The sequence below is a fragment of the Trachurus japonicus genome, chromosome 23 (assembly GCF_045865225.1).
Source record: "Trachurus japonicus isolate A0001 chromosome 23, Traja_1.0".
NCBI classification, from domain to species: domain Eukaryota; kingdom Metazoa; phylum Chordata; class Actinopteri; order Carangiformes; family Carangidae; genus Trachurus; species Trachurus japonicus.
Genome location: NC_140929.1, coordinates 1,328,703 through 1,440,731, shown reverse-complemented (window position 1 = coordinate 1,440,731; position 112,029 = coordinate 1,328,703). Strand labels below are relative to the sequence as shown.

Sequence of the window (112,029 nt, the reverse complement as noted above, 5' to 3'; positions counted from 1 at the left end):
CGTTGTATAGGGGAGAAAGGTGATGATAATTCTAGGGGCCCAGCGCCCAGTGGGGCCCATAAAAAACCCCAGTAGTCTAATCTTTGTATGACTGAATTATTCTGCGTAAGACCCTGACTAATACTCATAGTACACTGTAAAAACTCTACATTTTTCCAAGAATATTTGTCTTATTTCTTGTCCAAATGTCTCATTTCTCGTCAAAACTAATCTCTTTCCACGTGAAATAAGACTCATTGCCTAAAAATGTATTTGTTTTTAGATAATTTTCACAATAAATAGAAAAATCTGCCAGTGAAAGTAAGTTTTTTGTGCTTGTAATAAGGAAGAAAAACTTACTCCACTATCAGATTTTTTCTACTTATTCCAAGTGAAAATCTGCTTGAAAGGAGTAAAAAGTGTCTAAAAACAAGCTACTTTTAATATGATGTGTCTTATTTTAAGTAGAATGAGATTTGTTTTGACTAGAAATGACATTTTGACTAGAAATAAGACAAATATTCTTGCTAAGATACTTGAGTTTTTGCAGTGTAATGCTGCATTAGCATCAAAACAAAGAAGGCTAAATAAAAAACGATAATACATACGTAGTCTAAGAAAAAAAAAGGAAAAGTAAGGGGGAGGGGCCCACTTTAGTATTCTTTAAGGGGGCCCAGAATTCCTAGCAACGGCCCTGCTGACCTACATCCACCATCCACACAACTAAACATTACATCATTGTTCAATACAACAAGTATACATTTAAAACAAGGTAACAAGGGAATAAAAAACAAAACAAAACAATAGTAAAAAACAATACAGAACTAACGACAGGAAGCCAATGATCCATAAAATCTGTGAAACAGCTCAGAAATAACAGGAAGCAGCAGTGAAACAGTGACTGAGGCTAAATGAATAAAACGTTTTACAGGAAGGAGTAAATAATGATAATAAACTAACAATAAAATAGAAATAGAAATCTGTATTCATGACAGTAAGTACAGAACAACCTCTGTCTGCAATTCTTCTGTTAAAGGGATAGTTCAACATTTTGGCAAATTGGCCCATTGCCATAATCCCTATAGTCATAGCAGTAGGTTTGTTACCTTTAATTGTCGGTGCAAGCTGTTTACGCTATTATATTATATTATATTATATTATATTATATTATATTATATTATATTATATTACGCTACGGAGGCTCATGGGATTTCTTGGTTTCCCTCATCAAACTCATCAAATACACAATCCAACAACTCCACAACGCTCTGGTGGACAAGTTGTGAGCTGCACATTCACCACGCTATGAGATAATAACACAACGTTACCACACAGAGTTGTTTTAGACGGAAATTCACGCAAAACCACTGATGCACGTTGCCTTCAGGGACAGTTTTTCATCAACAGTCTCTGTATTTCCCTCTACAACAACTCTGTGTGGTAACGTTGTGTTAGTATCTCATAGCGTGGTGAATGTGCAGCTCACAACTTGTCCACCAGAGCGTTGTGGAGTTGTTGGATTGTGTATTTGATGAGTTTGATGTGGGAAACCAAGAAATCCCATAATGAGCCTCCGTAGCGTAGCTCTGAGCAGCTCACGGCTCTGCTCCGCCGTTCTAAAAACAGCTTGCACCGACAATTAAAGGTAACAAACCTACTGCTATGACTATAGGGATCATGGCGATGGGCCAATTTGACAAAATGTTGAACTATCTCTTTAAAACTGTGGCCTGATGTGATCTGGAGATGATGTGTGCGACTGTCGGCCATGTTGGACACCAATTAGACGAGGAAGAAGAGGAGGAAGCTGCTGTCTGCTGGGCCGGTGTCGTCTCCTCGTGTGTAGGAGGAATTAGTTTTCATCTGTTCAGACAGAAAACTGAACAAACACTAAACGATTCTGTCTCTTTGCTCATTCAAGCGTCGCCTCTCCCTCCTCCTCCTCCTCCTCCTCTCCCTCCTTCCCCCTCCTCTCCCTCCTCCTCCTCCTCCTCCTCTCTCCACCTTCATCCCAGATTTCCTCGTCTTCCTTGTTCTCATCCATCCCGGCGCCAAAGCCAAGGAGGATTTTCCTTCTCCTTCCTTGTCAGAGCTGCTTCTGCTCGGAGCGTCGGGACTCGGCTGTTACAGTAAAACGGACGCGACGGGAACACGGTGTCGGTGACAGGGCCGTTGCCAGGAATTCTGGGCCCCCTTAAAGAATACTAAAGTGGGCCCCTCCCCCTAACTTTTCCTTTTTTTTTCTTAGACTACGTATGTATTATCGTTTTTTATTTAGCCTTCTTTGTTTTGATGCTAACGCAGCATTACCCTGCAAAAACTCAAGTATCTTAGCAAGAATATTTGTCTTATTTCTAGTCAAAATGTCATTTCTAGTCAAAACAAATCTCATTCTACTTAAAATAAGTAGCTTGTTTTTAGACACTTTTTACTTCTTTCAAGCAGATTTTCACTTGAAATAAGTAGAAAAAATCTGATAGTGGAGCAAGTTTTTCTTTCTTATTACAAGCACAAAAAACTTACTTTCACTGGCAGATTTTTCTATTTATTGTGAATTTAAGTGAAAATGATCTAAAAACAAGTTAATTTTTTAGGTAATGAGTCTTATTTTAAGTGGAAAGAGATTAGTTTTGACTATAGAAATGAGACATTTTGACAAGAAATAAGACAAATATTCTTGGAAAGATGTTGAGTTTTTAGAGTGTACTATGAGTATTAGTCAGGGTCTTACGCAGAATAAATCAGTCATACAAAGATTAGACTACTGGGGTTTTTTATGGGCCCCACCGGGCGCTGGGCCCCTAGAGTTATCATCACCTTTCTCCCCTATACAACGGCCCTGGTCGGTGAATAAAGGCTCCTCTGTGAGGCCGGTCCTCGTCGTCATGGCGGCGGCGTGGATGCTGGATGGGAGCTGACAGAGTGTTTCATCACAGAGAGATTTCAGATGAAGGCTGTCTGGCCCCGGGTCTGGGCGGGGGACGAGTCCAGTTATCCTCAAAACCTTCTGACAGCAGCTCAACAGAACAGAAGAACAACTACAGCAGCCGACCAACTGAGCTGGAGCGGCTTCAAGCAGCAGCTTCACCGAGCCGCCGGGTTGGACGGGATGAGCTCACTCCTCGTTTCCCTCCATGAGAAAAACAAGAGGGAAGTGAAGTGAAGTGAAGTGAGGACACTGCTCTGTCCATCCACCTCTTCATTATATTATATCATCACTTTGACTTTCCTCCTCTCATTGGATCTCATTGGTTCCTCGTCCTCCAATCAGCTTCATCCAGCTAGAAGATTACAGAAGAGAAAAACTTCTGCTTGTGTCGTCGTCCAGGTCCATGATGCACAAAACACCTCAAGTCAAAGTTTCCCTCAAAGTCTGAGACAAGTCCTTTCAAAATAAAATAGTTTCACTAAAACACCATTAACTCATTGAGTGCCATTGACGTCCATAGACGTCAAATGCACTTTTCTGCGGCTGGTAAATGGGGACGCTCTCGCGCTCACTGTGAGTAATTTTGAGGCTTCTGGGATGTGTAGAACGAAGAAGACTGTAGATCAGAGCAAGAAGTGAAGAAGAAGGAGAAGACGAGCGCGATCGGTACAGAGATAAAAAAGCTGGGAAAAGTTTCTATTTCTAGAGGAAAACGACGGGCAGAGCCTGGAACAAGTGTAATGTGGAGCTGGAGGAAGCTTAGCCACGGTGCTATTAGCATAGCTCCAGCATGAAGTGATCAGAGGAGGCAGGAAAGGTAAACTCATCTAGATGATCAGCACCAGAAAGCGGATCGCGGAGTCAGTTTCACCAGTTGCTGGCCGCGTCCAGCAAAGAGGCTGAAGACACCATGACGTCTCCCTCCCTACTGCAGAGACGAGGGGAAGCAGCAGGAGGAGAAGGAGGGGAGGGGAGGGGAGGGGGGAGGAGGGGGTTAGGAGAGGGTGAGGGGGCAGCAACTGCTCATACTTGTTGTATTTTAGTTGTTGTTGTTTTGTTTTTTTTTGGTTTTGTTTTTTGTTTTTTTTGGGGGGGTGGGGGGGGGGGTCAATGAAAAAACATGTGAAATGAAATTTTCAGATGTCTTACATGTTTTTGAAGCCAAAATTAAAACGGATAAATCACTGTTTTTCTTGAGAGACTCTCTTTCACAAAAATGCATTTTTCTCAGCTTTCTAGAAAAAAGTGGTCTTTTTGGTGCAACCAGGCTCTATTCAACTTAAGATAAATCAAGAATGGAACAAGGTACAAACAAATGGTTTTTTCCCTAGTTATATAGAGAGTCTCCTCTTTCCTTTGGGCTGTTTGGTGTTTTCAGAGTCATAGTACAAAATACTCTCTGGGTCTTGACATATTACTCAAAATGCCCCAGAACGCTGGCACCTGGCACTGACCATTTTATAAAAGGTCTGGCACTGTTGCCTCACAGCAAGAAGGTCCTGGGTTCGAACCCCCGGCCGCCCCGGTCCTTTCTGTGTGGAGTTTGCATGTTCTCCCCGTGTCTGCGTGGGTTTCCTCCGGGTGCTCCGGTTTCCCCCACCACTAAAAACATGTCGGCTAGGTTAATCCTCCAGTCAGCGCCCCTGACCAAAGGCACTGGCTCATAATCTGGAGTTGGTCCCCGGGCGCTGCACCGCGGCTGCCCACTGCTCCTCAGGGATGGGTTAAATGCAGAGAAAGAATTTCACTGTACTAGCTGTATATGTGACTAATAAAGTACCTTTACCTTTACCTCAATGAGTTAAGTCTCTTTAAATATCTATATACCAGATAGATGGATGGATGGATGGACGGATGGATGGATGGATGGACGGATGGACGGACGGACGGACGGATGGACGGACGGACGGACAGAACGAACGAACGAACGAACGATGGATGGATGGATGGATGGATGGATGGATGGATGGATGGATGGATGGATGGATAGATAGATAGATAGATAGATAGATAGATAGATAGATAGATAGATAGATAGATAGATAGATAGATAGATAGATAGATAGATAGATAGATAGATAGATAGATAGATAGATAGAACGATAGATATAGGTCCAACGCTGCTGCTCCAAAACCTTCTCAATACGTCACATTGGTTTAGTCTCAGTCTGACCTGGAGTTACCCCCCAGCCCCCACCCTTACCCCCCCACCTGACCCACTTTACCTGTTCTGGACTCCACCCCCCCTCAGTGGTCCAAACAAACCTGCTTTTATGATTGACTGATCTCATATTGGCTCCACGATTTGGCATTTTTGACACTGTTCTTTTTCTTGTAATAAAACTCCTTTTTGAGTGCAAGTGAAGACGTGTCGGCGGTGATCCCTTCTTTTCATCAACACATCAATATACCACATCAGTTTGAGGGCGGTTCGGTGACTCTCGCCTCTCGGTGTTTTGACGCGGCTGCAGTTCTGGGTTCTGGCCACCAGGTGTCACCGTTCAGATCCAACATGACGACAAACTCCTTCTGGTTCTGGCACCGCGACGCTTCAGTTCTTCAGAAAACTCTGTTTCCTGATTTCCTGCACAAACACTCAGTGTTCTGGGCGTCAGAGAGTGATTCACCTTTCATACCCTGTGTGTGTGTGTGTGTGTGTGTGTGTGTGTTTCCATGGCTGGCCCGTATAGCTGGTCATGGTGATCCTCTGTAAAAGCTGTTAAGGCTTTGTTGATCTTTGTGATTACATGTCATCTTGGCTCCGTCGGGTCCGAAGGTTCGTGGGAGGTTCTGAGAAACATTAATGCGAGGGAAAGTGTTTGGCTGCTGCGGACGGAGCTTTTAGCACATTCCTCCTCCGCTGCAGAAACAGAAACGTAGACGTGGTCTGGGTTCAGTCCTGGTTTGTCCCCGCTCTCGCTCTGCTCCTGCACAGAACTGGGCTCGAGCTCGAAGCCAGTCAATCACGGCTCAGGCTGATCCTGAGTCAGCAGGTTGAGGTGCTGGGCTGGTTGTGCCATGCTGCCGCACTGCAAAAACTCAACATCTTTCCAAGAATATTTGTCTTATTTCTCCTCAAAATGTCTCATTTCTAGTCAAAACTAATCTCTTTTCTCTTAAAATAAGACTCATCACCTAAAAATTAACTTGTTTTTAGATCATTTTCACTTGTTTCAAACTAATTTTCACTTGAAATAAGTAGAAAAATCTGCCAGTGAAAGCAAGTTTTTTGTGTTTGTGTTTTGTAATAAGAAAGAAAAACTTGCTCCACTATCAGATTTTTCTACTTATTTCAAGTGAAAATCAGCTTGAAAGAAGTAAAAAGTGTCTCAAAACAAGCTGCTTTTTAATGTGATGAGTCTTATTTTAAGTAGAATGACATCTGTTTTGACTAGAAATGACATTTTGACTAGAAATAAGACAAATATTCTTGGTAAGATATTGAGTTTTTGCAGTGCGATAGCTGAGCTGGCTGTTGCTGCGCTCCTCGCTCCTTCTCCGCTCTGAAGAAAGGTACTTCTGTTTTTTAAAACACGCTCTCCTCGGGGTTTTTTTTTTCTCCGTACGGAAACCTCGGAGGAAAATCCTGACCTCCACTTGGAGTGTTGCAGAGATTATTCAAACGCCAGCTTGCCACAGTGGTAATAATTACGAGTTGTTTTAGACCGACTACTAAAATGTGATGAGCTTACTGATGATTTTATGTGACAAGTCCAACCACATCATTTGGTTGACCCCCAATTTCATATAATAACTACAACATATAACCCTCGTCGTGACAGTGGAGAAACAGAATGAAGACTAAAAGCCCAGTTAAAACAACATTCATGGCAGCAACATCTGGACGCCGATCAATTAATCCAAATGGACCTGCCATCGTTGGTGGATTCGCTCCTGAGAGGAAAATAAGTGAGTTCAACTGTGGTGAACGAACCCCAGAATCCAGAATCCCAGAATCCAGAATCCCAGAATCCCAGCTCCAAGCCCAGAGGACGAGAGGACGAGAGGACGAGGTCGAAGTGAAGGTGTAAACCACCGTACCAACGCTTCTCAGTCTCGGATAAAAAGTAGGCTACAAGAGGCAGGTCTAGGACAATAAAACACCTTGACATTTTACACGAAACATATATGAAGGACATACATAAACCAGCAGTTAACTGACCAAAGACGGTTAAAAGAGTGGGTAAGGGGACCAACAGGTTACTGAGAAGTTATAAAGTGCTACAGTGCTAGTTAAAGTGCTGTTTGCTAAAGTGACAAGTGCATTGACTTCTAAATCGACTTAAATTGCACTATCCCATAGCACACGACTGCACATGCAGATGTGTGTCCAATATTGCACAAAGTTTGTATACATAAATGTATTATGTACACACCATTGTATGAAATTGAGATACATATGTAAATGTATACACAATACAATACAATTTTCTACGACTTCATCAATCACATGAACTCCTGTCGTCTTCTGGCCCAGTGGTTCAAAAGGTGAAATCCCTTTCTTTGCTATCCAGAATCATAATTTTATTCCAGTTGTTCAAAGCAAAGTCGGATTGGATCAGTCTGATCCAGATCCAGATCCAGAACCTTTCAAGATGACCAAATCTGGATACTGAGTCTCTAGATGGGACTGAGCATCACACTGAAGGCTGATTGGTCTTTGTTGTTTCTTTGATGTCTTTTAAACAGCCAGACTCCATCTGGTTGGGCTGTTTAAATAAATAAACAAAGCAAATATACACCTACATTAGTGAAATTGTGAATATTTCACCATGTGTTTCAAATTCAAACTTCAAATTTCGAAATTCAAACTTCAAATTTCATTAAATTCAGTTTGAGGAAAAGTTTTTCAGTTGTAGAATATTCAAAAGTTAACTTTATTTACTAATCACTGTTATGGTTTAAAAGGTGGTTGGTTATGGTTTATTAGGTGCAAAATATAAATCAATAAATGTTTATATACTACATTATAAATATTGTTTATTTGACCATTTTGTTCCTGAATCCACCAAACTGCTGGATCAGAATAATCCTGTTTCTTTTTATTTATCAAAGTTTTCCCGATCATTCTACTGAAAAGTTTTGAACAACACAAACTGAGGGTTTGATCCAGATGAAAACCAAGACTGGATCACGTGATCTGATCCGATCTCAGAATCCGTTTTTTGTTTTTTGTTCATTAAAAGAATGCATGTGTAATCTTTTGCCTTCATGAAAAAACTGGCTGTTATTTCTAGGGCGGCTATTTGTTGACATTGTCACGTAATACCGGTAATTATTATTTCTTGGCTATTTGTTGACATTACCATGCAATTAATTGTTATTTCTAGGCTTTTTCTTGAAATTTACTACACAATTAATTGTGATTTCTTGGCTATTTCTTGACATTATCATGTAATAATTGATATTTCTTGGCATTACTACGCAATTAATTGTTATTTCTTGACATTATCATGTAATTAACGGCCTGTAAATTCAAGGGTTACCAACTGATCATTAAAATAAAACGGTAAAAAAAAACAACAACCCATTTTCAAGATTTGATCCGATCCATTATCCAAAATCCGATCAGATCAACTGGACCCTGAGGATCAAACAAGATCCTCCTGAGAGACTCTGAACCTGCTGTTTCCACCGTGGAACAAAGTTACAGAGCTCTGGAGTCGCTGCTCTCTCTTCTCCTCCTCCGCCTCCTCCTCCTCCTCTCTCATCCTCCTCTCCACCTGCAGCTGCTTCCTGACGCTCCTTCAGACCCTGGTGAGTTTGTGGTCTGGGGTCTTTCTGCCGCCTCGAGGCCTCGGCCCCGAAGCCACAGAACAGTAAACCTGGCAGCGGCCGAGACCAGACTGTGGTCAGCGGCCGAGTGTCGGGATTCCCCCCGTTCCCCTCGGAGAGGAGGAGGAGGAGGAGGAGGAGGAGGAGGAGGAGGAGGAGGAGGAGGAGGAAGAGGAAAAGGGAAAGAAGGAAGGGAGGGAGGAAGGAAGGAAGGAAGGAAGGAAGGAAGGAAGGAAGGAAGGAAGGAAGGAAGGAAGGAAGGAAGGAAGGACAAATATGTTTCATGTTGTTTGTCAGGAAAATGTTGTTGGACAAACTCAAGTATCTGAGTTTCACTGAGGAGGGTTTTAACCATCCTGGGTCAAGGAAGGAAGGAAGGGGGGAAGGGGGGAAGGATAAAGGGAAAGATGGGAGGAAAGAAGGAAGGGAAAAGGGAAGGAAAGAAAGATGGAGGGAGAGAACAGATTCGTTCAAGGAAGGAAGAAGAAGGAAGGAAGATGGGAAAGAATAATTAGTTTGTGCTGATCGGCTTTAACTATTATTTTGCCCTTTAATTTACAGGCCGATTAATTATGTAATAAGGTCAAGAAATAACAATTAATTGCATCATAATGTCTAGAAATAACGGCCCATTTCATTGTAATGTCATGTTTTTCATAAAGGCACAGGGTTACACATACTTTTCATGCTTTGAATTTTTGTGGAAAGGCCATTTATACATTTTCTCCATCAAGTCCTTGAAATTGTCAATTACAATCAATTATTTCTGGGCTATTTCTACGCAATGGCAATATTTCTCGACATTCCTATGAAATCGACTGTTATTTTTTCTAGGCTATTTCTAGATACACTGCAAAAAGTCAAAATCTTTCCAAGAATATTTGTCTTATTTCTTGTCAAAATGTCTCATTTCTAGTCAAAAATAATTTCTTTCCACTTAAAATAAGACTCATCACCTAAAAATGATCTTGTTTATAGATAATTTTCACTTGTTTCAAACAATTTTTCACTTGAAATGAGTAGAAAAATCTGCCAGTGAAAGCAGGTTTTTTGTGCTTGTGATAAGAAAGAAAAACTTGCTCCACTGTCAGATTTTTCTACTTATTTCAAGTGAAAATCTACTTGAAAGAAGTAAAAAAGTGTCTAAAAACAAGCTGCTTTTTAATGTGATGAGTCTTATTTTGAGTATAATTTGATTTGTTTTGGCTAGAAGTGACATTTTGACTAGAAATAAGACAAATATTCTTGGTAAGATTTTGAGTTTTTGCAGTGATAGAGTATTAAAGACTTCCAGACGTCCACATGGAGATGGTAAAAGACTAAAACTAGGAGTCTGGTTGACACTTTTCTTCCTCGTATGAATGAATCCTCCATCTTTGTTTCCTCCTCCTCTGTGTGTGTGTGTGTGTGTGTGAACCGTCAGCAGCCTGCAATGCATTTCATTCCATGTGCAGCAGCGGGGAGTCTCCAATATTTCAAACATTTATGTCGAGCAGAGAAAACGCAGCCAGTTGTGTTTAACGGCCTCTGAGTTCTTGTCGACGTTGCCGGCGTCACAATGAGCTCCGCTGGGAAGCACTAAACTTTTAACTTTAGCGCTCCAAAGCCCTGAGAACGTTGTTTTTTTTCATTTTAAAACGCAGTGTTTCTAAACACGCTGCTTTAATAATTCCCACAGTCAAACGGCTGCAGTGCACTGCAAAAACTCAAAATCTTACCAAGAATATTTGTCTCATTTCAAGTCAAAAATGTCATTTCTAATCAAAACAAATCTCATTCTACTTAAAATAAGACTCATCACATTAAAAGCAGCTTGTTTTTAGACACTTTTTACTTCTTTCAAGCTGATTTTCACTTGAAATAAGTAGAAAAATCTGATAGTGGAGCAAGTTTTTCTTCCTTATTACAAGCACAAAAAACTTGCTTTCACTGGCAGATTTTTCTACTTATTTCAAGTGAAAATTAGTTTGAAACAAGTGAAAATGATCTAAAAACAAGTTGATTTTTAGGTGAAGAGTCTTATTTTAAGTGGAAAGAGATTAGTTTGGACTAGCAATGAGACATTTTGACAAGAAATAAGACAAATATTCTTGGAAAGATTTTGAGTTTTTGCAGTGTGTGTAGCTAGGCTATAGGAGGAACTGAGCGTCTTTGTGTGGAATTGATTTCTGAAACTATAACCTGCTTCCTGTCAGAAGTGCTCTGTAAGGAGCTGCTCGCAACTCAAATAATGGAAAAAGTTGCTGCTAAGCGAAGTCTAATAGTTGGATGCGGCTCATAAACATGCGGCTGTATATTAGAATTTAATTAACCATCAGAATCGCCAGTTTGAGTCCCGTTTTTCTGCTGTTTGGTTTGGTTTGGAGCCGGCTGCACATGCCTCGGGGTGAGGTCAGCTTCTCTTCATGTATCTGTAATGATTTTACATGTTTATGACGGTGACTCACTGAGAAGAGAAGAATGTTTTCCATCACTGAGTGAGGTCTTATTCTCCTGCAGCAGCAGCAGCAGCAGCAGCAGCAGCCACCCACCGCTCCGGCTTTAAGTTAACGCCCGTCGTCGTCGTAGTTACCTCCAGCACCGAGCCGAGCGCCGCCGCCGGCCTCGACTCCCAGCTCCCAGTTCCCAGCATGCCGTTGGTCGGAGCAGCAGCCAAACATCACAATCACATTATTATAACACACAGAGAGAGAAAGAAAGAAACATGCAGGTAAAACACACGACGACCACGACGATGATGACGGCAAAGTCCCACTGGGCTCTGGTCCAACTCTGACTCATAAAGGAAGGAAGGAAGGAAGGAAGGAAGGAAGGAAGGAAGGAAGGGATAAGGGAAGGAAGGATGAAGGGATAGAAGGAAGGAAGGAAGGACAAAGGTAAATTAGGAAGGAAGGACAAAAGGACGAAAGGAAGGGTTAAGGGATAGAAGGAAGGAAGGAAGGAAGGAAGGAAGGACCAGGGGAAAGAAGAAAGGAAGGACAAAGGGATAGAAGGAAAGAAGGAAGGAAAATGAAGGAAGGAAGGAAGGAAGAATGAATGGATATAAGGAAGGCAGGAAGGACAAAGGGAAAGAAGGAAGGAAGGAAAGACGAAAGGAAAGAAGGAAGGAAGGACAAAGAGAAAGAAGGCAGGAAGGACAAAGGGATAAAAGGAAGGAAGGAAGGAAGGACGAGGGGAAAGAAGGAAGGAAGGAAGGACAAAGGGAAAGAAGGAAGGAAGGGAGAGAGGAAGGAAGGAAGGAAGGAAGGAAGAATAAAGGGATAAGGGAAGGAAGGAAGGAAGGAAGGACAAAGGGAAAGAAGGAAGGATAAAGGGATAGAAGGAAGGAAGGACAAAAGGACGAAAGGAAGGGTTAAGGGATAGATAGAAGGAAGGAAGGAAGGAAGGAAGGATAAAGGGATAGAAGGAAAGAAGGAAGGAAGGAAGGATAAAGGGAAAGAAGGAAGGAAGGAAGGATAAAGGGAAGGAAGGAAGGAAGGAAGGATAAGGGGAAAAAAGGCAGGAAGGAAAAGGGATAGAAGGAAGGAAGGAAGGATAAAGGGGAAGAAGGAAGGAAGGACGAGGGGAAAGAAGGAAGGGAGAGAGGAAGGAAGGACAAAGGGATAGAAGGAAGGACGAGGGGAAATAATGAAGGAAGGAAGGAAGGAAGGAAGGACGAGGGGAAAGAAGGAAGGAAGGACAAAGGGAGAGATGGGAGGAAAGAAGGAAGGAAAGATGGATAGATGGAGGGAACAGATTGGGTTAATTGGGTCAAAAAAGTAAAGTAAAGTAAGGATGAAGGAAAGAAGGGAGGATGGAGGACTCTTCAGAGTCTCTTCAGTCGGAGGTTGACTGAGCTAAATGCTAATGAGGCCTGCAGCTCAGCAGAGTTCATAAAGTCCGTTCATTATCCAGTCTATAAAACATCTGAAAACACAAAGACGTTTCATTCACTTCACTGGTGTTGAAACACAAAATCATAAAAATGTCGCATCAAGTGGTGTTTTTGGTTGAAGATGAAGAAACAGCTGATTGGCTCTGAGCTCATCATGGCTCATAACAGAGAAGTTCCACTTTATAAACACAGTCTGACATCTGAGAGGCTGACAGGCTAAAATACTAACCTCAGTATAACTTTATTCATTTATAAAGCACCTTTAAAGGGATACACCGACATTTTTCTTTTTTTTGTGTCTTGCCTCACTCCCCAGTCCATGATCAGCAGATAGACACCATCCTTTCCACTGTGCGTGCAGTAACAAGGGAGATAAGAGCCGTATCGCCGTAATTAGCTTAGCTCAAACACTGGAAGTGTATGGGTAGTGTTAGCCTGCCTCCACCTAAAGTCGCTAATTAGCTTAGCTCAAACGCTGGAAGTGTATAGATAGTGTTAGCCTGCCTCCACCTAAAGTCGCTAATTAGCTTAGCTCAAACGCTGGAAGTGTATGGGTAGTGTTAGCCTACCTCCACCTAAAGTCGCTTATTAGCTTAGCTCAAACACTGGAAGTCAGGGCTCCAGACTGCAACTAAATGGTCGCATTTTGCGACTAAAATTTGATACAATGCGAGTAAATTTTTCATCTACTCGCGCATGTGCGACCAGTAAATTTGCCGATTTTTTATATTTTTTTAATGACCACTGTGATTGGCTACTGTGTGAAAAGAAGCGTGTGTTTCTCTTCTCTACACCTCGGAGCGGAGGAGACGTCTTTGCACAGCGCGTGTGAAACAGCAGGAGACACACAGACCAGCGACCTGCGCGCTTGTGTGCTGAACGTCACCTGCATTTTTTTTTTCGACGGCTCGCTACAAACCTTAAACATCCCATAATATGCTCGCGCTCTCAGCAGCGGTACTCAAATCGTCACAAGGCAACGAAGCAGGTTGACTCGCGCTGCAGAACGCGCTGCACAGAGGCTCCCAAACGGAAATGATTATTGATTGATTCTCGATCTTTTTTTCTTTTTTTTGGTCTGATTGCGCTCCTAAAATTTTAAGTTAGGGGCCACTGTACTCCTAGTCAAAAAAGTTAGTCTGGAGCCCTGGAAGTGTATAGGTAGTGTTAGCCTGCCTCCTAATTAGCTTAGCTCAAATGCTGGAAGTGTGTTGCCTCCTACCTAAAGTCGCTAATTAGCTTAGCTCAAACACTGGAAGTGTATGGGTAGTGTTAGCCTGCCTCCACCTAAAGTCGCTAATTAGCTTAGCTCAAACACTGGAAGTGTATAGGTAGTGTTAGCCTGCCTCCACCTAAAGTCATCAGAGAAACTCTTCAGCAACTCTAAAGGGAAACCGGCGGGCCGATCTTCGTCTCAGAGCTACAAAACTCTCCGGTAAGGCATCTTGAGCGGTCAGATGCCGCTAACGGGACGAGATCGGTCAAAACGGAGGGTTCAAGCAAAGACGCTTTATTTTGGTTCAAGCTAGCCACATCGAGGGTAGGTTAGCTTCCTATTTCAAAGTGAAAGCACAAATTCTATCGTCATGGTTTTCTGTATGTCAAGGGCAACGGGTGTTTTATTTTGTGAAAGTAACCGGAAGTGCATTGGTCACAACAGCTAGCTTGAGTAGCGCCGAATTCGTCCGAACAAAATTGTAAACAGCTGGTATTTAGACAGATTAACGACACACTGCTGATCTAAACGGCTACTTTCTCACCTAAACATGTTTGAAATGTTGATAAAGTGATATATTTACAGAGTTTAGAGCTAAAATGAAATCAGCTTCTGACTCGGGTAGGAGGCAGGCTAACACTGCCCATACACTTCCAGTGTTTGAGCTAAGCTAATTAGCGACTTTAGGTAGGAGGCAGGCTAACACTACCCATACACTTCCAGCGTTTGAGCTAAGCTAATTAGTGACTTTAGGTGAGAGGCAGGCTAACACTACCCATACACTTCCAGCGTTTGAGCTAAGCTAATTAGCGACTTTAGGTGGCGGCAGGCTAACACTACCTATACACTTCCAGTCTTTGAGCTAAGCTATTTACGATACGGCTCTATCTCCCTTGTTACTGCACGCACAGTTGAAAGGATGGTGTCTATCTGCTGGTCATGGACTCGGGAGTGCGGCAAGACACGTAAGAAAAAAATGTTGGTGTATCCCTTTAAAAACACAAGTTTACAAAGTCACAAATCCCATGCACCGCCCAAGTTCTACAGCAACAACACAGGCAAAACAAGAACCCAACAACAAACTGAGACCAGGAGGAGTCCAATTAAAATGCAGGATGCAGTTAATTAGATAAAATAATAAAAAAGAGGGAGGTGTACATGATAAAAGTAGATAAGATGAGATACAATAAGATAAGAAAAGATAGGATAAACGAGTTACGACAGAAGAAGGTGTAAAGTAAAAGCATCTGAGTGAAACTGTGAGATAAAATAAATGATAAGCAAGTTTGTAAAAGTGGGTTTTAATAAGTGATTATTAGAATAGAAGTGATGGAGACAATGAAGTTAACTCTGGTGTTAGTTTCCACCTCTGGAGACAGATGTTAATGAGTAAAGAGATGAAGCTGAGACGACTTCAACATGATCAGTTTCTCTGGTTTTTACTCTTTATAGGTGTTTGTTTTATTCTATAAACTACTGACAACACTACTCCCAAATTTTAAATAAAAACATTGTCATTTAGAACATTTATTGGCAGAAAATGGCAAATGGTCAAAATAACCAAAAAGTTCCAGTGTTTTCAGACCTCGAATAATAGAAAACAAGTTCACATTCATTTTTATTTTTATTTAACATTGGTGGAATAACCTCAAATTGTAATCGCAGAAGTGTTTTTTTTGTATATATAATCTTAATTAAATATGATTTAGTTCAGCTGATCAGCTGATCAACGAGATGACGTTGTGTTGGAGTTCAATAGAGAAGAGAAGATGATTTATTAAGAACATTTTGGAGTCGTCTCTTCATTTTCTCCAGAGCTTTGTGAATAATTTACTTAAATAATGATATAATAATCAACTTAGATCATAGGTTTGATTGTTTTTAGGGAGTGAGAAATAACCAAATGTCTCTGTGTTGTTTCTGAAACGTTAAAATCACATTTCTGCTTCAGTTTAAATCAAACACATTCACATCTTCTCAGTGATACGATTCATCAGCACAACTTTAAAAAATATATGGATTAAATGTAAATAAATGTGGTGTTTGTGTGGTTGAGTAACTCACTGAACTGAAGCGGCTCATCTCGTCTCCATGTGTTGGACAACAGCGCCACCCAGAGGACGGAAGGTGAAACTACAACTACAGCAGCAGCAGCTTCACCAACATCAGGGGAAATGATCAATAATCAATATTAGACATCAGAGACAAACTGGTGTTAATTGGAATATCATAACGACCTGAGGGTCACCTTATTTTTTATAATATGAGAAATTTAAATCTTTAATTTCAGTTTTTATTTGACCTCAGACTGTTTTTTTTATAAATTTAAATTGGTTAATTCATCTTTTACTACCTTTACTCCTTTTTTTCCCTCCATCAGTGATCTATACTTATGTTATTTGTGTATCCTTGAATGTCATTTAATGTTCTTTTGATCCAGCTTTATTGTAAAATAGGTTGCTACCTCTTTCTAAATAAAGGTTAATTACACTCATTCTTTTAAATCCTGGATTCAAAAGTGGTTTAATCCTCATCATAAACTAGTTTAAATTAAATGTCACAATGAAAATATTGAAAATAAACCCAGAAAAAAGTTCAAATTTCAAAGTTTTAACTTAAACTTTTTCATGCATCTTTAGTTTTAAAAATGAATAATGCACTTTTCAGTTGTTTTGTTTATTTCCTCTTGGCTTAAAATTTATCTTCCATGTTTTCCAGCAACAACAACTTTATTTAAATAAATGATAATCTCTCCACAGGATGTGACAGACACTCTGCTCTTCGTTTTAATCACACATTTAAAAACTTCTATTTTCTTCTTTTCAAACATCGTGTTTCTTTAACTCAGTCTGTGTTTGTGTTGAGGTGCGTTCAGGGACAGTCTGGATTCATTCATTCATTCAGCGTTGTGTCGATGTAAAAAGAAAATCACTCGTACAAGACGTCTCTTCTTCTATTATAGAAGTTTTATTATCATTTCCCGCACAAAGTGAAAAAACTGCTTTAGTAGAAGGTGTTTGGTCTCTTGGTGGTGAAGCGGGGTTTGTGCTGGCGACGCAGGACGCGGTGGGGCAGCGGGAACTTGATCTTGGAGTCCTGAAGGAGGAAGAAGCAGAGGAGATACAACACGTTTAGATAAATTAATACTCATTTTAACACAAAATTAAATAAATAAACAGTTTAATAAAGGGATAGTTCAACATTTTGTCAAACTGGCCCATTGCCATAATCCCTATAGTCATAGCAGTAGGTTCGTTACCTTTAATTGTCGGTGCAAGCTGTTTTTAGAACAGCGGAGCAGAGCCGTGAGCTGCTCAGAGCTACGCTACGGAGGCTCATTATGGGATTTCTTGGTTTCCCTCATCAAACTCATCAAATACACAATCCAACAACTCCACAACGCTCTGGTGGACAAGTTGTGAGCTGCACATTCACCACGCTATGAGATAACACAACGTTACCACACAGAGTTGTTTTAGAGGGAAATTCGTGTAAAACCGCTGATGCACGTTGCCTTCAGGGACAGTTTTTCATCAACAGTCTCTGTATTTCCCTCTAAAACCACTCTGTGTGGTAACGTTGTCTTATTATCTCATAACGTGGTGAATGTGCAGCTCACAACTTGTCCACCAGAGCGTTGTGGAGTTGTTGGATTGTGTATTTGATGAGGGAAACCAAGAAATCCCATAATGAGCCTCCGTAGCGTAGCTCTGAGCAGCTCACGGCTCTGCTCCGCCGTTCTAAAAATAGCTTGCACCGACAATTAAAAAAAGGTAACGAACCTACTGCTATGACTATAGGGATTATGGCAATGGGCCAATTTGCCAAAAATGTTGAACTATCCCTTTAATACATTCATTCATTAATTATTTTAACATGTCGCCAGTTTCAAAACCGCCAGATTAGAAGATGGAAGCTGGAAATCTGGAAGAGGAATCTGGCTTTTGTTCTGGCGGGTTTATGATCTGGACCGGACGGATGTGGCGTCCGACCAGAGAGAGACCCGCGTCCTCTAGTGATGATGTCATTGATGATGTCATCGATGACAGCCGGCGGCGGCGGGCGGAGACTCACGTGGAACTGCTTGATGGCAGGTCTGCGACACTTGTTGGCGGCGATGACTTGCACCTTCATGATCTGGATGGAGTGGGCGCGGGCGCGGTGGCGAGCTCCCATGTCACGGTCTGAAAGAGACGGAGGAACAGAGTTTACATACGTCCTACATCAGCGTCTGGTCCTCGAACGCACCACGAGGCTCATTGAACTACAACTCATTTATTATGGTCCAATTATTTATTTACTGAACATGTTTGGTGGTTTTATCATAGTTGATCTTATTCTTAACATTAATAAAACATCTGTCTTCATTATATTTTACTTATTTATATTATAATTTATACTTTTCTTGATCAATATTGGTCAAAAACAAACTTGACAGTGAGTTCCTATAATTTAGTTTGAGTGTAAAAGAGAAAATGTGACAGGAAACTGAACATATTTATTAAGGTCCAATTTATTCATTTTTATCATTTACTGAACATGTTTAGTGGTTTTATCATAGTTGATCTCATTCTAAACATTAATAAAACATCTGTCTTCATTATATTTTACTTATTTATATTATAATTTATACTTTTCTTGATCAATATTGGTCAAAAACAAACTTGACAGTGAGTTCCTAGAATTTAGCGGCTCTAGTTTGGGTGTAAAAAATAGAAAATGTGACAAAACCAACTCAACTACTGGAAAATAACTGAACATGGTCCAGTTTATTCATATTTATTATTTACTGAACATGTTTAGTGTTTTTATCACAGTTTATCTTGTTATAAACATTAATAAAACGTCTGTGTACATTATATTTTACTTATTTATATCATAATTTGTACTTTTCTTGATCAATATTGGTCAAAAACGATCTTGATAGTGAGTTCCTAGAATTTAGCAGCTCTAGTTTGGGTGTAAAAAATAGAAAATGTGACAAAAACCAACTCAACACTGAACATGTTTAGTGGTTTTATCATAGTTGATCTTATTATAAACATTAATAAAACGTCTGTGTACATTATTTATATCATAATTTATACTTTTCTTGATCAATATCGGTCAAAAACGATCTTGAAAGTGAGTTCCTATAATTTAGTTTGAGTGTAAAAAAGAGAAAATGTGACAAAAACCAACTCAACTAACATTTTAAAGCTGCAATAAATAAAACTGATAAAAACCAGAAGGTCGAATATTCTTCAGACTCAAACGATTAATAATAAACCAGCAGATTGATCAATAGTGGTAAACGTTTAGATATTCAGCAGCAGTGAGAGTTCAGGTGTCGGTCCTTGGATTCACTTTCAGAGACACAGCAGCGTCGGAGAAAGGCGACAAGGATCAAGTCTCCTGTCTGCACGCCAGAAAAAGTCAAACCACAGACAGATCTGACCTTGGGTTTGGGTGCAAAAGTAGAAAAAAACTAATTTTCTACTATTTTAAAGACTGCTAATGTATTTCTACAGGATTAAAACAGGATTTTACAAACCACATCTTCAGTTTACTTCACTTGTTACACATTATTCACAGGTTTTTTGCTATAAATGTGATGTGAAGTCAATTTAGATAGTAATAAGTGTTCATTTTATATTTAAACTCATTTTCTTGCAAATCCCTGTTATTTCTACTGTTATCCTGTCATGTAATGTTTTAAATAGTCATCATTTAATGTCAAAGATGCAACGATGTGACTGTTACCACCATGTTAATATAATAGTGTTTGACGCATCATGGCTTTTAGAGGTCAATATGTCACTAAAAAAACATTAGTTTCTCTAAAGCGATGAAAAGATTCTTGCAGTTTTATAGTTTTTCATGGACTGACATTTAATACGGCTGATTAATTCATCTTTTACGGTTTTTATTCGTCCCTAAGTATGGAAATGTAATCTATTTGCTGATGATGATGAAGTCTGACGGTGACGTTTCAGGTTAACGAGGCTGAAAACAGCGAAGCAACGAGCCGCTAAATATAAACTCAGGGAAACAAAGAGGAAGAAAACTGTCTGATATTTTACTGATGAATTGAGTTAATCTGATTTATTTGTTTCATTATTTCACTCGACACAGGAAATAATGATATGATATGAAAGATATGAAAATCTTGATTCTGTTTATTTTTATCTTCTTGTTTTTTATTCTTATTGCATTTTTCCCCACATGTGGAACGGTACAGGTTCATAGCAGGTTATGCTCGTAGTGGTCTGTGATGCTTAAGAATAAATAAATACAAATAAATTAGATAATATTAATAAGGATAATAAATAAAATGTAAAAGAAAAACAATGCAAAGTCTAACCCTGTCATTATACAGTGAATGAATGAATGAATCCCAACAGGGAAGAAAAACATAAAAATGATTCTTATTTTATCTGGTTCTCAGTTTTCTGACCCTGTTTGAGTCTGTACGATGAAACTAAAGCAGCTTTAAACCCGAGTGTTTCTTACTAAATCATGTTTATATTGATTAAATTGATTATTGATCACGTTATCAGTGTCTGCCAGTAGGGGCGACCGTCTGTCCAGGTCTTTCATTCACTCTGCTGTCCCGACTGCTGAACAAAACTATGAATTTCTTAACCGGAATTGTGTGATGCATGTGGCGTGCACTGGGTACTGTGTACTTATTTCTTTTTTTTTTTACCCAGAGACTTAGAGAATGTACTTTTAATGGTGATATTTATAAGAATTCCTATTTTTAATGATGTATTTATTCATTTTCTTACATGCAACTAGCAGACTTTGCACACAGCTGCCAACTCTCTTTTCTTTTCCTGGTTTCTATGTTATGTTATGTTATGTTATGTTATGTTATGTTATGTTATGTTATGTTATGTTATGTTATGTTATGTTATGTTATGTTATGTTATGTTATGTTATGTTATGTTATGTTATGTTATGTTATGTTATGTTATGTTATGTTATGTTATGTTATGTTATGTTATGTTATGTTATGTTATGTGTTTGTGCTTTGAGCATGTGGTGTGCGAGCCACCAAATGGAATAGCCCTTTAAGGGATTAATAAAGTAGTCTTTTGAGTGTGTGTTTAAACGTATTGATCATGTATCTGTGTGTGTGTTTTATAGTAACTCACAGCACTGGGTGACTGCTCCGGAGGTGGTCAGGTCTCTGTACTCTCTGTACATGTTGTGAGTTCCACTGCGAGAGTCGTAACGCAGCCAGATGCCGAAGTTCTTCACCTTCAGAGGCGTCTTCTCGTGGACCTGCAGCCAGAACCAGAACCAGAGGTCAGAGGTCAGACAGGTAACAGCTACAACACAGGGGGATTCATCTGGAGCTCAGACGCTTCAGGTTCTGAACTTCGCTCTAAATCGTTGTCTCGGATTCATGTTAAAGGGATAGTAGCATTTTTTTTTAAAGTGGGGTTGTATGATCTCAGAGTAGACACGGTCGCGCACATCCAGTTCAATAGGTGCTGGCCTCAAAAAAATGTGGACAGGAAAAGCAAAAAAGAGGAGACCGCACACATCAGCTCCCTTCTGTGCAGATTTATTAGCACATCAATAGTAACGTTTCGAGCTCATAGCTCTTCATCAGACTAACTCATACACATAGGACGCCCCGTTTTTAAACCTGCCCCCGAGGGTCACATGGTGAGTCACATGGTAAAGGGAATGTATACATCAAAACCCATCTTGTACAAAACCAAAGCATACAAAAAGTCAAAGACACTTCATCATAATTAAATAGACCAACACCCATCAGGCCGACTGGCCGTCATACAGATCTAATGAATTAGAGGCGCCTCTAGTAATAGGATGGCTAATCTTCAAAGTCTAGGACAAGGTTATCACATTATTAATATTCTAAACATTTTGATCTTGTTTAAAGATTTAACATATTTTAAAGTTCAATTATCCATAACCCTGAGCTAGATAAGGGACAATCCAACCACAAAAAATGAAAAAGTTAATATATAGAGGGGTTGTATGATCTCCAAATAGCCCCTAAGTACTTTAATTGCAGTAGAAGACTCTCTGCACTCCTCCCGTTAGCAACGCCAGCCCATAATAGCCCTGCCCAGAGATTTACAACATACAGTGCTGTGAACAGACCCAAAGAAACGGCCTATTTTCACGGCCTAAAAGAGGTTTTACCTGAAAAAAAATACACAGTTCCATTGTTCGCTATAATATAATTTTTTCCAGCCCTTCAAAGTGCAGGAAAAACACAGTTTTTATTTGGACCTAACCAACTCACGTATCCCTCCGCCCAGGGTTAGCGCCCGCCGATCAGCAGTTGGTTAGGTCCAAATAAAAACTGTGTTTTTCCTGCACTTTGAAGGGCTGGAAAAAATTATATTATAGCGAACAATGGAACTGTGTATTTTTTTTTCAGGTAAAACCTCTTCTAGGCCGTGAAAATAGGCCGTTTCTTTGGGTCTGTTCACAGCACTGTATGTTGTAAATCTCTGGGCAGGGCTATTATGGGCTGGCGTTGCTAACGGGAGGAGTGCAGAGAGTCTTCTACTGCAATTAAAGTACTTGGGGGCTATTTGGAGATCATACAACCACACTTAAAAAAAAATGATACTATCCCTTTAACACAGAAAATAATAAAAGACAACGACCTTCTGGTTCTGAGAGTCAAACAGAACCAAACACTAAAAGACTGAGCTGGAAAATAAGTCTTTTTACTTTGATATTAACAGATCTATTTAATTATTTCTTGATGTGATGGATTGAATCCCTTGTGCCCCGACAGTCGCTGTTGAAATGCATCCAAGGAAAACTCAATAAAAATAATTTTGAAAGAAAAACAATCCGTTTCAGGTCTGATCCTTCGTTTAATTCAGGTTCTTCCTGCTGCTTCTCTTCGTCTCAGCTGAAGATGAAACAACTTCAGGTTTCTGAGACAAAAGTAATTCAACTCAACTCTTCCCTTTTTCACATTTTATAGACAAAATGTTGGAAGAAATATTCAGATAAACCAGAAATCAATCAATAGTGAAGCTGCAGCCGGAGCTCAGAGGTGTAAACAGTTACAAGTCTGGACAGAATAAATATCTATCCAGCATTTATTATTTGTTTTCACTGTCTGTTTGCATCCCATGTGACTGTTCAGTACAATCTGGCCACTTCACTTTTATCTTATTATAGAAAAGCGAAACAAACGTTTTAAATTTTTCTTATAATTTAAAACAATGGCTTAAAAGCAGGGCACTTGTTACTCAGTTTGTCTCTTAAAAAATGCATCTTAGTGCCTCTTAACATATTCAATCTATGGAATTATTTTAAAATCTTGTGAAATAGGAATTTAAAAAATGTTTAATCGTATTTTGTATCATGTATGACTTAGCTTTTCTTTCCATTGACCATATAGGATATAGGGTACACCTTTATCAAATGTATTGCACTTGACCTGGTCTTTTTAGATGTGGAAACTGTTTCTGTGTTGTCTATTGTCTAATTGTGTCATTTTTAGAAAGATAGATAGATAGAAATGAGCTGTGAGCTAAATCTGGTGCAACCATCTCTTCATTTTCTGCAAATGATTAATATCATTGCACACTGTCCCTAAATAAACTCAACTTAACTTTTTTTGTATTGTGTTTTTTATTATTCTGAACTTATTGTTCATCAGAGAGCTTTGCAAAACAAGTCAAACATTACTTGTATGCAACACACTTGTCCAATAAATCTGATTCTCATTCTGAAAAGTGTCGTCTTTTCACCTTCAGCTACACAGAAACACACACACACACACACACACACACACACACACACACACACACACACACACACACACACACACACACTGTTCTAGTCAAAACATCCACAAAGATCTGATGGAAACAGTAAAGTACTGACACAGATCTGAGTCCAGAGGCTGAACATCTGGATTCAGCTCCACATTGAAGCCTCAGAGACAAACTGGGACTTTAAACAGGGTATATACAGGAATCTTGAAGTTAATTTTAATACCTTTTTAAGACTTTTTCAAGACCTTCTCGATATTTTTCAATACCTCACGGCCGCTTCAAGCTGTAACCATTTACATCAGTGACACTTTTAACTAACAGTTTTAGTTTTTGTAATAAAGACTATAGACCACTATGATACAACAGAATTCACAATAGGCTGGGATAATAAATCAAAGGCAAAGTTTATCAAAAAAAAAAAAACATTGCTCCACTCTCAAAAAACAAAAACAACAATTTTCTTTTCTTTTTCATGTACCGGTTCATCTTTGTTTTTGTTTTTTAAATGAATAAATTCACACACTTTCACAATGTTTTTTAGGACTCAGACTCTTGGACAGCTAATTCAGAAAAATACCTTCAAAATTTAAGACTTTATAAAGTCATGGAAAAACTTTTTAATACTTTTTAAGGGTCTTAATTTTCCCCAAATTGATTTATCATCTTTTAATACTTTTCAAGACCCCGCGGATACCCTGTTAAAGACTTAAAACTGGGACTGAACTGGACCCAGTTTGTCTCTGAGTCCAGATGTGGAGCCTGTGGACTCTCTCAGGCCGTGTGTGTGTGTTCGTCACGTGGACACGTACCAGACCACAGTAGACGGTCTCTCCAGAGGCCTTCTTCATCTTCCTCAGCTGGGAGACGAAGTACCAGAAACGGGACTTGGCCACGACGTGGTTCGGGGCAAAGATCCTCATCCGGTAGAGAGGGGGGGCCGGGTTCTTGGCAGAGGGCAACAGACGCCCAACGACTTTGTACTCCCTAAGCTGGAGGAGCAGAAACAACAGCAACAACAACAAGACATCTGTTAGTATAGAAGAGGAAGAGAAGCAGCATCTTCACGTACAGGTGAGAGCACGACGAGGCGTTCAGGTGTCGGTCCTTGAATTCACTTTCAGAGACACAGCAGCGTCGGAGAAAGGCGACAAGGATCAAGTCTCCTGTCTGCACGCCAGAAAAAGTCAAACCACAACACAGATCTGACCTTGGGTTTGGGTGCAAAAGTAGAACAATCTTGTTTTCTACTATTTTAATACATTTCTTCAGCATAAAAACATGTTTTTTTTGTTTTAAAAGACATTTTACAAACCACATCTTCAGCTTACTTCACTTTTTACACATCCTTATTCAGGTTTTATATGCTATGAATATGATGTGAAGTCAATTTCGATAGTGATAAGTGTTCATTTTATAAATTTCCTGCAGATAGCTGTTTATCTCTACTGTTATCCTGTAATGTAATGATTTAAATACAGATAATTTAATGTCAACGAGGCAAAGGTGTGACTGTTACCTGACCATGTTAACGGTGTGCAGGTCGGTGCATCATCATCATGGCTTTTACAGGTCAATATGCAACTTCAAAATGTTAGTTATTTCAAATAGATTTAAAATACCTGCACAGGTCAACATGTCAATTAGATTAATTAAAAAAACAAACAAACAAACTTGTAGTTATACAGTTTTTCATGGACTCTTCTAGAGGTTTAATGTTGTGTTGATTGGGCAGAGTTAACTATAAACACTTCCACAGTGCACACAAGACTAAATGCATAATTAAACTCAATATAATTTAAGGTTATTTGAGCTAAAATATTTGTGTCAGCCTGTTTTTAACAACAGGTGCTCTGCAAAAAATAGTAAACCCCCAAAAGAAACGTTTCCCTGACCACAAACCGTTTAAACCAGGGTCATATAAAATCATTATTTGGATTTTTAAAAGCGTTGACCTGTAAATAACACCAGTTTACAGAAGCTAATTATAAAAACACGTTGCCAAATTAACTCCGCACTTCAGCTGCACATTAGCAGCTAAGTGGCTAACGTGAGCTAACACATACAACCATACGACACGTTTAACGGTTGATTTTTAGCATAATAATTAATTATATCTCTAACTTTTAATTAGTCTCAGCTCGTCTGTGACTGTAGGTGAACATAAATAACCTAATTTACAGCTGAGAGCCATTGAAACACGCAGACTCGTCTCCACTCACTCGTCCACATGGTGCCGCCGCGGCCGCCATGTTGTTGCCGCACAAGCAGCACCGGGACGAAAAACGCGTTAAATTATCACTTTAACGTGAACTTAGTTGGAACATTAACACATATATCGGAAGAATGCACGTTTATATTTCGGCATCTGTCGTTTCTGGTCGGATTTGGTAGGTAGAAATGGTAAAATAAAGGATTTTTACGTACTGTGCCGGACGCCTTCATGGTGTCTCTCGCTCACTGCCACAGTAAAAGAGGAAGCAGAAGGGCGCGGACTGCGCATGTCTAAAGCACGAGGACAGCGGAGGCAGGAAGGGGCGGGGCTTCCGGTGACAGCAGCATGAAGTTCGCTTCACAGACGACACGGTGGCGTAATGCACATACAAACAGATGATAAATAATTATGTGAACTGGCCATATTTACCCCCAGTTTAATTTATGATGGAAAAATGTTTTGTTTGGCTGCACTGAATATGATAAAAAAATAAAAAATAAACTCTCAGTTTTATATGATTCATTTGTTAGATAGATAGATAGATAGATAGATAGATAGATAGATAGATAGATAGATAGATAGATAGATAGATAGATAGATAGATAGATAGATAGATAGATAGATAGATAGATAGATAGACTTTATTGATCCCAAGCTGGGAAATTACAATGCAGCAGCAGCATTACACAGACACACAGTGATGATAACAACATATAGTATAAGAATGAGAATATAAAGAACAAACTATACATAATAAAATAGTAAAATATAAAGAACAAACTATACATAATAAAATAGCAATAGCAAATAAAATAAAATGTGATGTACAAAAGTATATACAACAACAAATTGGCAGTGTTAACTTTAGTGCTAAGTAGAAAATGTGCAATGTGTGTAACTGTGTGTAGATAAATAAAGTGCGTAGTGACTGTAAGTTATGAGCAGAGTTTGTCAGCTGTTATTATACAGTGTGATGGTGTGTGGCAGGAAAGATTTCCTGTATTTGTCCCTTCGACAGCGGAGCTGCAGCAGCCTGTGTGAGAAGGTGCTCCGCTGTCTGACCACTGTGTGATGGAGAGGCTGCTGGTCATTGTCCATGATGGAGAACAGTTTATTCAGTTAATTATTTTATTATTTTATCCAAATTATTTTATCCAAATTTTACATACACAAATCTAAATTTTCTGGTAAGAAGCCAAACTTCCTAGAACTGTCTGCATATTTGGTCAATTTTATCTCCTCCCTCTGTGATTGTGAGAATAAAAAAGCTGTTAAAACGTATGATCTCTGTAATCTTTACAAAATATTTATTTAAGTTTATGTTTTTTTCTGTTTTGCTGTCAACCCCTGGTGTATTTATGATGGTTTGGTTGTGTATTAATACACTTATTTCATCTCTAACTGTATACAGTCCTGTGTATACTCTTGTTGTCAATAAAGATGTAAAAAAATAAATGTGAACTAGTATGGGGTGAAATAAGTCACTAAATAATTTTACAATTTAAATTTATTTAGTGACTTATTTCACTTTTTACGTTTTATACTTTATATATATATATCTTTATTTCAGACTCAAGGTCCATAAGCAATACAAACAACACAATAACAGACACAATAAAAGAGAAAAGCTAAATAAATAAACTACATCAAAAATTGAAATTACTGTAAAGTCATGTGATGGAGCTACTATAGCTGTTGGTAAAATTATTGATTATTATATTGTTTTCTGAGGCATCAAGCCGGCATATAAATCTATACATAAGGTTTGTAAGTACAGTTTAGTTATGTAAAGTGTAATAAATGTGCAAAAACACACACACACAAAACTGCCAGTTGGTGTTAACGGGTGTGTGGTGAGAAAGAGAGAGAGACAGAGATAACGTTTTGTTTTATCACTTTGAAACAGGAACTACGAATGGACATCAGAGTAAAATCACATAATAAAAATAAAATAATAAATCAATCAATTTTAGTCTGGTAGTCCTGGGGCCTTTAGTTTTGACACATTAACTGTCCACCACTGGTTTTACAGCTGTAGGCTTAAATATTCACATTATACATTAGATTATTATACATTATATACCTACTTATATACAACAGATTAAAGACTTTGCACAGCTCCACTACTTCCTGAACTCAAGGCAGCTCCTTCATTTCCTGTCTTACATTATTGGACAAACTGATTAATCCAGGTGTGTCTGAAGTCACAATGGTCAGACAAACCTGGATTAATCAGTTTGTCCAATAAAGTAAGACAGGAACTAAAGGAGCTGCGTTAAATTCAGGAAGTAGTGGAGCTGTGCATAGAGCCCATTTGATGTTTCCTATAATGCAGGAGGTGTGATTTTTCTTTCACTGTGATTTGATTTGCACATATGGACAGAAATTAGTATGTCATTGTATTTGTTCTTCATGTTTACATGTTTAATAAAGAAAGTTTAAAATAAATAAATAAAAGAGCCAATTTGATGTTTGTTTTGCTTTTTAACTTTAACCCTCTATGGTACCATGTTGCCCTCAGGCAACATAACACTGTTTGGCCTGTCACATCTCCACAATTCATCCCATTTAATGCTGTAATACTTTCAAAAAGTTATCACATGAGTTTCAAGAAGCCACACTGAAACCCTTTTTTACAGACTTTTTCAAAGGAAACAGGTTTGCCATTTTGCTCCACTAAAACGGTCTGAAAACATACAGTAACTTCCTGGCCCTTTTTCATCTGGAAAAAATATATATTTACACTAATAGATTAGTAAAGTTAATTTTTTTAATAGTTCCGTGCAATTTATCTACTTATTAAATAATGGAAACTCGTTAAAATGCACCTGATGCCCGAAAGCAACAGCATAAAAGGTTTAAAATAAAGTTGCTGTTAACGTTTCTACGAATCGGAAACTAACTTCCGTGAACGTTATCATCTAATGGCAACGATAAACTAGTCCCGCTAAAATAACATGTTTAGATACAAAATATGGACCATAACTGTGGGGATGATATATAATTAATTTGTTAACACAAATATATTGGTTTTTATTTTTATTTTGATAGTTTCTTTCCTCGGCGGTGTGGTTGGATCTCTTCCTGCGGCCGTGACCCGGATGCTAACCGAGCGGACGTACACGCTGCACCGCGGCTCGAGTCGTGTGTGTCGATCCGCCGACGTGCAACTGATTTCTGGAGACTTCGTTCGCTCTGTCCGGTGATGATGATGAGTTACCGTTAACGGGAGAGACAGCGTGACTCAAGCGGCGGAGAGAGAGAAAAACACTTGATGAGTTAAGTTCTCAGTAAGGTGAGCTCCTCTCATCTCATCTCATCTTTCTTGAGCTGTGCATGTTGGTAAAAAATAAATAAATTAAAGATTAAAAAATAAATAAACGGCCGCGGAGTTTGTGAGTGAGCTTCATCATCGTGAGATTTTCGCAGCGGCAGGTAACGTTACCGAGCTCCGCCGCGGTCAAAAACAAGCACCGGAAACACGTTAAAACACCGTCAAACTGCCCCCGGTTACCCCACCCGGTCGGGCTGGGTGTTACTACCCGCCTCCCGGTGCTGAGCGGGGTTTTACCGACAGTTGTTACCGTCACTGGGGTCTGTGGATCACTGCAACAGGCGAGCTAGAGCTAGAGCTAGAGCTAGAGCTAGAGCTAGCCGCCGGTGGCTAACGGTCGCTAGCCCCGGAGTTAGCTTACGCTCAGCTGTTTCCTATGGGGGACTGGAGTTAGCATGTTAGCATGTAGCATGTAGCACTGCGGTGTCAACTTTTAGAGGAGTGGCCCCCGCTGTCTACTTCTTTACTCAGTCAGCCCCCCTACACACACACCTGGCCCCCGGCATCGAACCGGGGGACACTGCTGCTGCTGTGCTGCGGTCGTTTACCAACCCGATACAGCCGTTATTACCGGTTGGTGACGTCAGTAACGGTTTTAACGGCAGTGTTGACGGTGAGTTGCATCATGTGGGGGAATCTCCATCCTCACCGTGACTCCCCACACCTGATCGATCACATAAATAATCGATCAAAATCGGTTGTTTTTCATCATCGATGATTGATGGATCGATCTTTTCAGCCTTCGTCCAATCACAGATTATTAACAGTCAAACTCCGTGATTGACAGATTTCATCCTCTCACATGAGGCGACTCACGTGTCATTGTTTTATTTTAATTTTAATGTTTATTTAACAAGGACGATACATAGATACAACATTGCCACAAAGAATGAAAAATGCGATGCAGACAAGACGTCTAGCTTCAGCTACTGTGCAGTCTTTGTCCCTGGTCAGGCTGAAGAAGGATAAAAGATACTGAATACAATAAGTGCAATAATACAAATACAGTGAATAGATATCATGAATAAATAAACACAGCTACAAAGTTTAGATTAAGAAATTGCACAGATTTAATACATTAAACATGAGTAAAATGCTGTATTGACAGTGACTTGAGAGAAGTTAATGTTCACATTTCTGCTGCTGCTGAAGCCAATGTTTAGCTCTAGCACTAAACATCTTTAATTAGGGCCCGAGCGGCGACTGCAAGTCGCCCAGCGAAAGCCCTATTGTAATTGCTCTGTTTATTATTATTCTTTCTTTCATTCTTTTTCTCTCAAAAGGATCGCATTTTTGGAGGCTTCAACATGCCCCAAAACGCGTAAATTTTGGCATGCACATCAGGACTGGTGAAAAATTTGATATTTTAAAGTCGTTGGAAATGGGCGTGGCCAAATGGCTAAATAGCGCCCCCTAGAAAATTTCAAAACATCAGCCCCGCCTTTGTGTGTCACCTAGACGCATGAAATTTGGTGGGCTTATAGAACATGGCAAGACGCACAAAAAAGCCTCTTATGTCATGGTGAAATCACAACAGGAAGTCGGCCATTTTGATTTGAATTTTTGACCTGTTTGATCTATCTCCTCCTAGGGATTTTGTCCGATTGACTTCAAATTGGCTGGAGACCACCGAGATGCCACTCTGATCAAAAGTTGTGCTCCGCAGGTCTCTAGGTCAAAGGGCGTGGCTTCTGGGGCCTTGAGGATTTTGGCGACTTTTCGTTTGCTCGCCATTTCACCTTCGAACAGCTCTCACGCCCACATACTTTATCCGATCAGCTTCAAACTTGCTAGACATGATGACGGCTCCGCCCTGAACGTCCCGATATATTAATTTCCTACGTCACTCATAGCGCCCCCCGGTGGTAACAGGAAGTGGCCAGGTTTTACCTTAATGTGTACTGATGCCACATAGTTGACCCCATCAACTTCATTCCACTTCTAAAACATGCAGACTAAGGTGGTGAAGCTACATCATGAACGCTGTGAAGCTATGACCAATGGCGTCCGTGTGGCGACGTGGCGACCATTCCTCGCCATGTAAATACGTTTGGCTTTTTGATGGCTTTATTGAACTCGTATCATCATGAAAATTGGTACACAGGTCCAGGGTCACGACCTCAACGTCTCCATATGCTCATAGGCGATCTCACTCATGTTGCCCCCTAGTGGAAACAGGAAGTGCCATATTTTACATCAACATTGTCCGATTTCCACGGAACTTCTCATGTGTGATGAGGGACTGACCCTGAACACACCTGCACGCATCCCATTACTGCCCCCTTGTGGATGAACCATTAACTGCTCATAACTCCCTCATGCTTTGTCCGATTCACTCCAAACTTCACATGAGTGATGAGGGGCCGCCCCTGAACGCACCCGCCCACAACTGCTTAGCGCCACCTGGTGGACGAACAAAACATTGCAGCCCCGGCATGCCTCAGGCCCCACGGTCGCATGGGTGAGCGAGGGCCCGTCATCGCCGCTTGCGGCTTTAATTATTAGGCCCGAGCGGCGAGTAGCACTCGCCCGAGGGGCTATTGAAATCGCGCTGTTTATTATTCTTATTTATTATTCTTGCGGTCTTTAAACCCCAATTTGGCCCCTTTCCCCAACTCGAAAATGCGTGAATTTTTGGTGGGACGTCCGGCCTCATCCGAAATTCGATATTTTGTGGTGGTCGCACATGTCCGACGCGAAATGGCGAAATAGCGCCCCCTAGAAAGTTGAAAAAAGCCCATAGGGACTTTCGCTAACTTTGTCCTAGACCGACGAAATTCGGTACACTTATCTACCATACCCAGATATACAAAAAAGCCTCTTAATGTCATGGTGAAATCCCAACAGGAAGTCGGCCATTTTGATTTTGATTTTTCCCGCCTAAACTTAACTCCTCCCACAGCGTTCGCCCGATCAAGTTGAAATTAGGTATACCACATCTCCAGACCTAGCTGAGCTTATCTTGTGCTCCGTGAGTCCGTAGGTCAAAGGGCGTGGCTGCCAGCGCTCAATTCACTTTGGCGTGCTCGCCATGTACATACGAGTGGCTCTCACGCCCACATACTTCATCCAATCAACTTCAAACTTGCTGGACATGATGATGGCTCCGCCCTGAACGTCCCGATATATTAACTTCCCACGTAACTCATAGCGCCCCCCGGTGGTAACAGGAAGTGTACTAAAATTTGGAAAATGTACATACTTTGCCCCATCAACTTCATTCCACTTCTAAAACATGCAGAACCAGTTGGTGAAGCTACATTATGAAGACTGTGAAGCTACGAGTAATGGCGTCCGTGTGGCGACGCGGTGACCATTCCTCGCCATGACAATACGTTTGCCCTTTGGATGGCTTTATTGAACTCGTATCAACATGAAAATTGGTACACAGGTCCAGGGTCACGACCTCAACGTCTCCATATGCTCATAGGCGATCTCACTCATTCGCCCCCTAGTGGAAACAGGAAGTGCCATATTTTACATCAACATTGTCCGATTTCCACGAAACCTCACATGTGTGATGAGGGACTGACCCTGAACACAGCTGCACGCACCCCATTACTGCCCCCTGGTGGACGAACCTTTAACTGCTCATAACTCCTTCATGCTTTGTCCGATTCACTCCAAACTTCACATGAGTGATGAGGGGCCGCCCCTGAACGCACCACACCACATGCGGTGACTGCCCCATGGTGGATGAACCAAACATTGCATTTTTGGCCTCCTTCCAGGTTTTTTCTCTCTTTCACCTTCGCGCCACGGCCCCCGCACGCCTCAGGCCCCCGCGGTCGCATGGGTCGAGCGAGGGCCGATCATCGCCGCTTGCGGCTTTAATTATTATTATTCCTCGTCAATAAACCCCGATTTGACCCCTTTGCCACGCTCGAAAACTCACCAAATTTGGGACACACGTCGGGTCTCGATTAAAATGCGTTCTGATGCCATCGCCGTTTGTGGGCGGGGCAAATTGGCAGAACAGCGCCCCCTAGAACTTTTTACCCCCGGCCATAGGAACCAAAAATTTTTTTTCCGGAGGCTAACGAAACTTGACACACTCATGTATCATACCCAGACATAAAAAAAATTTGTTTCGCGCGAAGCCCAAAAACCAACAGGAAGTCGGCCATTTTGGTTAGCATTTATTTTACGCAAAACGAACTCCTCCTAGGGATTACGCCCGATCGGCTCCAAATTGGGTAGAGAACCTCGTCAGACCTAGCTGAGCTTATCTTGTGCTCCGCAGGTCTGTAGCTCAAACGGCTTGGCTAGTAGGGCACGGCCAAGTTCTGCGATGCAGCTAAAAAGTTTGCAATGCTATCACGCCCACAGATTTGATCGTAGACACTTCAAACTTGGTGGAAAAATCTATGGCGAGACTCTGAACGATCCGACATATTATTTGCCTACGTCGCACATAGCGCCCCCCGGTGGTAACAGGAAACGTACAAAAATTCGTTAAAAATACGTAGTTGACCAAATCGACTTCATTCCACTTCTAATACATGCTGACCCGGATGGTGAAGCTACATCATGGACGCTGTGACCCCATGAGCAACGGCATCCGTGTGGCGGCGCGGCGACTGTGTATCATCCCAATGTCAAATTACGTTTGCCAATTACGCGCACATACTTCGTCGTAGCCACTTGAAATTCAAAGGACATGACGTTGGCTCCGCCGTGAACATTTTGATGTATCGACTTCCTGCCTGGCTCATAGCGCCCCCCGGTGGTAACAGGAAGTACGCAAAAATTCATTAAAAATCCATACTTCACCCGATCAACTTCATTCCACTTCTCATACATGCAGAACCAGTTGCTGAAGCTACATTATGAATGCTGTGAAGATACGACGAACGGCGTCCGTGTGCCGCCGCGGCGACTGACGATTTTTTATCGTACAATTACGTTTGCCTTTTTCGTGGCTTTAACGAAGTCGTGTCCTCACGAAATTTCATACACAGGTCAAGAATGGCGAGCTCTTTCAGCGGATAGAGTCGTTTCCCATGGGCGTGGCTAAATGCCTCAATAGCGCCCCCTTGAAGTTTTTCCGAAATTCTCCATAGACAAATTTCGCTTACTTTGTCGTACACATACGAAACTCGACACACACGTGTATCATACCCAAACATACAAAAAATTGAATTGGAGCCACGCCCTAAACCCAACAGGAAGTCGGCCATTTTGGTTAGCATTTCTTTGTCGCAAAACGAACTCCTCCGAGGGAGTTCGCCCGATTGACTTCAAATTGGGTACAGAACATCTCCAGACCGAGCTGATTACGGCTTGTGCTCCGCAGGTGTGTAGGTCAAGGGGCGTGGCTGCTAGGGCACGGCCAAGTTCCCGAATTCAGCTAAGAAGTTTGCAATGCTATCACGCCCACAGATTTGAGTGCAGCGGCTTCAAACTTGGTGCACATGATGAGGGCGTCACCCTGAACGATCCGACATATTATTTTCCTACGTCACTCATAGCGCCCCCCGGTGGTAACAGGAAGTGCGCTAAAATTCATTTAAAATACATCGTTGACCCCATCAACTTCATTCCACTTCTAAAACATGCCGAACAAGTTGGTGAAGCTATTTCATGAATGCTATGAAGCTACGGCTAATGGCCCCCTTGTGGCGGCGACAGGAATAGCGCTCCACCGTGAACTGCCTCCTCCTACGGATTTTGCCCGATTGACTTCATATTCGCTACAAGTCATCAGGAGACCGAGCTGGTCAAACACTATTAAAAGCTTTTCTCTACGTCAAACGGCGTGGCTGCTAGGGGGCGACAAAGTTGGCCAACTGCTCGTTTAGTCGCCATGCTATTACGTTTGCCTTCCACGCCCACATACTTGATCGTAGTCACTTCAAAATTTAGGGACATGATCAGAGGCCCGCCCTCTACACCTCCGTTTCATCGTAGGCAAGCTCGCTCAAGTAGCCCCCTTGTGGACACAGGAAATGTCGTGTTTTGCATCGACATTGTCCGATTAGCTCGAAACTTCACGTGTTTGATGAGGGGACCGCCCTCGACGCAGCCGCCCGCCTCCGGTGGCACGCGGGGGTTTCGAAGAGCGCCCCGGGGGTAGCGGGGACCGGGGGGTGTGGGAGCGGGACGCTGAGTGGCGTGGAGCGAGGGCCCGTCATCGCCGCTTGCGGCTTTAATTCTGTTTGGGATTTGATTTCTGGTGGTAAAGAATTCAATAGGTTGATTGACCGAATGTTGTCCTGCATCTTAATGAAGTGTTGAGGTTTCTGTCGGTGTTTGGACTAATAAATCTATTGATTATTGTCGGATTATCTGGTTCTTATTGATCTAGATTCATCAATTACTTGTTGACTTATAAATCTGTGAAGAGATTGATTTTTATTATCATAGTATATAGTAAACAACTATATAACTTGTTCTCATTATAGCACTTTCTGCTCATTTTAGAGCAATTTTATATATAGAATAGAATAGAATAGGGCTTTAAAACTGTAACTAACCAGTATTTTCATCATCGATTAATCTGTTGATTATTTAAACCATTAATCGATTGGTTATTTCTTCAATAAAAATGTTAAAAAATGTAGAATAACATCAGTCAGTGTTTCCCAAACCACCAGACGACATCGTCCTCAAATGTCTTGTTTTGTCCACAAACCAAAGAGAGACTCAGTTTATTGTCATAAAGGAACAAAGAAACCAGAAATATTCACATTGAAGAAGCTGGAATCAGAGAATTTTGACTTTTTTTCTTTCAATTATTGTTTGATTAATTGTTGTAGCTCTACAGTACTTTATTAATCCTTTGCAGGAAATTGTGTCACAGCTCTAATAGAATAGAATTAAAAAAAAAAAATACAGATACGATAATTAGCAGAATAAAATAACCTAGGCTAGCAATAATATTAAGAATACAGTACCAAAATCTGTATAAAACTATAAGTAGACATAAAACATTGGTACAGTAATTCAGTTAGTGCAGGATATATGCATTTATATGATGACCAATACATGGTGCACTGCTTTTATTTATGTAATGTAATGTGTTTGTCTGCTGTTGGTGTGATGTATGTTTGTTTTGTAACCGATGCCAGTGCCAAAGATACATTTCCATTTTATTTAAATTCAATGGACAATAAAGTAGCCTGAGTGTGAGTCTATACTGAGAAAACCAGTAAATATTACCATGATCGCCCCTGTCACTGGAACAGTAATCAACTAATTGTTTAAGCTGCACACTGCAGACTAAACAATTAACTGTAAAGTAGGTTAATCAACTTTACTGAGGAGCTTCTACTCCATTAGATTCTCTACTCTGACATGTTCGTCCATTAGTAAACTGGTGTTTTGATTTTACAGCCGAGTATTTATGACATAAAGTCAAAATAAACCGATCGATCGTGTGTGTGTGTGTGTGTGTGTGTGCAGATGAGAGCAACCTGCCCGGCAGCAGCAGAGAGGAGTGAAGCTGCCCTGGAGGAAAGCTAACCCACGAATGGCCTGCCAGTCTGTCGCTGCAGTCATGGACGAGCAGGCCCTGCTGGGGCTCAACCCGAACGCCGACGCCCGCTACAGGCAGAGGGTGAGAAGAGGACGCTCCGCTGTCCCACTGGGCCTTGAACGCCACACAATGAACGCTACACACTGAACACCACACACTGAACACCACACACTGTGTCTTCAGTTTGTAGTCCAAACACAGACACAATAATGTTTCTAAACGCTCCTCAGATTTATTCCAAAACCAGAATCTGTTTGAGTTTGAGCCATTTTTCCTTCATATTCAGATGAAAGACAGAAACTTTGGTTGATATAACTGTTTCAGCTTGATATGAGATTAAAATGTACAATTATTCCACTGGCAAAAAGCACATTATGCAGTATTTTCTATTCTCAAAATATAAATAATAATCTATTTATCAGCTCCAGCTTCTCAGTCCATAAAGTTTATATCTTTTCTTTATTTTCTGGAACAGTAAAATCTGAATTTTTGTGTGTTTTTTAATCTATAGAAACAGAAATGATCTGGTTTTGTCTGAAGTGATCTTGTGTTAGTCAAAGAAAACTAAAACTACAGCAGTCGGATGTTTTATTTCTAGATGAACCAGTTTAGTTGAAGGAGATTCGGTCGTTGTTTTAAACAGAAAAAGAGACGATAACAAATAAAATGTCTCATTTTCTTTTATCATAAACCAACATCAGTGAGTTTGTTCTGGAGCCTCAGGTAAAAAAAAAAAAGAAATAAACCAGATAAAACCGACCAATCAGGTGAAGTCGACCTGTTGACATCATCACCTATAAATAGGTCAGTTACACACACACGGTGTTGACATAGTATCATTACACACACACAGTCACACACAGTCACACACAGTCACACACATAAACCATCTGCACAGGAAACTTATTTCAATCTCCTAAAATCAATCTAATCTTGCTGCTTTTTATGTTTTGTTTAATTTTCCTGACGTCATAACAATGTGAATTACGTGTGTGTGTGTGTGTGTGTGTGTGTGTGTGCAGGCCATGGCTTACTTTGAGCAGCTGAAGGAGTCTCAGGATGCCTGGGAGGTTTGTGCAGAGGCTCTGGCTAAAGGGATTTACAAGTGAGTTGGTTTTTGATGAATACAGGGTTCCTACACATTTGAAATTTCCAAATTCCATACTTTTTCCAGACCCTAATTTCCAGACTTCTCGGTAAAAGAAAATCAAATAATTTGTGATATTTAAGTAAATAGACGTGCATAATATATAAAAAAGCATGCAATTTATCATTTGTTTTCATTATTCTGAATGGGTATGCCATTATGCAATCAAATAATTTCCAGGAGATCGTAGCTAGATACAATAGCGCATACAAAATAGTTAACCCAAATAACTTCAGAGAAGACCAAACCAAGATAAGATAAAAAAAAAAACGTTTGAGTTTCTGTTTCTCTGTCTCGTTTCAGCGACGACCACGTGAAGTTCTTCTGCTTCCAGGTTCTGGAGCATCAGATCAAGTTCAGGTAGAGACGACGTTTAACGAGCTGACGGAGGTTTCTGTTTCTGCTGCAGGTTGATGTGGATGAAGGTGTGTTAACCTGTGTGTGTGTGTGTGTGTGTGTGTGTGTGTGTGTGTGTGTGTGTGTGTGTGTGTGTGTGTGTGTGTGTGTGTGTGTGTGTGTGTGTGTGTGTGTGTTGCAGACATCCTGGTCTCAGTGCAGTTCAGCAGCAGCTCATCAGAGAAACCCTGATGAAGTGGCTCCAGTGTCAGGTACAGTTCACCTGTTGTACTGCACCTCATTAACACTTTAAAGGGATAGTATCATTTTATTTAAAGTGTGGTTGTATGATCTACAAATAGCCCCTAAGTACTTTAATTGCAGTAGAAGACTCTCTGCACTCCTCCCGTTAGCAACGCCAGCCCATAATAGCCCTGCCCAGAGATTTACAACATACAGTGTTGTGAACAGACCCAAAGAAACGGCCTATTTTCACGGCCTAAAAGAGGTTTTACCTGAAAAAAAATACACAGTTCCATTGTTCGCTATAATATAATTTTTTCCAGCCCTTCAAAGTGCAGGAAAAACACAGTTTTTATTTGGACCGAACCAGCTCACGTATCCCTCCGCCCAGGGTTAGCGCCCGCCGATCAGCAGTTGGTTCGGTCCAAATAAAAACTGTGTTTTTCCTGCACTTTGAAGGGCTGGAAAAAATTATATTATAATGAACAATGGAACTGTGTATTTTTTTTTCAGGTAAAACCTCTTTTAGGCCGTGAAAATAGGCCGTTTCTTTGGGTCTGCTCACAACACTGTATGTTGTAAATCTCTGGGCAGGGCTATTATGGGCTGGCGTTGCTAACGGGAGGAGTGCAGAGAGTCTTCTACTGCAATTAAAGTACTTAGGGGCTATTTGGAGATCATACAACCACACTTTTAAAAAAAATGCTACAATCCCTTTAATACAGACCACAACTCATTACTCATCACAAGACAAACTAATTAAAACCACAAAGTTTATACAAAACAATAAAACAGGTCATATAGTTCAAAAAACAAAAACAGTTTAACCCTCTGAGGTCGGTGCACACGTCTCCATATGTTTCTGTTTGTATTTGAGAGACTCTCCTCTTTCAGGTACATGCTCATGTTTTACCTTTCAAACAGCAGATACACAGTGAAAACACACGTAGATTATATTAATATTGGACATTTTGTGTGTTTAGTTAAAGCAGAAGTAAGTGGTCCGGTGGTTTTGGCTAATGCTGCGTTCCAGGCAGGCTTTTGAAACCGTAAATTACAGCTTCACGTCACAACTTACGACTTTGTAGCGTTCCAGGCAACCCACTCGTGTTTCTCCGACCTGTTTTACCTGTGAAAGTCACTATAACGGCCACTCGTAACTTCTGACCCGTGAACTCGTACCAGATCGAACTGGTACGACTTCACAGGTCGGAAAAACACGAGTTACGAGTTGCCTTGAACGCACCATAACATCTCCTGGGCTCAGAGCAGAGCAGAGTGACTGACAGACCCGTGTTTCAGACCAAACACTCTATAGAAGTGATTGCTGTGGGAAGATACAACTATTTAAGACTTAGATTAACACAAAAATATCGCTTACCGGTACTTCTGCTTTAATATTTTGTTTGGAGAAGATAAAACTTTTGCCCATTTCTCATTTACACATCTCATGGAGCTTGATATGTCGTATAAAGTCATTATTCAGCCTCTAGTACTTGTTTTCTACACTTATCTCTTACTTTATATTCATATATTCCACTGCTTTTGTGAAGCTAAGACTTTGTTAAACCTGTTTCAACCACCAGAACAGTTTGTCCTCATGACGAAAGATTTGAGAAGTTTCAAAAAGCAGACTTTAAATTTCCAGCATTTGGTCTAATTTATTTCTTTATCCAGTGGGACAACAGTGGACTGTTCTGAATATTTAGACATAAAACACTTGAGTATTGTTACATCTACAAGTAAAAAGATGAATTGAAACAGTGTGTTAGATCTCAGAGGGTTAAACTGTTCTGTGTTTCTCTCTCTCTCGTGCAGCTGCTGAGCGCTCAGCCGGAGAAGCCGTTCATCAGGAACAAGGCGGCCCAGGTGCTGGCGCTCACCTTCATCATGGAGTATCTGACGCTGTGGCCCAAGTTCTTCTTCGACATCTTGACCCTGGTGGGTCTGAACCCGCACGGCGTGGACGTCTACCTGAGGACGCTGATGGCCATCGACGCCGAGGTGGTGGACAGAGACATCCTGCACTCGCCAGAGGTGTTCATGGCTTTATTTTTCATTTTCTTATTCAACTTTTCTTATTAAGCTTTTTATTTATTTAATATCGCGGAGGGACGACAACCCCATTAGAGTGGTATAATGAGCATAGACCACGGACTGGAGTGATATATTGCTTTTAGGGATGCACATTTTTAACCGTTTAACCGTTAACCGATAACAAGAACTTTGACCGATTAATACTATCGGTTATTTTTATTATTATTATTAGCTCCTTATGTCGTCAACTCATGGGGGCGTGTCGGCACGTGCAGAGTTCACTGCCTTCAGTCATGTTTCGCAGCAAAAAGTTCCACAGGAGGACTGACAACATGTGCAGCAGCCCCCATGAAGGAGGGTCAGACAATAAATGTAGCTACATGGACATAGATGTAAATCATCTGTAACTACGGCGCTGAGACAAAAAAAAAAAAAAAAAAGAGGACGAGGACGTGGCTGCTCTCCAGCCTGTTCACCTGCAGCTCTCCTGCAGCTCCACAGAGGAGGAGCTCTGCTGCTCCTTCAGTCTGGTGTTTGGCTGCACTTTGTATAAAAACAGTTCTACATTGGACGATCTAACCTCCATATGAGCGCGATCAGCTGAGACAGAGCACAGTGGATGTGGCGCTGCTCTGTGATGACAAAAAAAAACAAATTGGAGCGATAATTTTTTATTTTTTTTTGCCGTGCGCCGCAAGCAACTTAATCTTATCGGTTAACGGTTAATAATCGGTTAACGAGCGTCAGTTATCGGTCAGAAAAAAAATTCAAAATGTGCATCCCTAATTGCTTTTATAAAACGGTTACCAGTAATGACAATATGAAAGAGGGATACGCAATCAATTTCATGTAGTTTTATTCAACCAGAAATACATATTATCCAAAAAAAATAGCCTCACTGTGAAAAACTAGTCCCTTGTCTCCAGACGTTAGCTCCAAGTAGCTCTGCATCTCGTCTTTTCCTCTGTCACTGCTCAGTCCCCTCTACCATTGTTACCCTCCACCACCTTAAACATGTGAATTCAACTACTTTAGTCCATTTTTTAACATCGTAAAAACATCAACTGTCTTTTGCTGCGGACTGCAACAGTCCGTTGTCGCTGTGATAAGGCTTTAGAATAGTAGCCGTGGTATATGCTCATTATACCACGGTTAACAACCAATCAGATCGCAGGATTTCACCTTTACCTTTTATAAATATACAGTATATATACACAACATCACACTGGTTCACATGGAGAGGGAGTGTGACTTCATCTTTATGGTTCAGTCTCAGTGTAACGCAGCTGTAGAGTCGGCGTTTTACTTTGAAGGGCTGAAGCTGACTCTGACTGTGTGTGTGTGTGTGTGTGTGTGTGTGTGTGTGTGTGTGTGTGTGTGTGTGTGTGTGTGTGTGTGTGTGTGTGTGTGTGTGTGTGTGTGTGTGTGTGTGTGTGTGTGTGTGTGTGTGTGTGTGGCGGGTGCAGGAGACCCGTAGGAACACTCTGATCAAAGACGCCATGCGGGAGCAGGTGATCCCCAGCCTGGTGGAGTCCTGGTTCCAGATCCTGCAGACGTACCAGCGCTCGCACCCAGAGCTCACCTGCCAGTGTCTGGAGGTGGTGGGGGCCTACGTGTCCTGGATCGACCTCAACCTCATCGCCAACGACCGGTCAGCACACACACACACACACACACACACACACACACACAGAGGAAACACAACACACAGAAACAGATTCATGTTCATGGTGGAAACAAGTTTCTTTTGTAGAAAAAGTTGAACTTGTTTTTGTCTGTCGGTGTTTGACGTCTCTGCTCAGACTCTCTCTTTCTTTCTTTCTTTTCTTTTCTTTCTTTCTTTCTTTCTTTCTTTCTTTCTTTCTTTCTTTCTTTCTTTCTTTCTGCTTTATTCGAATATCATGTCTAACCCTCCTGTAACTATGTAAATGTACTTCTTCTGTTATCTACTGGTCCTCCGTCTTTTGGACTTTTTATGTTAATTGTTGTATTGTTTTGGGGACTTAGCGGAAATAATGAAAGTTAGGGCAAACAAACACTGCATATCTCCAAAATCAGGCAGGTTTCCAGGATGCCAAGTAGCCGACTCATTTTAATGTAACAATTGCCGATGAGAACCGGTGTCAAAAAGGAAAAAAGGAAGAAAAAAAACAATCGATCACAGACTTCATGATCGATTACCATGGCAACGAACGAAGCTTCGAAGCTTCGATTTTTTGGGTCAGCCCTAGTTTTTACTATGCAATAACTAATTATATTAATTATATTTCTAATTTATTTTAGAATATATATTTTATTTATTATATTCAACATGCACATGAATGCCTATGCCTGCTACACCTCTTCAAAACTGCCACATCCCTTTTAATTCCAGTAGTTCATCCATCTGTTCAGCCACCTGTATTTGTATGTTGTAAGTTTATTACTCGTACATTTATATTGCTATTTGTATATGTACTGTTCTAATGTTTTCTGTTATCTATTTGTACGGCGGCCTTGAGTGCCTTGAAAGCCGCCAACAAATAAAATGTATTATATTATTATTATGCTTAGAAAACTGAGAAAAAGAAAACATTTGGTGTTTGTCAGCATCCCTCCTCCCTGTATCTGGTAAAAATCACATGTATATATCTATTTTAGAGCAAGTTAATGCAGCCCAGAGTGACAGTGTGTTTCCTGTGTGTGTGTGTGTAGGTTTGTGAACCTGCTGCTGAGTCAGATGTCGGTGGAGGAGCTGAGGGAAGAGGCCTGCGACTGTCTGTTTGAGATCATCAACAAGGGGATGGACCCTGTGGACAAAACCAAGCTGGTGGAGTCTCTGTGTCAGGTGCTGCAGTCTGCAGGCTTCTTCAACGTGGAGCAGGTGAAACACACACACACAAACACACTGCAGTAACACACTACACGCAAAAACATCATGCACTCATCAGTTTGGAGATTTGGGGCTGTTTTCTGTCAAGATAGTGGAAAGAAACTGTAGAAAATCCACATTAAGGTTTTTATTTTACTTCTTTTCATCAGTAGATTTCTCCTAAACTCACCAGGAGTTAGTCTGACCCATGTCATGTCAGGTGTCATTGTAAAGCTCTCTCTCTCTCCTGAACAATGATGCCATTTCCTTTGTATCATAGCAACAAATCATAAAAGTAGGATTTACATTAACAATCTCTGTAATTTTCCAGTCCAAGTCTTTAAAGGGCGTTTCCTCAGAAAGAGTTATTCAGACTCAGACTCCTCTCTAGAAATCTCCACTTCAGCAGCACTTCCAGACACCAAACCTTTCACTTTGATCCCTTTCTATATCCTGAAGGTTTTTACAGAGGGGATTGTTGATATATCATTCACAGCCTCATTTATACAACATTTTATTACTAAAAACATGGAGACATTAGATGTTTTAGGGCTGGTGACAGTATTTTCTCATTTACAGAGTGATAAAAAGAGATATCCACAATCCTCCTCTGTAAAAACTTCGGACTAAAACGGTTCCCACGAGTCCTGGAAAACCTGGAAAACTTGGAAAATGGTTGACCAATTTTCCTGTCATTGAAAACACGTAGAAAATGAGAAAAAAAAAGGCAAATATCCTGGAAAATTATTTATCACATCATGACATCAGTCCATTAAGGATTTCTTTTTCAAAGACTTTTAGTTGATGAGTGTTTCGCAGTATCGTCTCCTCTGCTGAGTGACAGATAGAGGAGCAGTAGCTGTTTTCAGTGGGGTTTAAAAACAAAAACATGTTTTTGCCTTGTTCTATGATAAATGTCAATCATCATTTCTTGGCATTTAAGAGATTATTTCATAGATGACTTAGAGCCATAGACTGCACATCTTTAAAGCAGACTTCTGGGAGTTAGAGAGGAGTAAACAAACTGGTTAAAGCAGAAGTAAGCGATATATTTGTGTTAATCTAAGTCTTAAATAGTTGCATCTTCCGACAGCAATCACTTCTATAGAGTGTTTGGACCGAAACACGGGTCTGTCAGTCACTCTGCTCTGAGCCCAGGAGAAAACTTTCCTTGTATCCTACAACCTTTATCCAATGAGGAGAGAGAACGGCATAAAGGGGCAGTCCTCTCTGTGTGTGCAGCCAAGGGATGCGCCTGAATGTGGTGACGTAGGGACGAGGACCAATAGATCCATGACGAGGGCGGGGGCTGCTAACTCCATCTGCTGACAAGACGTTATGGTGCGTTCAAGGCAACTCGTAACTGGTGTTTTTCCGACCTGTGAAGTCGTACCAGTTCGATCTGGTACGACTTCACGGGTCAGAAGTTACGAGTGGCCGTTATAGTGACTTTCACCGGTAAAACAGGTCGGAAAAACACGAGTGGGTTGCCTGGAACGCTACAAAGTCGTAAGTCGTGACTTGAAGCTGTAATTTACGCTTTCAAAAGCCGGCCTGGAACGCAGCATTAGCCAAAACGACCGGATCGCTGACTTCTGCTTTAAATGTACAAAATAAGGTGAAAAGAACACTCCTCCAAAGCATGAATGAAAATGAAAACAGAATCTTGAATCTTGAATCTAAGCTGCAGAAATGTCAATTAAACAGATGCATGTTTGCACTGATGAGATGAAAATACTGATTATTATTTAAAGCAGAACAAAGTAAAGGGTTATGATCTTCAGTTTGTGCAGCAGCAGCTTCTGCAGCTCGGTGCCGATGTGAGAGGAAATGGCTTCGTGTTGATCCTCCCTCTCTCCCTCCCTCCCTCCCCGAGGCCTGGAGTTTCACCGCCGTCGTCGTTTCCTGCTCCTCTCTCTGTTTGTTTTTCATTTCCTGCTTCCTGTCTCTCTCTCTCTCTCTCTCTCTCTGCAGGAGGAGGACGTGGACTTCCTGGCCAAGTTCTCTCGGCTGGTGAACGGGATGGGCCAGAGTCTGGTGCTGAGCTGGACCAAGCTGGCCAAGGCCGGCAACGTGAAGGACGCGGCCGACACGCTGCAGGCGCTGGAGGCCAAGGTGCCGCTGCTGCTGCAGCTGCTGGTGCACGAGGACGACGACATCTCCGCCAACATCGTGGGCTTCTGCTACGAGTACCTGCACGTGCTCAAACAGGTGAGGATGACGACACCACGCCTCGGTCGGGTGATGATAGGAATTATTTTTTTGTGCAATGTGCATTTGTTCGCCTTTTTTTACATACTACCCAGGGGGCAAAATCCCAGTTTTTTGAAAAACGGACACGGAGCGTTGTAAAAGGTTTGACAGCAGAAATGATCTGTAGGAACTTGAAGGATTAAAACCTGGGTGGACAACCCGGTCAACTAGCTGCTGGAAAGCTACAGGGGACAAAACCCCTTTCTGGGGTCATTTTGCTGGCGAAATGATGTAAATGCAAATATTTAGGTACTACAATGGCATAAATAGTCATACAACTATAAAATTTGGCAGAGAGTATCTTGACACATAGGGGGAGGCAGGAAAAAAAGATTCTGGGGTTTGTTGCAACTCGATTTTAAGATATCACCCTCAACATCCCAAAAAAGACCAAAAAAAGTACTGTTCGCCTGACAAATTCTCATAAAAATTCTTATTTTTCAGCACTTTATGGAGAATATCTATGCTTAACATGTATATAGAAAATTTCCTTAATTCATAAGCTTCCATTTGAGTCCCAGATAGCCTTTCTATCTCCACTTGCTGTGGCCAACGGTCTTCTCTATCTATCTGTTCACTTTGGGGAGACCAGAAATAGAATGGTTTCTGATCAGGCCAGTTAACATGGAGTTTTTCACAATAGGTGTTGCATTGTTTGGAGACAGCCTGTAGCTTTCCAGTAGCTAGTAGAAAGCCTATCTTGGACTCAAATGGAAGTTTATGAATTAAGGAAATTTTCTATATACATGTTAAGCATAGATATTCTCCATGAAGTGCTGAAAAATAAGAATTTTCATGAGAATTTGTCAGGCGAACAGTACTTTTTTTTTGGTCTTTTTTGGGATGTTGAGGGTGATATCTTAAAATCGAGCTGCAACAAACCCCAGAATCTTTTTTTCCTGCCTCCCCCTATGTGTCAAGATACTCTCTGCCAAATTTTATAGTTGTATGACTATTTATGCCATTGTAGTACCTAAATATTTGCATTTACATCATTTCTCCAGCAAAACGACCCCAGAAAGGGGTTTTGGCCCCTGTAGCTTTCCAGCAGCTAGTTGACCAGGTTGTCCACCCAGGTTTTAATCCTTCAAGTTCCTAGATATCATTTCTGCTGTCAAACCTTTTACAACGCTCCGTGTCCGTTTTTTTGCTTTGCCCCCTGGGTATACAGAGAGTCCAGGTTTTGAAAAGGGTTTACGTTCTTTAGACTTTATAATGGAGTATGTTAATTTAGGATAGGATAGGTTTTATTTGTCATTCTTATGCGTCACATAAAAACGAAATTATGTTTCACACATCCACCGTTCGAGATCAAGATCAGTGCATTAATTTCAACAATAAATAAGTAAAACATGTATAATTAAAAACAACATATAAAAGGAATGATCATAAATAAAAGAGAATAAAAGTTATCATTAGATAAACACTCTAAAAAATCTGTTAATTCACATTCTTTTGTTAAGGAGTCGTTTTATAGTCTCCCTCAGTGTTTGTGTGCAGATAAATGTTAAAATGTAGCAGTTTACCTCTATATCTGTCTATATCTCATTTTGTCAGAAAGGTTTCAGAAGCCTGTATTTTTAATACTCTTTTATTTTTGCCTATTTTTTTTGACGATTTTTATAAATGTATGCCGATTTTTATTTTAAAAAATTCTAAAAGGAAAAAAAAAAAATTCTAAAAAAAATTTTTTAATTGGTTTTTGAAAAGAAAATAATCTATAAAAACATTTTTTTTTTTTAGAATTAAAAAAAAAATTCTACTTTTTTTTTCTTTTTAAAAATCGATTTTTGAAAAGAAAAAAATAGATTTTTAATTTAATTGTTTCTTCGTATTTTTTGCCTTTATTTGTAACAAATTCAGTCTTTGATCACATGGGTGAGGTTTTCATATAAACCCTTTAGATTTTCATACCTCGCCTTCACACATTCCATCATAAAAACTAGGGGTGGGAGAAAAAACCGATTCACATAAATATTGCGATTTTTAAATCGATTTTTTTTTTTTTTTTTTTTTAAATATTGTGCAATGTGCATTTGTTCGCCTTTTTTCCATACAGAGAGTCCAGGTTTTGAAAAGGGTTTAAGTTCACTTTATAATGGAGTATGTTCATTTATAGGCTCCTACAGTATTTGTGTGCAGATAAATGTACTGTATGTACGAATCGGGAGAAAAGCGTATCGTGCCAGCCCTAATGATGATGAACTGTCGTCATGGCAACACAAACATCTGACCTCATGTGTGTTGTTGTTGTTGTTCTTGTGTTTGCAGCTTCCTCAGCTCACCGACCAGCAGAAGGCAAACATCGAGGTGAGTGTGTGTTTCACTGTGAGGCAGGAAACTGTGTGTGTGTTCAGCTGAGACACGTTAAAAACTCTTCCTCCTCCTCCTCCTCCTCCTCCTCCTCCTCCTCCTCCTCCTCTTCCTCTCAGGCCATCATGCTCGCCGTCATGAAGAAGCTGACGTACGACGACGAGTACAACTTTGAGAATGAGGTGAGTGTGACAATGTCATGTTTACTTGTATTCCTGAATACCGTCACTTTCCAAAAAAGATTATGTCAGAACTATAGAGGCAGATGAGCATCATTGTTAAATTTCATTAATGTCAATTTTATTAACGAAACATTGAATTATCCAATCCACTTTATTTATATAGCACATTTCCAAAACATTAAAGTTTATGTATAAGACAGAGAGCAAGACGTAAGAAAAACATAATGAGAATTAAAAATAAAGATAAAAAATAATTTAAAAAGAATAAAATGGAATAAATAAATAAGAAAGAGCCATAAAAGAGCTTACAGATAAAAAATACACGATGTAAGTCGCAAAAAACTGTATAAAATTTCTCATAGAGAATGAATAGGAGGAGGTCAAAAAACTAACATTTTTCGTACTGCCTACTGCTGTCACTACACTACACTTTCACCTAAAGACTCCATTTAAACTTTAAACAGTAGACACAAGTCTTGTGTATTGGCGTATTACTCCACGTTTTGATCGGTCGTATAGTTTTTGATCAATTCCTGATCAATGACCATGATCATTTTTGGAGAAATGATGAGATTATAATGGGTGTGTATTGCACGGAATGTTCGTGTCAGAGTGGGTGACATCATCGCTTAGAGTGGGAGAAGTTGTCTGAAATCTTCTGAGACTTTTATCTTTCTACACTCCTCCTGGACACAATTTACACTCTACACACATGATTTTTTCCAAAGTTGTAGACAAACTTGTTCTGTCTCTCACCATGTGCTCAAAATATCAGAGAGACTTACAGAATTTTAATTATCAGCCTCTGAGTGCGGCCACGTCTGTCTCTGCTCCTCATTGACTCCAATACAAAGATTTTCTGAGAGAAGCAGAACGGACCCCTGGTTTTAACTCACCAGTTTAAAACAGATATTTACTGTAGAAACACCAAATCACACCAAATCGTTCAGGAAGTCCTTACAGCGATGATGGTCTGTGTTTTGTTCTGATAGGAGTTACCGTTTTGTCACAGTAAGCCTAAATGTGAGACCAGTGCAGAGGCAGAAAATCACTCTTTTTCTCTCCACGTTTCTGTCTGCCTCAGCCTGGGGGGGCCCCTATCGTCATTGGCAACCACCTCAAGTTGCCGTGGTAACCTCTGAGCCTCAGGCCAGAGCTCGTTAAGGTTTATAAACAATCCACCTGGCGCTCGTTAACATGTTTATAAACACACACACTAAATCAGACTGGAGCCACTCCTTTAAAAAATCCTGGCGGAAACACTGGTGCTGTTTTATTTGTTTTTATTTATTTATTCTGTCTATTTATGGTTGTGTACATGGGCTGCTGGAACCTAGCATTTCCTTTGGGATTAATAAAGTTTATTGAATTAAATTAATAAAATCTATAACCCTGACATGAGTAGAGAGCAGGAGGCGCTAACGGAGCTGTGGTTGGTTGTCCAGGGCGAGGACGAGGCGATGTTCGTAGAGTACAGGAAGCAGCTGAAGATGCTGCTGGACCGACTGGCTCAGGTTTCTCCTGAGCTGCTGCTGCAGGCCGTCCGCAGAGTCTTCACCAACACCATGCAGTAAGATGACGACCAGCTGCAGACACATGGGGGGGGGCAGTAAGACCACGACCAGCTGCAGCTACACATGAGGGGGGGGGGTCAGGACTTTAACATAACCTGTGTTTCCCTCGGTGCTCCGTCAGGACGTGGCAGTCCGCGGCCTTCATGGAGGTGGAGGTGGCCATCCGGCTGCTCTACATGCTGGGTGAAGCTCTGCCGGCCTCGCACGGCGCCCACTTCTCTGGAGACACGGCCAAGACCAGCGCTCTGCAGGACATGATGAGGACGGTCAGTCACACCACTCCAGCTGCTCTGCCCTGCTAAGCCAGACCGCAGTAACTACGTGAAAATTCCAAATTGAGTTTTTTGTGAAATTGAACTTGTTTTATCTTTTGTAAAATTTTCTGCGGTCAATTTTGCTTAGTTTTAGAGATATGAGGTATGAAAATTTGCAGTAACTACAAAATAACTCTTGAAACTGAGCCAGTTTCAAGTTTGTTTCCCTGTACAAAATCACGCTCAATACTGAGCCAAATTAGTAAATGTGCAGTTACTGCACTCTGCCTCTTTTCCCCCTATACTTCAGCTGCAGTTACTGCGCTCTGTTACACACTGCAACAACATTGTAGTAACTGCACTTTGCCTCAGCATTACCTGTACATCTGTTTAAGGAAATCTGGCAGCAGAGCGCAGTATCTGCTTTTTAGGGGTCAAATGTAAAATATGTGGTCATATATTTAATTGCATGAATATTACTTCATGAAAACCTGTCAAATCTGTTTTTCACTTATCTACCTACAACACATTTGGAAGGCAAATCAAAAAACTTTAAAGCCATTTTTCTCAGTTTCACTGTTTGCGTAGTTACTGCGGTCTGGCTTAGTAGGGCAGTGTTGTCCTGTGTGTGTGTGTGTGTGTGTGTGAGGGATGTAACGATTAGATTAGATTAGACTTTTATTGTCATTGCACAAAGTACAACCAAGTTCACTGTGTCGTGCCTGACTAAAAAAACAAAACAAATCCACAGCACATGCATGAACACAGTCATTAGAGTCATTGTATAAAAACAACAACAACATAAAAGAGCACTGAATTAATGTTATTATCTGGGTGGATAATTATCATGATGGGTAATAACAGACAGAATCTATCTATCTATCTATCTATCTATCTATCTATCTATCTATCTATCTATCTATCTATCTATCTATCTATCTATCTATCTATCTATCTATCTATCTATCTATCTATCTATCTATCTATCTATCTATCTATCTATCTATCTATCCATCTATCCATCTATCTATCTATCTATCTATCTATCTATCTATCGATCGTTCTATCTATCTATCGTTCTATCTATCTATTTATCCATCTATCCATCTATCTATCTATCTATCCATCCATCTATCTATCTATCTATCTATCTATCTATCTATTTATCCATCTATCTATCTATCTATCTATCTATCTATCGATCGTTCTATCTATCTATCTATCGATCGTTCTATCTATCTATTTATCTATCCATCTATCTATCTATCTATCGATCGTTCTATCTATCTATCTATCTATCTATCTATTTATCCATCTATCTATCTATCTATCGATCGTTCTATCTATCTATCTATCTATCTATCTATCGATCGTTCTATCTATCTATCTATCTATCTATCTATCCATCTATCCATCTATCTATCTATCTATCGATCGTTCTATCTATCTATCTATCTATCTATCTATCTATCTATCTATCTATCTATCTATCTATCCATCTATCCATCTATCTATCTATCTATCTATCTATCTATCTATCTATCGATCGTTCTATCTATCTATCGTTCTATCTATCTATTTATCCATCTATCCATCTATCTATCTATCTATCCATCCATCTATCTATCTATCTATCTATCTATCTATCTATTTATCCATCTATCTATCTATCTATCTATCTATCTATCAATCGTTCTATCTATCTATCTATCGATCGTTCTATCTATCTATTTATCTATCCATCTATCTATCTATCTATCGATCGTTCTATCTATCTATCTATCTATCTATTTATCCATCTATCTATCTATCTATCGATCGTTCTATCTATCTATCTATCTATCTATCTATCGATCGTTCTATCTATCTATCTATCTATCTATCTATCCATCTATCCATCTATCTATCTATCTATCGATCGTTCTATCTATCTATTTATCCATCTATCCATCTATCTATCTATCTATCTATCGATCGTTCTATCTATCTATCTATCTATCTATCTATCTATCTATCTATCTATCTATTTATCCATCTATCCATCTATCTATCTATCTATCGATCGTTCTATCTATCTATCTATCTATCTATCTATCTATCTATCTATCTATTTATCCATCTATCTATCTATCTATCTATCTATCTATCTATCTATCTATCTATTTATCCATCTATCTATCTATCTATCTATCTATCTATCTATCTATCTATCTATCTATCTATCTATCTATCTATCTATCTATCTATCTATCTATCTATCTATCTATCTATCTATCTATCTATCTATCTATCAACTTGCACTGAAGAAATGCTTTTTTTCTGATAGAGAAACTTTGTTAAAAATATCGCAATTATTATCGATAACCGAGATAATTTGGTCACAGTAATCAAGATGTCAGACTCTCCGTATCGTTACATCTCTAGTGTGTCTGTGTGTGTGTGTGTGTGTGTGTATTATGTGTGTAATGTGTGTGTTGACGCCTCCTCTCTCTCTCTCCTCAGCTGGTCTCCTGTGGCGTCAGCAGCTACCAGCACAGCTCGGTGTCTCTGGAGTTCTTCGAGACCGTCGTCCGCTACGACAAGTTCTTCATCGTGGAGCCGCAGCACATTCCCAACGTCCTGGTGAGAGGAAATGATCAACACAACACAACTCAACTCAACACACACACACACACACACACAGTTTCCTCTGTTTTTGTGCGACGTCTTACCTCTGTGTTGTGTTCACGGTCAGATGGCGTTTCTGGACCAACGAGGACTGAGACACAACAGCCCGAAGGTCCGCAGCAGAGTGGCCTACCTCTTCTCCAGATTCATCAAGACTCTGCAGTGAGTGTTGGATTCATCCACCTACACAACCTCCCTTTGTTTCTCCTCTGGAGCTCTAGTGACAACAGGAGTATTAAATACAGAGGGGTTAACTCCATGTGCTTTACATAAAAACAAAACATTTAACAGTAAGAATTGGAAACGGGGGGGGGGGGGGGGACATGAAAACATACAATTTTTAAAAATTAAAATAAAACTCAAAATAGTAAAAATCTGAAACATTTAATATACAATTAAAAGCAAGAAAAGGGAATAAAAGAAAGGGCAGGAAAAAGAGAATTAAAATAAAAACTAGACTAAAATAGAGCATTAAGTATATTCATATTAATTTGTTTTAAAACAATTAAGATTAAGATTTAAAAGAGCTCAGCCATAAGCACATGGGAAAAAAAAAATGTTTTTAACCTGGATTTAAAAATGTTTACAGTTGGGACTGATTTCAGGTCGTGTCAGCCAATTTGAAGAGAGGAAGAGGCTCTGAGCCTCTCTTCTGATTGGCTGTTTTCTAAAGTGAGCAGATTTCAGAATAAAACACTCGGAGAAATCAAATCCTACAAGTTGTTGTTGGATGGTGAGTCCAGGTGGCGAGGGGGTGGGGCTTTGTTGTGACATCACAAAGTGACAGGAAGTCCTGACAGCTGGTTTTAAAGGTCCAGTCTGTAAGATGGGGGGGGGGAAGTGTTCAGATTCTTGATCGCAGCGCTCACTCAGCAAAGTGACGGTGGCTTCCGAGGACAAAACAAACATGTGTTGATGATCCATTCGCAAACTTGCAGGTTTATAACTCAAAAACTTAACTACCAACTCACTCTCTGACAGTAAACACCTGACCACCTTCATCGAGGACATCCTGACCCGGATCCAAGACCTGCTGGAACTGGCTCCTCCTGTAAGTCCTTCACGTCTTTACCCACAATCCTCAGCTTCCTGTCACTGTGTGATCAAATTAAATAAATAAAGAATGAAACTTTGACGTAACATCTTCTTCCTCTTGGTCCTTCAGGAGAACGGGTTCATGGCGCTGCTGACCAGCGACGACCAGCTCTTCATGTTCGAGACGGCCGGCGTGCTGATCGTGAACGGGGAGAGCCCGGTGGAGAGGAAGCAGGCGCTGATGAGGAGTCTTCTGGCGCCGCTGATGGACGCGTTCCGCCTGCTGCTCGCCAAGCTGGCGCACGAGACCGAGGACGAGAGGCAGACGGCGCTCGCCGACTGTCTGAGCCACGCCGTCGGCTTCGCCAGGTGAGGAAACCACGACTGTATTTTATTGCATTTTATCCTTCTTGTAAAGCACTTTGTGATTTTATCTATGAAAAGTGCTATATAAATTAAACTTACTTACTTCCTGTCTGGAAACATCTGCTCCACATTACATAAGTAATCTATTACAGTTGGTGACTGGTGGATAAGTAATCAGTTACTCAGGAGAAAAGGTTGTGACATCACAACACTCTGTAGGGGGCGTGGCCTGTCCTCCTCTTTGACCTTATTTAGATCGGTCGAGAGTGGAGGCGGCCATCTTTGTTTACAGTCTGTGATGTCACATCAACTGACCTCCTCCTCCTCTTCCTTGTTCTCCTCTTCTACCCTCCTCCTCTTCTTCTTCTTCCTTCCTCCTCCTCTTCCTCCCCCTTCTTCTCCTCCCTCTCTTCCTCTTTCTTCCTCCTCTTCCTTCCTCCTCTTCTTCTTCCTTCCCCCTCCTCTTCTTCCTTCTCCCTCCTCTTCCTCCCCCTACTTTTCTTCCTTTTCTTTCCTCCTCTTCCTCTTTCTTTCTCTTCCTCCTCCTCTTCTTCTTATTCCCTCCTCCTCTTCCTCTTCTACCCTCCTTCCTTCTTTTCTCTCCTCCTCTTACTCTCTTTTTCTTCCTCCTCCTCTTCTTCCCTCCTCCTTCTCCTCTTCTTTTCTTCCTCCTCTTCCCTCTTCTTCCCCCTCCTCTTCTTTCTTCCTCCTCCTCTCCTTTTCTTCCTCTTCTTCCCTCCTCTTCCTCCTCTTCTTCCTCTTTCTTCCTCTTCCTTACTCTTCCTCCTTCTCCTCTTCTTCCCTCCTCCTCTTTCTCTTCTTCTTCCTTCCTCCTCCTCCTATTCCTCCTCTTCTTCCCTCCTCCTCTTCTTCATTCTTCCTCCTCCTCCTCTTCCTCCTCGTCTTCTTTCCTCCTCTTCCTCCTCGTCTTCTTCCCTCCTCCTCTTCTTCCCCCTCCTCTCTCTTTCTCTTCCTTCCTCCTCTTCTTCGTCCTTCTCCCTCCTCTTCCTCCCCCTACTTTTCTTCCTTTTCTTTCCTCCTCTTCCTCTTTCTTTCTCTTCCTCCTCCTCTTCTTCTTCTTCCTCCTCCTTCGCCCCTTCCTCCCCCTCTTCTTCCTCCTCCTCTTCCTCTTCTTCCTCCTACTTCTCTTCCTTTTCTCTCCTCCTCCTCCTCCTTCTCTTTCCTCCTCCTCTTCTTCTTCCTTCCCCCTCCTCTTTCTTCCTTTTCTTCCCTCCTCTTACTCCCCTTATTTCTCTTACTTTTCTTTCTTCCTCCTTCTTCCTTCTCCTCCTCCTCTTCCTCTTTCTTCCTCCCCCTCTTTTTCCTCCTCCTCCTCTTCCTCTTTCTTCCTCCCCCTCTTTTTCCTCCTCCTCCTCTTCCTCTTTCTTTCTCCTCTTCTTCTTCCTCCTCCTTCTCCTCTTCCTCCTCCTCCTTTTCCTCCTCTTCTCCTCTTCCTCCCCCTTCTTCCCTCCTCCTCCCCCTCCTCTTCCTCTTCCTCTTCCTTCCCCACTTCCCCCCCCCCCCCCGCTGCAGTCGTACCAGCAAGGCGTTCAGCAACAAGACGACGGTGAAGCAGTGCGGCTGCACCGAGGTGTACAGAGACTGTCTGCAGACGTTCCTGCCGGCTCTGAGCTGTCCGGTGCAGCGCTCGGTGCTGCGCAGCTCCGTCCGCTCCTTCCTGCACCGGATGATCATCTGTCTGGAGGAGGAGGTGCTGCCCTTCGTCCCCGCCGCCTCCGAGCACATGCTGAAGGACTGCGAGGCCAAAGACCTGCAGGAGTTCATCCCGCTCATCAGCCAGATCACCGCCAAGTTCAAGGTACCGCCGGCATTGAATTCATTCATCTAAAAACAAGGCCTTAATTGGCATTAAAATGTCTTAAATCAATCAAAATCTTAAAAATGTTAACACATGATAAGTGGTATTTTATGGTTGTAATTAGTCTCAAATCTCAAAATAATTGGTAACATCCCGACATAGAGAAGTTACTGGCGGCCGTCAACGCTAAATCTCTCACCGCCACCAGCTCCAGAGTCAGTGTTTTTTTTTTTTTTATGCATTTATTTTGAAAGGACAGCTGGAAAGAGACACAATCCAATGTTCATGTAGCAGTCACTTTACCACGGATCACAGAGGAAAGTGGGTACAATTGTCCCTAACCCTATGTAATTGATGTGGTGTTTTTTTTTCTTTTTTCTGCATTTGTGTTTATTATGAAGTCAGTCTTAAATTTCATTTCAAGTGGCTTTAAAAAAGTCTTAAAAAGTCTTAAATTTAACTTGGCTTAAGCTGTAGGAACCCTGACTTAGGGTTGTGCCAAAAAATCGATTCACGCAATTCTCATTTAATACGATTCAGAATCGATATAAAATGTCCCAAAATCGATTAAAAAAAAATAAAACAATGAAACAAATCTGCTGCTGTCAGCCTCCGTTTCCTTAGAATTTAAAAGGCAGCGTGTTTAAAGGAGAATTCCGGTCATTTTTTCCCCCTAACTCGTTGTCCTGATGGTCACCCAGTGTTGGTTGGAGCAAAAAACGCGACTAAAATTGATGCAGGCAAACCAGAGTTACCATGGCTACCTGGCGCTAGGGATAGCAACAACGCTAACCCATGGGGCAGAGTCCTGCATCGGGTCGGATCCCCGCGGGTATCCGACGGGTACCCCGCAAAAACGGTGTTCAACGGGTGGATAAGCTGTCTTGTGAAAATTCACGGGTCGGGCACGGGCGGAACTCAAATGAACGCGGGTGGGTAGCGGGTGTATGTGTCGGCCTACAGAGAAAAACTCACGCGCAGCTGCACGAACCAGCGTAGCAAATCATTTTTTTTTATCACTCACGGCAACAACAGAGCAGCATCTTGATGTAAATAAACGATCTTTGGCCGCTCGTGTGACCGCTCACAGCTTTCCCTGGAGTTTAGCCTGTCATGGCTTGACTGCTCGGCTTCTGGGTAAAAGCTACAAACACACCGATGGGATCAGTGTAAAGTCTGAAGTGTCCTGCTTTCATTAAAAAAAGAATTACGTTGCTATCATTCTCCGTTCCGGAAATAGCCGCGAAAGAGTACGGCTCCCCCCTCTCTCTTTTCTTTTCTTTTTTCTAAAGAGTACGGCTGTACCTCCGTTATCGCCGGTGAAGACGGCGATCTCACGGGCAGCGGGTCTTAATATTGACGGGCGGGTCGGATCCGGGTTGTATTCAGAAATAATCACGGGTGACGGGTCGGGACACGGGCTTAAAAACCAACGGGGCAGGCGGGCGCGGGTTTCCAAAATTGGACCCGTGCAGGACTCTGCCATGGGGGCAGTTCTTTCAACCACAATAAACACTCAGAAAACAATCAGATATCTCTGGTACATGACTGGAATCCTTAGAGACACCACTGAACTCATATAGTGGAGAGTAGAAACAGTAGACACAGCCACAGAAACTAACACTTTGTCCTTGTTGTGATGATTTCTTTACTAAAATAAACGGTCAGAGACATCACCACTGCACTGCTCCACCGTTTATTTTAGTAAAGAAATCATCACAACAAGGACAAAGTGTTAGTTTCTCTCTGTGATGGGATAGTAATGTCTTTCTGGGATGTTTCAGAGTTGGGCTATCTGAGGTGAGTGGCTACATGCAAAAACACAAAGTTTCTACTGTTTCTACTCTCCACTATATGAGTTCAGTGGTGTCTCTAAGGATTCCAGTCATGTACCAGAGATATCTGATTGTTTTCTGACTGTTTGTTGTGGTTGAAAGAATTGCCCCCATAGGTTAGCGTTGTCGCTATCCCTAGCACCAGGTAGCCATGGTAACTCCGGTTTGCCTGCATCAATTTTAGTCAATGTCAATTTATTTAGTCGCGTTTTTTGCATCAGGACAACGATTTAGGGGTCAAAAATGACCAGAATTCTCCTTTAACTGCACTATTTTTATTAATAAAGAGGCACTTTTCATTTTGTTACTTAAAGCAGATATCAGTGGCACGGCCGTTTCGGCTAATGCTGCGTTCAAGGCAGGCTTTTGAAACCGTAAGTTACAGCTTCAAGTCACAACTACGACTTGGTAGCGTTCCAGGTAACCCGTAGCTCGTGTTTTTACCGTCCTGTTGTCTGTGAAAGTTCCCTATAACGGCCACTCGTAACTTCCGACCCGTGAACTCGTACCAGATCGAACTGGTATGACTTCACAGGAAGGAAAAACACAAAGTACGAGTTTCCTTGAACGCACCATGAGTTAGCAGCCCCCGCCCTTGTCAGGCATCAATTGGTCCTCGTGCTACGTCACCACATTCACGCGCATCCCTTGGCTGCACACACAGCCCTTCATGCCGTTCTCTCCCCTCATTGGATAACACTTGTATCCCACAAGGAAAATTTTCTCCTCGGGTTACAGCAGAGCAGAGTGACGGAGAGACTCGTGTTTAGGCTGAAATACTTCATGTAAGTGATTGCTGACGGAAAATAGGACTATTTAGGACTTATATTAACAAAAACATTCCACTGATATCTGCTTTAAAGGACAATTCCAGGCGAATTCAACTCGGGGGTGTATTTTCATATCATTTTAGGTCTAAAAGAAGGAATCTGAAGATTTTCAGTTTAATATCTCCTGTTTTGCGGTAGTTGCATCTGTCCCTGCATCGCCACGGCAGCAATGAATGGGAGTGGATGTAAGTTCTGCTGTTTAGGCTGTTTCCAGCCCTCAAAGCCGCAATTTTTTTCCACAGACAGCGTCAGATGGAGACTCAAACATGCACTGAGAAGTTTATTTACTTCAACAAGCCGACATGTTTGTAAAACTAGATCTAATTCAAAGTCTCCCGGAGTCTCGCGCGAGACCGATGTTGCCGTGCTCGGTGTGTTCAGGCGCAGTAGGAGCTACCGCTTGTGTCATAAACACAGGAATATCAACTCTTTACTTGCTTGAAGTGTACATTTTTTTTCCACAGACAGCGTCAGGTGGCTACTCAAACATGCGCCGAGAAGTTTTTTTTACTTGAAGCAAGTAAAGAGTTGATTCCTGTGTTTATGACACAAACGGTAGCTCCTACTGCTCCTGAACACACCGAGCACGGCAACTGGGTCTCGCGCGAGACTCTGGGAGACTTTGAATTAGATCTAGTTTTACAAACATGTCGGCTTGCTTGAAGTAAATAAACTTCTGGGTGCATGTTTGAGTCTCCATCTGACGCTGTCTGTGGCTTTGAGGGATGGAAACAGCCTAAACAGCAGAACTTACATCCACTCCCATTCATTGCTGCCATGGCGATGCGCGGACAGACACAACTACCGCAAAACAGGAGCGATTAAACTGAAAATCTTCAGATTCCTTCTTTTAGACCTAAAATTATATGAAAATACACCCCTGAGTTGAATTCGCCTGGAATTGTCCTTTGTATGCAACAGTTTCAACAATTCCATCTAAGCGTGGATAAATATTTAAAACTCAATAAATGTTTAAAAAAGAACCTTTAGTCATTCTGTTTTGTAGCAGACTGGAGTAGATCATGAGGATCCTTTCACACCGACAGACTGAAGCAGAAATCATTAGGAATCAAATCGTTTTCAATCGAAAATCCATTTTGAATCGAATCGTAGCCCCAAAACTCAGACTCTAATCTAATCTTGAGATAGTAAAAGATTCCCAGCCCTACCGCCGACAAACCACCGCCACCTCTGCTACAGGTCATCATCACCGACCACCACCAGGGTGACTAACATCTTCTCTCTCTCTCTCTTTCTCCCGTTGCCATGGCAGCGTCAGGTGTCCCCCTTCCTGCAGCAGGTGTTCATGCCGCTGGTCGTCGCCATCTTCGAGGTTCTGGCGCGTCCGGCCGAGGACAACGACCAGGCGGCGGCGCTGGAGAAGCAGATGCTGAGGAGGAGCTACTTCTGCTTCATCCAGACGGTGACGGGCAGCGGCATGAACGAGGTCATGGCCAATCAGGGTGAGTGGTGACGTCACACCAACACATGCTCTTTAAAAGGGCCGAGTCATGTGATTAGGGCTGAAACGAGTAATTCAAATAATTTGTGACCCGTTCCATCAAAATGAGTCGGAAGTCGCAACGTTCTATTTTTAGATAATCAGCTGATAACGTGGAAAACCCATAGAAAATCAAAAAAAAATTTTTACCCTAATTTCAAAGCAATGACATTCAAAAACAATCTCCCAAAGTTTCACAGTCCAGATAATTGAGAAAAGGCACGAAAATGATGATTAAAGTTGACCTGCAACTTAAACCCTCTGAAAATGAGCGTTGCTTCGGTGCAAAACATGAAATATCTCCTGAACCGTTCATGATAGAGACGAGCTGTAAACTGCATCTGAATCGCGGGATTCTCCGCTTTCCGGCGGTCATTGAATGGTGCCTCTATGGCGAGAAGGGACGGGTACAGAAACAGATGCTAAACCCAGTAGCATCGACGCTAACAGAGCGTAGCATCGATGCTAACAGAGTGTAGCATCGATGCTAACCCGAACGTACACGCTTGCACATGTTTTACAAAATGTCAACAAAACATGACAACTTTTGAACCGTTCATGATAGAGACGAGCTGTAAAAAACATCTGAATTGTGAGATTCTCTGCTTTCCGAGGGTCATTGAATGGTGCATCTATGACAACAAGGGACCGTATAGGGTGCGTGTAATCACGTGGTACAGGAACAGATGCCAGAGTCACTGGCAAAAACTTTAACTGCTATTTTCTCAGGTTTTAGAACAGAATAAGAGAGTGAAAGATCGTAATTCAAATGGCCACATCTTGAAAACCATTAAATGTATGACTCTGACTAGGGTATCATTTTAAAGCTTATTTTCTAATCTTTCCATTGATACCAAAATCTCAACTTTGAAATTTGGGTCACTGTGACTCATTTTGATGGATCGGGTCACATTTGATTACAAAAAATGACATAACTTTTCCTAAATCGAAGCATTTTTAAATTAATTAATTACACTCAACGATATACGGCGGCATTCACCTCTTTTGTTTCACGTGGACTTTTATCACTGACACACGGCGTTGTCAGAGTTCTTGGGAGCGATCTGAGAAAAGACAGAAAATAAGGAGAGAGACGAGATCAAAGGTGCGTTCAGTCCAGTTCAGTTTAGTTTGATACCGTATCACTCGTCCTCAGTGATGCAGCAGTGAAACCGAAAGCTCTAAGGCAACGTAACGACAGGAAACATGTGCATTTCATGTGTTTGCTAATCGAGATAAAGACTTCTGAGATTGTACAGTGATTAGTTATTTATAACGAGTCGATAAGAATGCGAGTCGAGTGTTTAATTGAATTTAATTGAATTTAATTTAATTTATTGGTTTATTTGAGAGGGACAGCGCAACACTAATCAACAGAAAAACAACTGCAAGTGAGTCAGAGTTAGCCAGTAAGGCTAGTTTTCTTCTCTTGTCCCTGGCCAGATGTTACAGGCAACCTAAAAAACAATTAAGCAATGCATTAAAATACAGCTGAAATTACACATCAATTTACCTAAAATCTGATACTAACAAATAGGACATGTACATAACAGAAGGCAGAAGACACATAGCAACACTGGCATGCAGACATAACATGCAGACAGAAAAAGAAAGGTAGATTACATATTATATAGTAATCAGTAGTAAGTGTTGAGCTGGTTATGACTTGACTGACATGAGCTCAAGGAAACAAAGTAAAACGCTGCTGAGTTCATTTTATTAGTCGTTACAGAAGCGATTTGACCTAAAAACACAAGAACATCCTTCTTTTAGACAGACATCTTACTCTCTCTCACACACACACCACTGATGGCATCAAAATATCAGGTGGTTCATTAGAGTAGAGATGCACAAATGTTAGACAGATATTATATTTAGTAAGCATATCAGTACATCACAATTTGCAAACACGTCCTTTTAATATAGCAATTTAATACGGCAAAACACCACAGTTGATTACTCGATTAATCAATGAAATAATCGATTACATAAATAATTGATAGCTGCAGCTCTACATATGATTAACGTGGAGGTTTTTGTTTTTGCCAGGAGCTGAAAACATCGAGCGCGTGGTCTTCACCATCATCCAGGGAGCGGTGGACTTCCCCGACCCCATCGCCCAGAAGACCTGCTTCATCATCCTGGCCAAGCTGGTGGAGCTGTGGGGTCAGTGTCCACTTCCTGTCCACTTCCTGTCCAGTGTCCACTTCCTGTTCACTTCCTGTCCTTGTCAGTGCCCGATCGGTACCCGGAACACGATCCGTTCCAGACGCTTCTGCACATGCGCACTTCCCCCCTTCTTTAAGTTTACGGCGACACGGCGGATATGGATGAAAACAGAGACGTTGTTTGAGGAAAAACACAAGCACATCGCAACGAATTCCCCTCTGTTCTATTTCTGATTAAATTAAATGTAATGTGACCGATCAGTTAATTGTAAAACATTTATTTATTGGTGTAAATGTGGTGATTTCTGCTCCTGAAGCTTCACTTTTCATTTACACAAACTAATCAATGAGACCATAAATTAATCTGCTCCTTTCTCCACCGGCATGACGACGTCTGGCTGACCGGTCGATCACAGGTTCGATCCCCTCAGCCGGCCGCTGCTGCCTCTGAGATGAGCCGAGCAGCGAGCTAACGTTAGCTCCCAGGTAGCTGCTCCCTGTAGCTCTGCACTTCTCCCAAAACCTCGGAGCAAACTTCCAAACAGACGTCAGTTGGATAAACTGACCACAGATCAGGACTCTAAACTGTGACTTTCTCGCATGAAAAAATATTTAATGTTAATAAAGTGACGTTTTAACAGCGCTAGGCTACGGCGACTTTTAGCTGCTCTACTGCTAGGCTAGCAGTTAGCATAGCTTTGAAGCTAATGCCGTAAAACGGCGCATGCGCAGAAGCGTCTGGAACGGATCGTGTTCCGGGTACGGATCGGGCACTGACAGTCCTCTTCCTCTCCACTTCCTGTTCCTCTTCCTCTCCACTTCCTGTCCACTTCCTCTCCACTTGTTGTCGTGGTTACTCGTGTCCTGACGTCTCGTGTCTCTCTGCAGGAGGTAAAGACGGGATGGTCGGTTTCCCCGACTTCATCTACAAACACATCGTCCCGGCCTGTTTCCTGGCTCCGCTCAAACCGACCTTCGACCTCTCAGACGCTCAGACGGTGCTGGTGAGTCTCTGCTCTCTTCTATCATTTAGAAGAATATAAACTGTTTTTATGATGAGTTTCAGTGCTCGATACGATTTCGATTTTCCATGAGTCTCGATAAATCGATATTAAAAAAACAAAGCAAAAAACACAAACAGAACCCATGTTCTTCTAAATTCAAAACTGTTTCACATCAAACTTTCTTGTTTTTAAGCTTCACTGTGATTCAACTGCAGCAACAGGATGTTAAGAAGAAGTGTTTTTTTTTTTTTATTATTCATTTATTCTGCACAAACACATCATTTAGAATAATATAAACAGTTTTTATCAGGGCTGGGACGATATGCTTTTCTCCCGATTCGATTCTTCTACGATTTTTTTGGATGGCGATTCGATTTAAATTGCGATTCTACTCGAGATATTGCCGATTTTCTCGATTTTTAGTCTGAATTTTTAACATTTATCTGCACACAAATACTGTAGGAGCCTATAAATTAACATATAACTCCATTATAAAGTGAACTTAAACCCTTTTCAAAACCTGTACCCTCTGGATGTAAAAACGGCTAACAAATGCACATTGCACAATATTTCAAAAAATTCCCAAAAGAAAAAATTTTTTGATTGAGTTTGTTGCAAATAAAAGGCAAAAGATAAGAAGAAACAATTAAATTAAAACAAAATCTGTGTGTGTGTGTGTTCAGACGCTGTCGGAAGTCGCCGTCACGCTGAAGATGATTCATCTCAAACGGGTAAAAACAGATTTAACGAACGTTTTCTTCAGTTTGTTGGTTGTTTCTTGTTCTTTTAACTCTCTGATGGTCTGGATGTTTTTCCTCTCCAGGGGCCGGAGTTCATCCAGTTCCTGCAGCAGGAGTATCTGCCCTCCCTCCAGGTGGCGCCGGAGATCTCACAGGTGAGAATCGGCCTCTGGCTCCGCCCACAGTGACATCATCATCATCATAACGAGACAATCAGCTTTAATGTAAAGAGTCAAAACCTTGTGTGTTCACCAGGAGCTGTGTCAGGTGCTTCAGCAGCCGGACGTCAAAGTGCTGAAAAACTACATCAAGGTAAAGTTTCTGTGACTGATGAATAATTAATGAGCAGTTTATAAGTTCTAGTAATTTATTAATGAGCTTGTAAAAATGTCCTAAATGAGGTCGTTTCCTGTAAACTCTGGACTATCTCCCTTCAGGACACTGATGCCGCTAACGGGACCAGATCGGTCAAAACGGAGGGTTCAAGCAAAGACGCTTTATTTTGGTTCAAGCTAGCTACATCGAGGGTAGGTTAGCTTCCTATTTCAAAGTAAAAGCACAAAGTCTATCGTCTATCTATTCTATCGAGAAAGTAGCCGTACACACAGAAAACCATGACGATAGAATTTGTGCTTTTACTTTGAAATAGGAAGCTAACCTACCCTCGATGTAGCTAGCTCGAACCAAAATAAAGCGTCTTTGCTTGAACCCTCCGTTTTGACCGATCTCGTCCCGTTAGCGGCATTTGACCGCTCAAGATGCCTTACCGGAGAGTTTTGTAGCTCTGAGACGAAGATCGGCCGCCGGTTTCCCTTTAGAGTTGCTGAAGAGTTTCTCTGATGACTTTAGGTGGAGGCAGGCTAACACTACCCATACACTTCCAGTGTTTGAGCTAAGCTAATTAGCGACTTTAGGAGGAGGCAGGCTAACACTACCCATACACTTCCAGTGTTTGAGCTAAGCTAATTAGCGACTTTAGGTGGAGGCAGGCTAACACTACCCATACACTTCCAGTGTTTGAGCTAAGCTAATTAGCGACTTTAGGTGGAGGCAGGCTAACACTACCCATACACTTCCAGTGTTTGAGCTAAGCTAATTAGCGACTTTAGGAGGAGGCAGGCTAACACTACCCATACACTTCCAGTGTTTGAGCTAAGCTAATTAGCGACTTTAGGTGGAGGCAGGCTAACACTACCCATACACTTCCAGTGTTTGAGCTAAGCTAATTAGCGACTTTAGGTGGAGGCAGGCTAACACTACCTATACACTTCCAGTGTTTGAGCTAAGCTAATTAGCAGCTTTAGGTGGAGGCAGGCTAACACTACCTATACACTTCCAGTGTTTGAGCTAAGCTAATTAGCGACTTTAGGTAGGAGGCAGGCTAACACTACCCATACACTTCAAGTGTTTGAGCTAAGCTAATTAGCGACTTTAGGTGGAGGCAGGCTAACACTACCCATACACTTCAAGTGTTTGAGCTAAGCTAATTAGGGACTTTAGGTGGAGGCAGGCTAACACTACCCATACACTTCCAGCGTTTGAGCTAAGCTAATTAGCGACTTTAGGTAGGAGGCAGGCTAACACTACCCATACACTTCCAGTGTTTGAGCTAAGCTAATTACGGTGATACGGCTCTATCTCCCTTGTTACTGCACGCACAGTGGAAAGGATGGTGTCTATCTGCTGGTCATGGACTCGGGAGTGAGGCAAGACACGAAAAAAAAAATTTGGCGTATCCCTAATGCACATAATGCACAACTATTTACTCAAATATCTAAAATTATTTGATTTTTTTTACAGAGAAATCTGGAAATTAGGCTCTGGAAAAAGTATGGAATTTGGAAATTTGAGATGTGTATGAACTCTGATTGACGGCTGCTCTCTCTCTCCTCTCCTCTCTCTCCTCAGGCGTTCTTCCAGCGAGCGAGGCTGTAGGAAGAGAAACTGGAAGTTGAGGAAGTTGACGACTCTTCACAGGAAGTGACACAACAACATCAACCACCACAACAACACCACAACAACACCACAACAACACAAGGAACTTATAGCGTATAGGAGCTAACTGCTTTGCACTTAACGAGTATAAACGCGTAACGAAGAAGCCGCGGTCGCCGTGACGATGACAGAAGGTCGGTGGAACGGACACGGACACAAGCCCCTCCCCCTTCCTCCTCTTCCTCCTGCTGCTGTTGCCGTGACGACGAGCTGACCCACGAGGACTGGCGACGTGAAGCTCGACGGACGGACGGATGGACGCCGTTATCGGACGTTGTTGTTGCTAGGTGACGACGAGTCGATTCGGGAGGAGAATCAGAGCTTCACTCCAACATTTATTTCACCGCTGTCGGTTTATTTTGATTTGTTAGTTTTATTATTTTGAAGGTTTTGCCGCCAACGGAGCGACGGAGACTAAAAAAAAAAGGGCTGAACTGCATCGTTTTTTAATTTAAACGTGGCATTGATTCTTTTTTTTTCTTGATTTTTTGAAGTTTGAAGTGAAACATTGACGAGTTGACGAGCAGCCGCCGCCGCCTTCACTCGCTCCACGGACGATTTGTCTTCGCTGGAAAAAAACACGACACACGAACGATTCTTTTGGCTTTTTTTTTTTTTTTTTTTTTTTTTATTTCAGATGGAAATGAACATAAACGGAGGAACAAAGTGTAAATAAGAGAATAAGTTGTTAAAATGTAAATAATGTTCCTAGGTTTAGTTTCTTTTTCTTTTTTTTTAATCTTCATTCCCATCTGGAAACGAAACGTGGAGCTCGTTTGTGCCAGAAAATTGAGAAAAAACTACAAAAAACACACATGAATTAAAAATTAAGAATGATAAAAAATAAAATTGTTGCTGTGAGTATTTTTTTGAAACAGTTCAATCGCATAAAAGTGTCATTTTATTTTTATTTATCATATTTTCAATTTGTTTGGTTTTGATGGTTCAGTATTAAAAATATGAAGATTTTAATTTTATGTATTTTGAAAAAGTCATAATTTTCCATTACTTTCTACATTTATTCTTAATTTTGTGACGTGTTTTCACAGCTTTTAAATCCCTGAGCCAAATTTTGAATACGTTTTTGAATTAATAATTCTTTTAATTCTGATGTTTCTGTAAATTTCAGAATTATTTACTAAAAACTTTTATTTTTTCTCGTTCTTAATATTGTGTTTTTTGGTTTTTTCTTTCCTTTTCTTGGCACTAATGAGCTTCCGTAGACTCATAGGACTCGTGTACAGACGCAGAGCGGTGGATTTTATATCAAAGCAATTGTGACAATTCAGGACGATTGGTTGATTGATTATGCAACACTGTGAGGGAGGGGGCGGAGGAAATTTAAACCAATCAGAGATGAAATTGTACAAAAAACCTTCTTCTTTGACCTTGTACAGAAGCCCCCCCACCCCCCTCCATCAGTTTGTGCAGTTTCTCTTCATTCTGGTTTAATTTGCCTTCAGTTTTATTATTTTCTTTCATATTTTCCCAGTCAAAGTGCCTGAATGTTGCTTTTCAGTGCGAAACAGTAGAAATAAACCAGTTTAAAACTAGAATCTGGTTTTTATTCTACTTTTTTTTTCTTTTTCTTAAAGTCAACATATCCCATAAAATGATTCAAAACAACTTTTTATTTCTTTTGCTCCAATAAAAAAAAAAATACACAAAGCTCAGATATTTAATTTCTTTTGGGACTATTTTCTGAGGCGGATTAACATACATTTAGATTTAAAAACTTTTATTTGGGATTTGTTGAATTAACTGCTTTTTTTTTTTTTTTCATTTAATTTTTATATTTTGGTTTAAATAAATGAAACATTTTCTCTGGAGATTAAATCCAGTTCAAACCAAATCACAGGAAACTTGAATGAATTTTTTTAAAGGAATAATTATGGAGGTCTAATTGTCTAATTGTTGAAGCGTTACCATGACAACTTATGGAGGCAACAGATAACGAGGCGTCGGTGTGAATCTGATTTTTTTTTCTTCTGTAAATAAAAAAAATATCGGACTGTAGTTTTAAATCTGTTTGTTTTTAAATAGTTTTTCAGGATTTAAAGGAGCAAAACTAAAAAAGTTGTTTTTAACAAAGTGTTTAAAGTTTTTTTTTCATGGTGCTTTTTCTTTTATTTTGAAGGAACAGTTCATCACTGGGGGAAATCTGCTTTTCTGAATTGAATTTGAGTTCTTTTTCTCTCTTTTTTTTTTCCATTTCATGTGTAGACGTCTTGAAGTTTATGAACCAGTTTGTTTTAAAGACCCAGTGTCCCAAAGAAAGAACTAAACCCGGTGAATTTTCCCACAATCCTCAGCGGTTTCACCTGTTCCAACACTAAACACACGACGTTCCTGCACGTAACTCACCTGTAGTTGTTGTGAACCAGTCGACACCTCATAGCCCCTCCCCCTCCGATGCTTTAGCCCCGCCCACTACGTCACCATTCAGGAAGCTGCTGCCGCCTCTTCTCCTCCTCTGAGGTTTTAATCACATCTTCTTGTCTGAGAGAGAAAAAACTTTGCCAAATGAACGAGTTTGTTCATCGACGGTGAAAAGAGAAAAGTGCTGATTGATCTTTTTGATATTGGTGAAGAAGCTTCTGTTGGAACCAATAAAGTGTTTTACTCATCGACAACAAACGTCCCATGATCCTCTCTGCTTCACTCTCTTCACAAGTCTTTATTTATTCACTATTTAGGCTAGATTTCAAAATAAAAGTTCAGATTTATTCTTTTAAACTGAAACACTGAATCATTTCCGGTCACTTCTACTTTACTTTCTCGCATGAAAAAATATCAAAACTTAATAAAGTCATCAAGTCTGTCTGTCTATCTATCTATCATTTCTTTCTATCTCTATCTGTCTGTCTGTCTGTCTGTCTGTCTATCTATCTATCTATCTATCTATCTATCTATCTATCTATCTATCTATCTATCTATCTATCTATCTATCTATCTATCTATCTATCTATCTATCTATCTATCTATCTATCTATCTATCTATCTATCTATCTATCTGTCTGTCTGTCTGTCTGTCTGTCTGTCTGTCTGTCTGTCTGTCTGTCTCTATCATTTCTTTCTATCTCTGTCTATCTGTCTATCTATCAATCATTTCTTTCTATCTCTTATCTGTCTATCATTTCTTTCTATATCTATCTGTCTATCAATCATTTCTTTCTATATCTATCTGTCTATCATTTCTTTCTATCTCTGTCTGTCTGTCTATCATTTCTTTCTATATCTATCTGTCTGTCTGTCTATCATTTCTTTCTATATCTATCTGTCTATCTATCTATCATTTCTTTCTATATCTATCTGTCTGTCTATCTATCATTTCTTTCTATCTCTATCTATCTATCATTTCTTTCTATCTATATATTTCTGTCTATCTATCATTTCTATCTATCTCTCTCTCTCTCTCTCTCTCTCTCTCTCTCTCTCTCTCTCTCTCTCTCTCTCTCTCTCTCTCTCTCTCTAGCTGCAGTGTGGTGGATCTACCGGCAGAGGGCGCTCCGGGTCTGCAGCTCCACTCCTCGGCTCCTCTCGGTTCTTCTCGGCTCTTCCCGACCTGACTCGGTTCTTCTCGGCTCTTTTCGGTTCTTCTCGGCTCCTCTCGGCTCTCCCCGACCTGACTCGGTTCTTCTCGGCTCCTCTCGGCTCCTCTCGGCTCTTCCCGGTCTGACTCGGTTCTTCTGCCCCGGCGGCGGCGGCGGAGCGTCTGGAGGCGGAGCGGCATTCCTGTGTCCTCCCCCCGGGGCCCGGGGCGGGGGGAGCGGCCCATGGCTGCTGCTGCTGCTGCTGCTGCTGCTGCTTTAATTAGTGAAGACACACACACACACACACACACACACACACACACACACACACACACACACAGACAGTAACACTCCTCCGGCTCCAGCTGCAGCTGCTCTCCGGGATCCAGCGACTTGTTTCCGTGTTGAAGCTCCAGACCCGGACCCAGTCAGACCGAGACCGAGACCAGAACCAGAACCAGAACCAGTCCGGTACCGGAGAGGGGAAGCGCCGGTCTCAGTCCGGTACCAGATCTCAGTCCGGTAGGCTACCGGACCCGTGATCCGGTTCTCCTGCTGCGGCCGTCTGGACTCAGCTGGTCTCCGGTCTCCGGTGCTGGGTCATGTCCGTCCGGAGGGGGGGAAGCGAGAAACCACCTGTTGACCTGTAAACAGTTTCACATTCAGACTCAGACTCAGATAGTTTTTGTATTCATGTAGCTACTTTGCAAGAGAGAAAGTATTATTCTACTCCAGATTTACAGTTAGGACAGATGCAGATGACCGGGACCCGCAGGGGGGCAGGGAGGCTTATCAATAGATAAATAGACCCGACAACAAGGCAAGGCATCTTTATTTACCTCTACAGCGCGTTTCATACCGAGAACTCAATGTGCTTTAGGAAGACAAAACATTTTTTTTTAAAGAAGCATAAGACAGAATAAAAACAATAAAAACAAACCAACAGACAACAAGGACAACCCTGGATCTGGATCTGGACCAGGACCAGGACCAGGACCTGAAACCAGACGCCGAGCAGCAGCGGAGCAGCATGACGTCACGGAGCGGCCGCCGGTACCGGCTGCGGTTCCGGTGATAGTCGGTGGGTCCGGGTTCGAGTCCGGGTTCGAGTCCGGGTCCGGATGGCGCGAGAGGACGCGGTTCGGTGTCTGAGGTGTCTGCTGTTCGCGCTCAACCTGCTGTTCTGGGTCAGACACCTATCTATCTATCTATCTATCTATCTATCTATCTATCTATCTATCTATCTATCTATCTATCTATCTATCTATCTATCTATCTATCTATCTATCTATCGTTCTATCGTTCTATCGTTCTATCTATCTATCGTTCTATCTATCGTTCTATCTATCTATCTATCTATCTATCTATCTATCTATCTATCTATCTATCTATCTATCTATCTATCTATCATCTATCTATCTATCTATCTATCTATCATCTATCATCTATCTATCTATCTATCTATCTATCTCTCTGTCTGTCTATCTATCTATCTATCTATCTATCTATCTATCTATCTATCTATCTAGTTATCGTTCTATCTATCTATCTATCTATCTATCTATCTATCTATCTATCTACTATCTATCTATCTATCTATCTATCTATCTATCTATCTATCTATCTATCTATCTATCGTTCTATCGTTCTATCGTTCTATCTATCTATCGTTCTATCTATCGTTCTATCTATCTATCTATCTATCTATCTATCTATCTATCTATCTATCTATCTATCTATCTATCTATCTATCTATCTATCTGTCTGTCTATCTATCTATCTATCTATCTATCTATCTATCTATCTATCTATCTATCTAGTTATCGTTCTATCTATCTATCTATCTACTATCTATCTATCTATCTATCTACTATCTATCTATCTATCTATCTATCTATCTATCTATCTACTATCTATCTATCTATCTATCTATCTACTATCTATCTATCTATCTATCTATCTATCTATCTATCTATCTATCTATCTATCTATCTATCTATCTATCTATCTATCTAGTTATCGTTCTATCTATCTATCTATCTATCTATCTATCTATCTATCTATCTATCTATCTATCTATCTAGTTATCGTTCTATCTATCTATCTATCTATCTATCTATCTATCTATCTATCTATCTATCTATCTATCTATCTATCTATCTAGTTATCGTTCTATCTATCTATCTATCTACTATCTATCTATCTATCTATCTACTATCTATCTATCTATCTATCTATCTATCTATCTATCTATCTATCTATCTATCTATCTATCTATCTATCTATCTAGTTATCGTTCTATCTATCTATCTATCTATCTATCTATCTATCTATCTATCTATCTATCTATCTATCTATCTAGTTATCGTTCTATCTATCTATCTATCTACTATCTATCTATCTATCTATCTATCTATCTATCTATCTATCTATCTATCTATCTATCTATCTAGTTATCGTTCTATCTATCTATCTATCTACTATCTATCTATCTATCTATCTATCTATCTATCTATCTATCTATCATCTATCATCTATCTATCTATCTATCTATCTATCTATCTATCTATCATCTATCATCTATCTATCTATCTATCTATCTATCTATCTATCTATCTATCGTTCTATCTATCGTTCTATCTATCTATCTATCTATCTATCGTTCTATCTATCTATCTATCTATCTATCTATCTATCTATCTATCGTTCTATCTATCGTTCTATCTATCTATCTATCTATCTATCGTTCTATCTATCTATCTATCTATCTATCTATCTATCGTTCTATCTATCTATCTATCTATCTATCTATCTATCGTTCTATCTATCGTTCTATCTATCGTTCTATCTATCGTTCTATCTATCTATCTATCGTTCTATCTATCGTTCTATCTATCGTTCTATCTATCTATCTATCGTTCTATCTATCTATCTATCTATCTATCTATCTATCTATCTATCTATCGTTCTATCTATCGTTCTATCTATCGTTCTATCTATCTATCGTTCTATCTATCGTTCTATCTATCTATCGTTCTATCTATCTATCGTTCTATCTATCTATCTATCTATCGTTCTATCTATCTATCGTTCTATCTATCTATCGTTCTATCTATCGTTCTATCTATCTATCTATCTATCTATCGTTCTATCGTTCTATCTATCGTTCTATCTATCTATCGTTCTATCTATCTATCTATCTATCTATCTATCTATCTATCTACTATCTATCTATCTATCTATCTACTATCTATCTATCTAGTTATCGTTCTATCTATCTATCTACCCATCTATCTATCTATCTATCTATCTATCTATCTATCATCTATCATCTATCTATCTATCTATCTATCTATCGTTCTATCTATCTATCTATCTATCTATCGTTCTATCTATCGTTCTATCTATCTATCTATCTATCTATCGTTCTATCTATCTATCTATCTATCTATCTATCTATCTATCGTTCTATCTATCGTTCTATCTATCTATCGTTCTATCTATCGTTCTATCTATCTATCTATCGTTCTATCTATCGTTCTATCTATCGTTCTATCTATCTATCTATCGTTCTATCTATCTATCTATCTATCTATCTATCTATCTATCTATCTATCGTTCTATCTATCGTTCTATCTATCGTTCTATCTATCTATCGTTCTATCTATCGTTCTATCTATCTATCGTTCTATCTATCTATCGTTCTATCTATCTATCTATCTATCGTTCTATCTATCTATCGTTCTATCTATCTATCGTTCTATCTATCGTTCTATCTATCTATCTATCTATCTATCGTTCTATCGTTCTATCTATCGTTCTATCTATCTATCGTTCTATCTATCTATCTATCTATCTATCTATCTATCTATCTACTATCTATCTATCTATCTATCTATCTATCTATCTACTATCTATCTATCTAGTTATCGTTCTATCTATCTATCTACCCATCTATCTATCTATCTATCTATCTATCTATCTATCTATCTATCTATCTATCTATCTACTATCTATCTATCTATCTATCTATCTATCTATCTATCTATCTATCTATCTATCTATCTATCTATCTATCTATCTATCTATCTATCTATCTATCTACTATCTATCTATCTAGTTATCGTTATATCTATCTATCTACCCATCTATCTATCTATCTATCTATCTATCTATCTATCTATCTATCTATCTATCTATCTATCTATCTATCAACATCTGCTCCAGCTGTGGTCACGTGACTCTCAGACTGAATTTATTATATCTAGTGACGACACGATTGTAGATTTTTCTTTTTCTAGATTATTGTCAGAGAAACAGTCTCGGTGTTACGATCTTCATGATTATTATTATACATTCATTCATTCATTTCACAACACTGTGAATGTGTAAAATCTAAATAATTGCAATGCTAAAACATTGATAAAGGACCAATTATATTCCCCAGGGGAAGTGTTTGAATTATTCAAGTCATTACAGTTTTTCTCAGTGGCTTTGGTGCTGTTCTCAGATCAGAATGAAAGTTCTCATAACTATTAGTTCATGTAGTCATTTGTCCACATCACAGCAGCAGTTTCTCCTTCCTCTGAACAAAGTGCAAATGCTTTTGGACATGAATCAGTTGTTCTCTGCTGTTTTACAACATTATCGTTTGTTTATGTCCTGTCAGTCAAAATGAACTATACTTCTGAACGCTGAATAGTCTTTCCCTATAAAACTAATAGTCCTCATTTCATTGCTTGAGTCATCACATACACAATTGTTGAACTAGTTTTCAAAATCTGTCAAACTAATTTTAAATGTTGGGAGAAGCACTGTGAATTCAATGATTCAAACATTTAGAGTAAGGAACAACAGGTATGTATGGTGTTGGACAGTAACTGCTGTCATTGTGTCAGGTGTTACTGTCAGATACAGTGGGACATTGACATTTAGACTCACAGCTTCACTAGAGAACAGATTTACATAAAGTTGTACCCAAAGAGTGTTTCTCATGTTTGTTGTAGACTGTAGTGTATTTGTCCTTTGCACAACGCTGTGAACAAATCACAATTGCAAAGAGCATATGCAGTAGATGTGAAACATACGTATTCAGTATCACAGGGTATCCGTGGGGTCTTGAAAAGTATTAAAAGGTGATAAATCAATTTTGGGAAAATTAAGACCCTTAAAAAGTATTAAAAAGTATTTTCACGACTTGATAAAATCTTAAATATTGAAGGTATTATTTCTGAATTAGCTGTCCAAGAGTTTGAGTTGTAAAAAACATTGCGGAAGTGTGTGAATTTATTTGTTTTACAGTTTTTCTCAGTCGCTTTGGTGCTGTTCTCACATCACTCTTAACATTTGCACAACAGTTAGTTCATTTCTCAGATCAATTATCACAAACTGTAAAACCCAGTGGATGACCTGCAAAAGCGCCTCACTTGCTCCAAATGGATCGTCCATCCCTCAAAAGCAACTAAAGTTCTCATGTCAATGAAACTGTCAGAAGTCCTGACTCCAACGTTTATGAACAAGATAGTCACATGGCTTCGTCATGTTTTCATTAGGACACTTTATTCTCTAAGTGTTTTCATTAGGACACTTTATTCTCTAAGTGTTTTCATTAGGACACTTTATTCTCTAAGTGTTTTCATTAGGACACTTTATTCTCTAAGTGTTTTCCAATGCAAAAAGTGATGATACCTGAAAATGCTCCAGACAGCACTATACACTACTGGTACAGCCACACAGTACACAACTAGTAACTGATACTGAATACGTATGTTTCACATTTCTACTGCATATGCTCTTTGCAATTCTGATTTGTTCACAGCGTTGTGCAAAGGAAAAATACACTACAGTCATCGACAACAAACATAAGAAACACTCTTTGGGTACAACTTTACGTAAACTATGTTGCAGTACATATAGTAACTGAACCTACAGAGTACTGTAAATCATTCCTGCACATCCAGACGTTCCAGTCACATTTTCATCTACATCACTCTGTCAACTGTAGTGATTGAAACAGATTCAATATTCCCAAAGATACAGTAATGTCATCCTTACATTGTATCTCTTTTTCAACCTTATGTCATTGTTTGTAATGGGCTCAGTCTCTTCCACCTCTGTGAGGTTGTCTTGTGATCCTATGTGATGCAGAGTAAAATTACAGTAATGTACATTACATGTACTGCATCAACCATTATTACTGTAGTGTACAATACTGTAAAAGTGCTTCCTACTTGTAAAATGCTGTAGTACAGTACCGTACTGTAAAGATGGGAAATCTTTACTGTGGTTGCTGTAATAAATCTGTTCCCTAGTGAAGCTGTGAGTCTAAATGTAAATGTCCCACTGTATCTTACACCTGACACAATGACAGCAGTTACTGTCCAACACCATACATACCTGTTGTTCCTGTTGTACTCTAAATGTTTGAATCATTGAATTCACAGCTTCTCCCAACATTTAAAATTAGTTTGACAATTTTGTATATAATGACTCAAGCAATGAAATGAGGACTATTAGTTTTATAGGGAAAGACTATTCAGCGTTCAGAAGTCTAGTTCATTTTGACTGACATGACATAAACAAATGATAATGTTGTAAAACAGCAGAGAACAACTGATTCATGTCCTAAAGCATTTGCAGTTTGTTCAGAGGAAGGAGAAACTGCTGCTGTGATGTGGACAAATGACTACATGAATGAGAAGTTTCATTCTGATCTGAGAACAGCACCAAAGCCATTGAGAAAAACTGTATTCTGCATTCATTCATTTCACAACACTGTGAATGTGTAAAATCTAAATAATTGCAATGCTAAAACATTAATAAAGGACCAATTATATTCCCCAGGGGAAGTGTTTGAATTATTATTATAAGTCATTAATTGTCATCTATACCAATTGTTTAAGTTTATTTTAATCGTTTTTTGTCTGTTTTATTCATTTACAAATGACATGCAAACTTTTAAATAAATTCCTACAGAGTCAATGTTACGTCAATCTATCTATCGTTCTATCTATCTATCTATCTATCTATCTATCTATCTATCTATCTATCTATCTATCTATCCATCTATCTATCGTTCTATAGATGATAGATAGATAGATAGATAGATAGATAGACAGACAGACAGACAGATAGACAGACAGATAGATAGATAGATAGATAGATAGATAGATAGATAGATAGATAGATAGATAGATAGATAGATAGATAGATAGATAGATAGATAGATAGAACGATAGATAGATAGATAGATAGATAGATAGATAGATAGATAGATAGATAGATAGATAGATAGATAGATAGATAGATAGATAGATAGATAGATAGACAGACAGATAGATAGATAGATAGATAGAACGATAGATAGATAGATAGATAGATAGATAGATAGATAGATAGATAGATAGATAGATAGATAGATAGATAGACAGATATTTAGGAATCTTTGCGATAAATGAATTGTGGCGTTTTAACAAGTAATATATCTATATCTACGTTCACTGTAACAGCACTGAACCTGAGTGTGTGTGTGTGTGTGTGTGTGTGTGTGTGTGTGTGTGTGTGTGTGTGTGAGAGACGTTTACAGAGTGAAAGTCGGCGGATGTTTCACATTCCAAGATGTTATTTGCAGCCGCAGAAACTGATACATGTGTGTTTATTTCTGTGTATTTATTTCTGTGTGTTTATTTCTGTGTGTGTGTGTGTGTGTGTGTGTGTGTGTGTGTGTGTGTGTGTGTCCAGCTGATGTCAGCATGTGTCCTAGGAGTGGCCGCCTGGATCAGAGACTCCCTGAACACCGTGCTGACCCTGACAGCCCACACCAGGTCAGTCCACCAACAGGAACTACAGGGCTGAAAAAGAATGGGAATTAACGGGAATAAACCTGAAATTTACAAAATTGAAGGTTGGTTCTTAAAGGGATAGTTCAACATTTAGTCAAATTGGCCCATCGCCATAATCCCTATAGTCATAGCAGTAGGTTCGTTACCTTTAATTGTCGGTGCAAGCTGTTTTTAGAACGGCGGAGCAGAGCCGTGAGCTGCTCAGAGCTACGCTACGGAGGCTCATTATGGGATTTCTTGGTTTCCCTCATCATCAAACTCATCAAATACACAATCCAACAACTCCACAACGCTCTGGTGGACAAGTTGTGAGCTGCACATTCACCACGCTATGAGATAATAACACAACGTTACCACACAGAGTTGTTTTAGAGGGAAATTCATGTAAAACCACTGATGCACGTTGCCTTCAGGGACAGTTTTTCATCAACAGTCTCTGTATTTCCCTCTAAAACAACTCTGTGTGGTAACGTTGTGTTATTATCTCATAGCCTGGTGAATGTGCAGGTCACTGCTATGACTATAACGATTATGGCAATGGGCCAATTTGCCAAAATGTTGAACTATCCCTTTAACAGGGAACTTAAATATACTGTAGTTGGGGGAAATATCTTGTAGCATAATCTTGGCTAAAACAACCAGATTTAATGCAAGTACACTTAAATATCTATGCACACAGCTCACTGATTAGTGTGTAGTAGTAATATTTTACTCAACATTCATGTTTTTGTTGTTCAGTAAAATATTTAAAGGATAATTACCGTTTTTTTTTTACAACCTGGACCTTATTTCTAGCATAAATCCGATCATTTCCTCCCCCAGATAACTTTGGTGTCATTACAAGTGGTTGTGATGAAATGAGCTCCAGCCGAGAGGCGCGTATATCCGTATAATGGAGTCTACAGGGCAGCAGAATGCAGCCTCTAAATAACACATTATCTGCAGAGAAACTCCTTCATTTCACCAATATTTAGTTCTGATAGGCTAGTGCTATTCCCCTCTGAGTCCGGGGTTAGCTGTTATCAACATCCGGGGTCTGTAGGTTGACCTACTGCACTGCAAAAACTCAAAATCTTACCAAGAATATTTGTCTTATTTCTAGTCCAAACAAATCAAATTATACTCAAAATAAGACTCGTCACATAAAAATTTGCTTGTTTTTAGACACTTTTTACTTCTTTCAAGCAGATTTTCACTACTAAGTAGAAAAATCTGACAGTGGAGCAAGTTTTTCTTTCTTATTACGAGCACAAAAAACTTGCTTTCACTGGCAGATTTTTCTACTTATTTCAAATGAAAATTAGTTTGAAACAAGTGAAAATTATCTAAAAACAAGATAGCCTATTTTAAGTGGAAAGAGATTAGTTTTGACTAGAAATTAGACATTTTGACAAGAAATAAGACAAATATTCTTGGAAAGATTTTGAGTTTTTGCAGTGTGACCTCTGACCTGGATGATGTCATCTCTGAGCTTGTTGCTACCGCTAATGCTACGGTTGGTTTCTGCGTGTTTCCGACTTGTCAGAACAAAATGAGCAGCTGGATGAAGTTCAGCTTCCACAGGCTTCCTCTCCTCAACCTGGACTCACTAAAGCTCCGGCTGGTTGAGATAAAAATGGACCCGAATGCCGAAGCAGAATGATTATTATCAGAATGAGCCGGGCGGCGCTCAGAGATGACATCATCCAGGTCAGAGGTCAGTAGGTCGACCTACAGACCCCGGATGTTGATAACAGCTAACCCCGGACTCAGAGGGGAATAGCACTAGCCTATCAGAACTACATATTGGTGAAATGAAGGAGTTTCTCTGCAGATAATGTGTTATTTAGAGGCTCGATCGTATTTTGTGATAGAAATAAGGTCCAGATTGTAAAAAAAAAACTGTAATTATCCTTTAATTGTTCATACAAGAATTAAAACTTCTACTTAAAAGTTCTACTCACAAATAAGTCTGTTGAAATGTCATGTTTTTTAATTGTTTTATTTTGCATGGAAGCAGGGCCGTTGTATAGGGGAGAAAGGTGATGATAACTCTAGGGGCCCAGCGCCCAGTGGGGCCCATAAAAAACCCCAGTAGTCTAATCTTTGTATGACTGATTTATTCTGCGTAAGACCCTGACTAATACTCATAGTACACTGTAAAAACTCAACATCTTTCCAAGAATATTTGTCTTATTTCTTGTCAAAATGTCTCATTTCTAGTCAAAACTAATCTCTTTCCACTTAAAATAAGACTCATTACCTAAAAACTAACTTGTTTTTAGATCATTTTCACTTAAATTCACAATAAATAGAAAAATCTGCCAGTGAAAGTAAGTTTTTTGTGCTTGTAATAAGGAAGAAAAACTTGCTCCACTATCAGATTTTTCTACTTATTTCAAGTGAAAATCTGCTTGAAAGAAGTAAAAAAGTGTCTAAAAACAAGCTGCTTTTAATATGATGAGTCTTATTTTAAGTAGAATGAGATTTGTTTTGACTAGAAATAAGACAAATATTCTTGCTAAGATACTTGAGTTTTTGCAGTGTAATGCTGCATTAGCATCAAAACAAAGAAGGCTAAATAATACATGATAATACATACGTAGTCTAAGAAAAAAAAAGGAAAAGTTAGGGGGAGGGGCCCACTTTAGTATTCTTTAAGGGGGCCCAGAATTCCTAGCAACGGCCCTGCATGGTTGACTGCTTATGACAAAACTAAACATTTACATTTATGTTTGGATATGATACAGTTTGTTTAAATTACCCCCAATTTCCAGTTAATTCCCATAAATTCCCAATAATTCCCATAAATTTCCAGTTAATTCCCAATAATTCCCATAAATTCCCATAAATTCCCATTAATTCCCATGCATCCCGTGCAGGTTGGAGGAGGCGGCGGTGCTGACCTACTCTCCGGCCGTTCACCCCGTCATCATCTCCGTCTGCTGCTTCCTCTTCATCGTGGCCATGGTGGGATACTGTGGCACGCTGAGGTGTGACCTGCTGCTGCTGTCCTGGGTACACACACACACACACACACACACACACACACACTGAGACACACACACACACACACACACACACTGACACACACACACACACACACACACACACGGAGACACACACACTGAGACACACGGAGGCCAGGCAGCTTTATTTATACAGCACATTTCATACCGAGGGGCAGCTCAGTCAGCTTTACTGAAAAACTAAATATTGCAACAACAAAAAAAATTTAACTAAACTAAATTATGTTAAATAAACTAAACTAAACTACATTAACTAAACTAAACTAAACTATATTAAATAAACTAAACTAAACTATATTAAATAAACTAAACTAAACTATATTAACTAAACTAAACTAAACTATATTAACTAAACTAAACTAAACTATATTAACTAAACTAAACTAAACTATATTAACTAAACTAAACTAAACTATATTAAAGCAGAAGTAAGTGATATATTTGTGTTAATCTAAGTCTTAAATAGTTATATCTTCCGACAGCAATCACTTCTATAGAGTGTTTGGTCTGAAACACGGGTCTGTCAGTCACTCTGCTCTGCTCTGAGCCCAGGAGAAAACTTTCCTTGTATCCTACAACCTTTATCCAATGAGGAGAGAGAACGGCATAAAGGGGCAGTCCTCTCTGTGTGTGCAGCCAAGGGATGCGCCTGAATGTGGTGACGTAGGGACGAGGACCAATAGATCCATGACGAGGGCGGGGGCTGCTAACTCCATCTGCTGACAAGACGTTATGGTGCGTTCAAGGAAACTCGTAACTGGTGTTTTTCCGACCTGTGAAGTCGTACCAGTTCGATCTGGTACGAGTTCACGGGTCAGAAGTTACGAGTGGCCGTTATAGTGACTTTCACAGGTAAAACAGGTCGGAGAAACACGAGTGGGTTGCCTGGAACGCTACAAAGTCGTAAGTCCTGACTTGAAGCTGTAATTTACGGTTTCAGAAGCCTGCCTGGAACGCAGCATTAGCCAAAACCACCGGATCGCTTACTTCTGCTTTATATATATTAACTAAACTAAACTAAACTATATTAACTAAACTAAACTAAACTATATTAACTAAACTAAACTAAACTATATTAACTAAACTAAACTATATTAACTAAACTAAACTAAACTATATTAACTAAACTAAACTAAACTATATTAACTAAACTAAACTATATTAACTAAACTAAACTATATTAACTAAACTAAACTAAAGTAAACTATATTAATTAAACTAAACTATATTAAAGGGACAAGGAGGAGTTTTGTTAAAGTGAAGTGTTTCCACACTACATTTATGAGCCTCCGCACCGTGAAATTCTTTGACCGGCGCAAGACAGACTCATGTTTTCATTCATCAAGAATTAAAGTCAGAGGTTGGAAGACGATCACATACCGTCGTAGTTCCCACCATAAACGGAGATTCATACGGCGGCGTTATTCTCATGACTCGCCACGAAACCGAAAGTAAAGAAACGCTGGTCGGCTCGCCCAGCATTTCCACCACCACTAATAATAACAAAATAACCATAGAGACAAAACCATAGATTTATCTAAAATGGACCATTAACAAGTGGTAACGTAGATTCATCCACATTAATATCAGACTTTTTTATTGTCGCGGAATTTTTGGTTCTGCCAATGGAGAAACTCCTGGTTGTCCCTTTAAATTAACTAAACTAAATAAACTAAACTAAACTAAACTAAACTATATTAACTAAACTAAATAAACTAAACTAAACTAAACTATATTAACTAAACTAAACTAAACTAAACTATATTAACTAAAGTAAACTAAGGGACCAGGTGCCAGGTGTCTCCATTGTCCCTCAGAGGAGACGCAGCTGTGATGGATGGAGCCCCGGGGGAACACACACACACACACACACACACACACACACACACACACACACACACACACTGAGACACCTGGGAAGTAACCTGTCTGTGTGTGTGTGTGTGTGTGTGTGTGTGTGTGTGTGTGTGTGTGTGTGTGTGTGTGTGTGTGCAGTACTTCGGCAGCCTGCTGGTGATCTTCTGTGTGGAGTTGGCTTCAGCCGTCTGGACGTACGACGAGGTCAGACACCAACTATTATCTATTATTATCCACTATCCATTATTCATTATTGATTATCCATTATCCATTATTCATTATCCACTATTCATTATTGATTATTGATTATTAATTATCCACTATTCATTATTCATTATCTATTATTCATTAATATACTGTATGTGTGTGGCGGTCTGGGAAAACTATTCTATTCTATTGTGGCAAAGAGTCAAAATCGGTGGAAAAGTAGCTACTATTTTCATGTTTTTTTAATATTTAGTGTGATTCTGGTACTTTGAACTCCTTATACTAGGGTGACATCAGGTAAATTGGGCCATCAGGTAAAATGAGCCAGTTAAGGTTTGAGCCTCCTAGCTCTTTAAGTTTTAACAGGCAATGGCTGTAAATGATTTCAAATTGTTGCTACAACTGTACTTGAAAAAAAACAATAGATTTGAGTCTCTGGTTGTTGTTGTGGGTGGGACAATGCTTTATATCCAGCCTGCTGAGGAGAAGTGTGTGAAAAGTGGCCTGGCAAACAAATTTCACTTGAAACTGATAAGGTTGATAACTCCGTAAAAAAACAGATCTACAATAAAAAATGTGATTTATAATACACATTGTGATTCCCCCCATTGGATAGAATGCAAAATTCTTGCTAAGCTTACTTATTTTTAATTTAAATGCATTTTTTGTGGGTGGCTCAATTTACCTTAATGCATCATGGTAAATTGAGCCATGCATTTCAGCTAAAATGGGCCACATACAAAACACAGTCTTACACTGAAGTTACACAGAAATTGAGGGTGCAAAACATGTTCAAAGTTAGATATATATCCAAGGTTGGTCAGTGCCACTCGTGGTGCCATTAGCACTGTGGGGGAAAAAATGGCATCTATAATGCCACACACACACATACACACACAGTAAAAGAGCCTATAACATAGTCAGTTAACAAAGAGCATAGCAACAACATGATCATGTCATTTTAAAATGCATTTTAAGATTAAAAAATGTCTTCAACCTCTTATGTATTCACTGTTAATGTTAAGTTTAGTGTTGTAGTTTAGTAGTAGTGTCAATTAATTATTAAAATTTAAATGATTTCTGCTAAAATGACTGTGTTGTTCTCTCTTGGCCCAATTTACCTGAACCTTCATCGTACCTCGAGAGGGAACATCCCGATACTTTAACTCTCATAATTCCAAAATAATTATACTTTTTAATTTTTTTTTCACACAGAAACATTTAAGAGACCTATGTCAATTTTTAAAAATATCAATGGATTTCATGCATAGTGTTTTTGATGGTCTTATTAATCGTTTACCAAAAAGTGGCCCATTTTACCTGACTTCACCCTACATCACGGTGAATAAATATTTTAAGAAAACAAAACGGAAAGTACTTATTTTTATGTTTTTGTGGCGAGTAAAGCGTTTCATTTCCAGCTGAGACGAGCAGCAGCAGCGTTAGAGGAGAGAAGGTCCGTTGTTATTGTTGTAGAGGAAACATTCAAGGACCCTGGGAAAGCAGAGAATCCCACCATTCAGATGCTTTTTTACAGCTCGTCTCCATCATAAACGGTTCAGAAGTTGTTTAATGTTTATTAAAACATTCGTCTTTAGAGGGTTAAAGCAGCAACGTTCTATTTAAAGCCTTTTTTTTGGTCATAATAGATTAAAAAGCCCATAACTTTTGATCCGAGAGGGACAGCCTATCTCAGTTATGCAAACAGTTTTGAGTGGCTGAAAACTTCTAGTTTATGGAAATATCAAAACACGAAAATGTCAAAATCCCACCATGTGAAGGGATTTATTTCCCAGGCCGCCACACCAGGTTTTGTTTTACGTTTCCATGGTTACCCCTGATGAGTGATCATCGTCACAGCCAGGGCGTGTTTGTGTTGTGACCTTTTATCTGACCGGCCTGTTATCAGCAGAGCACAAACACCTGCTTTAAACTCTGTGTGTGTTTGTGTATGTGTGTGTTATATATGTGTGTGTGTGTTATATGTGTGTGTGTGTGTGTGTGTGTGTGTGTGTGTGTGTGTGTGTGTGTGTGTGTGTGCAGCCCTCGGTGCAGCGCTCCGACATGATCAGCCTGAAGTCTCGGATGCCGAACTACGGTCTGCAGCGCTACCAGTGGCTCACACACACATGGAACAGCTTCCAGACCGAGGTAACACACACACACACACACACATTACACACACATTACACATTACACACACACACACACACACACACACACACATTAGGAGCTCAGACAACGTCCAACCATGAGAAAATCCAAACAGCGGTAAAACAGACGGTATTCACAAGGTACAGGGAAGAAGAGGAGCTATGACAAACACTAGAGTTCTCACATTTTGCCATACTTGTCATTTATTTTATTTATTTTGACACAAGAAGTTATGGTCTGCTAACATTTCCATATTTCGCACATTCTGTGACATAAACTATAAACTGTAAAGTGTTTTCTTGTCTGTAACAACATCTCTGTCCCGTCTGTCCGTCCTGGGTGAGGGATCTACAGCTGAACTCAGATAAGACAGAGACACTAATCATCACCCCTGATAGCAGTATTCTGCAGATCAAGCAGTGTATTGGTACCTTAGGCTCGTCTGTCCTACCTAAGATCAGGAACTTGGGCGTTACATTTGATACAGCAATGTCCTTGGAGCACCACTCAAAACTTTTAACAAAAAACTGCTTCTTCCAACTAAGGAATATCTCCAAGCTAAGAACTCTGGTGTCAAAGGCTGAGTTGGAAATGATTATCCATGCTTTTATCTCGTCTCGTTTAGATTATTGTAACAGTCTTTTTACTTGTTTTAATAAGAAAGAGCTCGACCGTCTCCAGGTTATCCAGAACTCCGCCGCAAGGCTTTTAACTCACACAAACAGAAGGGCACATATCACGCCTGTTTTAGCCTCACTGCATTGGTTACCCTTGCATTTTAGAATACATTTTAAAATTTTAGTTCTCACTTTTAGAGCCTTACACGGTCAAGCTCCTTCTTACCTGTCTGATTTTATACAGTTCTACACCCCAACCCGCAGTCTGAGGTCCTCTGACCAACGGCTTTTAGTTGTTCCCCACACGCACTTTAAAACCAGAGGTGACAGATCTTTTCCTGCTGTAGCTCCTAGGTTGTGGAACACCTTACCCTTTTCACTACGCTCTTTGGATTCTGTCGATACTTTTAAAAAGAACTTAAAGACCCATCTATTTAAACAGGCATTTGGTTAACCTGTGGGTCTTTGTATCTATGCTTTTCTTGTATGTCTTTTGTCTTGTTTTGCTCTGCTTTGTTGCTACTGTTTTGACACTGTGAAGCACTTTGTGGTTTCTACCTGTGAAAGGTGCTATACAAATAAAGTTTATTATTATTATTATCCCTCCTCTGTTGCTCACCCTGAGCTTTCTCCTGGTTTTCCCTGTTTAAAGGGTTTTCCATGGAGTTTTTCCTCAGTGGATGTGAGGGTCTAATGGTGCCTTCATGTGCTGTGGTAATTATGGTAAATACCAAAAGACGAGGTGAAAAGTGCACATGAACACCCTCTCATGTGGTATTTTCCACTGGGAAACTCGTAGAATGTTTTGATGCCCGAGCTGCTGAGATGAGAATAACCTTTGACCTTTTCAACATGGCAGCGAGCAACGCAAGATTGGTTAATGGTGAGCAAGGCAAGCCTTTAGAAAACACTTAGCAGCTCTTCACTTTATGTAGCCTATGTGTGCATGTAGAGTAAAAAACGCTTTTAAAGCTAGCCAAATAGCCAGTGCTAAATCTCCATGAATATTAATATTTACCGTTTGAGTTTTGATGATTCATCTTCTTGCTGTAAGAGATGAACTAGGCAATCCAAGATTGTTTTAGCCCATAGATATATACACGTAGATGCTGCACGTGTCATATATCCCTCTATGGTACCATGTTGCCACCACTTTTTGGCCTGTCACATCTCCACAATTCATCCCATTTAATGCTGTAATACTTTAAAAAAGAGAGGAGACCTTAGAGAACCAATAACAATGCTTTAATTTATCACATGACTTTCAAGAAGCCACTGAAACCCTTTTTTACAGACTTTTTCAAAGGAAACAGGTTTGCCATTTTGCTCCACTAAAACGGTCTGAAAACATACAGTAACTTCCTGGCCCTTTTTCATCTGGAAAAAAATATATTTACACTAATAGATTAGTAAAGTTTAATTTTTAATAGTTCCATGCAATTTATTTACTTATTAAATAATGGAAACTTGTTAAAATGCACCTGTTGCCCCAAAGCAACAACGTACCATTATAGAAAATTGCAGTGTTGCCTTGAGGCGACAGTGGACCATTATGGAATCAATATTACATTATGAGACTATGGTAGTGTGTGTTTAGGTGTAAATATAATGTTCAAAAACATGTAATTCATCATAATTTTGTTGTTTATCCTTAATAAATTAGATTTTGGATGCAGTAAAGTAAACATCAGGCTATTATGATGATGATGAGGAAGATGAGGATGAGAATTGGGATGAGGATGAAGCCAGTGAAGGTGAAAGTCTACAGAGACTGGTCAGTGTTTCTAATACAGTAGATGATGAACCGTAATGGTACAATGTTGCTACAGTCAACAAATCCCCAAAACTTCCAAAAATAAATAATTTTTTAAAATGTCTTTAGATGATGTTTATTTAGTCTATTTTGAGACATAAAAACACTCCAAACATTTTTCCCCCACTGGCATCATGATGCAGCGTAGCATCATGTACCATAGAGGGTTAACTATGGTTTTACCCAAGTAACAAGTCTGAATCTGTGTGTCCACCATCTTTATTTTTACAAAAGCACATGAACACAACACACAATATGGTAAATACCAGGTCACAAGTGGAAAATACCATCTGCACCAGAGCACATGAAGGCAGCAGAAGGACAGAGGATGTTGTTATGATGGGATGTAAAGCCCTTTGAGACAAACTGGTGGTAAAAACGGCTATACTAATAAAACTGCCTTGTCTTGCCTTGTTGTTGGTGATTGTTTTGTTGAGAGTAGGGTGAAGTCAGGTAAAATGGGCCACTTTTTGGTAAACGATTAATAAGACCATCAAAAACGCTATGCATGAAATCCATTGATACTTTTAAAAATCGACATATAGGCTAGGTCTCTTAAATGTTTCTGTGTGAAAAAAAAATTAAAAAGTATAATTATTTTGGAATTATGAGAGTTAAAGTATCGGGATATTCCCTCTCGAGGTACGATGAAGGTTCAGGTAAAATGGGCCAAGAGAGAACAACACAGTAATTTTAGCAGAAATCATTAAAATTTTAATAATTAATTGACACTACTACTAAACTACAACACTAAACTTAACATTAACAGTGAATACATAAGAGGTTGAAGACATTTTTAATCTTAAAATGCATTTTAAAATGACATGATCATGTTGTTGCTATGCTCTTTGTTAACTGACTATGTTATAGGCTCTTTTACTGTGTGTGTATGTGTGTGTGTGGCATTATAGATGCCATTTTTTCCCCCACAGTGCTTATGGCACCATGAGTGGCACTGACCAACCTTGGATAAATATCTAACTTTGAACATGTTTTGCACCCTCAATTTCTGTGTAACTTCAGTGTGAGACTGTGTTTTGTATGTGGCCCATTTTAGCTGAAATGCATGGCTCAATTTACCATGATGCATTAAGGTAAATTGAGCCACCCACAAAAAATGCATTTAAATTAAAAATAAGTAAGCTTAGCAAGAATTTTGCATTCTATCCAATGGTGGGAATCACAATGTGTATTATAAATCACATTTTTTATTGTAGATCTGTTTTTTTTACGGAGTTATCAACCATATCAGTTTCAAGTGAAATTTGTTTGCCAGGCCACTTTTCGCACACTTCTCCTCAGCAGGCTGGATATAAAGCATTGTCCCACCCAAAACAGCAACCAGAGACTCAAATCAATTGTTTTTTTTTCAAGTACAGTTGTAGCAACAATTTGAAATCATTTACAGCCATTGCCTGTTAAAACTTAAAAAGCTAGGAGGCTCAAACCTTAACTGGCTCATTTTACCTGATGTCACCCTATTAAAAAAACAAAACAAAACAAACAATCCACTAGTGCTTCAAGTGTAATATGTTATTCACATGTTTGAAATAAAGTATTCATTCATTCATTCATTCATTCATGTGTTGCCGTGGCGACAGTTCCGGTGCTGCGGAGTGATCTACTTCACTGATTGGCTGGAGATGACGGAGATGGAGTGGCCTCCCGACTCCTGCTGCTCCGACCCGTATCCAGGCTGCGGTCGCCACGCCAACCAGCACGACCTCAGCGCCCTGCACCAGGAGGTGAGACACACACACACGGCCAATCACAGACCTACATCAAGGATCCTACATTAAAGGGATAGTTCACCCAAAATTGAAATTTCACTCATTATCTAGTTACTAGGGCTGTTCGATTTTGCCCAAAAATAAAATCTCGATTTTCTTCTCTGAAAAATCGATTTCCGATTACAATTTTTTTGTTAAAGCAGACGTAAGCGATATTTTTGTGTTAATCTAAGTCTTAAATAGTTGTATCTTCCGACAGCAATCACTTCTATAGAGTGTTTGGTCTGAAACACGGGTCTGTCAGTCACTCTGCTCTGCTCTGAGCCCAGGAGAAAACTTTCCTTGTATTTAATGAAATTTAATGAAATTTAATGAAAAAATATCTGATACAGGATATAAATCCTTTACATCAGACTCAAATAAATAACAACATACAAAAAATTAAACACAAATATACCCACTCATAGGCCTACATAATCACTAAAATACATATGACAGAATAATCCCCAAAAATCTCAAGATAACTACAAGAGAAAAACAAAAAAGAGAAAAAAACAAACACAAAACAAAATAATTCATACCCTTGCCCTGTAATTATATAAAATGTATCCTACAACCTTTATCCAATGAGGAGAGAGAACGGCATAAAGGGGCAGTCCTCTCTGTGTGTGCAGCCAAGGGATGCGCCTGAATGTGGTGACGTAGGGACGAGGACCAATAGATCCATGACGAGGGCGGGGGCTGCTAACTCCATCGGCTGACAAGACGTTATGGTGCGTTCAAGGCAACTCGTAACTCGTGTTTTTCCGACCTGTGAAGTGGTACCAGTTCGATCTGGTACGAGTTCACGGGTCAGAAGTTACGAGTGGCCGTTATAGTGACTTTCACAGGTAAAACAGGTCGGAGAAACACGAGTGGGTTGCCTGGAACGCTACAAAGTCGTAAGTCGTGACTTGAAGCTGTAATTTACGGTTTCAAAAGCCTGCCTGGAACGCAGCATTAGCCAAAACCACCGGATCGCTTACTTCTGCTTTAAATGACAAACTATTTTGTGCGCTGTTTGTGTCTTTTTAAATGGACCTAATGGACCGTGAGAGCTGCAACTGTGTAGTGGAAAAGGGCCGTTGGTCTTTTTGGCAACAAAATCCTCGCTGGTTTTAGCAAAATGCCGACATGCTTGTTTCCAGTGTGTGGGGAGAGGAGAGCAGTTGGAGAGCGTGATGGGAGGAAGGAGGTGGCAGTCATTATGATAATTCAGCGCAGCCCATTCATGAACGGGGGCTTAATTACCCTAGTTAGAGTAAAAAATCGATTTTTACGATTTCAAATAGTCGCAATTACGATTTTAAATCGAACAGCCTCCCCCTCATGTGGACTAAGGGCTGGGAGAAGTTTCAGAGTCCTCCGTGGCTTCTCTGAGTTACAGGGGGTCTCGGCGTAGCAGTGCATGTCCATATGACGGTTGCAAATGGATACCAACTGTCTTCGTAACAAAAAGACACACCAAAAAACATCCAAATACCTCCATGCTGCTCGTATGTAATGTCCGTCTTGTATTGAAGCACCAACATGAGAAATTGTCCCGAAAATTTTTTATAAGTCTATATTTCAAGCTTGTTTTGTAGTGGAAGCTCTAGCTTCCACTACAAAACAAGCTTGAAATATAGACTTATTTAATTTTTCACAGGACAATTTCTCATGTCGGGGCTTCAATACAAGACGGACATTACATACGAGCAGCATGGAGGTATTTGGATGTTTTTTGGTGTGTCTTTTTGTTACGAAGACAGTTGGTATCCATTTGCAACCGTCATATGGACATGCACTGCTACGCCGAGACCCCCTGTAACTCAGAGAAGAAATTTCAATTTTGGGTCAACTATCCCTTTAACACAAATTAGACCACAGACCCATTGGATAAAATGAAATACCTTATCTGCCTTTCTCAATCACCAGCCTCTCTCCCCTTCTCCCACCCTCACCTGCCTGAATTGATTTGAATTGATATCGCATGTTTTAATAAAAAATCGATATTAATTTTTGGGATTTTTTGGACACACCCCTATAATCTAATAATCATTTGAGTAGTTTTTTTTTTTTTGTCACTTAAATTTTTATTGACAAATCAACATAAGTAAATACAAATACAATCAAATATAACAAAAGCTGCCTGGGAATACAACTTATTCTTACTATCTTGTGGGTTAGAGTATTCATCAGTTACTGTTCCTGTCCGATACTGTCTTGAGTCTTGTATAGTTTCCATTTCTCCCATTTCTTGTCCAGTTGAGCTTCTTGTAGCCTCAGTATATGTGTCAGTTTTTCCATTAGAAATATTTCTTCCACAATTGACAGCCACTGATCTTTCGTTGGTGTTGTTTCTTTTCCCCAGTTTCTAGTGATGGCTTTCTTGCCTGCTACCAGCAGTATTTTGATCAAATAGCCATCACTAGTGTTAACGGTCTCATCTGAAAATTTACATAGATAAAGCACTGAACTGGTCTTCGTCACACCATATCCTAATATCTTCTGTAGCTCCTTACATACTATTTCCCAAAATACAGTTATTTTTTGACAATTCCAAAAGACATGAGAATGGTCTACATCAAAAGATCCACATTCCCGCCAACACTTTTGACGACTGCGTAGCTGTTTACTTTTCATTTTCGGTGTAATAAAAAAGCGGATTAGATTCTTCCATGCGAACTCTCTCCAGATTCGTGAATAAGTGGTTGAGTGATGTACCTTCCACATTTCGTACCATTCCTCATCTGAAATTTCTAAATTAAGTTCTTCCTCCCACTTCATCTTAATATATGTATAGTTGAATGCTTATTGTTATTGTTCAATCCTTGATATAATGATGAAATTATTCTTATGTTGCTTTCCTTATATGCTTTTACTAAAATTCGGATGACATCATTCACTTCCCTGGAGGAATCTGACTTGATCTCCTTTTTATAGTAGTCCCTTACTTGATAATATCTGAAGAGTTCACACATATCCAACTCGTACCTTTCCCTGAGTTTCATTTGAGTAGTTTTTAAAGAAAAAAAGTCCAGATTCTCTGATTTCAGCTTCTTCAATGTGAATATTTCTGGTTTCTTTGTTCCTTTATGACAATAAACTGAGTCTCTCTTTGGTTTGTGGACAAAACAAGACATTTGAGGACGATGTCGTCTGGTGGTTTGAGAAACACTTTTATGTTGTTGTGTTGTTGTGTTGTTATGTTGTTATGTTGTTGTGTTGTTGTGTTGTTGTGTTGTTATGTTGTTGTGTTGTTCTCCTGCTCAGGGCTGCGGTCCAAAGATCTACGGTTTCATCCGTGGGACGAAGCAGCTGCAGGTTTTACGTTTCCTGGGCGTGTCGCTGGGCGTGGCTCAGATCGTTGCCATGGCGCTGACGCTCACGCTGCTCTGGGCGCTGTACTACGGCCGCCAGGCTCCAGAGGCCGACGCCCACATCGCCGCCGACGACCCCGTTGCCCCCACCGCTGAGGCTTCAGGCTGCAGCCGCTTAGCTCCGCCCCCCATCGCCGTCGCCACCGGCAACGCCAACGCCAAATCTCACGAGCTTCAGTTTGAGATGGAGCGACTGTCCTGACGAAGACGAAGACGAAGACAAAGACGAAGACGAAGACGAAGACGAAGACGAAGACGAAGACACGTCAGCAGGTTCACGTCTGTAACGAACGATGTCATAAACATTCACCTCATGATGTCATAACCACACAGTCTGTAATAACATGAAGCAACGCGTCATAAACTTTTATAATAACAGGGTATCCCTTATTAAAAAGTATTAAAAGGTGATAAAACAATTTTGGGAAAATTAAAGGGATAGTTCAACATTTTGGCAAATTGGCCCATTGCCATAATCGCTATAGTCATAGCAGTAGGTTCATTACCTTTAATTGTAGGTGTAAGCTATTTTCAGTACGGCGGAGCGCAGCAGCTGGCTGCTCAGAGCTACGCTATGGAGGCTAACGGAATTTCTTGGTTTCCCTCATTAAACTCATCAAATTCAACATCCCAAAACTCCACAGCGCTTTTGTAGACAAGTTGTGAGCTGCACAACCACCACGCTATGAGATAATGACGGAACGATACGAAACGGAGCCGTTTTCGAGGTGAATACAGGGTAAATACTTTGACTGCTTGCTGAAAAACTGTCCTTGAACGCAACGCGCATCAGCGGTTTTGTATGAATTTACCTCGAAAACGGCTCCGTTTCGTATCGTTCCGTCATTATCTCATAGCGTGGTGGTTGTGCAGCTCACAACTTGTCTACAAAAGCGCTGTGGAGTTTTGGGATGTTGAATTTGATGAGTGAGGGAAACCAAGAAATTCCCTTAGCCTCCATAGCGTAGCTCTGAGCAGCCTGCTGCTGCGCTCCGCTGTACTGAAAATAGCTTACACCTACAATTAAAGGTAACGAACCTACTGCTATGACTATAGCAATTATGGCAATGGGCCAATTTGCCAAAATGTTGAACTATCCCTTTAAGACCCTTAAAAAGTATTAAAAAGTCTTTTCACAACTTTATAATACGTCTTAAATTTTGAAGGAGTCCGAGTAGGGAAATGGCACTCGGATATCGGCTACAGCCCTAGTTACTAGAAACAAAATCGAATGAGCTGAGGCTCATGTCTTGACTGTCGTGATTGTAGTTTTTGTTTTTTGGAGTTGAGCAATATCTCTTTTTTGATAAACTTTTCCTTTTATTTATTATCCCAGCCTATTTTGAATTCTGTTGTAAGTGGTCTACAGTCTTAATCACAAACTAAAACTGTTACGTTAAAAGTGTCACTGATGTGAATGGTTACAGCTTGAAGTGGAAGGTAAAGGTATTAGAATTAACTTCAAGATTCCTGTATAAACCCTGAATAAGTTGTTACATAATGAACCAAGTTGTTACATTTTCCTCCTTTAAAGGGACAACCAGGAGTTTAGTTAAAGCGAAGTGTTTCCACACTACATTTATGAGCCTCCGCACCGTGAAATTCTTTGACCGGTGCAAGACAGACTCATGTTTTCATTCATCAAGAATTAAAGTCAGAGGTTGGAAGACGATCACATACCGTCGTAGTTCCCACCATAAACGGAGATTCATACGGCGGCGTTATTCTCATGACTCGCCACGAAACCGAAAGTAAAGAAACGCTGGTCGGCTCGCCCAGCATTTCCACCACCACTAATAATAACAAAATAACCATAGAGACAAAACCATAGATTTATCTAAAATGGACCATTAACAAGTGGTAACGTAGATTCATCCACATTAATATGAGACTTTTTATAACCAAATAGAAACTCCTCGTTGTCCCTTTAATAAAATGCAACATCTGCATTTGGTAACAATTTATGTAATTTATGTGACAACTTATTACAAAATGCAGCAAAGTTTATGACACATTGATTCTGCTCTACTAAGGCAAAGTGCAGTAGTATCTGTAAAAATGTCAAACTGAGAAAAACAGCTTTTTGTGTTTTTCATTGTCAGGTTTAAGCATCAAATGATGAATGAATAACTACCAACCAAGTCTATAACTGATCAGATAAAGGTGGACTGAATTAAATGTAGTTTGTAGTTTGTCTTTCTGACCAATTTTGACCGTTTTATGGCAGATAGCCTACTGCACTTTGGCTTGGTTTTACTCCAATGGAGTCATAGAGTAAATTATGGGATGTAGGGAGTACAGTTACTCTTTGCAGATACTGCACTTTGCCTTGGTTTCACAGAGCTTTTTTGGATGAACAGCAAAATAAAAAGCCCAATAACTCTGGACATTTTAGCAGCACCAATATCAGATTCCACCATATTTAAGAGAATATGCCTTTACACTTTTGATTGGTCAAAAAAAAAGAAATAATGCAGATACTGCACTTGCACTGCAAAAACTCAAAATCTTTCCAAGAATATTTGTCTTATTTCTTGTCAAAATGTCTCATTTCTAGTCAAAACTAATCTCTTTCCGCTTAAAATAAGACTCATCACCTAAAAATTAACTTGTTTTTAGATCATTTTCACTTGTTTCAAACAAATTAGGTAGAAAAAGTAGAAAAATCGGCCAGTGAAAGCAAGTTTTTTGTGTTTGTAATAAGAAAGAAAAACTTGCTCCACTATCAGATTTTTCTACTGATTTCAAGTGAAAATCTGCTTGAAAGAAGTAAAAAGTTTCTAAAAACAAGCTACTTTTAATGTGATGAGTCTTATTTAAAGTAGAAGATTTGTTTTGACTAGAAATGACATTTTGACTGGAAATGAGACAAATATTCTTGGTAAGATATTTGAGTTTTTGCAGTGTAGTCTGCGTTGCTTCATAATGTTGTTACAGAATGCGTCGTTATTACATCATGAGGTGAAAAGTTATTACATTACACACACAGACACACACACAGACACACACACCTGCTCAGGTTAATGAACAGACGTGAACCTGCTGAATCAGCTTTTGGGAGCGTTTGATCAGTTCACCTGGACAAACTGACTCTGGATCAGCTGTGAACCGGCTGTGACCGGGGGGAGAGGGGGGGTGAGGGGGGCAGGAAACACTGAAGGAAACAACCACTGAGACTCTGAGAGACAAACAAACAAACAAACTGTTGTTGTTGTTGTTGTTGTTGTTCCACTGGAAGATAAACAAACAGTCGTGAATATTTAATGAGCTAAAAACATTAAAACAAACCAAACTGACCTGAGGACGTTTGATTCACTCACCTGCACCGAAGCCGGGCGGAGCCAGCTGACCCCGAGGGAATCCATCAAGTTACTAGTTACTTTAAAGGGATAGTTCAACATTTTTGTCAAATTGGCCCATTGCCATAATCCCTATAGTCATAGCAGTAGGTCCGTTACCTTTAATTGTTGGTGCAAGCTGTTTTTAGAACGGCGGAGCAGAGCCGTGAGCTGCTCAGAGCTACGCTACGGAGGCTCATTATGGGATTTCTTGGTTTCCCTCATCAAACTCATCAAATACACAATCCAACAACTCCACAACGCTCTGGTGGACAAGTTGTGAGCTGCACATTCACCACGCTATGAGATAATAACACAATGTTACACTGCAAAAACTCCAAATCTTTCCAAGAATATTTGTCTCATTTCTTGTAAAAGTGTCTAATTTCTAGTCAAAACTAAACTCTTTCAGACTCATTACCTAAAAATTAACTTGTTTTCAGATCATTTTCACTTGAAATAAGTAGAAAAATCAGATTTTTCTACTTATTTTAAGTGAAAATTAGTTTGAAACAAATGAAAAGTGTCTAAAAACAAGCTGCTTTTTAATGTGATGAGTCTTATTTTAAGTAGAATGAGATTTGTTTTGACTAGAAATAAGACAAATATTCTTGGTAAGATTTTGAGTTTTTGCAGTGTACCACACAGAGCTGTTTTAGAGGGAAATTCATGCAAAACCACTGATGCACGTTGCCTTCAGGGACAGTTTTTCATCAACAGTCTCTGTATTTCCCTCTAAAACAACTCTGTGTGGTAACGTTGTGTTATTATCTCATAGCGTGGTGAATGTGCAGCTCACAACTTGTCCACCAGAGCGTTGTGGAGTTGTTGGATTGTGTATTTGATGAGTTTGATGAGGGAAACCAAGATATAAGTTACAGTAAGGAGCCTATACTCCACATCTGTTCCTATAATGAAGTGAACACTCAGCAGATCAGAGCTTCATATTCATGTTGGAGTTTCCTAATCCAGCAGCGCACACACACACACACTCTCTCTGTCAGCTGTTCAGTGTGTATTAATAGTTCAGTCTCAGCTGCTGCAGCGTCTCGTCTTACACAGCAGCTCCACAGGAAGTGACATCACAACCAGGGCCGTTGCTAGGAATTCTGGGCCCCCTTAAAGAATACTAAAGTGGGCCCCTCCCCCTAACTTTTCCAGTTTTTTTTTCTTAGACTACATATGTATTATCATTTTTTACTTAGCCTTCTTTGTTTTGATGCTAGTGCAGCATCACACTGCAAAAATTCAAGTATCTTACCAAGAATATTTGTCTTATTTCTAGTCTAAATCAAATTTCTAGTCAAAACAAATCTCATTATACTTAAAATAAGACACATCATATTAAAAGTAGCTTGTTTTTAGACACTTTTTACTCCTTTCAAGCATATTTTCACTTTAAATAAGTAGAAAAAATCTGATAGTGGAGCAAGTTTTTCTTTCTTATTACAAGCACAAAAAAACTTGCTTTCACTGGCAGATTTTTCTACTTATTTCAAGTGAAAATTTGTTTGAAACAAGTGAAAATGATCTAAAAACAAGTTAATTTTTAGGTGATGAGTCTTATTTTAAGTGGAAAGAGATTAGTTTTGACTAGAAATGAGACATTTGGACAAGAAATAAGACAAATATTCTTGGAAAGATGTTGAGTTTTTACAGTGTACTATGAGTATTAGTCAGTATGTGTGTTTGTGTATATGTGTTAGGCTACTGTAGCTGTTTCCACGACGACGACCACACACACACACACACACACACACAGGTTGACAGTAGCAGTGTTTTATTGTATTTACTCATTTACACAGCACGGAAATCATCAGGAAGCTCAATCCTCAGTAATCAATAATTAATAATCAATGATCGATCAAACCCGTTGTCCAGCTGCAACGCAACGCAACGCATGCATCAACACAACGAGCACGACACACACACACACACACACACACACTGGTCAGCATCAGCCACAGTAACTAATTAATCAATAATTAATCGATAATTCATTAATCATCGTGTCCTTCTGTACAACCAAACATCTTCATCCTCAAAAATAAGTTCCAGGCGTCGCTACAAAACAACCAGATTTAAAAACAAGTCATTTGCATAATTATGTGGCTTTAAAGTAGAGAGGGGGCGGGGCCAATAGAGAGGGGGCGGGGCTAGTAGAGAGGGGGAGGGGCCAGAGGTCAGAAGGGGCGGGGCCTGTAGAGAGGGGGAGGGGCCAGAGGTCAGAGGTCAATATGTACAAACGTTATAAAACTGTTCATTAGATCGTTAAGTCTTTATCCAGCTGTGACCAGTTCAGATCTTTAAAGAAGAGGAGGAGGAGGAGGAGGAGGAGGAAGAGGAGGAGGGAGGAGAGAGGAAGAGGAGGGGGGAAGGAGGAGCAAAGGAGAGGAGGAGAAGGGGAGAAGGAGGAAGAGGAGAAGGAGGGAGGAGGAAGAGGGAAGGACAGGAGGAGGAGGAAGATGAGGGAGAGGAGGAGGGAAGGAGAGGAGGAAGAGGGAGGAAGAGGAGGAGGGAAGGAGAGGAGGAGGATGAGAAGGAGGAAGAAGAGGAGGAGGGAAGGAGGAGGAGGAAGAGGAGGAGCAAAGGAGAGGAGGAGAAGGAGGGAGGAGGAAGGGGAGAAGGAAGAGGGAAGGAAGGAGAGGAGGAAGGAGGAAGAGGAGAAGGAGAAGGAGGAAGAGGGGAAGGAGGGAGGAAGAGGGGAAGGAAGATGAGGAGGAGGGAGGAGGAGGAAGAAGAGAAGGAGGGAGAAGGAAGAGGAGGAGGAGGGAGGAGGAAGAGGAGGAGAAGGAGGAAGAGGGGAAGGAGAGAGGGGGAAGAGGAGGAGGGAAGGACAGGAGTAGGAGTGAGAGGAGGAGGAAGAAGGGAAGGAGAGGAGAAGGAGGGAGGAGGGAGGAGGAAGATGAGGGGGAGAAGGAGGAAGAAGAGGAGGAAGGAGGGGGAAGAGGAGGAGGGAAGGACAGGAGGAGGAGGGGGAAGGAGGGAGGAGGAAGAGGAGATGAGGAGGGAAGGAGAGGAGGAGGGGGAAGGAGGGAGGAGGAAGAGGAGATGAGGAGGGAAGGAGAGGAGGAAGATGAGGAGGAGGAGGAGGGAAGGAAAGGAGGAGGAGGAAGAGGAGAAGGAGGGAAGGACAGGAGGGAGGAAGAGGAGGAAGAGGAGGAAGGAGGAGGAAGAGGAAACAGTGTCTGTATGAAACCAGTTCCTTGTGAGTTCGTTACAGTTGAATCTTCAGCGTCGTCTCACCTCAAACTCACCTGAGTGACATCATCATCATCATCATCATCATCATCAAAGATAAAAACAGGAAACAGAAACTCAGTCACTTAGCATTAGCTTAGCATAAAGACTGACAGCAGTTTGCTCTACTCAGTAAAACAGCAGCTTCAGGTTTCAGTCACATGATAATACACTGTGAAGCTAACGTCAGGCTAACGTTTACTACAGTTGGTTAATTTACAGTTTAATTTAATTAAAAATGTCAGTTAACATGAGCTAACCTTAGCTAACATGCTAACTTTGTAGCTACATTCCCAGACTGACGGTAAAAGATCCTGATATTAGTGGAGGAACTCTGATTATGCTAATGTTAGCCAAAGTTAGCTGACCTGTAGCACCTGTCATACTGCTAACATATTACTGTGATACAGCTGTTGGATTCTGACTGTGACCGATTATGCTAACGCTTCTCATGGATCAGTACGATCAGTCCTCGTCTGTTGATGCTACATGTGCTGGAAAACCACGACTTCACTCCGCTCGCCATCAAATACGAGTTTAAATTAGATTAACTTAGCTAATTAGCTTAACTGATTCACTAGCTGAAACAGAAGGAGAAGCTATGCTAACATGTAGCTGCTTGCTGGCTAACATGTAGCTGCTGCTAACCGTGCTAACTGTGCGGGGACATGCTATGACTTAAACTATGTTCACTATCATTACACATATTTAAAATGATAATAATAATATCAGGCAACAAGTTCATTAAATAAACGAGCAGCAACACGACGAAGTTCAACACAAACAGCTTCAGTACAAAGAGTTTTATCACAAAGTGACATCAGGTGAGTTCAGGTGTCTGTACAGCAGAGGAAGCTCAGGTAGAAAACTTATATTTACACATTATTTAGGACCCTGAACGCAGCACGAGCCACACACACATTCATCAGATCAGCATGCAGAGAAAACACACACACACACACACTGGACATGCTGAAGGTTTCCTGGTCCCTGAACGTCTCGTCACCGCGTTGAGCTATAGGCTAACAGTGTGGTTGTGCTAAGCTAGGCTAAAGGTGCTAACACGGCGACTTTGAGACTCAGGACGAACTTCAGCTCCGTCTGCGTCACAGCAGAGTAAAAACCTGGTGGAAGGAAACACGGAGACTTCCTCAGGTGAGTTAGCTTAGCTTAGCTTAGCTTAGCCTAGCATAGCTTAGCATAGCTTCATGTTTCAGCTCTCTGACATCACATGATGCAGCTGCGTCGCCGCCGCCGTCTGAGTCCGTGGTGGTGATGGCTGTCGACTTCCTGCTGAGTGGGAGAGTTGTGTGTCTGTGTGTTAGTGTGTCTGTCTGTGTGTGTGTGTTAGAGTGTGTGTTTGTGCGTCTAGAGCGCTGACACTCGGACGATGTTGGTCTGGGAGTAGTCGGTGGTCGGCTCGGGGGCGGGGGCGGGCGGCGCGGCGAGGCTGATGACGGCGGCCGTGACGTACGACTGCTGATCACAGTTGAGAGGAACCGTCTCGTCCGGCTGCGCGTTGAGGCTGGAGCGACTAGAAGAGGAGGAGATACAGATAATATACGTTAACTACACACACATTATTAACAAAAACACTGTTGAGCCGTTTTCCCACTAAAATTAGCAGGTCGACGCGGGTTTTTTAAACGCGGGTCGACCCATCTAACAATCGGCATTTGGCCCCTTTCCCATTGACCAAAATGAGCCGAGTCTGACCCCCCGCTGAGGGATCAGACAGAGCATAAACCAGTCGCCCCGCTCTCATCCGCGGTGCAAGAAACACACAGTCATGCCACAGCCGCCCGCCGCGGAGTGTCCGTCCGCCGAGGCAGACTCTCTGGCTGGCTGACCTGGAGCACCAGGACCGCGGAGGACAGAGAGTCTGCTGCGGCCGGATGACGGACGTCCGCGGCACAACACGTCAGTTAAACAGACTGTCGCTTCTTTTCTTTTCTTTTCTTTTTTTCAATTCAATTCAATTCAATTCACTTTATTAATCCCAAAAGAGGGAAATTTGTTTGTCCCAGCAGCACAATAAAAGCAAATACACAATATAAAAATAGACAGATAAATACTACCGGCACACACACACAACAGTCATTCATTAAAAATATGGTCAGCTAGACTGCCCAGGTCTGGAGGCTACATATGTGTTGTAAAGTCTGATGGCCTCAGGCAGAAAGGACGCACTGTAGCGCTCCCGTGCGCATTTTGGCTGCCGGAGTCTTTGGCTGTGGCAGCTCCTCAGGCCGTCCAGGGTGCTGTGGAGGGGGTGGGAGACATTATCCACGATGGATTTGATGGATAATGTCTCCCACCCCCTCCACAGCACCCTTTGGTCGTTTTTGGTCAGTGTTCTCTGATCCTTTGATCTCAGTCTCGGATGAGAGCAGAGCGGAGCAGAGCTTTGTTTTGGTGATATGAGACGCGACCGGCGCGATGACGTAGCGTCACGTAACGTTCAGTGTCATCACGTAAATTAGCGGGTTGACGCGGGTCTGGCGTTCCCACTGCAAGCCGAGCAGAGCCGAGCCGATTAAAGGCGATTTTAACCCGCGTCGCTTGCCGAGTCGTTTGCGTCGACGCGGCTCGGTGCCTTTCCCACTGCCACCAAAAGCCGATTGTTAGCGGGTTTAAACGGGTTTTTTGGCCAGTGGGAAAGGGGTATTGTTTAGGGATGTCACGATTACTTGTTTTCACAATTAAAGCAGAAGTAAGTGATATATTTGTGTTAATCTAAGTCTTAAATAGTTGTATCTTCCGACAGCAATCACTTCTATAGAGTGTTTGGTCTGAAACACGGGTCTGTCAGTCACTCTGCTCTGCTCTGAGCCCAGGAGAAAACTTTCCTTGTATCCTACAGTTTTTATCCAATGAGGAGAGAGAACGGCATGCAGGGCTGTGTGTGCAGCCAAGGAACGCCGTGAATGTGGTGACGTAGGGACGAGGACTGTTATGGTGCGTTCAAGGCAACTCGTAACTCGTGTTTTTCCGACCTGTGAAGTGGTACCAGTTCGATCTGGTACGACTTCACCGGTCAGAAGTTACGAGTGGCCGTTATAGTGACTTTCACAGGTAAAACAGGTCGGAGAAACACGAGTGGGTTGCCTGAAACGCTACAAAGTCGTAAGTCGTGACTTGAAGCTGTAATTTACGGTTTCAAAAGCCTGCCTGGAACGCAGCATTAGCCAAAACCACCGGATCGCTTACTTCTGCTTTAATTGATCGCAAAGATTCCTAAATACCGTCACTTTCCAAAAAAAGATCCCGTATGAACCGTGTCGGCGGATGTGCGCCAAAGTAAAGGTAAATGCACAGATACTGGTCCATTTCGTAACATTGAATTGGTAGGAATTTAAATGCTAGAGTGTCATTTGTATTAAAAAAGAAAAAAAAGATTAAAATTAACTTAAACATTTGGTATTGATGACACTTCCCCTGGCGGATTAATAATTGGTCATATTTTAATAGATATTTAAAATATTTTATAATTAGTAATGTATATTTCAACTATATTTGATTTTACACATTCATCGTGTTGTGAAATGAATGAATGCATGATAAATCGTGATAATCGTAATACCGTGATTATTTCTCTGACAATAATCGTACCAAGAAAATCTATAATCGTGACATCGCTACTGTTGTTAAAGGTCAACCTGCACATTCACCACGCTATGAGATAAAAACAGAACGTTACACTGCAAAAACTCAAAATCTTTCCAAGAATATTTGTCTTATTTCTTGTAAAAAATGTCTAATTTCTAGTCAAAACTAAACTCTTTTAGACTCATCACCTAAAAATGAACTTGTTTTTAGATAATTTTCATTTGTTTCAAACTACCAGCTGCCATTAGGCTTTTTAACTCACAGTAATCATGTGCATATGCCATTTAGCTTCTCTTAATATCTGTAATCATGTGACAGCGTCTCTCCCTCCTTTTTAAAAATCTTATTTTAGACTTTGCTGCTCTTATTCACTGACATAAGTTTGTAACGGGTTGTGCAATATTGTTGTTACTGTGTATTTTTGTGCATGATGCGTGTTTGTGGTCTTGTGTTGTCATCTGCTGCTGGTAACATTGTAATTTCCTGCAAAGGATTAATAAAGTATCTTTAACTTAACTTAATTTTCACTTGAAATAAGTAGAAAAATCTGCCAGTGAAAACAAGTTTTTTTTGTGCTTGTAATAAGAAAGAAAAACTTGCTCCATTATCAGATTTTTCTACTTATTTCAAGTGAAAATATGATTGAAAGAAGTAAAAACTGTCTAAAAACAAGCTACTTTTTAATGTGATGAGTCTTACTTTAAGTAGAATTAGATTTGTTTTGACTAGAAATAAGACAAATATTCTTGGTAAGATTTTGAGTTTTTGCAGTGCACCAGACAGAGTTGTTTTAGAGGGAAATTCATGCAAAACCGCTGATGCGCGTTGCCTTCAGGGACAGTTTTTCATCAACAGTCTCTGTATTTCCCTCTAAAACAACTCTGTGTGGTAACGTTGTGTTATTATCTCATAGCGTGGTGAATGTGCAGCTCACAACTTGTCCACCAGAGCGTTGTGGAGTTGTTGGATTGTGTATTTGATGAGTTTGATGAGGGAAACCAAGAGATAGTACTAAGGTAAGGAACCTACTCCTAAAACTTGGCAGGGATTATGACAATGGGCCAATTTGCCAAAATGTTGAACTACCCCTTTAAAGAACTTTAAATGGTAATCTTGTTTTGCAGTCTGAGTCTTTAGCCTCCAGCTGTCGTCCATGTTTAGAGAAAGTTCCCACAGCTGGACATACTCTGGATTCCTGCTGCCTCTCTACATGGGAATAGACGGTCACATGACCTCTGTTTATATTGTGTGTGTGTGTGTGTGTGTGTGTGTGTGTGTGTGTCTGTGTCTGTGTCTGTGTGTGTGTGTGTGTGTGTGTCTGTGTCTGTGTGTGTGTGTGTGTGTGTGTGTGTGTGTGCGTCACTTCACTTCTTCTATAAAAGGAACAGACGTCTTTGTTTCTAAACTCAGTTATTTCAACATGAATTGAAATTAAACTTGTGACGGTTTATATTTTCCTGCTCTCCGATTGGCCGACTGTTCAGGAAGCTCAGTCTTTGTTGATCTGCAGGTAACCATAGCAACGCGGCTGATAACTTTATCGACCAGAACCTGGACCTGGACCTCCTCAGACCTTCTCGTGGATCTCCAGGACTCTTCTGGATCTTCTTCAGGTCTCATGAAACCTGGTCCAGGAACTAACTTACGAACTAACGAACTCTGGACCAGAGGCTGACATTTTCTCGGGATTCCCGCGGGATTCGGGAGTCAATTTATTTTTAATCACGTGATTGGGACGTGACGGGAAAAAATGTAAACGAGAGTGAACGAGACCGAGAGTCAAAGCGTGACATTCAAAGAAGCACAAGCCACAAGCCAGGCAGTAGCTACGTTAAAGGGCAACTTCGGTTTTTTTCAACCTGGGTAGAGACTATTACGTTCATTTCTCCTTTCTAGTATGTTGTTGGACACTCGTAACTATCTGAGCCTGTCAGCTTGAAAGAAATGCAGGTTTATAGGGCGAACTTTGACGAGAGCCACTTGCCTGGTTGAAGAGCGTTAGCTGGGCTGCAGGCTGCCTGCCCGGCTCAATACTGCAGCCACCTCAATAAAAGTATCATCCATCACTCACATATACAGAAAAACATATGAAAACAGGGCCCAGGTTGAAAAAAACCGAAGTTGCCCTTTAAGAACCCGGATGGTTTCACTCAAACCGGTCCAAAAGTTCCGTGTGTGGACCGATGCAGCTACACTTCACACCCTCAGTGATCACTGTCGTGGCGACGTAGCGGAGTAGAACCGCTGTAAATCAACATACCGGCGTAATCTCCACCTCGTATCCGTGTCTGTCAACACAATCGTTTACATGACGACTGTGTTCTAAAATAGAAAAAACCAGGAACAGGACCAGATCGGTAGTGATTTATTCGGGATTTGAACGGGACAGGACTATTTTTTGACTTTGTCACTTTTTTGCGGGAGCGGGACGGGACGGGATTGAAAAATCACTCCCAAGTCAGCCTCTACTCTGAACCTCCTAAACCTGGACCCAGACCGGTGTGTGTGTGTGTTGTGTTGTGTTGTGTTGTGTTGTCTGGTCTGGTGGTACCTGTTGGCGTGGGGCCGGTCTCTGATCTGGATGGTGCTCAGCTCCTGGATGCTTCCCTGCAGACCCACACACATGTTGGAGTTGTGAACGCTGAAGGTTTTCCTCTTCCTGCGGGAGCAGCAGGAGCCGAGGCCGCCGGCCGACGAGGAGGAGGAGGAGGAGCAGCGGGACATCTGCTTCATCAGAGGAACCTCCCTGCAGCTCGAATCAAACGTCTTCTCGTCCACAAACTCATGGTTCTGAGGAGCAACGGGGACGTTACCACGGTTACTAGATAGTTCACTAAGACTAAAACCAAGGACTGAGGCAGATAACATCAGCTTAGTTGTAGTTTAAACTAAGACTAAGACTAAGACTAGATAAAAACTAAATGAAAACTACCGTACTGTCTGGACTATAGAGCCACCTGAGTAGAAGCTGCACCAGCTAAATGTTAAAATAAAATACATATCTAGGTTATATCTAGGTTACTGCTGCAGGTTTTCATGTTGTAACATGACATATTTCCACAGAAAGACAGTAGGAACTGTGACAGTCTGTTCTGGTGACGCTCCTCTCCTCCATGTGCATCTGTTTACAACGAAGCCGGTGAGAAATCAATAAATGGAGCGGTGGATAACGTTACATAGGGACAGTTCAACATTTTGGCAAATTGGCCCATTGCCATAATCGCTATAGTCATAGATAATAACACAACGTTACCAGACAGAGTTGTTTTAGAGGCAAATACAGAGACTGCTCGCTGAAAAACTGTCCCTGAAGGCAACGTGCATCAGCGGTTTTGCATGAATTTCCCTCTAAAACAACTCTGTGTGGTAACGTTGTGTTATTATCTCATAGCGTGGTGAATGTGCAGCTCACAACTTGTCCACCAGAGCGTTGTGGAGTTGTTGGATTGTGTATTTGATGAGTTTGATGAGGGAAACCAAAAAAAAATCCCATAATGAGCCTCCGTAGCGTAGCTCTGAGCAGCTCACGGCTCTGCTCCGCCGTTCTAAAAACAGCTTGCACCCACAATTAAAGGTAACGAACCTACTGCTATGACTATAGGGATTATGGCAATGGACCAATTTGCCAAAATGTTGAACTATCCCTTTACGGAGTGTGTTTGGTTTGCGGTGCGGGGAAAAAAGTAGCGGCTTATAGTCCGACATGTACGGTAGTCAAGTCCTCTAAAATAAAAACTAAACTAAAACTGATTCATCACTTGTTGAACTCACTGAAACGAAACCGAGATAAAAAAGAAAACTGAAAAACTAAATAAAAATAAAAATTATAACAACCTCGTGTGTGTGTGTGTGTGTGTGTGTGTGTGTGTGTGTGTGTGTGTGTGTGTGTGTGTGTGTGTGTGTGTGTGTGTGTGTGTGTGTGTGTGTGTGTGTGTGTGTGTCTCACCGTGGTCTTCTCCAGACAGTGCAGCAGGTGGTGGTGGTGAACCTCGAAGTGCGGGTTGGTGTCACACACCAGAGCTTGTCCTGCTTCCTTCGACGCCTTTAAAACACACACAGTCACATGACACAGAGTCACAACCAACAACACACACCTGGACGCTAGATTACGTTATATCTAGAGCAGTGTAAAAGAGAGTAAGGACAGCATTGGTCCAATGGCAGCGCCTCCTGGTGGAGGAATATGGGTTTTGCAAAAGAACTGACAACTCTGCATTGTTGGTGAATGAGCAGTGTGGTGTTTTCAATCATTTAAGGACATTTATAGATCACCCACGTTAATAGCATCATTGAGGATCCTTTACAGATAAACATTAACACATAGGAGAGTAAAAAAAACAGTTGTCTATATGAATGTTTCAATCTACATTTTATAATAAACAAATTATAAGTATAATCTGATATGACCAAGACACCTAAAAACTAAAACACGGCCGTTTTCATCAATTTACCAGCAAGTGGGCAACACACATACATTGGAGTGAATGGGTTTTCTGGGCGCTTTTGCAATATCCATATCCTGCCACTAGGGGCGCAAAACCCTTAAACCCTTAAACCCTTAAACCCTTAAACCCTTAAACCCTTAAACCCTTACCACGGGAGTCAATGGTGGTGTCCTTACTCTCTTTTACAGTGCTCTAGATGCTATATTACGCTATATCCTACTATGGCCACGCCCAGACCCGCCTTACTAGGCCTCTGATTGGCTCATCACGATGCCCTCTACTCTGCCGGTTGGGTTTAGGTGTGAAGAAGGGAGTGGTTAAAGGACAATTCTGGGTGAATCCAACTAGGGGCTGCATGTATGTTTCTATCATTTAGGTCTAAAAGAAGGAATGTGAAGATTTTCAGTTTAATGTCTCCTGTTTTGCGGTAGTTATGGTCTGTCCCCGCATCGCCACGGCAACGATGAATGGGAGCGGATTAAAGTTCTGCTGCTTAGGCTGTTTTCACCCACTTTTTCCACACACCTTTGTGTCGTCTCTACTGTTGTGGAGCGTGTGCAAACAAATATTGTCCAGTTTAACTCTGATTAATGCGTTTACATGCAGAAGAAAACTGATTTCCATCCCATCATCTGGTGTTTCAGTCGGATGAAGAGACAAACACATTCACATGAACTCCAGTCGTCCTGTTACAGTTCAGTTCAGTTCTTTTCAAGTGTCATGTAAACGTACTGACTGATTCAATTAAACACCAATAATCAATAATAACTGAAGGAACATGGACAGAGTCTCTGCTCCCTGTGTGTGTGTGTGTGTGTGTGAGTGTGTGTGTGTGTGTGTGTGTGTGTGGGGTCACTTCCTGTCCGTCCCCCTGAGACTTAAACAGAAGCTCAGAACCAGTCGAGACTACACTGTAAAAACTCTAAATCTTACCAAGAATATTTGTCTTATTTCTAGTCAAAACTAATCTCAAAGTTTATTTCTATAGCACATTTAAAAACAACCTTAGTTGCCCGAAGTGCTGAAATCTCATTCTACTTAAAATAAGACTCACCACATCAAAAAGTAGCTTGTTTTTAGACACTTTTTACTTCTTTCAAGCAGATTTTCACTTGAAATAAGTAGAAAAATCTGATAGTGGAGCAAGTTTTTCTTTCTTATAACAAGCACAAAAAACTTGCTTTCACTGGCAGATTTTTCTACTTATTTCAAGTGAAAATTAGTTTGAAACAAGTGAAAATGATCTAAAAACAAGTTCATTTGTAGGTGATGAGTCTTATTAAGTGGAAAGAGTTTAGTTTTGACTAGAAATGAGACAAATATTCTTGGAAAGATTTAGAGTTTTTGCAGTGCAGCACCTGGATCTGGACCAGAACCAGGTCTGAATCACAGCAGAGACAGAGACACTTCCTGTCTGAGGACGATGCTGTGCTGCCTCCTGCTGGACGCAACAGGTAACAACATGTTCTATGTGTGTGTGTGTGTGTGTGTGTGTGTGTGTGTGTGTGTGTGTGTGTGTGTGTGTGTGTGTGTGTGTGTGTGTGTGTGTGTGTGTAGACCTTCTGTGCTCGTCTCTTCTCAGCTCTCTGACTCTGGTGGTAGATGCGGCTGAAGTTGGACACGATGACGGGGACGGGCAGAGCGATGACCAAGACGCCGCTCAGCGAGCAGACCGAGCCCACGATCTTCCCCATGATCGTCTTTGGAACCATGTCACCGTACCTGGGGGGGGGGCAGAGGAGGGCGGAGCTTTAATACAGACTTAAAGCAGATATCAGTGGAATGTTTTTGTTAATATAAGTCCTAAATAGTCCTATTTTCCGTCAGCAATCACTTACATGAAGTATTTCAGCCTAAACACGAGTCTCTCCGTCACTCTGCTCTGCTGTAACCCGAGGAGAAAATTTTCCTTGTGGGATACAAGTGTTATCCAATGAGGGGAGAGAACGGCATGAAGGGCTGTGTGTGCAGCCAAGGGATGCGCGTGAATGTGGTGACGTAGCACGAGGACCAATTGATGCCTGACAAGGGCGGGGGCTGCTAACTCATGGTGCGTTCAAGGAAACTCGTACTTTGTGTTTTTCCTTCCTGTGAAGTCATACCAGTTCGATCTGGTACGAGTTCACGGGTCGGAAGTTACGAGTGGCCGTTATAGGGAACTTTCACAGACAACAGGACGGTAAAAACACGAGCTACGGGTTACCTGGAACGCTACCAAGTCGTAGTTGTGACTTGAAGCTGTAACTTACGGTTTCAAAAGCCTGCCTTGAACACAGCATTAGCCGAAACGGCCGTGCCGATGATATCTGCTTTAATACAGACGTACAGATTTTCTCCATTGCTAAGACACATTTCTGGAAAGCTGCTCTCTCTCATTTTCTCTAAACTGTGAACACAAACCCCAATTTTCAAGCTACATACAAGGAGCATGAGCAAGCAAAACTGTAAAATTTGAAGATGCAGGACAACATTCGGTCAGTCATCCCTTTCAGTGCTGGGTATAGTCTACACCTATTGAATTCTTTACCGCCAGAAATCAAATCCCAAACAGAACTAAAGATGTTTAGTGCTAAAGCTAAACATCGGCTTCAGCAGCAGCAGAAATGTGAACATTAACTTCTCTCAAGTCACTGTCAATACAGCATTTTACTAATGTTTAATGTATTTAATTTGTGCAACTTCTTAATCTAAACTTTGTAGCTGTGTTTATTGATTCATGATACCTATTCACTGTATTTGTATTATTGCACTTATTATATTCAGTATCTTTTATCCTTCTTCAGCCTGACCAGGGACAAAGACTGACCATTAGCTGAAGCTATAGACGTCTTGTATGCATCGCATTTTTCATTCTTTGTGGCAATGTTGTATCTATGTATCCTCCCTGTTAAATAAACATTAAAATAAAAATAAATTCACAAAACCCCAGACTCTTCTTGCAAAACCAAACTTTCACCTCAAAGCAGTTCAATAATCTGTGCCCAAAACTGAACTCTGTTGTCAAATCGTGCCCCGAGTCAATCAACATTACTGTAAAAACACTACTGAGCAGCCACTAAACACATAGACAAATAGAAAACACAAAGCTCAGCACATGAAGCTGTAGAAATAAATGATTAATGTTCACTGTAGGCTAAATGCATGTTGCAAAACAAAATCCTCTGCATTTAGCACTTGTATGCAGTAAGCCAACGTAAAAAATATAGAAATGAGAAGAGCATAACTCAGCCACAGCATCATTTCTCTGTACTGAGTCAACACACAGGACTTCATCCTGAACTGGCTTATATATGTTATGTTCCCTCACATCATTGGACACAAGTGTGATCAGTTTTGAGTTGTTGTGTTCAACCGGTGAAACTATGTATAAACTATGTGTATCTATGTATATTTATCTCATGATCTGCCATTTAGTTTCCAGAATTTTTTTGAAGTTTTCCTCAGATATTCATTTATATCAGACAAGACACTCAAAGGACTTCCACCTTCCTTTTTGTCAGACTTCATACAATCAACGCACTTTAAGGATAGAGGACAGAGGACCGTCCTTATGGAACAATCTACCTACATCACTGAAATCAATATCCGCTCTGGCTTTGTTCAAAAAACAACTGAAAAAATCATTTTTTAGTTAAGATTTGTAGCATTTCTGGATCTGTCAATTTGTAATTTAATTATTTTTTTCCTTTTTCATTATGTAAACTGTTTTTTGTTTTTTTATTAATTCAGTATCTTTCATTTTTCTATGTTAACTTGTCTTTCTTTTTTCCTTGTTTTTCTTTCTTTTCTGTTTTTTATGTTGTGAATTTCTGTGTTGTCTTCCTACTCTGAAGACCACCACTGTTGTTTTTCATAGGGGAGGTATTTTTATAAGCCTTCTTTGGCTTCTACCTCTCCTGCACAATGTTTAATTTTACTATTTTCATTGTTTATACAGGTTTTATAATGTGCAAATAAAAACTAACTAACTAACTAACTAAAACTTGTGTTTGACCTTTGCCCCCTGTGCTCAGCATTATGCAACACAGCTGCATCACAATGAAAATGTGTTGGTGAGTTGTTAAAGTCTAAACAGGTGAAAAGTGACTGGTTCAATCAGTGGATTCAGACAACTGGGTTTAGTGTTTTAGCAATTGAGAAAAACTGTAATTGTGGCGTTTAATACCGTGATTATAATTGTGAAAACAAGTAATTGTGACATCCCTAGTCGAAGCCAGATAAAGGTAAATGCACAGATACTGGTCCATTTACGTAACATTGAATTGGTAGGAATTTAAATGTTAGAGTGTCATTTGTATTAAAAAAGAAAAAAAAGATTAATATTAACTTAAACATTTGGTATAGAAGACAATCAATTGAATATTTCAAACACTTCCCCTAGGGGATTAATAATTGATCATATTTTAATAGATACTTAAAATATTTTTGTAAATATTGAGCAATGTCATTATATCTTGACTATATTTGATCTTACACACTGAACAGTACAGATGTGTGTGTGTGTGTGTGTGTGTGTGTGTTTCAGTCGGTGGCCACACGGTGGAGCCAGAGGACCATCACCACTTCTACTGCTCCACTGAGTTCATCTTCATGTTAAAGGGACAGTCCAACATTTATTCAGCTCCTCCTCTCACCATAATAATCCCTATAGTCACAGCAGCAGGTTCATCACCTTTAATCATCGGTGCATGTTGTGTTGAGATGGGCGGGGCAGAGACGTGAGCTGCTCAGTGAACACAATGTCCCTCATCAAACTCATCAAATACACAATCCAACAACTCCACAACGCTCTGGTGGACAAGTTGTGAGCTGCACATTCACCACGCTAGGAGGTAATCATGTAACATTAGAGACTGTTGGGGGTAACTTTTACTTCTCAGGTACTCGGGCTACGTGCAAGACACACTTTATATTCTTAAAATGAGTAATGTAATATGTGTTGAGTATTGTGCATTTCAAATACCACTTTATATGTACTATGCAATCGGGCAACCTGCAATATAATTACGCCCCTAACACTTTAACACTATTACACTCTGCTCTTTAATCAGCCTTTTGATATAATATCTAATTTTAGCATTTTAAATACTAGTGAAATACATATGGTCCCCTTTACCTCGGCCTTGGCCTGGATGTTTCTTGATCCACTGTACAGTTTGATTGTTTTTTGTCTTTTTTCTGTCCTATATTGTTTTCTCTCTCTGTAATTCCTCCTGCTCATACTGGCCATTAAGACTAATTGTTCCATTTGTTGTCACTGTTGTTTTATTAATCTTATGTTAACATCAACCTGCCGAAGGGACTAAAGATGGAAATTAGCTGTTGGCTACTGTATAAAAACCTTACATATTTACATGTATATGTCCATTTTTTCATTTCATTTCATTTTGATTTATTTCATTCATGGTTCTCACGTAGTTGCACATATACATTGTGTACACATTTTCACCATGAATGAAAAGGAGCAGGATGAAGAAAAGACTTATAATACCTGCCCCTCTCTGTTGTTACAAATTTCATTGG

The 112,029-nt window shown here is 40.4% G+C and overlaps 4 protein-coding genes and 2 non-coding genes across 9 annotated transcripts in view; 2 read left to right on the top strand and 4 right to left on the bottom strand.

The window, feature by feature from the left end:
• Positions 1 to 16,721: 16,721 nt before the first annotated feature.
• rpl18a (ribosomal protein L18a) lies at positions 16,722 to 26,014 on the bottom strand. Its single transcript, XM_085769810.1, has 5 exons — positions 25,965 to 26,014; positions 24,350 to 24,529; positions 20,913 to 21,042; positions 17,848 to 17,957; positions 16,722 to 16,869 (listed from the first exon to the last, which is right to left on the bottom strand). Exons 1-5 carry the CDS (start codon positions 25,980 to 25,982, stop codon positions 16,777 to 16,779), a joined length of 531 nt encoding a protein of 176 aa, XP_085625936.1. The 5' UTR covers positions 25,983 to 26,014; the 3' UTR covers positions 16,722 to 16,776.
• LOC146962254 (small nucleolar RNA SNORA68) lies at positions 19,098 to 19,228 on the bottom strand. Its single transcript, XR_015035154.1, has one exon. It is a non-coding gene; the product is annotated as a small nucleolar RNA SNORA68 (small nucleolar RNA).
• Positions 24,634 to 24,765, bottom strand: LOC146962253 (small nucleolar RNA SNORA68). The gene has a single exon (XR_015035153.1). It is a non-coding gene; the product is annotated as a small nucleolar RNA SNORA68 (small nucleolar RNA).
• A 2,837-nt stretch (positions 26,015 to 28,851) lies between the features above and the next one.
• Positions 28,852 to 67,248, top strand: xpot (exportin, tRNA (nuclear export receptor for tRNAs)). The gene is made up of 25 exons (XM_085768734.1): positions 28,852 to 29,047; positions 36,491 to 36,644; positions 37,586 to 37,668; positions 38,014 to 38,070; positions 38,249 to 38,318; positions 40,108 to 40,326; positions 41,793 to 41,977; positions 43,021 to 43,189; positions 45,152 to 45,388; positions 47,702 to 47,740; positions 47,863 to 47,925; positions 49,371 to 49,495; positions 49,621 to 49,765; positions 52,256 to 52,375; positions 52,488 to 52,582; positions 53,402 to 53,471; positions 53,586 to 53,824; positions 55,355 to 55,640; positions 59,579 to 59,768; positions 61,856 to 61,972; positions 62,863 to 62,978; positions 63,662 to 63,709; positions 63,802 to 63,873; positions 63,974 to 64,030; positions 65,627 to 67,248. Exons 2-25 carry the CDS (start codon positions 36,558 to 36,560, stop codon positions 65,651 to 65,653), a joined length of 2,916 nt encoding a protein of 971 aa, XP_085624860.1. The 5' UTR covers positions 28,852 to 29,047; positions 36,491 to 36,557; the 3' UTR covers positions 65,654 to 67,248.
• Positions 67,249 to 69,560: 2,312 nt separating this feature from the next.
• tspan12 (tetraspanin 12) lies at positions 69,561 to 92,332 on the top strand. Of its 4 annotated transcripts, none has more exons than XM_085769544.1 (8): positions 69,561 to 70,433; positions 76,987 to 77,069; positions 79,949 to 80,084; positions 82,091 to 82,156; positions 84,203 to 84,310; positions 88,345 to 88,488; positions 91,768 to 92,069; positions 92,112 to 92,332. In XM_085769544.1, exons 1-8 carry the CDS (start codon positions 70,368 to 70,370, stop codon positions 92,197 to 92,199), a joined length of 993 nt encoding a protein of 330 aa, XP_085625670.1. In that variant the 5' UTR covers positions 69,561 to 70,367; the 3' UTR covers positions 92,200 to 92,332. The 4 variants fall into 4 exon arrangements, with proteins under 4 accessions (XP_085625670.1, XP_085625669.1, XP_085625671.1 ...); XM_085769543.1 differs by having other exon boundaries at positions 92,106 to 92,332; XM_085769545.1 differs by having other exon boundaries at positions 92,118 to 92,331.
• Positions 92,333 to 99,783: 7,451 nt separating this feature from the next.
• The window catches only part of LOC146962249 (A-type voltage-gated potassium channel KCND2-like), a 46,603-nt gene continuing 34,357 nt past the window's right edge, over positions 99,784 to 112,029 (bottom strand). The window contains exons 3-6 of the mRNA XM_085769379.1: positions 108,066 to 108,228; positions 106,008 to 106,103; positions 104,613 to 104,851; positions 99,784 to 99,986 (exon numbers count right to left, since the gene is read on the bottom strand). Coding sequence (XP_085625505.1) covers positions 99,821 to 99,986; positions 104,613 to 104,851; positions 106,008 to 106,103; positions 108,066 to 108,228 — 664 coding nt within the window. The 3' untranslated portion in view covers positions 99,784 to 99,820. The remainder of the gene's footprint in view (positions 99,987 to 104,612; positions 104,852 to 106,007; positions 106,104 to 108,065; positions 108,229 to 112,029) is intronic.

Excerpts from the sequence above, each read along its gene's own strand:
- rpl18a (XM_085769810.1), bottom strand. Across the intron at positions 17,958-20,912 it reads CGGAGCAGTCACCCAGTGCT|ACCGTGACATGGGAGCTCGC; the intron begins GTGAGTTACTAT and ends CGTCTCTTTCAG. Across the intron at positions 16,870-17,847 it reads CTGCCATCAAGCAGTTCCAC|GACTCCAAGATCAAGTTCCC; the intron begins GTGAGTCTCCGC and ends TTCCTCCTTCAG.
- xpot (XM_085768734.1), top strand. The coding sequence starts at position 36,558 with ATGGCCTGCCAGTCTGTCGCTGCAGTCATGGACGAGCAGGCCCTGCTG. Across the intron at positions 47,926-49,370 it reads AGTACAACTTTGAGAATGAG|GGCGAGGACGAGGCGATGTT; the intron begins GTGAGTGTGACA and ends TTGGTTGTCCAG. Across the intron at positions 59,769-61,855 it reads CGAGGTCATGGCCAATCAGG|GAGCTGAAAACATCGAGCGC; the intron begins GTGAGTGGTGAC and ends TGTTTTTGCCAG.
- tspan12 (XM_085769543.1), top strand. The coding sequence starts at position 70,368 with ATGGCGCGAGAGGACGCGGTTCGGTGTCTGAGGTGTCTGCTGTTCGCG. Across the intron at positions 82,157-84,202 it reads CCGTCTGGACGTACGACGAG|CCCTCGGTGCAGCGCTCCGA; the intron begins GTCAGACACCAA and ends GTGTGTGTGCAG. Across the intron at positions 92,070-92,105 it reads CAGTTTGAGATGGAGCGACT|ACGAAGACGAAGACGAAGAC; the intron begins GTCCTGACGAAG and ends ACAAAGACGAAG.